This window comes from Chiloscyllium punctatum, chromosome 26, assembly GCF_047496795.1.
Source record: "Chiloscyllium punctatum isolate Juve2018m chromosome 26, sChiPun1.3, whole genome shotgun sequence".
NCBI lineage: Eukaryota > Metazoa > Chordata > Chondrichthyes > Orectolobiformes > Hemiscylliidae > Chiloscyllium > Chiloscyllium punctatum.
The window spans coordinates 3,637,975-3,781,053 of NC_092764.1; the positions used below are offsets into that span (position 1 = coordinate 3,637,975).

Below are 143,079 nucleotides of genomic sequence, written 5' to 3' on the forward strand. Positions count from 1 at the left end.
GAAAAGTAATCTGCCTTCCTGCTTTTGCTCCCAAAGTGGATGACCTCACATTAGTGCACATAATGTTCCATCTGCTATGCTCTTGCCCACTTTAGCCAAATAAGTCCCCTTTAAGTCTCTGTACATCCTCCTTCCAACTCATATTCACAGCAAGGTTTGTGACATCAGGAAATTTGGAAATATAGTAACTGGTCCCCATATCCACATGGTTGATAAAAGCTGTGACAAATTACAACCCAAGAACTGATCCCTACAGAGTCCAAGTGATCATACAATAGGGAATCACAAAGCAGGTATCAACAGAAGGTCTCAATGGGAAATAATAAGAACTATTAAGTAAGAGAGGGTGATTTGATTTAATTTATTGTAGTCACATGTACCTAAGTACAGTGAAAAGCATTGTTTTGTGAACAGTACAGGCAGTTCATAGCAAACAAGAACATACAGATCACAGGGTGATTTGACAGAGTGAGGCATACAAGGTTACACCACCCAGGAGGTACACAAAGCAAGATCAACATTAATAAGATCAATGTTCGTTGAAGTTAGAGAGTTCGTTGATCAGTCTATTACCGGCAACGAAGAAGCTGTTCCCGAACCTGCTGGTGCATGTGTTCAAGCTTCTGTATCTCATCTCTGATGGAAGAGGTTGAAGGACATCATTACTGGGGTGGCAGAGCCGTTGATAATGTTGGCAGCCTTTCTACTACAACGTGATGTGCAAATGGAGTCCGTGGATAGGAGGTTCGCTTCTATGATGGTCTGGGCTGTAGTTTCTTACAGTCCTGGGCAGAGCAGTTGCTGTACCAGACCGTTAGGCACCCAGACAGTGTGCTTTCTATGGTGTATCTGTCGAAGTTGGTAGGGGTCCTTATTGAAGTGCCAAATCTCCGAAGCCACCTGAGGAAGAAGAGGCATTGTTGTGCCTTCTTGATTGTTACATCTAGGCAGAAGGTCCAGGACAGGTTGTTGGTGATGTCTGTCATGATGCTGTCCACCCTCTCAACCACAGCTTCTGTAGATAGGGGCGTGTCCTTCTCCTTTCTTAGTGAAGTCAATATTCAGTTCTTTTGCCAACATTGAGAGAGAGGTTGCTCTCATTACCCCATGATGCCAAGCCCTCTATCTCCTTTCTGTATTCTGACTCACTGTTGTTCGATATCCATCCTACCATGGTGGTGTCATCAACAAACTGTAGATGGTGCTTGTTTGGATTTGGTAACACATTCGTAGATGTACAGGGAGTACAGTATGGAACTGAGAATGCATCATTGGGGAGGGGCTCCAGTGTTGATGGTTATTGTGGAGGAGGTGCTGTTGTCTATCTTCACTGACTGCGGTCTGTGGGTCAACAAGCTGAGGATCCAGTTGCAGAGGGCGGAGCCGAGACTTGGCCTTAGTGTTTTGAGATTAGTCTGGAAGGTGTTGAAGGCAGAGCTAGTTGATGAGTAGGATTCTGACATAGATGTCCTTGTTACCTAGATGTTCCAGGGATGAGTGCATGGGCAAGGGGAAACGGTGTCCACTGTGGACCTGTTACATGGGTTGGCAAATTGTAGGGATCGAGGCAGGCTGGGAGACTGGAGTTGATGTGGGTCATGACCAGCCTTTGAAACACTTCAGGATTATTGAGGTCAGAGCCACTGGGTGGTGGTCATCAAGGCACATTGCATGTGCTTCCTTAGGTACTGGGATGATGGTGGTTCTCTTGAAGCAGCTGGGTACTTTGGCTTGTAAGAGGGAGAGGTTGATGATTTTGCTGAATACCTCTGCCAGCTGGTCCACACAGAATCTGAGTGTTCGGCCAGGGACACCATCCGGGCTTGTCGCCTTCCTCAGGTTCACTCTCAGGAAGACCGATCTAATGTCAGCAGCAGTGGCCGAGGGAACAGGAGTCTGGGTCCGTCAGAGCAGGTGACACCGCGCTACTGGCATTCTGTTCAAACTGAGCACAGAAAGGATTGAGTGCGTCAGGGAGGGATGTGTCTTTGCTGTCTTGTTTTGCTTCATTTTGTATCACGTCGTGTTGTTTAGGCCTTGTTACAGGCAGTGGGTATCTGCATGGTTGGTTTGGGCCTCTTGGTCTGATATTGCCCATAGGAATCTCTGAATGTTTTGCAGGGATCATATCTGGATTGTCTGTATAGATCTGTGTCACTCAACTTGAATACTAGCCGCCTGGTTGTCAGTAGGCAGTGGGTTTCCCGGCTGTCACTGGGGTCATTGTTGAGGTGGTCTCTGGGGGTTAGTAATTGGGAGAGCTCCAGGTGTAATACCTGGGGGCCCTGGGGGGGTAATAACCCAATAATTTAAAAGGCATCTGGATGGGTATATGAACAGGACGGGTTCGGGGGGATACGGGCCCGGTGCTGGCAGGAGGGATTGGGTTGGGTTGGGATACCAGGGTCAGCATGGACAGGATGGACCAAAGGGTCTGTCAGGTAGAAGTGGGCTCGGTGACCCGGGGGACGGGGTCTCGGTGACCCGGGGGGCGGGGTCTTTGTGTCCTGGGGGCGGGGTCTCGGTGTCCCGGGGGGCGGGGTCTCGGTGTCCCGGGGGCGGGGTCTCTGTGTCCAGGGGGGGCGGGGTCTCTGTGTCCTGGGGGGCGGGGTCTCGGTGTCCTGGGGGCGGGGTCTCGGTGTCCCGGGGGGCGGGGTCTCGGTGTCCTGGGGGCGGGGTCTCGGTGTCCCGGGGGGCGGGGTCTCTGTGTCCCGGGGGGCGGGGTCTCTGTGTCCCGGGGGCGGAGTCTCAGTGTCCCGGGGGCGGGGTCTCGGTGTCCCGGGGGGCGGGGTCTCTGTGTCCTGGGGGCGGGGTCTCTGTGTCCCGGGGCGGGGTCTCGGTGTCCTGTGGGGCGGGGTCTCTGTGTCCCGGGGGGCGGGGTCTCTGTGTCCCGGGGGCGGGGTCTCTGTGTCCCGGGGGCGGGGTCTCTGTGTCCCGGGGGCGGGGTCTCGGTTTCAGTGGGGAATACAATGATATTAAATCACTGACGTATTCTCCTCGTGATCACGGTCCCTTGGCTGTGATTGGTTGTATTTGACACGCGATCAACTCTGACCTGTGACTCAACATCCAAGATGGCGGCGGACGACGATGAGGATTTTGTTTATTTTGGCTCCGCGTTAGATCCACTGGAGGGTAAATCCCCGGGGGGGGGGGGGGGTACACACCCCGGGGACAGTCGGGGGGGGGGGGGTACACACCCTGGGGACAGTCGGGGGGGGGTACACACCCCGGGGACAGGGGGGGAGGGGGGGGTACACACCCCGGGGACAGTCGGGGAGGGGGGGGGGGTACACACCCCGGGGACAGTCGGGGAGGGGGTACACACCCCGGGGACAGTCGGGGAGGGGGGGGGGGGGTACACACCCCGGGGACAGTCGGGGAGGGGGGGGGGGGTACACACCCCGGGGACAGTCGGGGAGGGGGGGGGGGTACACACCCCGGGGACAGTCGGGGAGGGGGGGGGTACACACCCCGGGGACAGGGGGGGAGGGGGGGGGGTACACACCCCGGGGACAGGGGGGGAGGGGGGGGGGTACACACCCCGGGGACAGGGGGGGAGGGGGGGGGGGTACACACCCCGGGGACAGTCGGGGAGGGGGGGGGGTACACACCCCGGGGACAGTCGGGGGGGGGGTACACACCCCGGGGACAGTCGGGGAGGGGGGCGGGGTACACACCCCGGGGACAGACGGGGGGGGGGTACACACCCCGGGGACAGTCGGGGAGGGGGGGGTGGGTACACACCCCGGGGACAGACGGGGGGGGGTACACACCCCGGGGACAGTCGGGGAGGGGGGGGGGGGTACACACCCCGGGGACAGACGGGGAGCGGGGGGGGGGGGTACACACCCCGGGGACAGTCGGGGACCGGGGGTGGGGGGGGACACAGTCGGGGGAGGGGGTACACACCCCGGGGACAGTCGGGGGGAGGGGGGTGGTACACACCCCGGGGACAGTCAGGGGGGGGGGGGGGGGGGTACACACCCCGGGGACAGTCAGGGAGGGGGGGGGGTACACACCCCGGGGACAGTCGGGGAGGGGGGGGGGCACACACGTCGGGGACAGTCGGGGGGGGGGGGGTACACACCCCGGGGACAGTCGGGGAGGGGGTGTTAATGAACCCTCTCTGGGGGAAATCCAGGGGCACGACAAATGGTCATTGGGAGTCAGGCCTGGGCTCTAATGGGGTTTCCATCAGAGCCGACAATCCCTGATCCCCATTCACTGCTGGATCCAACCGCTCCACTCCGTTACATGTCCTGGTCTGAGACCGGACTATCCGTCCACCCATCACTTGGCCTTTGGGTGTTCTGCTGAGTGGGAGCTCAGAACCAGGGGGTCACTGTCTAATATATGGGGTAGTTGTGTGGCTGAAAAAGCACAACAGATCAGGCAGCATCCGAGCAAAGAGCAGGAGAATCTACGTTTCGGGCATAAGCTCTTCATCGGGAAACTGTGCTTTCCCAGCAACATAACTCTCGACTCTGATCTTCAGCATCTGCAGTCCTCACTTTCTCCTAATATATGGGGTAGGCCATTTAGCACTGAGACTGAGATGTGGAAGGGAGGGGTGAGCCTGTGGAAATCTGTGCCACAGAAAGCAGTTGAGGCCAAAACATTGTGTTTTTCAGAAGAAGTTTAAAGGGCTGAATGGCCTACTCCTGCTTCTAAGACATGAGAAGTGGTGATGTTTGGGATTTGGGTTGATGTTCCTCAGTGAGACTTAACATCATCTGGACTAGAACAAGGTGACATTGTCAACAGGACGTGACAACGTTTGAATTAAGACTTGTTAAGTTTTAAAGTAGACTTTTTCTTTGCTCAGGTGATGAGTCCACTAAGAACCCAGTTCCACTGCACGAGCAGACAGTCAGAGATGAGAAGGGGAGATACAAACGCTTTCATGGGGCATTCACTGGGGGATTCTCTGCTGGGTATTTCAACTCAGTGGGCTCAAAAGAAGGTAAGAAAATCTCTCTTGCAATTCTATGAAATGCAGTTCCTTGGCTGTAAGCGACAAATAATTTTGAGATTCCATAGCTATTTTAATTGAGGCACTGAGCAGCAATTCCAACAAACAGGTTTAACGTTCCACTGTTTTAAAGGAAATGTCATCCTCTGTCACTGCAGTTCATGGTCACAGGCGCATATCAAAAAGCTTTACTTTTATCTGCATGTGCTTCTTTCTTTTTGGGATTTCCAGGGGATTCCAGATGGCATGCACATGGCCCAGGGACTGCCCCCTGTTGGGCAAGGTACCCCTAGGAGTTGGGGAACATGTTCAGGGGTATCTTGCGTGTGTGTTGCTGAATTTGCACTCTGCTAACTGCTATGATTAGTGAACCCGCTGTCCACACAGGGCCGCCCGTCAGGTCTGCTGTTTTATGTTAGTACTTTGGATAAGCTGGCTGCAACATGCATTCCTTTGTAGTGGGACTGCTCTTACACACCCTGCATCTGAATTCATAAAGCTGTTTTACACAGCATGGCCATCAAGAGGGTGTGATGTACTGGGCCTGTGCCTTACCTTGCATGTCACATACTGTGGGCTCTGTGGTATCCTGTGTGTCATGCATTTTCAGCTGTGCATTGAAAGCTAGCCAGGAGGTTGAAACTTGTTCTTGTCGCTGTAGGATGGACGCCTTCGACATTTGTATCCTCACGGCAGCAAAAGGCAGATAAGCAAGTCTTCAATCCCGAGCACTTCATGGATGAAGAGGTACTTCACAAGGGGTTTCACTGTAGTTGGGTGGATCGTGATGTCCAGAGAGACTTGGTGAAGTATTAGGAGTATAGGAACAGGGGTAGGCTATTCAGCCTGTTAAACCTATCATTATGGGCAGCACGGTGGCACAGTGGTTAGCACTGCTGCCTCACAGCGCCAGAGACCCGGGTTCAATTCCCACCTCAGGCGACGCTCTGTGTGGAGTTTGCACATTCTCCCCGTGTCTGCGTGGGTTTCCTCTGGGTGCTCCGGTTTCCTCCCATAGTCCAACAATGTGTAGGTCAGGTGAATTGGCCATGCTAAATTGTCTGTAGTGTTAGGCGTAGGGGAATGTATCTGGGTGGGTTGCGCTTCGGCAGGTTAGTGTGGACTTGTTGGGCCGAAGGGCCTGTTTCCACACTGTAAGTAATCTAATCTTCAATACCATTCAAACCAATTGTGGCATTTCGAATGTTGCGATGTGTCTAGCCCACAGTAACTTCATTTCTGTTTGTGCCATTGGTAGTCAGAACTCTGGTATTCACAGGAGTGAGTGGAAGAGCTGGTTTATATTTTGTTTTGGATAAATTTGGGACAACATTTAGTTTCATTCAGACCTTACAGTGCAGTGGTTTGGCTTTTGTACCAGGCAGATGATAGCTGCTCCACCTGGAGGGAGAGAAGGTGGAATTCTTAAAGTAAAACAGGAGAAACCATTTCACTGCAAGGAGGGCCAATAAGCAGAGACACAGATTCAAGGCAATTGGCAAAAAAAAATGTGATCTGATTAGAATTTGTTCTTTTCAATGATTACTATAATAAAGGGCAATAGATAAAGATTCAAAAGTGACTTTTGAAAATGAATCAACGAAATACTTGGAAAGTTAAAACCTGCAGGTTTTTTGGGAACGATCAGAGGAGGGTGACTAGGTGGAAAAGTCCTGACACAGTCATGATGGACCACTCAGACCATTCTTGTGGTGTAAGATTCTGGGAATTTCTCAATGTTTTTCAGGATCTCGAGGAGCATGGAATTGCGCCAAAAGGAATAACAACTACAGATGAGTTTGCCTCAAAGGCTAAAGACAAGATCTGGGAGAGGTCTCAAGCTTTGGCGAGTCTGGTAGCTCCCATTCCTGGGGCCAGCATCTTGGATGACCTGATTGCTCCAGCAAAGTGAGAGAGGGGGAGGGGAGGGGAGGGACTGACTGTTGAAGGTAAACATTATTCAGCAGCTGTCAATCACATAGGCTTCATCTCTCTGCTGAATCATTGGCTATGATTGCAAAGTAACTGTGGTTGGGACCAGAAAACTCAAAGAAAATCTTTTTCATTGCTCCATTGTCACAGCCTGACCAACACTGCTGCTGCAGTCACTCTGCAGAATGCAGACAGTCCAGTCGGTGTGGGTTTGACCAAGGGAGGATAGACTAGTAGGTACAGGGGTTGAAAATGCCCCTCTGACATAAGCCTTCTGTTGAAGTGTCAGCCACAATATATAAGCACCTCTTTAAGCCAAACATTTTATGACGATAAAAGTTTTTCTTTATGTATATTTATCTATCCATCTATTGTAGTGAGATCACCTGAGAGTATAAAGAGGCACAAGTAATAGGAGACCAATGGGCGGAGACTTGCTACTTTGCTTCTCTGATTGTATTCTTTAGTTTATGCCTCTCCCTCTGGCTGCAGGCCAGCTTGTACATTGTCCTGTTGAGTGTGTCCGTGGGTTGTTATGGTGAACACACTGTTGTTTCCATCTTCGTCAGGTGTTCACTTTGCAGGGATCACCAGAGAGTGCTCAGGGTCGGAAAGTCTGGCTGGTTTGCCAGGGATCACAGGACATGGACAAAAAACTGAATAGGAACAGAAGGAAACCATTTGGCCCCTCAATATTCAGTGATCCAACTCCTGTATTCTACATCTTTTAACTTTTGACAGTTGATCTTGTATCAGTTGTTGTTTGGGTAAAAGAGTTCAAAATATTACCACTTGCTGTGGGTCAAATCTTTTCCTAACTTCACTCCTGAATGTTCTGGCTCCACCTTTTAGACGATGGCCTCTATTCCTGAGCTCCCAGACCAAAGGGAATAGTTTCCCTCTACCTATTCTGTGTAATATTGTAAAAATTTTGATCAAATCACTCCTTAAACTTCTAAATTCTAGGGAATGCAACCCTGATTTCTTTACGCTGTCCTTGTAATTTCTGGCCTTGTTCCTTGTCAAACCTCTGGTGTTGAGATATGTGTGATTAATGTGCTGCAGCCCTTAGGATGTGATGTTTTCAAACTGCAGCAATGCTGTGTTGGAGCAGGGTTGGAGAGCCAGAGGGGAGGTAATGTTTTGGTCCACTCTGATTTTTAGTGTGTCACCGTTATCATATTGAGATGATCTTTGGTAGGAGCAAGAGTGACAGGGGGTTGTTATGGGGGTCTTTAACTTTCCAAATCTTGACTGGGAATACTATAGTTCAAGTCAGTTTTTGTTCAATGTGTGCAGGAGGGTTTCCTGACATAGTATGTAAACAGGCCAATAAGGGGCGAGGCCAAATTGGATTTGGTATTGGGTAATGAACCCAGCCAGATGTTAGATTTGGAGGTAGATAGCACTTTGGTGACAGTGACTACAATTTAGTTATGTTTACTGTTGTGATGGAAAGGGATAGGTATATACTGCAGGGCAAGAATTATTGCTGGGGGAAAGACCATTAGGCAAGATTGAGGAAGAATAGGATTGGGAGGGAAACTGCAGGGCATGAGCACAGTTGAAATGTGAAGCTTATTCAAGGTCCAGCTATTGCAGGGATGGAGTTGGTTTATTAAGCTGTGGTTTATTAAGCAAGTTGAATCTCTGGTCAAGAGAAAGGAGAAGGCCTATTTAGGATTAGATTTGAAGGCTCAGTTAGGGGGCTTGAGAGTTACAAGTTAGCCAGGAAATACCTAAAGAAAGAGCTAAGAGCGAGGAGGGGGTATGAGAGGTCATTGGCGGGTAGGATCAAGGAAAACTCTAAGGTTTTCTATAGGTATATCGGGCATAAAAGAATGACTAGAGTAAGATTGGGCTAATCAAAGATAGTGGGAAGTTGAGTGTGGAGTCAGAGAAAGTGCTAACTGAATACTATTTGTCAGTGTTCACATGAAAAAAAGACAGTGGTTGAGGAGAATACTGAGATACAGGCAACTAGATTAGATGGGGTTGAGGTGCATAAGGGGGAGGTGTTAACAATTCTGGGAAGTGTAAAAATAGATAAGACCCCTGTGCCGGGGATGGGAATTTATCCTCTGATTCCCTGGGAAGCCAGGGAGGGGATTGCAGAGCCTTTGGCATTGATCTTTATGTCGTCATTGTCGACAGGAATAGTGCCAGAAGACTGGAGGATAGGAAACGTTATTCCCTTGTTTAAGAAGGGGAGTAGAGACAGCCCTGGTAATTATAGACCAGTGAGCCTTACTTCAGTTGTGGGTAATGTGTTGGAAAGGGTTATAATAGATAGGATTTATAATCATCTGGAAATAGAGATGATTAGAAATAGTCAACACAGTTTTGTGAAGGGTAGGTAGTGCCTCACAAGCCTTAGAGTTCTTTGGGAAGGTGACCAAACAGGTGGATGAGGTAAAGCGGTTGATGTGGTGTAGATGGATTTCAGTAAGGCATTTGATAAGGTTCCCCACGGTAGGCTATTGTACAGAGGAATGGGATTGAGGGTGATTTAGCGGTTTGGATCAGTAATTGGCTAGCTGAAAGAAGACAGAGGGTGGTGATTGATGGGAAATGTTCATCTGGAGTCCAATTACCAGTGGTGTACCGCAAGGGTCGGTTTTGGGTCCACTGCTGTTCGTCATTTTTATAAACGACCTGGATGAGGGCATAGAAGGGTGGGTTAGTAAATTTGCAGACAACACTAAGGTCGGTGGAGCTGTGGATAGTGACGAAGGATGTTGTAGGTTACAGAAAGACATAGATAAGCTGCAGAGCTGGGCTGAGAGGTGGCAAATGGAGTTTAATGTGGAAAAGTGTGAGATGATTCACTTTGGAAGGAGTAACAGGAATGCAGAGTACTGGGCTAATGGTCAGATTCTTGGAAGTGTGGATGAGCAGAGAGATCTTAGTGTCCATGTATATAGATCCCTGAAAGTTGTCACCCATGTTCAGAAGGTATACGGTAAGTTAGCGTTTATTGGTTGAGAGATTGAGTTCTGGAACCAGGAGGTTATGCTGCAGCTGTATAAAACTCTGGTGCGGCCACACTTGGGGGTATTGTGTACAGTTCTGATCACTGCTTTATAGGAAGGATGTGGAAGCTTTGGAAAGGGTTCAGAGGTGATTTACTAGGATGTTGCCTGGTATGGAGGGAAGGTCTTACGAGGAAAGGCTGAGGGCCTTGAGGCTGTTTGTGTTAGTGAAGAAGGTTGAGAGGTGACTTAATTGAGACATATAAGATAATCAGAGGTTAGATTGGGTGGACAGTGAGAGCCTTTTTACTTGAATTGCGATGGCTAGCATGAAGGGACATAGCTTTAAATTGAGGGGTGATAGATATAGGACAGCTGTCAGAGGTAGTTTCTTTACTCCGAGTAGTACGGTGTGGAATTCACTGCCTGCAACAGGAGTAAACTCACCGATGTTAAGGGCATTTAAATAGTCATTGGATGGGCATATGGACGTGAATGGAATAGTGTAGGTTGGATGGGCTTCAGATTGGTTCCACAGGTTGGTGCAACATCGAGGGTTGAAGGGCCTGCACTGTGCTGGAATGTTCTATGTTCTGTGTTCTTCATCTCATTGACACAGCTGTGATCTGCCTGAAGGTTATTGAATTATTTCACTAATTCAAGGATATAACCTGCCTCAACTCTCACCTAGGATAACAATCGGTGTGCAATTACTACGGAAAATGGGCTGGAAGGAAGGCCAGGGTCTTGGACCACGTGTGAAGAGGAAACTTCGCAGGCAACAGCCCGGTGAGAAATGTTCTAGTACTTCCCTGCTCTATCTCAGCCTAGTTTCAAACCTCAGCAAGTTAGAGTTTAAAACAAACTTGCATTTTTATAGCACTTTTCACAACTTCACAATGTCCTTTAGCTTTACAGTTCCAACTGTCACTTTGAGACGTAGTTACTGTTGTAATGCAGGAAGGTACAGTAAGGTCTGATACAGAGCACAGTTCAGAAAGGGGCACCCTAAGGGGATTGTTTTTCTGTCTAGCCCCCAGACCCTTAACAGACTATTATTTGACAGCAAGAGCTTATACGATTCTCTCCTCTCGGTCAGAGTTGTTGTGCATTCAAATCTCACCCCAGAAAGGAGTGCTGAATGGTTGGCGGTTCTGTCCTTCAGGTGGGACATTAAAAAGGCTGTCTACCATCTGAGTAGAGTTAATAATCACTGGAAATTATTTCAGAGAGGAGCAAGAGAACCGTCCCTAGTGCCTGACCAATATTCATCTCCCAGCAAGCATCGCTCAGTGAGTTTACCTGGTTGTTACCAAAGCTTTTTGGTATTGCTTTTCCTAGAGAGGATAGAATGTTATCCGCTGATCAACTGCTGACAAATAATAGTCTGCTGAAGGGATTGGGCATTGGATTGAGAAAGCAGTCCTCTTAGGGACTCCATTTCTGAACTGTGCTGTGTATCACTCAGTAGACAATAAAAAGGAGGATGGACAGTCTGTGTGTGTGTGTGTGTGTGTGTGCACAAAAGGAAAGGATTCCTGAACTTGGTGCACTGCAGTGAGCTCTCAATGTGGGAATGTGATTCAAGAGCAGAATGCTGCAGGTCTGAAATAAAAAAAACCAAATTGCTGGGAATACCCAGCAGATCAGGCAACACCTCCAGAGGGAGAAAGAGGATTAGCATTTCAGGTTGATGGCCTTTCTTCCAAAGTGGGAAAAGGTAAAGACAGAAGAGATTTTGGACACGTGGAAGGGGAACATTGGAAGAAAAAACAAAGTACAGGTACACAATCCTTTATCCAAAACCCTCGGGGCCAGCTGGTTTTCAGAATTTGGAATTTTTTGGATTTTGAAATAAGTGACGGTTTCTTGGTGAAATAAAATAAATGACCAAACAGCAGATGCACCTGTGAGTACTACGAGAGCTGAGACAGAGGTGACACCTGCCAGTGCTGGGCCATGCCCCCCATGTCATATCTGAGTGATGTGGGTCAAGTGGGGGTGGAGTTGGGTTAACTGTTTACATGCCAATCAACCTTGTTATGGAGAAACAAACTTCACGAAAAGATCTTTGGATCTCTGAGCTTTTCAGATTTCAGATAAAGAATTGTGGAAGTTTGTGATGGTGTGGAAGTCAGGAAAGATTAAAAGGCAAAAGAGTTGAAAGAGAGTGGTAACAGGAAGATGATACCCTGGGGGTGACCACCAGCTAACTACAGACACCTTTCAGAGGGAATTAGAGTAGGACTTCAAACATATGCAACAGTGGGGTGGAGGGGACGTTAGAATCTGTGCCCAGAGAATGTGAAGAGGATTAATAAAGTTTTTGGAGTGTATGTATGAGCTGTTATTAGAGGAAGAGTCTGTAAGGTGGAGATCCAGTAGATGGACAGTCAATTGGCTTTCACTGGGATTGTATCTAGAAAGGATCTCTGACAGAGTAAAACATTCCAAGTTGCTTCACCTCGAGTGTTATCAACCAGAATGTGACACCGAATCACGTGTCGAGATCTCGGACCATGGTTATAAATATGTTCAAAGCTGTGTTTGAACGAGGGTCTCAAGGGAGGGAGAGAGGATGGGAGGTTTATGGTTCAGGTAGTCACCAATGACGCGCTCAGTTAAAATGAGGGATTTGCAGAGGGTCAGAGTTAGTGTGTGGAGATCCTGGAGTGTTCTGAGGTCACATGTTAAGAGAAAAAGGGATGGGCCAAAACCATGGGAAGATTTGAAAACCATGATGAAAGGATGGCACAAACCTCAGCCAGCTCTCTGAGAAAGCTGTTTAATTTACCTCACTTCCCTGCTCTTTCACCACTGAAATGTCATCTTTTCCCATTTTAAAGTTTTTGTCCAATCCCTTTTTGACAGTTCCCGTTGAATCTGCTTCCACTGTCCTTTCTGCCATTGCATTCCAGATCACAGCAACTCTCTGTCAAACAGATGTCACTGGTACCATTCTGGCAGCACTGTACGATGAGGTCTCAAAATAAACCTGTTATAAATCTTCAGCTGTATGGAAGATAAGGGAATTGGTTTGAAAGTAGGTTGATGGTCAGGGGTTTGGGTTAAAGGGCAGTGCTCAGCTCAGAGATGATCTGATTGGATGTGGTACCATGCCCCTCCCACTGGGGTCAGTGCCCCTGCAGTCACAGGTTCAGTTCTGCATGGCCAGCTTGAACCAATGTCAAAATTTGCTGAGGCCACTGGAGTCATGGGTTTGCCAAACAGCATGGAGTTTTGTAACAGACTTCAGGAATTCTTCAACAGTTAGGACCAGTGGGTGGCAGATGTAATTTGATGTGCTAAGTATGATGTTATTTGGTTTGGAAATTAAAACAGAGGAATTGAAGCATGTGGCTGAAGAAACTGCAGGATGTAAGTGAGGAGAAAGACAGCCCAAATATAGAATTCTGTGAAAGGAGAGAAAGATGTGGGAAGGCCAGCACAATCTGAAGTTTTATTAAAAGGAGTGAGGAGTGCAGAGTAAAGGAATAACTCTGAATTTATGCATGTTCCCAGCCAGGCCATTGTTCAGGGTCAGCTGTAGAATTGGCATGCATTGTCCTCAGGGCGTACCATCATTGAAGAGATGGTGATGAACTGCTGCAGTCGGTCTGGTGAAGGTATGGCTGGGAGGGTGTGGAGTGTCTGCGATGGGTCAACCTTTCAATGAGGGGACCTAACCCAGGGCTTTTGCCGGCCTCATTCACACTGTGTATACCCACAGAAAGCATACCCACCTTATTCAGCTTAGGGGTTTACAGAGTACTCCAGAGCACAGTCTATCCTGGTATTTCTGTTCCACCCAGACCCTGTTCATATAACCCTGTTAGTGTGTCCCTCCATTCTCTTGTCAGATCTTGTTGAAAGGAGAGACGTGTTGCTGAAGCTTCATTTTGCACTCATCACGGTAAATGTACGAAGGCCACATTTCCCCAAGTTGGAAAAGCTGCTTCAGTAAGACACTTCACAGTTCTGCTAAGCTGTGGCTACTTGAGCAGTGTTTCCCTTTTGAGGATGCTACTGCTCATACAAAAAGTTATTGGTCAGCCTCACAATTCAGTGACCTTTTGTCTGTGTGCGGCTGCTCAAGTCAGACACTGTGTTCCTTCAGCTCATAATATCTGGAGTACAGACTGCACTCACCAGCATGTGCTTGCATAACCCAATATGAAAAATGTCTACATTTTTATGGGATTCCACACGTAGCCACAATTGTTGAATGATCATGAATGCAAGCAATTTAAGATGTGGAGGTGCCGGTGTTGGATTGGGATGGACAAAGCTAAAATCTTACAACACCAGGTTATAGTCCAACAGGTTTATTTGGAAGCACTAGCTTTCGAAATGCTGCTCCTTCATCAGGTGGTTGTGGAGCAGGATCTCAAGACACAGAATTTGTAATAAAAGATTACAGTGCCATGCAACTGAAATGCCATACCTGTATTGAACAAACCTAGATTGGTGTTAAGTCTTTCATCTTTTAGAATGGGTTGCAGATTTTGATTCATTAATATGTAAATCCCAGAACTACTTTTAAGTTACATTCTCGACGTAACTTAAGGTTTTATTTAAAAAAAGGTGACATCTCCGCTCAGACAATGTATTAAAGGTGTGAGATTAGAGTCTCTGTATCCCAAATTTGAGTCAGACTGGTTCTGTTTCCAAAGTAGGAATTTATAAAAATATAATTCTGCAATTGCAAAGTGTGTGTGTGTGTGTGCGCGCGCACGCACGCGTGAGTGTGAGGGAGAGAGTGAGTAAGAGTGTGTGTTTGCGTGTGTGCATGAGTGTGACAGAGTATAAACCTGTAAGAAGGTGTGGGATTTGTGTTTGAGAAAGACAGCATGTTGTGAGAGTACATAGAACATAGAACAATACAGCACAGAACAGGCCCTTCGGCCCTCAATGTTGTGCCAAACATTTGTCCTAGTTTAAGCACCCATCCATGTACCTATCTAATTGCCGCTTAAAGGTCACCAATGATTCTGACTCTGCCTCTCCCACAGGCAGCGCATTCTATGCTCCCACCACTCTCTGGGTAAAGAACCTACCCCTGACATCTCCCCTATACCTTCCACCCTTCACCTTAAATTTATGTCCCCTTGTAACACTCTGTTGTACCCGGGGGAAAGTCTCTAACTGTTTACTCTATCTATTCCCCCGATCATCTTACAACCCTCTATCAAGTCACCCCTCATCCTTCGCCGTTCCAATGAGAAAAGGCCGAGAACTCTCAACCTAACCTTGTACAACCTATTCTCCATTCCAGGCAACATCCTGGTAAATCTTCTCTGCACCCTCTCCAAAGCTTCCAAATCTTTCCTAAAGTGAGGCGACCAGAACTGCACACAGTATGTAAGAGTGTGTGTGTGTGTGTGTGTGTGAGTGAAAGTTACACCTGCACTTCCACACGTCATTTATTGTATCCGTTGCTCCCGTTGCAGTCTCCTCTATATCCGGGAGACAGGATGCCTACTTGTAGAACGCTTCAGAGAACATGTCTAGGACACCCGCACCAACCAACCCCACCGCCCCGTGGCCAAACACTTCAACTCCCCTTCCCACTCTGCCGTGGACATGCAGGTCCTGGGCCTTCTTCATCACCACTCCCTCAACACCTGCCGCCTGGAGGAAGAACTCCTCATCTTCCACCTCGAGACCCTCCAACCCCATTACATCAATGTGGATTTCACCAGTTTCTTCATTTTCCTGTCCCCCCACCTTATCCCAGTTCCAACCTTCCACCTCAGCACTGCTTTCATGACCTGTCCCACCTCCCCTCTGACCTATCACCTTCACCCCCATCTCCATCCACCTATTGCACTCTCAGCTACCTTCCACCTAGCCCCACCCCCCTCCCATTTATCTCTCCACCCCCCCCAGGGTCCCAGCCTCATTCCTGATAAAGGGCTTTTGCCTGAAACGTCAATTTTCCTGCTCCTCAAATGCTGCCTGACCGTCTGTGTTTTTCCAGCACCACACTCAACTCTACTCTCCAGCATCTGCAGTCCTCACTTTCGCCTGCTTGTGTGCGAGTCTATAGTGTACTGGGGTCACTGTAGTGACATGACCCCAAGGTCCCAGTTGAGGCTATCCTCATGGGTACCGAACTTGGCTATCAGCCTGTGCTCAGCCACTCTGCATTGTTGCCTATTCTGAAGGCTTCTTTGCTGCACAGGACCTCCACCCAGCACCATACATCAGATACATTAATTTTCTTCCTGTGGACCATACTGAGGAGTCATTGAAACAATTACACAGTGATATCAACAAGTTTCATCCCACTGTCAGATGGACTACTCTTTTAGTGTCAGTCTCATTCTTGGACACCTGCATCTCCATCAAGGATAGGTACCTCACTCTACTGCAAACCTACGGATAATCTCACAATACTACACTTCTCTAGTTTCCACCCGAAACATGTTAAACCAGCCATTCCCTTCGGACAAGCCCTCTCTTCAGATGGGGAGGAATGTGACAGACACCTGAAGGGCACAATGCTCAGCTCATCGATCACCACGTCCAACATTGCCACAGCGAGAAACCGTTCTGACCTCCTCAGGAGACAGACATGGGATGCGATCGAAAGGGTACCCTTCGTGTCCAGTACTTCGTCAGAGCGGCAAAACTGCACCATGTTCTTCGCAGTGTGTACCACATTATCAGTGAGGATGAGCACCTCGCCAAGACCTTCCCCACACCTTCACTGCTCACCTTTAAACAACCACCAAACCCTAACCAGGCCATTGTTCACAGCAAACTGTGCAGCCTTCAGGACAACACCGACCACCACACCATACAACCCTGTCATAGCAACCACTTCCAGACGTGTCAGTGTCGACACGGATACTGCCATTACACATGGGGACACCCAGCACGTATGCAGCAGGTACTCCCGCGACTCCGCTGACGTTGCCTGTCTCATACACTGCAGGCAAGGCTGTCCCGAGGCATGGTAGATTTTGTTTTGCTCAAAAAGCGCATGGTCTGCAGTCCATGTGACATTTTATAAATTCCTACTTTGGAAATAGAACCTGTCTGACTCAAGGTTGGAATACAGACAGACTCTAACCTCACACCTTTAATGCATTATCTGAGCAGATATGTCCCCTTTTTAAAATAAAACCTTAAGTTATGTCAAGAATGTGACTTGGAAGAATTTCTAGGATTTACATATTAATGAACTGAAATCTGCAACCCATTCTAAAAGATAGAAGGCTTAACAGGAATCTAGGTTTGTTCAATACAGGTATATTGTTTCAGTTGCATGATACTGTAACCTTTTACTATAAATTCTGTGTTTTATGATCCTGTTCCACAGCTACCTGATGAAGGAGCAACTATCCAAAAATGAGTTCTTCCAAATAAACCTGTTAAAGCAATTTAAGATAATCACGCATCTAATTTCACTCATTTGTGAAGCAATATCCATTCAAGGGCAGAGCCGCATTCTCTGCACAATCTCAAAGGTTTGGGAGCCGATTAGTTCTCTGTTTTCTCGATGGCACTGTCTAATCAATTGGATTTGATTTTCCAATCTATCGGCATCCTTTTCTGTTGGAGAAATTATTGTGAAGATTCAAAGTTGCCATTCTTGCGTTTGTTGTGGTGCTGGAAGACAACAGGTCCCTCTCAACAGCAGTGTTCCTTTCTTCCTCCTATGCTTATCTAGATTCTTCTAAAATATATCTGTGCTATTCAACTGAACTACTCACTTTGGTAACATGTTCATTCTCCCCACTCTCTGGGTAAAGAGGTTTCCCTTATCTAATACTAATGGTCTACATTGAAGAAACAATGACCAGGGCAAGAACTCCCTCTGTGATTCCTCTGGCCCAGAGTCTTGGTCTAATTGCAGCACCACAACCTGAGCTGGGACCTTCAACTTCACCCCAAGGCAGTGACCACCCCTAGGGCCCTAGTTACTGACTGAACATCAAGTATCTTCCCATTGTAATGCAGTAATGTAGGACTCGTTGCTCTTACTGTTTCTGTTTTGTTTGCCACACAGAGACAGGTGTGAAAGTGTATGGGTGTTCCTTGCCTGATGAAGGTTCAGATGGATCGCAGGTATGACTTAGCACCCTAGCTGTTGTGTGTCCAAGCCCTGCATTTTGCAGTTTTAATGGTTTAGCATTTCATTACCTGCAGTGCTGTGTTATGTGCTCTTAGGGTATGCTTTGTATGGAGAAATATAAAAACATCCACTCTATACCTAAGGAATGATGCAACAGATAGTTATCAAAAAGGTGAGAAGTTTGGAATGGTTAAGAACAGAGAAGTTCAGTGATTCAACTACACCCTTCACTAAAAGCAAGAGGACAGATAAAAATGAATAATTTTGCATTGATGGAAAATTTGTCTTTGTGTTGTGGTTCTGTTCACCGAGCTGGGAATTTGTGTTGCAGACGTTTCGTCCCCTGTCTAGGTGACATCCTCAGTGCTTGGGAGCCTCCTGTGAAGCACTTCTGTGATCTGTCCTCCGGCATTTATAGTGGTTTGAATCTGCCGCTTCCGGTTGTCAGTTCCAGCTGTCCGCTGCAGTGGCCGGTATATTGGGTCCAGGTCGATGTGCTTATTGATTGAATCTGTGGATGAGTGCCATGCCTCTAGGAATTCCCTGGCTGTTCTCTGTTTGGCTTGTCCAATAATAGTAGTGTTGTCCCAGTCGAATTCATGTTGCTTGTCATCTGTGTGTGTGGCTACTAAGGATAAGGGGACGAAACGTTTGCAAGACAAATTCCCAGCTCGGCGAACAAAACCACAACAACGAGCACCCGAGCTACAAATCTTCTCCCAAACTTTGAATTTGTCTTTGTCACATGAATACTTTTGAAACAAAGGAGTGGAGATGGTGTTGCAGCTTGGCTTCAGGCCCAGTTGGAGTGTTACATTTAGTTCCAGGCCCCACTGCAGCTTTGGAACAAAGTCCTGGCCTTCCAGCTGTGAAGTACACTTTCCCTATGAAGATATGAGCAAATGTAAAACATTAAGAAAAGGTGCAGGACAAATCCATTCAACTCCTTGTGTCAGGTTTGCCCTATAACAATGGCAGGATCCCATGGTGTTGGACAGCACACCCCACCCCAGGCAGGGGAAATGTCCTTCCTGAATCTACCCTGTCAATCCCTTTCAGGGTTTTGTATATTTGAATGAGATCACCTCTCATTCTTTGCCAGAAAATACAGGCCCAGTTCCTCAGACAACAATCACTCCATCCCAGGTATTAGTTTGATGAACTACTGCCCCTGTGGATGTTTGATCTTTGAGAAGGAGACAACAAACCTCTCAGAAAACTCTGGTTGTGCTCTTGCCAAGACTGTATATAAGTGCACTAAGACATCTCTACTCCGATATCCAAAACCTCTTGTTTAAAAGCTCCACCTTCTATTTACCTTCATAGTTTCTTGCTGTTCCTGCAGGTTCACTTGGACTCAAGAACACGGTCACCCAACTTCCTTTGAAGTTTGTCACTTCCCAGACCCTCACCCTCACAGAAACAATCAATATTTCTGTTTTCCTAACAAAGTGTGTAACCTCATATTCACCACATTGTATTCCATCTCCCAAATTTTTGTCATTCACTGAGCCTCGACAAATCACCTTGAATCATCTTTGCAACTCGTCACAGCTCAGACTTCCACCTGTTAGGACACAGGATAAACCCTCTGGCTTAATTTAGAGCAGCAACACAGAAAAGCTTTATCCTGTGCAGTAATCTGTGAACATTCAAGAGGCCAAGAACTATTTAAAGTAAAAATTGACAACTTGATTTCTTAAAGTATAACAGAGAATAATTAACTTAACAACTATTTACAACTCCTTCCTCTAACCTATCTTTTATTTTCCCTTCTATAATACTCGCCCAAGAAAACCACCGATTAATATTTACCAAAACTTCAACTTTCAAAACCAGCTAGCAGTCGAATCTTCTGTTTGGATCTTCCTGTGTCGTTTTCACAGGGCATCACTTTAAACTGATCTAGCCCATTTGGGGCTATAAACAAGGAAATGTATTTCACTGTCTCTGATAAAGGTACCTGCGAGTCACCATGCGTTAAGTCCAACTTGGTGATGTAACTGGCTTGTTATAACATTATCAATGCTTATCCAAGTACTTTTTAGAAGGTTGTAAGGTTTCCTGCCTCACTCCCACTTCAGTGCATTTCAGAAATCACCTCTCAACTTTCTGCCTTTCACCTTACCATCCTGCCCCTTTATTATGATCCCGTTAATAAAGGGCAGCAGTGCTTTGTGCCCACCCTGCCCATATTCCTTATAATCATACACAGCTCCAACAGGTCCCCCCCCTCAGCTTTACTGCTCTCTAAAGAAACCAACTCCAGCTCATGCAGCCTCCCTTCGTGACTGAAATGTAACATCTCAGACCATAAAATGTAGGTGCAGATTTAGGCCATTCAGCCCATTAAATGTGCCTCACCATTCAATCCTGGCTGATACATTTCTCAACCTCATTCTCCTTCCTTCTCCCCAGATCCCTTGATTTCTTACTAATCAAGAGCCTATCTCTGACTTAAATACACTCAGTGACTTGGCCTCCACAGCCTTTTGTGGCAATGAGTTCCTCAGATTCCCCAGCCTCTGGTTGAAGAAATTCCTCCTCATCTCAGTTCTAAAGAATCATCCCTTCACCCTGAGGCTGTGCCCTCAGGTCCCAGTCTCTCCCTGTCGTGGGAACATCTTCTCCATGTCCACTCAAAGCAGGCCACTCAGTATTCTGTAAGTTTCAATCAGATCCCCCATGATCCTTCTCAACTCCATCAAGTACAGACCCAGTGTCTTCAACCGTTCCTCATATAGGAAACCCTTCATCGCGGGATTCATTTTTGTAAACATCCTGAGAACCCCCTCCAATGTCAGCAACATCCCTTCTTCCTTCAATATGGGCCCACAAATGCTCTCAATATTCTGAATGGGGTCTGACCACAGCCTTATCCAGCCTCAGCAGTACATCCCTGCTCTTGTATTCTAGCCCTCTCGAAATGAATGCTAACATTGTATTTGCCTTTCTAACTACTGACTACATGTTAACCTTACGAGAATCCTGAACTACGACTTCCAAAATAGATTTCTGAAGCCTTTCCCCGGTTAGAAAATAGTCTACGTTTCTACTCTTCCTACCAAAGTGCATGAACTCTCACTTTCCACAGTATATTCCATCTGCCAATTGTTTGCCCATTCTCCCATCCTGTCCAAGTCCTTCTGCAGCCTCCCTGCTTCTAGTTTAAATTTCTTCCAACAGCACAGGCAAACCCACTCACGAGGATGTTAGTCCTTACTCTCATTCAAGGGCTGGCCATCCTGTTTGTATAGGTCCCACCTTTTGGAGAGAGGGTCCTAGTGATCCAAGAATCTAAAACCCACCCTTCTGCACAAAACTCTTGAACCCCACATTCATCTGGCCAAATCTCCTCAAAGGCTAACCATGTGGAACTGTGTGCAGCCACTCAGTGCCATCACTGATCCTGGTGCTCGGGAATGACCTGGAGTCACGTCTGTGGCCACAGAAATGCCTGTCTGAATATGATGCTTTTATTTTGTTAGGCAGCAATGCTGAGGGCCAGGGTGATAGGGGGATTAAGATGTGAGGGAGTGATTGGTTTCTTCCTGTTTCTCAGTTTCTAAACACTGAAAGGAGTTTGGCAGTAAAGCTGTCTTGTCTTTACTGTTGTGTCATAATTGTAAGACTTTGCAGTGACTGTGTCTGGTTTTCCTTCCAGGAGGAAGAGGATGAGTACCAGCCTGAAAATGTCACCTTTGCACCAAAGGATGTGGTTGTGGTGGACTTCACATCGAAGGATGATCGCAATGGGCTCGGTTACAGTGGAATCGATCCCCGCAGGGCTCTGTTTGGGGCATCTAGACAGGACTCCAGTAACATCTTCAACACCGACTCGGACAGGGCCAGCAGTCTGCTTGGAGATATTCAACCCAGTGTGGGCAGAAAGCTGGGCATCAGCGGGCAGGTGAACAAAGAGCAAGATTACCAGCAATGAGCTGAAGGAAATCCAGGCTGCGCAGGGAACCGGAACTGGAGAAGTGGCAAAATCTGGGCTGAAGGAGTTTGGAGAGGGGGCGGTGCCATGGCAAGGCTGTTGAAGGATTTAAATAACTTGATGAAATTTTAAATATGGGACATTAGTGAACTAGGAGCCATTGTGAGACTTGGGGTAGGCTTTGTGGGCCAAATGGCCTCTGGCTGCTCTCTACTGATTGTGAGGGCCAGGCAGCAGGTACATGGGGCGATGGGTTAGAGTTGGGGTGAGTTAGGACAGGTACGGGGGGGGCGATGGGTTAGAGTTGGGGTGAATTAGGACAGGTACGGGGGGGGCGATGGGTTAGAGTTGGGGTGAGTTAGGACAGGTACGGGGTGGCGATGGGTTAGAGTTAGGGTGAGTTAGGACAGGTACGGGGGGGGCGATGGGTTAGAGTTAGGGTGAGTTAGGACAGGTACGGGGGGGGCGATGGGTTAGAGTTGGGGTGAGTTAGGACAGGTACGGGGTGGCGATGGGTTAGAGTTAGGGTGAGTTAGGACAGGTACGGGGGGGGGCGATGGGTTAGAGTTGGGGTGTGTTAGGACAGGTACGGGGGGGGCGATGGGTTAGAGTTAGGGTGAGTTAGGACAGGTACGGGGGGGGCGATGGGTTAGAGTTGGGGTGTGTTAGGGCAGGTACGGGGTGGCGATGGGTTAGAGTTAGGGTGAGTTAGGGCAGGTACGGGGGGGCGATGGGTTAGAGTTGGGGTGTGTTAGGGCAGGTACTGGGGGCGCGATGGGTTCGAGTTAGGGTGTGTTAGGACAGGTACGGGGCGGGGGGGTGGGTTAGAGTTAGGGTGAGTTAGGACAGGTACGGGGGGGGCGATGGGTTAGAGTTAGGGTGAGTTAGGACAGGTACGGGGGGGGCGATGGGTTAGAGTTAGGGTGAGTTAGGACAGGTACGGGGGGGGCGATGGGTTAGAGTTGGGGTGTGTTAGGGCAGGTACGGGGGGGGCGATGGGTTAGAGTTAGGGTGTGTTAGCGCAGGTACGGGGGGGGCGATGGGTTAGAGTTAGGGTGTGTTAGCGCAGGTACGGGGGGGGGCGATGGGTTAGAGTTGGGGTGAGTTAGGGCAGGTACGGGGGGGGCGATGGGTTAGAGTTAGGGTGAGTTAGGACAGGTACGGGGGGGGCGATGGGTTAGAGTTGGGGTGAGTTAGGACAGGTACGGGGTGGCGATGGGTTAGAGTTAGGGTGAGTTAGGACAGGTACGGGGGGGGGCGATGGGTTAGAGTTGGGGTGTGTTAGGACAGGTACGGGGGGGGCGATGGGTTAGAGTTAGGGTGAGTTAGGACAGGTACGGGGGGGGCGATGGGTTAGAGTTGGGGTGTGTTAGGGCAGGTACGGGGTGGCGATGGGTTAGAGTTAGGGTGAGTTAGGGCAGGTACGGGGGGGCGATGGGTTAGAGTTGGGGTGTGTTAGGGCAGGTACTGGGGGCGCGATGGGTTCGAGTTAGGGTGTGTTAGGACAGGTACGGGGCGGGGGGGTGGGTTAGAGTTAGGGTGAGTTAGGACAGGTACGGGGGGGGCGATGGGTTAGAGTTGGGGTGTGTTAGGGCAGGTACGGGGGGGGCGATGGGTTAGAGTTAGGGTGTGTTAGCGCAGGTACGGGGGGGGCGATGGGTTAGAGTTAGGGTGTGTTAGCGCAGGTACGGGGGGGGGCGATGGGTTAGAGTTGGGGTGAGTTAGGGCAGGTACGGGGGGGGCGATGGGTTAGAGTTGGGGTGTGTTAGCGCAGGTACGGGGGGGGCGATGGGTTAGAGTTAGGGTGTGTTAGCGCAGGTACGGGGGGGGGCGATGGGTTAGAGTTAGGGTGAGTTAGGACAGGTACGGGGGGGGCGATGGGTTAGAGTTAGGGTGAGTTAGGACAGGTACGGGGGGGGCGATGGGTTAGAGTTAGGGTGAGTTAGGACAGGTACGGGGGGGGCGATGGGTTAGAGTTAGGGTGAGTTAGGACAGGTACGGGGGGGGCGATGGGTTAGAGTTGGGGTGAGTTAGGACAGGTACGGGGGGGCGATGGGTTAGAGTTAGGGTGAGTTAGGACAGGTACGGGGGGGGCGATGGGTTAGAGTTAGGGTGAGTTAGGACAGGTACGGGGGGGCGATGGGTTAGAGTTGGGGTGTGTTAGCGCAGGTACGGGGGGGGCGATGGGTTAGAGTTAGGGTGAGTTAGGACAGGTACGGGGGGGGGATGGGTTAGAGTTAGGGTGAGTTAGGACAGGTACGGGGGGGGGATGGGTTAGAGTTAGGGTGAGTTAGGACAGGTACGGGGGGCGGCGATGGGTTAGAGTTAGGGTGAGTTAGGACAGGTACGGGGGGGGCGATGGGTTAGAGTTAGGGTGAGTTAGGGCAGGTACGGGGGGGGCGATGGGTTAGAGTTAGGGTGAGTTAGGACAGGTACGGGGGGGGCGATGGGTTAGAGTTAGGGTGAGTTAGGACAGGTACGGGGGGGGCGATGGGTTAGAGTTAGGGTGAGTTAGCGCAGGTACGGGGGGGGCGATGGGTTAGAGTTGGGGTGTGTTAGCGCAGGTGCGGGGGGGGGCGATGGGTTAGAGTTGGGGTGTGTTAGCGCAGGTACGGGGGGGCGATGGGTTAGAGTTGGGGTGTGTTAGCGCAGGTACGGGGCGGGGCGATGGGTTAGAGTTGGGGTGTGTTAGCGCAGGTACGGGGGGGGGGGCGATGGGTTAGAGTTGGGGTGTGTTAGGGCAGGTACGGGGGGGGGCGATGGGTTAGAGTTGGGGTGTGTTAGGGCAGGTATGGGGGGCGGCGATGGGTTAGAGTTGGGGTGTGTTAGGGCAGGTGCGGGGGGGGGCGATGGGTTAGAGTTGGGGTGTGTTAGGGCAGGTACGGGGGGGGGGATGGGTTAGAGTTGGGGTGTGTTAGGGCAGGTGCGGGGGGGGCGATGGGTTAGAGTTGGGGTGTGTTAGGGCAGGTACGGGGGGGGGGATGGGTTAGAGTTAGGGTGAGTTAGGGCAGGTACGGGGGGGGCGATGGGTTAGAGTTAGGGTGAGTTAGGACAGGTACGGGGGGGGCGATGGGTTAGAGTTAGGGTGAGTTAGGACAGGTACGGGGGGGGGGGCGATGGGTTAGAGTTAGGGTGTGTTAGCGCAGGTACGGGGGGGGCGATGGGTTAGAATTAGGGTGAGTTAGGACAGGTACGGGGGGGGGCGATGGGTTAGAGTTGGGGTGTGTTAGGACAGGTACGGGGGGGGCGATGGGTTAGAGTTGGGGTGAGTTAGGACAGGTACGGGGGGGGCGATGGGTTAGAGTTGGGGTGTGTTAGGACAGGTGCGGGGGGGGCGATGGGTTAGAGTTGGGGTGTGTTAGGGCAGGTGCGGGGGGGGCGATGGGTTAGAGTTGGGGTGAGTTAGGGCAGGTACGGGGGGGGCGATGGGTTAGAGTTGGGGTGTGTTAGCGCAGGTACGGGGGGGGGCGATGGGTTAGAGTTGGGGTGTGTTAGCGCAGGTACGGGGGGGGGCGATGGGTTAGAGTTGGGGTGTGTTAGCGCAGGTACGGGGGGGGCGATGGGTTAGAGTTGGGGTGTGTTAGCGCAGGTACGGGGGGGGGGGCGATGGGTTAGAGTTGGGGTGTGTTAGCGCAGGTACGGGGGGGGCGATGGGTTAGAGTTGGGGTGTGTTAGCGCAGGTACGGGGGGGGCGATGGGTTAGAGTTGGGGTGTGTTAGCGCAGGTACGGGGGGGGGCGATGGGTTAGAGTTGGGGTGTGTTAGCGCAGGTAACACACTTCACTGGCAACGGGGGTGGTACCAGGGGACTGGAGAGTAGCGAATGTTGTGCCCCTGTTCAAAAAAGGGAATAGGGATAACCCCGGGAATTACAGGCCAGTTAGTCTTACTTCTGTGGTAGGCAAAGTAATGGAAAGGGTACTGAGGGATAGGATTTACGAGTATCTGGAACGGCACTGCTTGATTAGGGACAGCCAGCACGGATTTGTGAAGGGGTAGGTCTTGCCTTACAAGTCTTATTGAATTGTTTGTGGAGGTGACCAAGCATGTGGATGAGGGTAGAGCAGTGGATGTGGTGTACATGGATTTTAGTAAGGCATTTGATAAGGTTCCCCATGGTAGGCTTATGCGGAAAGTCAGGAGGCATGGGATAGAGGGAAATTTGGCCAATTGGATAGAAAACTGGCTAACCGGTCGAAGTCAGAGAGTGGTAGTAGATGGTAAATATTCAGCATGGAGTCCAGTTACAAGTGGAGTTCCGCAGGGATCAGTTCTGGGTCCTCTGCTGTTTGTAATTTTTATTAATGACTTAGAGGAGGGAGTTGAAGGGTGGGTCAGTAAATTTGCAGATGATACAAAGATAGGTGGAGTTGTGGACAGTGAGGAGGGCTGTTGTCGGCTGCAGAGGGACTTAGATAGGATGCAGAGCTGGGCTGAGGAGTGGCAGATGGAGTTCAACCCTGCCAAGTGTGAAGTTGTCCATTTTGGAAGAACAAATAAGAATGCGGAATACAGGGTTAATGGTAGGGTTCTTGGTCAGGTGGAGGAACAGAGGGATCTTGGGGTCTATGTACATAGATCTTTGAAGGTTGCCACTCAGGTGGATAGAGTTTGTAAGAAGGCCTATGGAGTATTATCGTTCATTAGCAGAGGGATTGAATTCAAGAGTCGTGAGGTGATGTTGCAGCTGTACAGGACTTTGGTTAGGCCACATTTGGAGTACTGTGTGCAGTTCTGGTCGCCTCACTTTAGGAAAGATTTGGAAGCTTTGGAGAGAGTGCAGAGAAGATTTACCAGGATGTTGCCTGGAATGGAGAGTAGGTCGTACGAGGATAGGTTGAGAGTTCTCGGCCTTTTCTCGTTGGAACGGCGAAGGATGAGGGGTGACTTGATAGAGGTTTATAAGATGATCAGAGGAATAGATAGAGTAGACAGTCAGAAACTTTTTCCCCGGGTACAACAGAGTGTTACAAGGGAACATAAATTTAAGGTGAAGGGTGGAAGGTATAGGGGAGATGTCAGGGGTGGGTTCTTCACCCAGAGAGTGGTGGGGGCATGGAATGCGCTGCCCGTGGGAGTGGTAGAGTCAGATTCATTGGCGACCTTTAAGCGGCATTTGGATAGGTACATGGATGGGTGCTTAATCTAGGATAGAAGTTCGGCACAACATCGTGGGCCGAAGGGCCTGTTCTGTGCTGTATTGTTCTATGTTCTATGTTCTATGTTCTAGGTACGGGGGGGGCGATGGGTTAGAGTTGGGGTGTGTTAGCGCAGGTACGGGGGGGGGCGATGGGTTAGAGTTGGGGTGTGTTAGCGCAGGTACGGGGGGGGGCGATGGGTTAGAGTTGGGGTGTGTTAGCGCAGGTACGGGGGGGGGTGATGGGTTAGAGTTGGGGTGTGTTAGGGCAGGTACAGGGGGGGGGTGATGGGTTAGGGTTGGGGTGTGTTAGCGCAGGTACGGGGGGCGGCGATGGGTTAGAGTTGGGGTGTGTTAGCGCAGGTACGGGGGGGGTGATGGGTTAGAGTTGGGGTGAGTTAGGACAGGTACGGGGGGGGGGGATGGGTTAGAGTTAGGGTGAGTTAGGACAGGTACGGGGGGGGGGGGCGATGGGTTAGAGTTAGGGTGAGTTAGGACAGGTACGGGGGGGGCGATGGGTTAGAGTTAGGGTGAGTTAGGGCAGGTACGGGGGGGGCGATGGGTTAGAGTTGGGGTGTGTTAGCGCAGGTACGGGGGGGGGCGATGGGTTAGAGTTGGGGTGTGTTAGCGCACTGCTGTAGAGTTTGTAGTTTGGAGAACATGAGGCTGCTCGAACATTGAGAAAATAAAGTTTGACAGTGACAGACTGAGGGTTTGAACAGGTGGGTTACATATACCGTGTGGATGGTGGACAGCCTCTCGGGATTCAGGAGATGAGCTCCTTGTTCCAGAATTCCCTGTCTTGGAGCTCTTGTTGCCACAGTATATATATATTGCTAGTTCAGTTCAGTTTCTGCCCAGTAGGACCCCTCAGGATGTTTATAGTGATGTATTGGTGATGGTGATGCCATTGAATGTCTGAGGATGGTGGTGAGATTCTTTGTTGGCGGTTGTTGTTGCCTGGATTTTGTGTGGCACCGGTGTTAGTTGCCCAAGCTTGTGTGTTGTTTGGGAGTTAGTGCATTTGGAACAAAAAGCCCTTTGAGGTTCAGTCTGTGAGAATTCCTGAGGAGAAAGATGGAGTTTGGGGTGGCGATTCTGCTTGAGTCTAAAGACAATGTCTTTGTTATTTCTATTCTTTAATTAGAGAGAATTTGCCTGTACCTTGTCAGTGCTGGAGGTCGGGCAGGTAGCATGAAAGCGAGGACAGTGCAGAGCTTGGAAGAGGTGATTTATAACAATAACCTTCACGTCCTGAAGATTACCCAAAGGGATTTATTAGTAATGAATTACTTTGGAGATCTCATACTCCAGAAGCTGTACTGGTTTCAGGTTTGTAGGCATCGTGGAGACTCATGTCAATTCACATTAGACTAACTTGACAGAAGCTGGAGAAAGCACTTCATGTTCACTCCTGCCGTCTTGGTCAGAGTGCCCGGAATGTCTGTTATGTTGTGGGCAGGTTGGGCAGCAGGATGTCAGACTGACTGTGTTTTTTAACTGCTTTAATAGGCATTCGGTGTGGGGGCCCTGGAGCAGGAGGATGATGATATCTATGCCAGGGATACACTGTCCCAGTATGACACCGTCCTGAGAGAGGAGGAACCAGAGGATGGCCTCTATGGGTGGACTGCTCCACAGCAATACAAGAACACAAAAGGTGAGTGTTTGTCACATGGTAATGAGCAGCTCCCTGCAGGATGCTTCCAAGCTCAGGTCGACCTTGGAGAGGGTGAATTTCAATCCGACTTGTCTGTTCCAGGTTCGATTCCTCATGCTGGATCTATCGGGAAAATGTTGGCGGGCTTCTGCTTGGGTTCCAAGTCAGCTAAACCCAAGAAGGTAAGTGCTGTATTGGCCAATCTGCCTTCTGTGTGGCAGCCTCCCTTAACAAGCAAGATGAGGGAAGTGGGGAAGGCCTGAACCAGGGTCACTCCACACAAACTAGTCCCTAACAAACCCAACCAGCATTCCAGAGAGAGTGGTGAGAATGGGGAACTCTGCTGTGCAGGTAGTGGCTGAGATGAACAAGCATTGATACATTCCAGGGCAAGCTGAATAAAGACATGGGTGCTCCAGGACTAGGGCCAAACAAGGGAAGGGGCAGATTGCTTCGAGTGGGGAGAAGCTACTGTGGAGCATGATCCCCAAAATGGGGTAGTTGGGCTGAATGGCCTCTTTGTGTGTTGTGTGACTGATTGACATGGGACTAAGAGCCCCTGTTTCTCAGAGCATCACTCTCCATGCATGGTTTCTGAAAGGACTGCCATTGCTCAGAATTACCTCTGTGCCAATAGGCCAAATATTTTCTTGTTCTAATACAATTGACCACTCAATAAGTGGATCACAGATTCTGTGTGATCTGGGAGTACCACTAACTGACAGCATTAGGGACAGGACTATGAGAGGAAGAGGTTGTGGTGATGAACTCTTGACTGGGTCACTTTCTGTTTTGTGAGAAAACAGATCATGCACGCAACCCGACTGCCCCATCCTGTCTGTCTTACTCCCCCCCCCGACTGCCCCATCCTGTCTGTCTTACTCCCCCCCCCGACTGCCCCATCCTGTCTGTCTTACTCCCCCCCCGACTGCCCCATCCTGTCTGTCTTACTCCCCCCCCCGACTGCCCCATCCTGTCTGTCTTACTCCCCCCCCGACTGCCCCATCCTGTCTGTCTTACTCCCCCCCCCGACTGCCCCATCCTGTCTGTCTTACTCCCCCCCCCGACTGCCCCATCCTGTTTGTCATTTCATAAGTTTGAGTAACTTCATTATTGAGCCAACCTGTTTAAGGTCAATTCTAAACAAACAAATATTTGATTTGTACAAGACTGGAAGGTGAGGAAAAACCATGGTAACAGTGAAATTTGGATAAATCCCTTGGATAAATTAATTACGAAAACCAATGCTGGTTTTCTACCTAAACATCGGTTTTATACTGAAGCACAGTTGATGATCCCCATCTGACCTGGAGCCCCGGGTGGTTTGGGTGGGGGTGCAGATGTGTTAGGCCGCTGGCTATTCAGTCCCATCCAGCTGGTTTCTCATTCCCACTGGCACAGAGCCGATCTGTATTTCAGCCCCATTTACCCAGCCCAGTTCCTTCAGGGTATGAATACTCTCTGTAGCCAGCCTATCAGATCCTTGTATCATTTTAAACACCTCCAGCAGGTATAGGAGATCCTGCCAAATCCATACCATTCTTCAGGACCACCATAACCTTCCTGGGATAAGCAGGTGCTGCATCCCCCTCCACCGGGGGTGCTGTCTCCCCCTCCCACCCTCCACCAGGGGACGCTGTCTCCCCCTCCCACCCTCCACCAAGGGACGCTGCCTCCCCTCCCACCCTCCTCCAAGGGACGCTGCCTCCCCTCCCACCCTCCTCCAAGGGACGCTGCCTCCCCTCCCACCCTCCACCAGGGGACGCTGCCTCCCCTCCCACCCTCCACCAAGGGACGCTGCCTCCCCTCCCACCCTCCACCAGGGGACGCTGCCTCCCCTCCCACCCTCCTCCAAGGGACGCTGCCTCCCCTCCCACCCTCCACCAGGGGACGCTGCCTCCCCTCCCACCCTCCTCCAAGGGACGCTGCCTCCCCTCCCCCTTCCCCTCCCCCTCCCCCTCCACCGGGGGTGCTGCCTCCCTCTCTCTCTTCCCCCCCCCCCCCACCCCCCCCCAGGGGACGCTGCCTCCCCCTCCCCCTCCACCGGGGGTGCTCCCTCCCCCTCCCCCTCCACCGGGGGTGCTCCCTCCCCCTCCCCCTCCACCGGGGGTGCTGCCTCCCCCTCCCCCTCCACCGGGGGTGCTGCCTCCCCCTCCCCCTCCCACCCTCCACCAGGGGACGCTGCCTCCCCTCCCCCTCCCCCTCCCCCTCCACCGGGGGTGTTGCCTCCCTCTCTCCCCCCCTCCCAGGGGTGCTGCCTGACCCCCCAGCCATGACACACCCGGGTATTATAACAAACGCTGAACAAGCATCCAAATCAATATCCTTTCAGTTCTGGATCTGTTAAGGGCTGTTTTTAACTGGAACCAAGAGCAGACCCAGGAGAAGCTGCCTGAACCTGCTCTCCCCATCTCTGTCCGGTCAGTCTGAGGTTGAAGATCCATCTGTTTTGTAGGAAGAGACTTAAAATCCTTGGCAAGGTGATCAGGAGAGGATGGGAAATATTTTGACACAGTGAGCTATGATCAAGAATGAGTGCTGAAAGGCTGCTTTAAGAAAATTCAACAATGATTGTCAGAAGATCAAATCAAAGGCCCTTTTAAAAGGAGGAAGGAGGACAAAAGTAGTGACCACATGGGAAGTGAATCAAACTGAGACGGAAACCTGCACAGCTGCCCGACCCAGCGGCAGGCCGCACAGCTGCCCGACCCAGCGGCAGGCCGCACAGCTGCCCGACCCAGCGGCAGGCCGCACAGCTGCCCGACCCAGCGGCAGGCCGCACAGCTGCCCGACCCAGCGGCAGGCCGCACAGCTGCCCGACCCAGCGGCAAGCTGCCGCTTTTGCTGTCTGGTTTCAAGCGTATCTGGACATTGGAGTGCTTTCTAAGAAAAATAAACAAATAGTGAAATTCAGAGCTGACCTTGGAGAAGCCTGTGTACGGGAGCCCACAGCACAGGAACCAGCTCAGTGGCTTTTTAAAGTGGAACCTCACTGTTTTTCTTCTGTAAATCTACGAGAGTGAGTAGAGTGGGTTTGTTTTTGATTATTGTTATTGAGATCTGTCTCAATTAAAGTTTTAAAAATATAAAAACATAGGTATGAAGTTAGCATGGAACAGTGCGTTTAGAGCAGTAATACGGGGCTAATTTCTGGGTCTGTAGATTGCTATGATGGCCTTTAGTGTGATGTGCTCTTCCTGATGGATGCGGGAGATTAGGGAGAGTTCCATGTTACTGATGATTATGTCTGTATGAAGTGTGTTTAGTTGTGAATCCGATCAGACCATGTAGATCAGTTGGAATGGCAGTTAGAAGCAATAAAGACTTTACAGGAGCTAGCGGTTTGATGGATGGCAGTTGCAGGGAGGGAGATAAACTGAAGAGCCAGTCAGGGAGATGGGTGACCTCCAGCAAAGGTAGGAGAGGGAGGCAGATAGTGCAGGAATCTCCTGTGGCTATTTCCATCTCAAACAAGTATGCTGTTTTGGAAAATCTAGAGGGTGATGCACTCTTCAGGGGAATGGAGCACAAACAGCCAGGTGTCTGGTACTGAGACTGGCTCTAACGTAAAGCGGGATACCTCGTTCTAAGCGATTGACAGTGATAGGGGACTCTCTAGCCAGAGGCACAACACACGACTCTGTGGCCGACAGCGAGAAGTCAGAATGATGTCTTTCCGCCATAGTGCCAGGATCACAAAATATCACTGAGAGGATCCAAAATATTCTCACAGGGGGAGAGGGATCAGCGGGAGGATGTTGTATACATTGGAGCTAATTACACAGGGAGAGAAAATGATGAGATTCTTAAGGGAAAATATAGGAAGTTAGGTAGGAATTTAAAAAGGAAGTCCTTGAGGGTAGTAATATCTGGATTACTCCTGGTGTTATGAGCTAGTGCGGGTAGGAATAGGAGGATAGAGCAGATGAACGCATGGCTGAGGAGCTGGTGTATGGGAGAAGGATTCATATTTTTGGATCATTGGAATCTATTTTGGGGTAGAAGTGACCTGTACAGGAATTACGGATTGCACCTAAATTGGAAGGGGGCTAATATACTGGCAGGGAGATTTGCTCAAGAGGATTTAAACTCGGAAAGGTATGGGTGGGACATAGGGAAATATTGAGGAAAGAAATCAGTCTGAGACAGATACAGTTGGGAAAGGCAGCGAGTCAAACAGTCAGGGCAGGCTGGGACAAAGCAGAGAACAAGGTAAATTAAACTGCATTTATTTCAATCCAAGGTGCCTAATAGGTAAGGCAGATGAACTCAGGGCATGGTTGGGAACGTGAGAATGGGATATCATAGCAATTACAGAGACGTGGCTCAGGGATTGACATCTTGAAAAATGTCCAGATTACAGAGGATGAAGTGCTGGATGTCTTGAAACGGGTAAAGGTGGGTAAATCCCCAGGACTTGATCAGGTGTACCCTAGAACTCTGTGGGAAGCTAGAGAAGTGATTGCTGGGCCTCTTGCTGAGATATTTGTATCATTGATAGTCACAGGTGAGGTGTCGGAAGACTGGAGGTTGGCAACGTGGTGCCACTGTTTAAGAAGGGTGGTAAGGACAAACCAGGGAACTATAGACCAGTGAGCCTGACGTCGGTGGTGGGCAAGTTGTTGGAGGGAATCCTGAGGGACAGGATGTACATGTATTTGGAAAGGCAAGGACTAATTAGGGATAATCAACATGGCTTTGTGCGTGAGAAATCATGTCTCACAAACTTGATTGAGTTTTTTGAAGAAGTAACAAAGAGGATTGATGAGGGCAGAGCAGTAGATATGACCTATATGGACTTCAGATAGGTGTTCAACAAGGTTCTCCATGGGAGATGGGTTAGCGAGGTTAGATCTCATGGAATACAGGGAGAACTAGCCATTTGGATACAGAACTGGCTCAAAGGTAGAAGACAGAGGGTGATGTTGGTGGAGGGTTGTTTTTCAGACTGGAGGCCTGTGACCAGTGGAGTGCCACAAGGATCGGTGCTGAGTCCACTACTTTTTGTCATTTACATAAATGATTTGGATGTGAGCATTAGAGGTACAGTTAGTAAGTTTGCAGATGACACCAAAATTGGAGGTGTCGTGGACAGTGAAGAGGATTACCTCAGATTACAACAGGATTTGGACCAGATGGGCCAATGGGCTGAGAAGTGGCAGATGGAGATTAATTCAGATAAATGCGAGGTGCTGCATTTTGGGAAAGCAAATCTTAGCAGGACTTATACACTTAATGGTAAGGTCCTAGGGAGTGTTGCTGAACAAAGAGACCTTGGAGTGCAGGTTCATAGCTCCTTGAAAGTGGAGTTGCAGGTAGATAGGATAGTGAAGAAGGCGTTTGGTATGCTTTCCTTTATTGATCAGAGTATTGAGTACAGGAGTTGGGAGGTCATGTTGCAGCTGTACAAGACATTGGTTAGGCCACTTTTGGAATATTGCGTGCAATTCTGGTCTCCTTCCAAGAGGAAGGATATTATGAAACTTGGCTGATGGGCATTTCAACTCCACTTACCCGCATTCTCCCCGTAGCCCTTAATTCCTCGAGACAACAAGAATCTATCAATTTCTGCCTTGAAGACATTTAGCGTCCCGGCCTCCACTGCACTCTGCGGCAATGAATTCCACAGGCCCACCACTCTCTGGCTGAAGAAATGTCTGCATTTCTGTTCTGAATTTACCCCCTCTAATTCTAAGGCTGTGTCCACGGGTCCTAGTCTCCTCACCTAACGGAAACAATTTCCTAGCGTCCACCCTTTCCAAGCCGTGCATTATCTTGTACGTCTCTATTAAGTCTCCCCTTAATCTTCTAAACTCCAATGAATACAATCCCAGGATCCTCATATGTTAGACCTACCATTCCAGGGATTATCCGTGTGAATCTCTGCTGGACACGATCCAATGCCAGTCTGTCCTTCCTGAGGTGTGAGGCCCAAAACTGGACACAGTACTCCAAATGGGGCCTAACCAGAGATTTATAAAGTCTCAGTAGCACAACGGTGCCTTTATATTCCAACCCTCTTGAGATAAATGACAACATTGCATTCGCTTTCTTAATCACGGACTCAACCTGCATGTTGACCTTTAGAGAATCCTCGACTAGCACTCCCAGATCCCTTTGTACTTTGGCTTTACGAATTTTCTCACCGTTTAGAAAGTAGTCCATGCTTGTATTCTTTTTTCCAAAGTGCAAGACCTCGCATTTGCACACATTGAATTCCATCAGCCATTTCCTGGACCACTCTCCCAAACTGTCTAGATCCTTCTGCAGCCTCCCCACTTCCTCAGTACTACCTGCCTGTCCACCTAACTTCATATCATCTGCAAACTTCGCTAGAATGCCCCCAGTCCCTTCATCCAGATCATTAATATATAATGTGAACAGCTGTGGCCCCAACACTGAACCCTGCGGGACACTGCTTGTCACCGGCTGCCATTCCGAAAAAGAACCTTTTATCCCAACTCTCTGCCTTCTGTCAGACAATCAATCCTCAATCCATCCCAGCAGCTCACCTCGAACACCATGGGCCCTCACCTTGCTCAGCAGCCTCCCGTGTGGCACCTTTTCAGAGGCCTTTTGGAGGTCTAGGTAGACCACATCCACTGGGTTTCCCTGGTCTAACCTACTTGTCACCTCTTCAAAGAACTCCAACACGTTTGTCAGGCATGACCTCCCCTTACTAAATCCATGTTGACTTGTTCTAATCAGACTCTGCTCTTCCAAGAATTTAGAAGCCTCATCCTCAATGATGGATTCTAGAATTTTACCAACAGCCGAGGTTAGGCTAATTGGCCTATAATTTTCCATCTTTTGCCTTGATCCTTTCTTGAACAAGGGGGTTATAACAGCGATCTTCCAATCATCCAGGACTTTCCCTGACTCCAGTGACTCTTGAAAGATCTCAACCAACGCCTCCGCTATTTCCTCAGCCACCTCTCTCAGAACTCTAGGATGTATCCCATTGGGGCCAGGAGATTTATCAATTTTAAGACTTTTTAGCTTTTCTAGCGCAAAAAAAAGGACTATAGTGAACCAGGTGGGTTTTTCCTAACAATTGTGAATGGATTCATGGTCATCATTAGGCACTGAATTCCAGAGTTTTACTGAATTCACATTCTGCCGTCCAGTGTAGTGGGATTTGAATCCAGATCCCCAGAACATTTAGTGTGGTCTCTAGACTAACAGTCCAGTGATAAAAGGCCATTGCCTTCTCCCTTCGCCCTCGGTGCCGTGATTTAAGTTCAGGCCCCATTGTTCCAACAGAACAAGGGGACAGTGTGTGTGTGTGTGTGTGTGTGTGTGTGTGCGAGTGTGTGTGTGTGTGCGAGTGTGTGTGTGTGTGCGAGTGTGTGTGTGTGTGCGAGTGTGTGTGTGTGTGCGAGTGCGAGTGTGTCTGTCTGTCTGTGTGTCTGTGTCTGTCTGTCTGTGTGTCTGTGTCTGTCTGTCTGTGTGTCTGTGTCTGTCTGTGTGTGCAGATGAATCCTGATGGAAGGCCTCCTCAGTCTAACACCTTGCCCATTGTTATATGTGTTAGGTGTATGGCCCCCCTGACCTGCCGAGGGACTATAGGCCTGTTCATTACTTCCGACCAGTCGTGGTGCCCGGTACTGTCAGCACCATCGTGGCACAGGCACTTGATGCATCGACTGGCCAGCATGGCACTGAGACAGGACCGAGAGGGCGGCACCAGCTGAATGCAACACAGAGACGGCAACTGCTCGGAGAAACTGCTCTTCAAGGTACTGGAACGTCCAGCATCTGTACAGAGCACCGCACCGACACGCAGCGTCCGCGCGCAGCACCGCACCGACACGCAGCGCCCGCGCGCAGCACCGCACCGACACGCAGCGCCCGCGCGCAGCACCGCACCGACACACAGCGTCCGTACAAAGTGGCGAACTACTCTGCAGCAAGATTTAATTTCTGAGAGTTAACACTAAAAAGCAAAACTTAAAAACCCTCACCCTTTCCAGCCTAAGAAGAAAGAACTTGCATTTCTGGAGCACCTTTCACAATTCTGGGACATCCCAAAACTCTTTGTAGCCAGTGAAGTGGTGACTGCTGTAATGTAGAAAACATAACAACCATAAGGTACAGGAGCAAAATCAGGTCTACTCTGCCGTTCAATCATAACTGATCTGTTTCTCCATCCCATTCTCCTGCCTTTTTGGTCCCTTTACTCATCAGAAAGCTATCTAGCTCAGTCTTAAGTGCATTCAGTGACTTTGCTTCCATGGCCCTCTGTGGCAATGAGTTCCACAGAGGGAGAGCTGCTCTGTCACTGTTGCTTTCAGGTGATTTGTTAAATCACAGTAATGTCTGTCTTTGCCAGAAAATATAAAAGATCACTGGACCATGATCTGATGTGGAACACAGAATTCTCTGTGTCCTGGGAAACATTCATCCTTTAACATAACTAAGTCTTAATTACTTGGACAATATCATATTGCTGCTGTGGGATCCTGCTATGCAGAAACAGCCACGATATAGGCAGACACGCAGATCGTGTTGAGGCAGGGAGGCTGCAGAAGGACTTGGACAATATTGCAATAGGATGTCACAGCCTGTAGTTAGGGGGAATGCAGAATCTTTTGTCTCAGGTCAGAGCGTGGAATCATCTGCAGGCACCGTCTGGCAGCCAAAGGCTGGATATAGGATTAGGAAACAGGATCAAACAGTTGGTTTGTAGTGCTGTATCACAGAGGGTTGACACTCAGCTTACAGTGGAGGTCCCTGTCATTTCATCGCAGGAATATCTCCATGGTGTATTGACAATATTAATTTCTGCCCATTTGTTAGTTCAGGGTAGTTGTGGAAATATGAAGTGATTCTTAACTCACACCAATCTGTTATTGATCACTCTTATGCTCCCTGAACAACATTGAGTTTTGGTCAATCAATACCTGCATTTTTAAAAATTCATCCATGTTTTCAGATCCCTAAGGCATTGCTCCTGTTACTCTGATCTCAGAGTTTTTAAAAATCATTTATTGGGTGAAAGTGGAGCTGGCGAAGTGAGCATTTATTGTTCATCCCTAATTGTCCTGGCGAAGGTCATGATGAGCTAGTTTCTTGAACTATTGCAGTTCCTGGGAGTCAGGCACCCACTGAGATGTCACACTCAGACAGTGAAAGAGCGATACATTTCCAAGTCAGTGAGTGGTTTGGAGAGGAACTTGCAGGAGGTGCTGTTCCTGTGTATCTGCTACCTTCGCCCTTCTAGATGATTGTTGTTGTTGGTTTGGAAAGTGCTGTCTGAGGATCTTTAGTGAGTTTCTGCAGTGCATCTTGTAAGTTCTACACATTGCTGCTACTGAGCATCGATGGTGGAGGGAGTGGGTGTTTGTGCATGTGGTGCCAATCATGTGGGTTGCTTTGATCCAGAAGGTGTCAAGCTTCTTGTGTGTTGTTGGAGCTGTGGAGAGTATTCCATCACACTCCTGACCTGTGCCTTGCTGCAGAATTCCTAGTCTGTAACCTGAGTCTAGATTAGAGTGGTGCTGTTTGCCTCACCTCTAACCTGCTCTTGTCTCCACCGTATTTATCACAGAATCACATTGAGTAATGGTGTAGGATGAAGCCGTTCAGCCCATCGTGTCAGCATCAGCTCTCCAAATGAGTTAGTAGCATTCTTCTGCCTTTTGCTCAATCCTTTGCATGTTAGAGTTACACAGCAAAGAAACAGGCCCTTCAGCCCACCACATCTGTGCTGACAAACAAACACTGATCTCAGTTGGTCCATAGCTGACTGCAAGCCATTTTAAGTACTTAGCCAGTCGCTGCATTCATCACCCCCTCCGGTGATGTGTTCCATATATCTGTCACCTGGGTGAAAACAATTTTTCTCAGATCTCCTTAAACCCCTTGCTCCTCACCTTAAATCCTGTGCTTTCTGATCTTCAACATGTCTGCCATGGGGAAGAAAGTCTCACGATTTATTTTGTTTTTTTCTATTTAAGCAGCCCTCTTGAATGGATGGATTAGTTATGATATTCTAAAATTCCCTGGATTCTGGAGAGGTCCCAGTGGATATGAATATCAGCCAATGTGACACGCTCCTTCCAAAAAAAGGGAATAGGCAGAAAATGGGAATCTGTAGACCAGTTAGTTTGGTCTATGTCGTGGGGAAGTTGCTGGAGTCAGTCATAACTCAACACTTGGGTAAAATAAAACTCAATGCACCAATGACTGCATGGCTTTATGAAGGACAAATTGTGCTTGTTAACTTTGCAGGAGTTCTTTGAGGAGTTAAGCAGCAGGTGGGTATTGGGGGTCCGGTGGGTATTGGGGGTCCGGTGGGTATTGGGGGTCCGGTGGGTATTGGGGGTCCGGTGGGTATTGGGGGTCCGGTGGGTATTGGGGGTCCGGTGGGTATTGGGGGTCGGTGGGTATTGGGGATCGGTGGGTATTGGGGATCGGTGGATATTGGGGTCCAGTGGGTATTGGGGTCCAGTGGGTGTTGGGGTCCAGTGGGTGTTGGGGATCTGGTGGATATTGGGGTCCAGTGGGTATTGGGGTCCAGTGGGTGTTGGGGATCTGGTGGATTTTGGGATCCGGTGGGTATTGGGGATCCGGTGGGTATTGGGGATCCGGTGGGTATTGGGGATCTGGTGGATATTGGGATCCGGTGGGTATTGGGGATCTGGTGGGTATTGGGGTCCAGTGGGTATTGGGGATCTGGTGGGTATTGGGGATCTGGTGGGTATTGGGGATCCGGTGGGTATTGGGGATCTGGTGGATATTGGGATCCGGTGGGTATTGGGGATCTGGTGGGTATTGGGGTCCAGTGGGTATTGGGGTCCAGTGGGTATTGGGGATCCGGTGGGTATTGGGGATCCGGTGGGTATTGGGGATCTGGTGGATGTGGTGTATTTAGAATTCTACAAGGCATTTGACAAGGTGCTGCATTAAAGTCTAATCTAGAAGGTTAGATGCCTTCTGATCTAGAAGGGGGTTAAGTGAGGAGTATTGGCTTGGTCAGTGGATTGGCAGATTGATAGAAAGCTAACTGTTGGGATAAATGGGTCCTTCTCTGGATGGTGAACTGTAACTAGTGGTGTGTCACAAAGTTTAGTTCTTGGACCTCAGCTGTTTACAGTCTATATAAATAATTAGCCAGCTGGGATTGTGTAACAGAGCAATATTCACAGATGAGACTAAAATAGTGGGAAAGCAGTCTGTAATGAGGACATAAAGATTTCTGGGTGGATATTGATAGGCTTGGAGAATGGGCCTGAGTCTGGCAGATGGAGTTTAATGTGGATAAGTGCAAAGTTGTCCATTTTGGCCAGAAAATAAAAGAGCAAATTATTTAAATTGAAAGAAGATTCAAAGTGCATCTATTCACAGGGATCTGGGTGTTCTTGAAGATGAATTGCAGAAAGTGCCTATTCAAGTGCAGCATATATTTAGAAAGGCAAATGGTACCTTAGCGTTTCTTGCAAAAGGACTTGGTCAGCATGGACCGGTTGGACCACAGGGTCTGTTACCATGTTGTGTGACTCAATGATTTGAAAGAAGTATTGTTACAGTTATATAAGGTGTTGATGAGACCACACCCTGGTGTATTGTGTCCAGTTTTAGTCTTGTTGTTTGAGGAAGAATGTGATGGTACTGGAGACAGTGCAGAGGAAGTTCACTGGATTGATTCCAGGAACGAAAGGGCTGTTGTACGAGGAGCAGTTGAATAACCTGGGCCTGTACTCGTTGGAGTTCAGAAGAATGAGGGAGATCTGATTGAGGTATATAAAATGCTAATGGGGATTGGTAAAGTGAACGTTGAACAGCTTTTCCCCCTTTGGGGCAGTCTCAAACAAGAGGTCATAGATATAGAATGAGAGGAGATAGGTTCAAGACTAAGATGAGGAGAAACTACTATTTTCAGAGGGTTGTGAATCTGGAGCTGCCTCAGAGTGCAGGCAAGGCAAAATCAATCAATAGATTCAAGAAAGAAATAGATATGTTTCTGGTGAAAAATGGAATAAAGGGCTGTGGGATCAGGCAGCAAAGTGGAATTGAAACTAGGATAAGATCAGCTATGATCAAGTTAAATGGTGAAGCAGGCTTGAAGGACTGAATTGCCAACTCCAACTCCTAATTCCTATGTTCCTGGGAATGCTTCAATTGAACCTCCGTCCACTGCACTTGCAGGTAGAGTGTTCCAGACTTGAGTACAATTGCTGGAATTCAGTTTCTGGTCAATCCTCAGGATGTTGATAGGAGGGATTCAGTGAGAGTAATGTCATTGAATATTAAGAGCAATGATTAGATGATTAGATTCTCTGCTGTTGGAGATTGTCATTGCCAGGCAACTATGTAACCAGAATGCTGGTTGTTACCTGTCAGCCCAAACCCAGATACTGTCCAGGTCTTGTTGCATTTGAACATGGTGCTGAACATTGTACAATCATTGGTGAATATCTTCCTATGTGCCAGGTATGATTCCAATCACCTGGCCCCTGAGTTTTCCTCCTGATACCCATTGACTCCTGTTCTGACCTTCTGATGGAGGGAAGGTCATTGATGAAGCAGCTGAAGATGGTTGGGTCTAGGTCACTCCCCTGAGGGACTCCTACAGAGATGTTCTGGAGCTGAGATGACTGACTTCCAACAACTACCACCATCTTCCTATTTTCCAGGAGTGATTCCGATTACCATAGTGTTTGCCCCCTGATACCCATTGATTCCTGCTTTGCCAGGGCTCCTTGATACCACACGGTCGAATGCAGCCTTGATGTTGAGGGCAGTGACTCTCCCCTCCCCTCTGGAATTCAGCTGTCTGTCCATGTTTGAACCAAGGCTATAATGAGGTCAGGAGCTGAGTGCCCCTGGGGAACCCAGACTTGGCCTTGGTGGAGCCCAACTGAGCAGGTTATTGCTGAGTAACTGTGTTGAGATATTTGTGTTCATCAAATTCTGGCTTTCTGCATTCTCAGTTTTCCTGGCTCTATCATTGTTGGATGTGCCTTCAACTACCTGTGCCTTTTAAGACTTTTGTATTTTCCAAGCAACACCATTCCATTCTCCTTCTTTAATTAAGTTACTCATTAAAATCTTCTGCTTTGCACAAGCTTTTGATTCACTTTGAGTGAGTGTGGCTTCGTGTTAAAGGTTTAAGACCATGCTCCTGTGAAACTGCTAGGGGTGGTTTCCCCTCTTAAAGGTGCTCCATAAATGAAGTTCCTGCTGGTTATTGTTGGAGAAGTGAGGTTGATATAATTCTGTCATTTATGTCCTGGATGGTTTCTAGTGAAGGTGAGCGGTATTGGATGCTTGTTTTAACAGGTCCTAGCTCAGTGTTTGAACTGCTAACAGTGAAAGACAAGGAGAGACTGCAGCAGGAGGCAGTTTCCAGGAAGCTGCCTGTCCAGAGCCAGGCACCAGCCTCTGAGAAACCCAGCGATTCCCAGCTTCCTGCACTTGGAGCAAGGCTGACAAGTTCGAGTGAATTTAAACCCTTTCTCAAGAATCCAGAGAAGCAGAAGAGATATGAGGAATATGTGGAGAAGCTTAACTCGGGCCAAAGCAGTAAGTTACCCAAGATCAAGATTGTATGTTTACAAGGCAAGTGAGGACTGCAGATGCTGCAAACCAGAGTTTAGATCAGAGTGGTGCTGGAAAAGCACAGCAGGTCAGGCAGCATCCGAGGAGCACGAAAATCAACATTTCGGGCAAGGGCTTTTGCCCGAAACATTGATTTTCCTGCTCCTCGGATGCTGCCTGATCTGCTTTGCTTTTCCAGCACCACTCTGATCTAAACACTTGTGTGTTTCCAGTCTAGTCTGTTGTGGTTTGGTCTTCAGAACCCTGCTATCCTTAACTTTTTCATTAGTCAGCCAACAGGCAACCTGAGACATTAACTCTGGTATTCATTTTGTAAATGCTGCCTGATTTGCTGAGTAGTTCCAGTATTTTGGTTTTAGTTCAGACTTCCAGCATCTGCGTATTTTAGTTTTGTGACAATCTATCGCCTTTGTTTGAAAATTTTCAATTCAGCCCAAGCAGAAATGTCTTCCCTTGGGGGAGAATTCCACACCTTTCCTGTGACATTACCCTTGAACGGCTCGTTTCAGAATGTAAGGTTTAGATGCTACATATTGGACATTCATTCCAGTTGAAATAATTTCTCTCTCAAAACAAAGCCTATTATCTCTAATCATTTTAAGTGTCTTGCTGAGATCACCCCTTGCTCACCTTATTTAGGAGAATAGGAGTCGAGTCGATGTAACCAGCCCCGTTAATCACTCCTCTACCCCCAGGTGCCCTGGCCAGCTGCTTGGACCCGAACATGACCGAGTGGGAGCGAGAGCGGGAGCAGTATGAGTTCAGCCGAGCAGCAATGCTGTATCGTTCCACCAGTGCCTCACTGTCATCCCGCTTCACTCGGGCCATGGTTTCAGACGACAAGGACACAGTGGAAGTGATTGAACAACAGGAGGTACAGTAATGCTGAGCCAGAGAGGGAACTGCACAGACACTGTTCGATGCCAGGAACGTGCTGCCGGGGAGATGGGAGTTACAGATACAATAACAGTGTTTTAGAGGCATTTAGACAGACATGGGAATGGGTAGAGAGTTGACAAATACAGACCACGTGTCAGCAGTGGGATTACATCGGGGGCTGCACGGTGACTCCGTGGTTAGCACTGTTGCCTCACAGCACCACAGACCCGGGTTTGATTCCAGCTGTGGGTGACTGAGCAAACTCCACACAAACTTTCTCCACGTGTCTGTGTTGGTTTCCTCCGGGTACTTCAGCCCAACAATGTGCAGGTTAGGAGGAGATGTGCACATTAAATAGATTGGCCATTGGAAATGTAGGGTTATAGAGATGTGGTGGATTAGGGTGGATGCTCTTCAGAGTGTGGACTCTGTGGGCTGAATGACCTGCTTCCACACTGTAGGGGTTCTACTTGAAAATGGCATCATGGTTGGCACAGATGTATTGGGCCGGAGGGCTTGTTCCTGTGTTGTACTGTTGTATGGAGGGTCAGGGATTGCAGGGACAGCCAAAAGTGGCCACATTGCACACATCTCTGGCATTGACTTAAAGAATGATGATTCGTTATAACTGACTAGTTTCCCTTCATTCCTGTGGATAGTGATTGTCTATGCTGTGTGTATGACTTGGCTCACAATCTGGCATATAGACGTAAGTGAAACCATTATGTACTGTCCTGAACTGCCCAGACTAGGAGTGATTGGATTCTGCCCGTGAGCTTTGCTTACTCAGCTCAGTCACAATCAGAGCAGAATTCAAATAATCAGAGGGAAAAAAAGACAAGGCAACCAAAAAGAGAATTCAGTCTCATCCCTTTAGTATTCTACTCCCTCCCACAAACCACTGCCCCCCTGAAGACAGGCTTGTCTGATTCACCCTGTGATGACTCTCTCTTCCTCAGAGTGACGTCAATGACCAAGAGGCTGCAGTAAAAATGAAGATGTTTGGTCGTCTCACCAGGGACAAGTTTGAATGGCATCCCGAGAAACTTCTCTGCAAACGATTCAATGTCCCTGATCCTTACCCTGGGTATGTACAGAATTATAATCAGTCCCTCCCACTGGTACTTTGTCACAACTGGCTCAGGTAACCGTGAAGGACTCTCCTTCGCAGCCTTTCCCCTTGCCCAAGGCGAAGTGACTCTCGGTTAAATCTCCACCAATGATGCCCCCCCCCTGCCCCTCTCCTCCCTGAGAGAGGAGCCCTATGGCAATGGTAGGGCTATGCCAATGCTACCGTGATGACCTGGGGAGGGTGTGCTGTTTGTTGTGTCCCACTGTTCCAGAGCCATCACAAACTGTTTAATATAATTCCCAAAGTGACCACTCTGCCTGATTGATTATTATTCAGGTCTGAAGTGACTAATATCATGTTCCTTCAGTAACAGTAAAATAAAGATTTGGCTTTTAAAAAGAACAGTCAAAACAATTTCTAATTTATGCAACTTAGACTTTACTCCTTTGGAACCTTACACCCACAAACACATTTACAGTGAAGAAAAACAAAAGACAAACAGTTAACCTGTCTATCGGGGTGGAGAAAGATGATGGAGAAAGGAAACAAATTTCCAGACCGTGCAAGTTCATTTCTGGCAATGATGATATCCTGTTTTCTGTAGGTGATGGCTGTTCTTCGATCTAATGGTTGATCAGATTAACTTGGAATTCTTTCTTTCCTGGTTTCCTCCACGGGGTTAGAGACAGAATGAAAGCGATGAATGTTTCTCGCTCTGCAATCTCTGGGTGTTCCCTGGACACTTCTGCTCTTGGCATTTATAGCTTTACAATACCTTGTAGTTCAGCCAAACACAAGGCTGTTATCAGGCAGCATTCCCTTATCCCAAAACAATTCCCAAGGCTGCTCAATCTTGACTCCTTCCTCCTTCAGCTTCTAGAAAGCAGCATGGTATTGCTCAGATCAACATCAGGTTTGAATGGCCAAGCCCTGATCCTCTGTCTCCGAAGGGGTAGCATTACCTCGATCCTGTATTGTCTGACTTTCTTCAGAGTGGGCTCAAATCGACAATCATTCCCTCCTCTGAGAAGGTTGATGAAATGGGATGAGGTGAATCCAGGAACCCTGGAGTTGTTTGTTGAATATGGATGTTGACACGTTGCTGCTCTGCCTCTGCCTCTGCCTCTGCCTGAATGAGCTGCTGCTGGTCAGGTCTTTGCTCTGTTAACCCAATACTGCCTCCTGATGGCCACAGCTTGTTATTCTACATCATTCTGCAGGTCCACAAAGTCGGGGCTGCTCAAGGTCAAGAGGGATAAATATTCGGTGTTCAACTTTTTAAATGTCCACACAGCTCCTGAACCCCAAAAAATGGAATCTAAAACGGAGACTATAAAACATACTAGTGAGTATCTATTATAAAATCAGTGTGCGGCCTTTGAGCGTGTCCCTGGGTTAATGGATGTGTAATGTTGTCTCTGCTGTTTCATGCAGGAGCTCTGAAACCTCCTGAATCCAGGAGACCATCTCGGTGGGACGTGTCGGCAGAGGATAAGGAGAAAGGTCTGACTGATCATGCTTCTGGACTGATTGGATCGGATTCGACAGGTGAAACCAGTTTAACTCAGCACACTGAGAAAGAAGTCCACCAAGGCTCAGAAACAGAAACTGTGGAGCTGGTGAGAATGTGCTCCCCGAGGGGATTTTCTGATAGCCAAAACAAGAGCATAGGTGCGGACTTGTGAATCTGGTTCATGTGGACTCCTAGAGATTTATTGTGTAGAAATATTGATAAGAATTGTTCAGAAAAGTCACCCATGACTCCAATCCCACACTGATCCGGACTGGTCTATATGTGACTCCAATCCCATACTGATCCGGTCTGGTCTATATGTGACTCCAATCCCATACTGATCCGGTCTGGTCTATATGTGACTCCAATCCCACACTGATCCGGTCTGGTCTATATGTGACTCCAGTCCCACACTGATCCGGACTGGTCTATATGTGACTCCAATCCCACACTGATCCGGACTGGTCTATATGTGACTCCAGTCCCGCACTGATCCGGTCTGGTCTATATGTGACTCCAGTCCCGCACTGATCCGGTCTGGTCTATATGTGACTCCAGTCCCGCACTGATCCGGTCTGGTCTATATGTGACTCCAGTCCCGCACTGATCCGGTCTGGTCTATATGTGACTCCAGTCCCACACTGATCCGGTCTGGTCTATATGTGACTCCAGTCCCACACTGATCCGGTCAGGCTAACACTGTTGGCCACATTTCAGGTACAGACAATCCTTGGGCCTAGTTCGCACTCAGTGTTGTTTTATATTGGACAGCTCCACGAGTGAATTTTACCTCCACTCAAATGATTTGCAGCTTCATCAAACATGGCTTACCTCTCCTGACACCATGCTGACTGTCTCTTTTTATCTGTTTCTTTTATACTTCCAATGGTCTTCTCTTTGGAAGAAGGCCAGATCTAAGACAGTCAACAAAAAATACAACTGGTAATTTGGAGGGAGCTCCTTTACCCAGAGTGGGGAGAACATTCTACCTGGAGTGAATAACAATTGATACAGTGAATGAGGAGGTAATGAGACGTGTGAGAAAGAACAGAATCAGATGATAGAGTAAGAGAGCCATTTTCCCTCTGTCTACCTTAAATAATCTTTTCAGAAACATTCCACTTTCCCCTCTTCTCCAAGGCAAACGGCCCCAGTTTCTCCAACCAAACCTGGCAGTTCCAATCCCCCCTCCATGCAACCAGTCTGTTAAATCAACTCTGCACTCTGAGAAACCTTCCTGTCCTTTGTAAAGCATGCTGACCAGAACTGGATGCAATACTGTGGCCGTGGGTCCATCAGAGTATTTGATTGGATAGCTGTTGAGTTTTGCTATATTATTAAAGGTAATATTCTACCCTTCTTGCAGGAAGATACTGAGGGGGAAGGAAAGCGGCCATCCATGGACTTGTTTAAAGCTATCTTCACCAGCTCATCTGAGGAGAAGTCTTCATCTTCCTCCTCTGAAGAGGATGAAGGTGAGGACACCAGTGAAGTGGACCCTGCTCCTGGGGGACTTGTTTCAGTACAGTCTGGACCTCCTAACCCTCCAGCAGACCTTCAGCCAGGTTAGTTTGGTCCGCAGTCTGTGATTGGCTACATTCAACCCTTTGCTTGCAATGATGTTTCCTTCCGAATGACTCAATGCAACATTTCTAGAGAGTAGCCATAACAATACCTTACAGACTCTACCCTACAGGGCTGTATGAAGAAGGGCTTATGCCTGAAACGTTGATTCTCCTGCTCCTCGGATGCTGCCTGGCCTGCTGTGTTTTTCCAGCACCACATTTTTCAACTCTGGTCTCCAGCATCTGCAGTCCTCCCTTTCTCCTGTGCTGTGAGTGGTGCATGAGCTTTACTCTAACCCTGTGCTGTTCCTGACCTGGGTGTGTTTAATGAGAGAGCACTTTACTCTCTATCTAACCCCATGCTGTCCCTGTGCTGGCTATTGAGAGACAGTGTAGAAGAAGCTTTACTTTCTGTTTCAAAGAACAGAGAGAGCTTTACTCTGTGCTCTACCTGTCCTGGAAGTGTGTGATGGGGAATATTGTCACAGAAACTGTCCTCTGTGTACATTATATGTACTGTTTTTGATTCGAATGATCACTTCTCCAAGGTTTTATCTATTGCTCATGTGCAGAATTTCACCAGAGTGACAGCGAGGAGATTTGCTCACAGCTGATCTCCCAGTGTACTTTCTGGCCATTGGTGGATGTTTTGACTGAGTGGTTTCTTGTTGTTTGCCTTAGTGAAGGAACTTGATGATGGAAGGCCACAGTCTGTGCAGTGCAGCCCAGAGAATCCAAAGGGCGGGGAAGAGTTTGGGCCCCAGCTCCCTCCAGCTCTCTGCTTTGGTGAGATACTAATCCCTGTCTTAATACTGTTGATACAGAGCAAGGCAGTTATCCTAAAGACTTCATAAAACACTGGTGATGCCTTAGTTGTAGTGTGCATTTAGGGGCAATATCCAGTAATATGTGTTATGAGATGGTGCTGGTGAATCAAAAGGCTGTTTAAAGCATTGCCATTTGTGCTATGAGCAGGAATTGAATGAAAACATGTCTCTACATAACCTGCAACTACTTCTCCCTGATGTTAAGGAAATGAAATTGGACTGGGAATCCCAAGGTCCCAACAACTACTCTGGGGCAATAGCAGCTGGTGGAATTTAAATTCAGTTTAAAACAATCTGGTCTTGAATGGTGACTGTGAAACCACTTGGAAGGAACTCTGACCAGCACGTGACTCCAGACCCACAGCAATGGGATGGTCAATAAATGTATAACACTCACATCACGTATAAAAACAAACAAAAGGAAAGGGAGAAACCATTGCCAATGGCAGGCAGGTCAGTGAGCAGACGGAAGGGAATTGGAATGAGGTTTATTGTCGTATGTACTCGAGTTCCAAGAGAACGAGGGGACAGTGAGAGTGTACAATGTCAGCAATATGGTGTCATCTTAGGGACAGAGTACCCAGGTACAAAACTTCAGTACAATAATTAGAGAAAATAAATAAAACGTTACAGTACATATACATAGGATAAGTTAAGAGAATAAGAAAGAGAGCTAAAAAAAAAGACAGACAGGACTGTCTTTCTGTAAGGGCTTCCACATGGGTCTGACTGGGCTCCATCAGTTCCCATCCACTACCATTTCCCCCACCCTCCCCCCATCCCCTCTGACCCCTCCTCCCCACTTACCCCCCCCCCGAATCCTCTGTCCCCGCTGTCCTCCCCCCTCTCCCCTTCCCAAGTTACCGCTCTGCTCCGGGCCCACTGACCCCTGACCCTGCTGTACTCCAGCTGACCCACTCCTCTCCGTTCCTGCTGACACCTCTGGTTCCCGTTGGTAGAAGAAATTTAAATAACGATGTGGGCCTCACAGCGCCAGAGACCCAGGTTCAATTCCCGCCTCAGGCGACTGACTGTGTGGAGTTTGCACATTCTCCCTGTGTCTGCATGGGTTTCCTCCGGGTGCTCTGGTTTCCTCCCACAGTCCAAAAATGTGCAGATCAGGTGAATTGGCCATGCTAAATTGCCCATAGTGTTAGGTGAAGGGGTAAATGTAGGGGAATGGGTCTGGGTGGGTTGCACTTCGGGGGGTCAGTGTGGACTTGTTGGGCTGAAGGGCCTGTTTCCATACTGTAAGTAATCTAATCTAAAGATGGCAGTTAACTGTCAATCATCATTGCCAGGTGCAATCTCCATGTCAATATCTGTATCAATCAGAGTCTACTTATCTTATAATCAGCACCCTCCTGCAGTATAATGGGGATTTCCCTGAATATTGGTATTTCCTGTGATATGTCTTGATGAGCTAAAGATGAAAAGCTTTGACAGAATGTCCTTTATGTGGGCAGTGCCAGGTATAACACATGCTCTCAGTGGATCACTGATGGACAGTGCGTTGTCACAGTACAGCAAAGATTCAACGAGTCTGCAGCAGCAAAAACTCCTCTTCACCTGCACTGGGCCCATAGCTGTTGATGTTCTGATGTTCTCATCCAAGTAAATGTTGAAGGTTGCGAGGTTACCCTCCCAGACTGTGCATTCCAGATTGACATCATCCTCTGTTCAAAGGTGTTTTCTTGAATTCCCTTCTGAGCCTCCTGCCTTTGATTGTAAAATGATACAACCTCGTCATTGTTCCTTTGACTAAGGGCGACAGCTGCTTTCTATTCACCCTGTCCACGATCCCCCATGATCTTACACCCCTATCGGGGTCACCACTCAGCTGTGTCTGCTCCAAAGAAAACATCCTGAGCTTATCCAGCCTCCCCATCACTCAAATGCTTCATTCCAGGTGACATCCTGGTGAATCTCCTCTGCAGCCCCTCCCTCCAGTGTCATCACATCCTTCCTATAGAGTTGAGATCAGAATTGCACACAGTTTCCCAGCTGTGCCTAATTAAAGTACTGTACCATTCCAACATAACCTCCCTGCTCTTATAATCTATGCTACAACTGATAAGGACTAGTGTCAGTACGCCTCCTTAATCACCCTTTTTAACCTGCCGTGCCACCTTCAGGGATCTGTGGACAAGTTCCCCGAGATCCCTCTGTTTGTCAGAGTTTCCTGTTCCCTGCCATTCATTGACGACTTGCTTTCTCATGTTTTGTTAAACTGAAGGTAACACCAAACCATCACCTGATGACACTGTGGTTTCCCCAGTAACCAGATGCAAATGGCTCGAGGAAGGCAGCAGCGGTACAGCTCAACACAAAGGGAAACCGAAAAAGAAGCACAAAGACAGGAAGGAAAAGAAAGCGAAAAAGGAGAAGGTCAGTTCAGACGGTGTGAGAGACAAAGGAGCATGTGGAACCACATCAAAACACTCTGCATATAGGCTGCCTTTTTGCTTTGAGATGGTGTGTCAGGGTCTCACATTCCCACATTTCAGGAAATGCAGAGACTGCTCTACCTCACCATCCCTCTGTGACTGTGTAATGCAGCATCAGGAACATTGGCCCAGTGTTAATAAGGTCAGGGCTGAGGGGGTACTGCACTGTCAGAGGGTCAGTGGTGAGGGAGCGCCGCACTGTCGGAGGGTCGGCGCAGGGGGAAAGCCACGTCGTATCGTAGGGTCAGTGCAGAGGGAGCGCCGTGTCTTGTCGGAGGGTCAGTGCAGGAGGAGTGCCGCGCTGTGTTGGAGGGTCAGCGCAGAGGGAGTGCTGTGCTGTGTTGGAGGGTCAGCGCTGCGCCATGTCGCAGGGTCAACGCAGAGGGACCGCCTCGTCGTGTTGGAGGGTCAGTGCAGAGGGAGCGCTGTGCTGTGTTGGAGGGTCAGTGCGGAGGGAGCGTATCGTCGTGTTGGAGGGTCAGCGCAGAGGGATTGTCTGTCCATTTACTACTTATGTGAGACTATGAAAATACTTTGAAAGCTTTCATTGGATGTGAGACAGTCTTTGGGTCATCCTGAGTGAATTTTCCAGAAATGCAATTCTGTTGCTTCCTCTGCAGAAAAAAAAGCACAAAAAACACAAACACAAATCCAAGCTGAGGGGCAGGAAGCAGAAGGATAATGAGAGCAGCTCAGGGGACTCTGAATCTGAACAGAGTGACGGTGCGAGTGACCACACAGACCCCCAGTCTGTGTCTGATACAAATCTGCTGATGCGGTGAGTATGAGAAACATAGATGGAGGAGGAGTCGGCCATATGACCCTTTGTGCTTACCTCATTTAAAGGAATAATAAAAAACAGTACAGCGCAGGAACAGACCCTTTGGCCCACCAGCACCATGCCAACCTTTCCAAACTAAAACCTTTTGCCTCTCCATAGTCAATATCCTATATCCTGGCTGTTCCTGTACCTGTGAAGAATGCCTCTTAAACATCGGTATTGTATCCATCTCCATCTCCACTGGCAGTACATTCCCGGCACTTACCCACCCTGTGTGTAAAACAGCTGCCTCTCACATCTCCTGTAAGTTTTCTCTGTTTTACCTTTCACCTATGTCCCCTAGATATTGACATTTCTACTCTGGGAGAAAGACTCGGACTATCCATTCTATCCATGCCTGTCAATTTTGTAAACTTCTGTCAAGTTGCTCCCTCATCCTCTGACATTCAAGTGAAAACAAACCAAGTTTGTCCAATATCTCCTCATAGCTAATACCCTCCAAATCAGACAACATCCTGGTACCTCTCTGTATCTCTGTACCCTCTCCAAAGCCTCCACATCTTTCTGGTAGCGTGGCACCCAGAACTGTGGCTTAAATAAAGTCCTGTACAGCTACAATATGAGTTGCCAATTTTCATGCTGTATGCCCCGACCCATGAAGGTAAGGATGCAATATGTCCTCCAGACTACCTTATCCTCTTGTGATGCTCCTTTCAGGGATCTGTGGGACCTGGATGCCCAGCTCTCTCTGTATGTTGCTGCTAAGGGACCTGCCATTTACTGTATACTCTCCTCCTACATTAGCCCTTCCAAAAAGCATCTCCTCACATTTGTTCAGTTAAACTCCATCACCCAAATCCTCCAGTCCCAGAGAACTGGAGAATAGCCAATGCTCTACTTGAAGGTTTCCTCATCAAGACCATCAATAAGACCCTCCTTAGAGAAGGAAAACAACAACAAACTGCCATTCCTAGCTGTCACATTAGAGCCAACAGCCAATGGGGAACTTCAAACCAGTGTCTACAGGAAAACAACACATACTGACCAAATACTGAACTACAGAAACAATCATCCCAACACCCACAAACGAAGCTGCATCAGAACATTATTTCAATGAGCCACCTCTCACTGCAGCACAGAGGGACTACACAGAGCAGAGGAAAATCACCTAGACAGTGTATTCAAAAAGAATAGATACCCAATGAACACAGTCCAGTGATTTCTCAGCAACAAACCCATACAAGCAGACAAAACACGCCCACAAACCCTCGCCACTCTCCCCTACTTCAAAGACATCTCAGAAATGACTGCCAGACTACTCAGACCTCTTGGCATCACGGTAGCCCACAAACCCACCAACACACTAAAGCAGCAGCGAATGAATTTGAAAGACCCTATAAAGACAACAAGCAAAACTAACGTCATTTCCAAAATACCGTGTAAGGACTGTAACAAACAGTACATTGGACACACAGGTAGAAAATTAGCCACCAGGATACAGGAACACCAACTCGCCACAAAACGACATGACCCACTCTCACTGGTCTCCTTACTTACCCATGAGGGAAGGACACCACTTGGACTGGGACATCACATTCATCCTAGAACAAGCCAAACAGAGAGACACATGAGAATTCCTAGAAGCATGGCATTCCAACTGGCATTCTATCAACAAACACATTGACTTGGATTCCATTTACCACCCCCTGAGAGAAAGAACAGAAAATGACATCACCAACCCTAGGAAACCTAAACACACACATAGAAAGTGTACCAAGCCACCAGTGCTTCATCCAGAGGCTCACTGATGCTGTTACCTGGTATGGTGACGAAACATCTGAAAATGAACCTTCCACCTTAGTGAGCAAATCTGCTTCCTTTGTTATTCCTCTTCAGTGGCGCTCTCTCTCTCTCTCTCTCTCTCTCTCTCTCTCTCCAGTTTCCTAAACCTTATGTATGTCTCCTATTTCATTTTGAATAAGCTCTCAATTTCTCTTGTCATCCACGGTTCCTGAGTCTTGTCATCCTTCTTTCATTTTCACAGGAACATGGTGGTCCTGAAATCTAATCAACTGGTCTTTAAAAGATTTCCACGTGCCAGATTTGGACTTACCTTCAAACAGCAGCCCCCAATCTACATTTCAAAATTCCTGCTGAATATTGCAGAATTAACCATCCCCCAGTTCAGTACTTCAGGCCTACTCTTACCCTGATCTGGAAGTAACCTAATACTTAGGGAATTATGGTCACTTTTTCTAAGTCCAGCCCTACCCAGTCTGACCTTTCCGTGACCCCAGTTCTACTTCTATTTAATCTGACTTGCATGTAAGTCCAGTCCCAATCCGGCCCAGGCTGACCTTCCCATATCTCCCATTCCTCTCCTCGCTGGCCTGCCCTACATGTTACTCCAGGCCCACTCTAACATTGACTCTTATTGCCTTCTGTTGTGGTGAAAAGTAGTCCTTGTTTCTCGATGATAATGGCCTTTCAGTCAATGCTGCCTGTACCATCACTGTCAACTTTATCTCCTTGCTGCAATTAGATCACCTTGCGATCCACTATATGAAAGCATTCCTCCAAGATTGATTCTAAAGTCCATCTTCTCAAACAGCAGTGGGAGTCTGAGTTCTACCATTCAGCCCCTTTAGCCTGCTCCCCTCAGTTGATGAGATTGTGGCTCATCTCCTACTTCAAATATATTCTTCCTTTTATCATATCCCTCATTCCCATGGTTTTCAAAAATCTATCCAGCTTTCTCAGCAGGTCTGGCAGCATCTGTGGAGAGAAACCAGAGTTAATGTTTTTGGTCCAGTGACACCTTCAGAACAGTTTTCTAAATTTTCTAACCTCCTTTCAATATTCTCATAAAGTGACCCTAACTCACCATTTGCTGTGAAGCCTAATCTCCGCTTTCTGATTCACAGATTGAAAGTGCTTCCATTGGTGAGACGGTGAGACAGGGCAGTGGAGAAAGAGAAGCTGGTTAACCAGTCCCTCCTGCATCCACCATCACAGCACACTCGATCCAATCCTGTGATTGGCTGAAACCTTCTCTTATTGTTTGTCAGGAACTTCCCAACAATAGGGAGGGAACCAGACCAGGAGCACTGACACTGGGGGCAGCTTGGTTCAGTCACTGTGAGCATCTACAGCTTTTATCATTTCGTTTTTAACCAACTGTCAGGACGTCATACATTTTGTCAGAGCACCCTGGACAGCTGTGGCTTTCTGTCTTAATAAGTCGTCCAGTCACTTGTATTAGCTTTGTGCTGCAATGATGCCAATGTGGAAGTCACAAGGTTAACGCTGGATTGCTGGCCTCTCTATGCTAAGTATTTAACCAGCACAGAGGAACTGGAGAACAAACCTCACCATTGTCTTTTACTCATTACCCCAGACTGTTTCTTGTGAACCTCTCTGAATAGCCTGCAGATCATTCTGTGCTCGCTCACTGAGGCTGCTGGATCTGTTGTGGTATCTTCTATTTGTCAGAATTAATTGTCAGAATAAATATTGTGATTGCACTCTGAAGTGTCAGAGGTACCCAGAGACCCAGGCCAGTCCAAGGCAGGGGTTGGTGGAGGGCACAGGGTGATGCTGCAGTTTATGGAGAGCGTGTGACTTGTCTCTGCTAAACTATCGATTCTGCACTGTCAAGGAACAAAGTGATGGTGCTGATTCATTCCTCTGGCTCCCAACTCCTCCCTACATGGATACGGAAGGAGAAATTCTCCAGGGAATGAATTCAGAGCAACTGTGGCAGAACAGAAGCAGTCTCTACTTGTGTGGCCTGAGAGGTTGTGGGATCCTCTGTGTAAATTGATTATGGTGTTTTCCACCATACAACATTAACTACACTTCAAAAGTACTTCACTGGTTGAAAAGCACTTGAGGATATTGAGATTATGAAAGGTGCTATTGAAATGAGACTGCAACAGAGGAGTTTAAATGAGTTGAGGATAATATAACTTGAGCTAGAGTTCCGAATTGAACAAAAGAACTGGATTTCCTTTTGAAATGAGGTTCCATTTTGGCTGGATATAAACAATCTGTCATTGTTGTAAATGAATGTTTTGCTGTCAAGGTCTCACAAGCACAGTTAATCTAATGTACAATGAATCAAGCTGTGACTGAGTTTGGATACAAGTTCAATTTTGTACAGTTTCATACTGTTATTAATAAAGTATTTATTAAACTTTTCCAGTTTGCTTTCATTCTGAACTGAGGGTGCGGTGGAATTACGCCAAGCAGCTACTGCTCTACTTGCACAAAGCAAAACATGTCCCAGACTCTGTCTTCACAGAGTCAGGCTGATCATGGGCTTGAGGACCCAAAGAGCCTTGTGTTCCTATGTTTCACAGCTAGGGCAGTTGTAACTGGGGCTCAGGTAGCATCCAGCCATTAGAGCTGCACTCAATAATCTGTATATCCTTATCTGACAATACGTTGATTTTAAAATTCTCATCTTTGTTTTACTTTAATTTCTCTGTCGCATTGTATCTGTATTTCTTAAATGTCCAGGTTTAAACCCAGGGGTCTGTTTGCAGCCTGTGTTCAGTTATTCCTGCCTAACTGGGTGTAACAGGCAGCAGTGAAAAGTGGCTGAGCAGAGGCTGATAGCTAAGTTTGGTGCCCATAGGGATGGCCTCAACTGGGACCTCGGGTTCATGTCACACTACAGGTGTCTTCATTGCACTATACACACTCACAGACACTCCTACACACACACATACACACACTCCTATACTCACACTGACACATGTATACACAGACATGCACACACTCACACTCCTACAGACACACACACACTCACATGCATCCTCTCACAGACTTAGACCACTTTATACTCTCACTCACACACACACTCACACTCTCTCTCTCTCGGACACTCACAACCCCCCATCCCAGACAGGCAGGCAGACAGACACACACACAAAAACCCACATGCACACATATATGTTTGTGGGGTAAATTTGTACTTGCAGAGTTACATTGTACTTTGCTCAAAAACTGCATGAATCCATGTAAGACTCTGTTAACTCACGTTTTAGTTTAGAATCAGTAAACATTATGGCACAGACAGGGAACACAGGGGTGAACACCTTCAACATCTCAACATCTTGTCTGCGCTGACACCAATTGTTACAGTTAACCTGAGAATGTAAGTTTAAAAAAAAAGTTTTGTGACTTACATATGAAAGAAGTGAAACTCACATGGTCATTCTAACAGATGAAAGACTCAACAAGGTATTTTTCAATTACTGGATTAGTGGTGCTGGAAGAGCACAGCAGTTCAGGCAGCATCCAAGGAGCAGCGAAATCAACGTTTCGGGCAAAAGCCCTTATTCCTGATGAAGGGCTTTTGCCTGAAACGTCGATTTCGCTGCTCGTTGGATGCTGCCTGACCTGCTGTGCTCTTCCAGCACCACTAATCCAGTATTTGGTTTTCAGCCTCTGCAGTCATTGTTTTTACCAAGGTATTTTTCAATGTCTGATTTCAGTTACATCACACTGTAAACTTCTGCTCTGAATTCTGTGTCCTACAGTAGTGTTTCTCCACTCCCCCCCTGATGGAGTGATGGTGTGTCCAGTTAAACCTGTTGGGGTGTGAGCTGGTGCAGTGTGGACTGTGGACTGTAACTGGGGGGGTGTGGGGACTGGTCTGGAATCACCATCTTTCAGAGCTCTGCCCCTTCAGGTGAGTGTGGACAGGGGCTGGTCACTCACACAGGTCACAGGTCACAGGAGGGTCACGGCAGGGTCACCAGCACCTCCGCCCCGCCCCCTGTCCCGCGTGCTCCTGTCTCCATGGTAACCGCTGGGGGGGGGCGGGGCCCCGCGGCTGTCAGCCCCTCCCTCATTGGCCGGATTGTGGCCGATGTTGATGAGGTGCCCCTCGGGGAGCGGGCCCCAGGCCCAGCCCCAGCCCCAGCCCCAGGCCCGGGCCCGGGCGGAGGGGGAGCCCCCCAGTGACCCGCTGGCTCTGGGTAACCCCAGGATCGGCAGGGCCCGGGTAGTGGAGAGCGCCTGGGGGAACCAGAGGCTGGCCCAGGTACCGGGGGGGGGACAGGCCTGGGGTCAGGGGGGGGTGAGGGGTCAGAGAGAGGGACAGGCCTGGGGTCAGGGGGGGGTGAGGGGTCAGAGAGAGGGACAGGCCTGGGGTCAGGGGGGTCAGGGTCAGAGAGAGGGACAGGCCTGGGGTCAGGGGGGGGTGAGGGGTCAGAGAGAGGGACAGGCCTGGGGTCAGGGGGGGAGGGTCAGAGAGAGGGACAGGCCTGGGGTCGGGGGGGGGTGAGGGGTCAGAGAGAGGGACAGGCCTGGGGTCAGGGGGGGAGGGTCAGAGAGAGGGACAGGCCTGGGGTCAGGGGGGGGTGAGGGGTCAGAGAGAGGGACAGGCCTGGGGTCAGGGGGGGAGGGTCAGAGAGAGGGACAGGCCTGGGGTCGGGGGGGGAGGGTCAGAGAGAGGGACAGGCCTGGGGTCAGGGTCAGAGAGAGGGACAGGCCTGGGGTCAGGGGGGAGGGGTCAGAGAGAGGGACAGGCCTGGGGTCAGGGTCAGAGAGAGGGACAGGCCTGGGGTCAGGGGGGGAGGGGTCAGAGAGAGGGACAGGCCTGGGGTCAGGGGGGGAGGGTCAGAGAGAGGGACAGGCCTGGGGTCAGGGGGGGAGGGTCAGAGAGAGGGACAGGCCTGGGGTCAGGGGGGGAGGGTCAGAGAGAGGGACAGGCCTGGGGTCAGGGGGGGAGGGTCAGAGAGAGGGACGGGCCTGGGGTCAGGGGGGGAGGGTCAGAGAGAGGGACGGGCCTGGGGTCAGGGGGGAGGGGTCAGAGAGAGGGACAGGCCTGGGGTCAGGGGGGTGAGGGTCAGAGAGAGGGACAGGCCTGGGGTCAGGGGGGGGAGGGGTCAGAGAGAGGGACAGGCCTGTGGTCAGGGGGGGAGGGTCAGAGAGAGGGACGGGCCTGGGGTCAGGGGGGAGGGGTCAGAGAGAGGGACAGGCCTGGGGTCAGGGGGGTGAGGGTCAGAGAGAGGGACAGGCCTGGGGTCGGGGGGGAGGGGTCAGAGAGAGGGACAGGCCTGGGGTCAGGGGGGGAGGGTCAGAGAGAGGGACAGGCCTGGGGTCAGGGGGGGAGGGGTCAGAGAGAGGGACAGGCCTGGGGTCAGGGGGGGAGGGGTCAGAGAGAGGGACAGGCCTGGGGTCGGGGGGGGTGAGGGGTCAGAGAGAGGGACGGGCCTGGGGTCAGGGGGGGAGGGTCAGAGAGAGGGACAGGCCTGGGGTCAGGGGGGGAGGGGTCAGAGAGAGGGACGGGCCTGGCGTCAGGGGGGGAGGGTCAGAGAGAGGGACGGGCCTGGGGTCGGGGGGGGTGAGGGGTCAGAGAGAGGGACAGGCCTGGGGTCGGGGGGGGAGGGGTCAGAGAGAGGGACAGGCCTGGGGTCAGGGGGGTGAGGGGTCAGAGAGAGGGACAGGCCTGGGGTCAGGGGGGGAGGGTCAGAGAGAGGGACGGGCCTGGGGTCGGGGGGGGGAGGGGTCAGAGAGAGGGACGGGCCTGGGGTCAGGGGGGAGGGTCAGAGAGAGGGACGGGCCTGGGGTCAGGGGGGAGGGGTCAGAGAGAGGGACAGGCCTGGGGTCAGGGGGGTGAGGGTCAGAGAGAGGGACAGGCCTGGGGTCAGGGGGGGGAGGGGTCAGAGAGAGGGACAGGCCTGGGGTCAGGGGGGGAGGGGTCAGAGAGAGGGACGGGCCTGGCGTCAGGGGGGGAGGGTCAGAGAGAGGGACGGGCCTGGGGTCAGGGGGGGGTGAGGGGTCAGAGAGAGGGACGGGCCTGGGGTCAGGGGGGTGAGGGGTCAGAGAGAGGGACAGGCCTGGGGTCAGGGGGGGAGGGTCAGAGAGAGGGACGGGCCTGGGGTCGGGGGGGGAGGGGTCAGAGAGAGGGACGGGCCTGGGGTCAGGGGGGAGGGTCAGAGAGAGGGACGGGCCTGGGGTCAGGGGGGAGGGGTCAGAGAGAGGGACAGGCCTGGGGTCAGGGGGGTGAGGGTCAGAGAGAGGGACAGGCCTGGGGTCAGGGGGGGGAGGGGTCAGAGAGAGGGACAGGCCTGGGGTCAGGGTCAGAGAGAGGGACAGGCCTGGGGTCAGGGGGGGGAAGGGTCAGAGGGGGGTGAGGGGTCAGAGAGAGGGGTGTGAGGGTGGGGATGGGGTGTCAAAGAGAGGGACAGGCCTGGGGTCAGGGGGGTGAAGGGTCAGGGGGGTGGGGGTGGGGATGGGGGGTCAGAGAGAGGACTGTGAGGGTGGGGATGCGCGGTCAGAGGATGGGGTGTGAGGGTGGGGATGGGGGGGTCAGAGGGTGGGGTGTGAGGGTGGGGATGGGGGGTCAGAGAGAGGGGTGTGAGGGTGGGGATGGGGGGTCAGAGAGAGGGCTGTGAGGGTGGGGTTTGGGGACAGAGAGATGTGTGAGGGTGGGGATGGCGTCAGCAAGGGGTGTGAGGGTGGGGATGGCGTCAGCAAGGGATGTGAAGGTGGGGATGGGGTCAGAGAGAGGGTTGTGAGGGTGGGGATGGGGGTCAGAGAGAGGGGTGTGAGGGTGGTGATTGGGGTCAGAGAGGGGTGTGAGGGTGGGGATGGGGTCAGAGAGAGGGGTGTGAGGGTGGGGATGGGGTCAGAGAGAGGGGTGTGAGCGTGGGGATGGGGTCAGAGAGAGGGGTGTGAGGGTGGGGATGGGGTCAGAGAGAGGGGTGTGAGGGTGGGGATGGGGTCAGAGAGAGGGGTGTGAGGGTGGGGATGGGGTCAGAGAGGGGTGTGAGGGTGGGGATGGGGTCAGAGAGAGGGGTGTGAGGGTGGGGATGGGGTCAGAGAGAGGGGTGTGAGGGTGGGGGTGGGGTCAGAGAGAGGGGTGTGAGGGTGGGGATGGGGTCAGAGAGGGGGGTGTGAGGGTGGGGATGGGGTTAGAGAGGGGGGTGTGAGGGTGGGGATGGGGTCAGAGAGGGGGGTGTGAGGGTGGGGATGGGGTTAGAGAGACAATAGACAATAATAGACAATAGGTGCAGGAGTAGGCCATTCTGCCCTTCGAGCCTGCACCGCCATTCAATATGATCATGGCTGATCATTCCTAATCAGTATCCTGTTCCTGCCTTATCTCCATAACCCTTGACTCCACTATCTTTAAGAGCTCTATCCAATTCTTTCTTAAAAGAATCCAGAGACTGGGCCTCCACTGCCCTCTGGGGCAGAGCATTCCACACAGCCACCACTCTCTGGGTGAAGTAGTTTCTCCTCATCTCTGTCCTAAATGGTCTACCCCGTAGTTTTAAGTTGTGTCCTCTGGTTCGGCACTCCCCCATCAACGGAAATATGTTCCCTCCTGCCAGAGTGTCCAGTCCTTTCATAATCCTATACGTTTCAATCAGATCCCCTCTCAGTCTTCTAAACTCAAGGGTATACAAGCCCAGTCGCTTCAGTCTTTCCGTGTAAGGCAATCCTGCCATTCCAGGAATTGACTTCGTGAACCTACGCTGCACTCCCTCAATAGCCAGAATGTCTTTCCTCAAATTTGGAGACCAGAACTGTACACAGTACTCCAGGTGTGGTCTCACCAGGGCCCTGTACAGCTGCAGAAGCATCTCTTTGCTTCTATACTCAATCCCTCTTGTTATGAAGGCCAGCATGCTATTAGCCTTCTTCACGACCTGCTGTACCTGCATGCTTGCCTTCATTGACAAGAACACCCAGATCTCTCTGAACAGTCCCTTTACCATTTGATACCATTGAGGTAGTAATCTGCCTTCCTGTTCTTGCCACCAAAGTGGATAACCAGACATTTATCCACATTAAACTGCATCTGCCATGCATCTGCCCACTCACCTAACTTGTCCAGGTCACCCTGTAATCCCCTAACATCCTCATCACATTTCACCCTACCACCTAGCTTTGTGTCATCAGCAAATTTGCTAATGTTATTGCTGATACCATCTTCTATATCATTAACATATATTGTAAAAAGCTGCGGTCCCAGCACGGATCCCTGCGGTACCCCACTGGTCACTGCCTGCCATTTCGAAATGGAGCCGTTAATCACTACCCTTTGTTTCCTATTAGCCAACCAATTCTCTATCCAATCTAGTACTTTGCCCCCAATCCCGTGCGCCCTAATTTTACTCACTAACCTCTTGTGTGGGACTTTATCAAAAGCTTTCTGAAAGTCCAGGTACAGTACATCCACTGGATCTCCCTCGTCCATCTTCCGAGTTACAGCCTCAAAAAATTCAAGAAGATTAGTCAAGCATGATTTCCCCTTCATAAATCCATGCTGACTCTGTCCTATCCTGTTACTATTATCCAGATGTGCCGTAATTTCATCCTTTATAATAGACTCCAGCATCTTTCCCACCACTGAGGTCAGACTAACTGGTCTATAATTTCCTGCTTTCTCCCGCCCACCCTTCTTAAAAAGTGGCACAACATTAGCCGCCCTCCAATCCTCAGGAACCGACCCCGATTCTATTGAACTCTGGAAAATAATCACCAGCGCATCCACGATTTCCCGAGCCACCTCCTTCAGTACCCTGGGATGCAGGCCATCAGGTCCCGGAGACTTATCAACCTTCAGACCTAACAGTCTCTCCAACACCAAATCCTGGCAAATAGAAATTCCCTTAAGTTCAGGTCCTTCAGCCACTGTTACCTCAGGGAGATTGCTTGTGTCTTCCCCAGTGAACACAGATCTGAAGTACCCATTTAATTCCTCTGCCATTTCTTCGTTCCCAGTAATATATTCCCCTGCTTCTGTCTTCAAGGGCCCAATTTTTGTCCTAACCATTTTTTTGCCTTGGACATACCTAAAAAGGCTTTTACTATCCTCCTTTATATTCTTGGCCAGTTTACCTTCGTACCTCATTTTTTCTCTGCGTATTTCCTTCTTACTAATCCTCTGTTGTTCTTTAAAAGCTTCCCAGTCCTCCGTTTTCCCGCTTATCTTCGCTAAGTTATACTTTTTCTCTTTTAACCTTATATGTTTCTTTACTTCCCTTGTCAGCCACGGCCGCCCATGTCTCCTCCTGGGATCTTTCTTCCTTTTAGGAATGAACTGATCCTGCATCCTCTGCATTATACACAGAAATATCAGAGAGAGGGGTGTGAGGGTGGGGATGGGGTCAGAGAGAGGGGTGTGAGGGTGGGGATGGGGTCAGAGAGAGGTTTGAGGGTGGGGATGGGGTCTGTGAGGGTGGGGATAGGGGTCAGAGAGAGGGTTGTGAGGGTGGGGATGGGGGTCAGAGAGGGGGGTGTGAGGGTGGGGATGGGGTCAGAGAGAGGGGTGTGAGGGTGGGGATGGGGTCAGAGAGAGGGGTGTGAGGGTGGGGATGGGGTCAGAGAGGGGTGTGAGGGTGGGGGTGGGGTCAGAGAGAGGGGTGTGAGGGTGGGGATGGGGTCAGAGAGAGGGGTGTGAGGGTGGGGATGGTGTATTACTATCTGTGCCTGTCCCTCTGCTCAGATCCCATTCCGAGTGATCACAGCCCATACCAATCAAGTCAGCTGCTGCAAATTCTGTTTCAGTGACAGCAGGTTTCTGACCTGTTCTTTTGATGGACGAGTCATTCTCTGGGTAAGACTGTTCACAGTGCCCTTTATAACCTGTCAGACATATATCACAGATTGTACTGGCACTATTTTAAGCAGTGCCTTGTGTGAAGGAGCCACTGTTTAACCTTCCACTAGCTACAGTGAAACACGTTGTCTCGTCATTTATCAAACTGTCATTTGTCAGATTTTGCTGTGTTCATTCTGGCTATTGCATTTTCTTATATCATCAGTGTCTTTACTTCCAAAAGTTACTTAACTGGCTGGATGTGAGTATGGGATGTGCTGAGTTTGTGATAGTAGCTATATACAGTCATAGAGTCATACAGCACGGAAACAGACCTTTCAGTCCAACTTGTCCATGCCAACCAGATATCCGAAATTAATCTCATCCATTTGCCAGCATTAGGCCCATATCCATCTAAACTCTTCCTATTCATATACCCATCCAGGTACCTTTTAAATGTTGCAATTTGTACCAGCCTCCATCACTTCCTCTGGCAGCTTGTTCCAGACACCACCATCTGTGTGAAACAAATTTTCAATCTTTCTCCTCTCATCTTAAACCTATGCCTTTGAGTTTTGACTCCCTCAACCGAGGGAAAATATGTTGTCTATTTGTCCTATCCATGTCCCTCATGATTTTATAAACTTCTATAGGGTCAGCCTTCAGCTTCCAATGCTCCAGGGAAAACAGCCCCAGCCTATTCAGCCTCTCCCTGTAGCTCAAACCCTCCCATCTGATAACAACTTTGTAAATCTTTTCTGAATCCCTTTCAAATTTCACAACTGCTCTCTTGTAGCAGGGAGACCAGAAATGAACGCAGTATTCCAGAAGTGGCCTAACCAATGTCCTGTACAGCCGGAACATGACCTTCCAATTCCTATACTCAATGCACTGACCAATAAAGGCAAACGTACCAAATGCCTTTCTCACTATCTTATCTACCTTTGATTCCACTTTCAAAGAACTATGCACCTGCATCCCTAGGTCTCTTTGTTCAGCAACATTCCCAGGACCTTACAATTGAGTGTGTAAGCCCTGTCCTGATTTGCCTTTCCAAAATTCAACACTTCACCCTTATCTAAATTAAACTCCACCTGCCACTCCTTGGCCGATTGGCCCACATATGTGCAAATGTTTCTATGCATGTCGTTCCTGTATAGCTTTCTGTTCCTGCATCCCCTTTAAAGCAGCAGCTGTTGCTGCTTGTCACCACTCCTGCCAGCCGGCTGACCCTCTGTGCTATCCCACAGTGTCCTGTCTAGTACCATGCTCAAACAGCCTCTGTAGATCATCCGCACCAGCTTTGTGACATCCATCATCCAACCTAGCCAGCCAACTTAATGTTTCCCCTCATTTTTCCAACCACTGAATCCATCTATATTGAATTTCCTCTGCTTACATCAAGCGGTCTGTAACCCTCTGAAACTTATTACAGGGGCCTTAATAAACTTGCAGATCGAGTAAGTAATTGGTAATTGAAGTTCAATACAAATCAACAGCAGGAAGGTTGGGGAAGTCTCTTTACTGTTAGGAAGTTGTGAGTCTCTTTAGGGATCTTGAAGAACTAACACACCAATTCCCTAAAGGTTGTGTGAAATTTTAGCATCAAACAAATCACTGGATTTTATTTCTAGAGGGAGTGAATTGAAAAGTTGGGGTTTTTGCTAAAATTGTATTGAACCTTGGCTCGAACACAATTAGACTGCAGTAACATGGAGTTCAGGTTGTCATATTATAGAAAGGAAATGGAGTCATCCAGAGGGTGCACAGAATATTTACAAGAATAATATGTAAACTATCAGGAAAGGGTCGGTAGTTGTTATGATCCCAGCTCGTATCACGACTGGACACGCCAAATCCCAGGATGAGATCTGACTTGATAGATCGTTTTTGTGAATTTAACATGGCAGTCTCTCACTAAAACATATGCGTATAAGCCTGAAAAATAAAACAAATCAAATCAAGCTATCTAAATATAACACAGTTTGAACGATATTGAAATACACAGCAAACCAAAATCCCATCCACTCTCCAACAACACAACTTTACAGTTTATGAAAATCCAAAGAAATTTTCCTTCCCTGTCTAATCTATAGGTTTGACTTAATTGCTTTGTTTCAGATCCAGACCGCTAAGTTGTGAAGTCTTTCCCCATCAATACTCACAACATTGAGACCTCAGCCATTTAATAATCTTGCCAAACACTTTGGACTGGAAGTTTCACAAACGACTCTTTTACAGAAATAACTTAATTCCTGAACTGTTCTGAACAATCTCCTTTTTTTAGAGAGACTATATTTGTGCTAATCCTGTCAAGTATCCTTTGAATTGAGCCCAAAAACGTTTGAACTAAATAATTAAAAACCTGCTCATCTTGTATCCTGATACAGCTTATGGCCTAACGTTTCTCTCACTGGTCATAAATATACAACTGTAAACAAAAACCAAAAGAACTGCAGATGCTGTAAATCAGAAATAAAAACAGAAATTGCTGGAAAAGCTCAGCAGGTCTGGCAGCATGCGTGAAGAGAAATCAGAGTTAACGTTTTGGGGTCCAGTGACCCTTCCTTAGAACTGATGGTAGCTAGGGAAGTGTTGGTTTGTATGCAGAAGATAGGATGGGGGGAGGGGGTAAGGAGAAAACAACAGGTAGGGATAGAGCCCAAAGAGAGAGAAGAGCAGTTGGACAGACAAAGCAGTCCATAATGGAGATCCCATCGGAGAGAGGAGCAGGATTTCTTCAAGGTGGGCACGCCTAGAAGAGATGTGGCAGTGAGTTAGATACTAAATAAAAACCAAAAGAACTGCAGATGCTGTAAATCAGTGTAAACAAAGTTCCATTCACAATCCAAGGGTGTTTGCTGTCCCTGGCATGTGTAGCTTTCAATGTCATGGCTGCAAAAAGACTGACCGATTGATTTTTAAACCCCTTCACAAAAGTTTAGCCAACACCCAGGCCACTAGTTTGAAATCTAAACTAAAGAGTCAGAATCATACAGCACAGAAAAGGGCCAACCAGGTTTCCAAAATGGAACCTGTCCCATTTGCTCGCATTTGGCCCATTTCCCTCTAAAACTTTTCCTATTCATATACCTGTCCAAGCGTCTTTTAAATATTGTAATTATACCTGTCTCTACCACTGCCTTGACTCTGGTAGTTCATTCCATACATGCACCACCCTCTGTGAGAAAAAGCTGCCCCTCGGTTCCCTTTTTCACCTTAAACCTATGCCCTCTGGTTTTGGACTCCCCTACTCTGGGGAAAATACTTTGTCTATTTACCCTACCCATGCCCCCCATGATTTTATAACCCTCTATAAGATAATCCCCCAGCATCCTACATCCCAGGATAAAAAGTCTCAGCCTATTCAGCCTCCCTTTGTAACTTAAACCCTCCAGTCTCAGTAATATCCTTGTCAATTTTTTCTGCACCCTTTCCAGTTTAATACCATCCTTCCTGTGGAAGCGCGACCAGAATTGTACACGGTATTCCAAATGTGACCTCACCAATGTCTTGTAGAGCCGCAACATGACCTCCCAACTCCTGTATTCAATGCACTGACCAATAATTCAAGCATGTCAAACACTTTTTTCACTATCCTGTCTACCTGTGATACCACTTTCAAGGAATATGTACCTGAGCTCCGAGGTGTCACTGTTCAACAACACCCCACTTGGCCCTACCATTAATTATGTAAGTCCTGCCTTGGTTTGTCTTACCAAAATGGAACACCTCACATTTCTCTAAATTAAACTCTAATTGCCATTCCTTTGTCCATTGACCCAATTGATCAAGATCCCTTTGTAATCTTAGATAACCTTCTTCACTGTCCACTATACCACCAGTTTTGGTGTCAGCCACAAATGTACTAATCATGCCTCTTATATTCTCATCCACATCATTTATATAACTGAAAAACAGTGGACCTGGTACCGATCCTTGTGACACACTGCTGGTCACAGGCCTTCAGTCTGTACAACTACCATCTACCATCACCTCTGTCCACTACTGTTAAGCCAATTTTGTATCCAATGACTAACTCTTTATGGATCCCATGTGATCTAAACTTAGTAATCAGTCAAATCATGTGGAACCTTGTCAAAGGTCTTGGTAAAGTCTAGACAATGTCTTCCACTCTGCCTTCATCTATCTCTTGGTCATGTCCTCAAAACATTCAGTCTCTCAAAAATAATGACATTAATCACACAGCTTTCATTGTACAGTCTGACCGTCGTTCTTGAAAGGAGAAGGCTGAACGGTGACCTCACAGAGATCTTGAAAGTGATGGAAGGTTTTGATCGAGTTGATACTCAGGGAATGTTTTCTCTTGTGAGGAAGAGCATAATAAAAGACAAGGTTAGAGTGGTGCTGGAAAAGCACAGCAGTTCAAGCAGCATCCGAGGAGCAGGAAAATCGACGTTTCAGGTAAAAAGCCCTTCATCAGGAATTCTGCTCCTCGGATACTGCCTGACCTGCTATACATTTCCAGCACCACTCTAATCTTGACTCTAATCTCCAGCTTCTGCAGTAATCACTTCTGCCATAATAAGAGACTGTCAATATCAAACAGTCACCGAGAAATCCAACCGGGAAATTCAGGAGAAGCCCAAGAAAAAAGAAGGAAGCATATTGTCAGGTATAGACAGGATAGATCGAGTGAATTCTTAGAAAAGTATACAGGCAGTAGGAGTATACTTAAGAGGGAAATCAGGAGGGCAAAAACGGGACATGAGATAGCTTTGGCAAATAGAATTAAGGAGAATCCAAAGGGATTTTATAAATACGTTAAAGACAAAAGGGTAACTAGGGAGAGAATAGGGCCCCTTAAAGATCAGCAAGGCGGCCTTTGTGTGGAGCTGCAGGAGTTGGGGGAGATACTAAATGAGTATTTTGCATCAGTGTTTACTATGGAGAAGGATGTGGAAGACATTGAATGTCAGGAAATAAATAGATGGTGACATCTTGGAAAATATCCATATTACAGAGGAGTAAGTGCTGGATGTCTTGAAACACACACAAGTGGATAAATCCCCAGGACCTGATCTAGTGTCTCCTAGAACTCTGTGGGAGGCTAGGGAAGTGATTGCTGGGCCTCTTGCTGAGATATTTGTATCATCGATAGTCACAGGTGAGGTGCCGGAAGACTGGAGGTTGGCAAACATGGTGCCACTGTTTAAGAAGGGCGGTAAGGATAAGCCAGGGAACTATAGACCAGTGAGCATGACATCGATGGTGGGCAAGTTGTTAGAGGGAATCCTGAGGGACAGGTTTTACACATATTTGGAAAGGTAAGGACTGATTAGGGATAGTCAACATGGCTTTGTGCGTGGGAAATCATGTCTCACAAACTTGATTGAGTTTTTTGAAGAAGTAACAAAGAGGATTTATGAGGGCAGAGTGGTAGATGTGATCTATATGGACTTCAGTAAGGCGTTCGACAAGGTTCCCCATGGGAGACTGATTAGCAAGGTTAGATCTCATGGAATACAGGGAGAACTAGCCATTTGGATACAGAACTGGCTCAAAGGTAGAAGACAGAGGGTGTTGGTGGAGGGTTGTTTTTCAGACTGGAGGCCTGTGACCAGTGGAGTGCCACAAGGATCGGTGCTGGGTCCTCTACTTTTTGTCATTTACATAAATGATTTGGATGCGAGCATAAGGGGTACAGTTAGTAAGTTTGCTGATGACACCAAAATTGGAGGTGTAGTGGACAGCGAAGAAGGTTACCTCATTTTACAACAGGATTTTGATCAGGGCTGAGGAGTGGCAGATGGAGTTTAATTTAGATAAATGCGAGGTGCTGCATTTTGGGAAAGCAAATTTTAGCAGGACTTATACACTTAATGGTAAGGTCCTAGGGAGTGTTGCTGAACAAAGAGACCTTGGAGTGCAGGTTCATAGCTCCTTGAAAGTGGAGTCGCAGGTAGATAGGATAGTGAAGGTGGCATTTGATGAGATCCAAGATGGCGGTGACCCAGCAAGTCTGAGTCTGTAGTGCTTCTCCCAAGACTTGGGCAAAGTGGGCCACCCAGCCCCACCACACTCACCAAATCATTTAAAATAGTTTTTACTTAATGTAATTAGTTGCTCTGTACTAAATTTAAACACGGCTGAAAATGTGTTGCTGGAAAAGCACAGCAGGTCAGGCAGCATCCAAGGAGCAGGAGAATCAACGTTTCGGGCATTCCTGAAGAAGGGCTGATGCCCGAAACGTCGATTCTCCTACTCCTTGGATGCTGCCTGACCTGCTGTGCTTTTCCAGCAACACACTTTCAGCTCTGATCTCCAGCACCTTCAGTCCTCACTTTCTCCACTAAATTTAAACAGTCTAGTCTCCTGTAAAAATGACTAAAGGGAAGGGAGCCCGCAGTTCTCAGCGGCAGGCACCCCCCCCCCCCACCCACCCTCCCCAGCTGCAGCAGAGGCGTCCGCAGCCACCCTGGGGGATTTACCTACGGTGACAAGCCTTGAGGAAGTAATCTCCAAACTTGACACGAAGATTGACGCCTTCATTGAAGAGTCCCGGAGCCGATGGGACTCACTCTCGGCCGCACTACAAAAGCACGACTGAGACACCGAGGAAATCGAGCGCCAAGTCGGAGGGGCAGAGTTAAAGGCCGCGACCTCCGAGACTATAACAGAATCGGCCGTGGATCGGGTCCGGACTCTCGAACAGCGAGTCCGGACCTTAGAGAATCACAAAAAATATTCGTTTGCTGGGCCTTCCCGAACGGGAAGAGGAAGGCCAGCTTACAGCGTTTCTTGAGTAGTGGCTTCCACAGCTGTTAAATCTGGAGGCTGGATCAGGCCGGGTAAGGGTAGAATGGGCCTAACGGGCTGCAATACGTGGGCCCGGCTCGAACCAGCGCACCCGCCTGGCTGCAGAGCTACAAGGAGAGGCAGATGCTCTTGGAAGCTTCCAGAAATCTTGGGAAAGATCCCCAAGCCATGATTTATAAAGTATCCAAGATTATATTATTTCAGGACTTCTCCCCAGTTTTGTCCCGAAAGAAAAAGGCGTTTGACAAAGCGAAGAAGCGTTTAAGGGACTTAAACATTCAGTACTCCCTGCGCTACCCAGTGACGCTACATTTTAGCCATGAAGGGTCCGTGTACAACTTCGGAGAAAGCCAAGGAATTTTTGGACTCTCTTGTAAGAGTTAATTGATGTTGTTTTGCCCCCCCCCCCCCACCTCCATCCCGGTTTACCCCCCCTTTTTTTTCCTTTTATACCTTACTGTTTAATATTATCTCCGGGGGGTGAGGAGAGGGGTTTATTTATTTGTTCTTCACTTAGCGATTTTCTCACTTTTTTTTTATTTATATGTATAGGCCGGGGGGGGGGTCGAGTTAGTGTAGGTGGGGGGAGGTAGTTACCTTATCCTATTTTATCTCTGTCTTTAGGAGAGGGGTTGTTTTCCCCTGTTATTTTGCATTACTATATTTAACTATTATTTGTTGAGACTGTAATTTGATAGTTATATATGTTCATACATGGTATTAACATTACCAAATATATCTAGGTGTTGGTGTGGGTGGGGGGGGGTGGGGGGTAGGGTACTCACTGTTAATTCTAGCTCAGTAGTATATTTGAATTTTCTGTATCCTATCGTGGGGTGCCTGGGTCAAGGGTGGGGCACTGGTTGGGAGAGGATATGATGGGCTTTTAGAAAGGAAGTGATGCCCCCTGGGAACAAGGGGGAAAATCTCCATTTAAATATGTTGTTTTTTATTTAGAAATAGTTTTTTTATTATATTGATGTGAGTGTATTAAAGAGCCTTTATTTTTGTGAATTTTATATGCTCTATGCTCGGGACGTTTTGGATAGGGTTTCTTCTCTCGAGGGGTCTCGGATTTGCCCGGTGATTATGGTTAATCAGTCGGTTAAATGGTGCACCTGGAATGTCAAGGGGACTAATTCACCAATCAAAAGGAAGAAAATATTATCAAACCTCAAAAAAGAAAGGGTTGATATAGCTCTCCTACAGGAGACACACTTATTGGATAAAGAACACTTGAAATTACGACTGGGAAGAGATTATTTTCCATTCTCTCTTTCTGTGCAAGGGACAATATTTTGGTAAACTGGGTGGCTGAGGGCCCTCATGGACTTTTGAGTTGGCACAGAATAATTATGGAATATATTCCCCCTGACTTCCTTACAAATATGGTGCACCAAAAAACCAAATTATTCCATAAAATATGGCAGCCTTTCTTGAATTAGACAAAGAAGGCGTTTGGTATGCTTTCCTTTATTGGTCAGAGTATTGAGTACAGGAGTTGGGAGGTCATGTTGCGGCCGTACAGGACATTGGTTAGGCCACTGTTGGATTATTGTGTGCAATTCTGGTCTCCTTCCTATCAGAAAGATGTTGTGAAATTTGAAAGGGTTCAGAAAAGATTTACAAGGATGTTGCCAGGGTTGGAGGATTTAACAAAGAACAAAATAACTTAAGCCTTGGAACAGGCCCTTCGGCCCTCCAGGCCTGAGCTGATCTAAATCCAGTCTAAACCTGTCGCCCAATTCCTAATCATCTGTATCCCTCTCTCCCCACCTACTCATGCATCTGTCCGGATGCACCTTAAATGAATCTCCCAATTAAAGGGAGCTATAGGGAGAAGTTGAAAAGGCTGGGGCTGTTTTCCCTGGAGTGTCGAAGACTTTATAGAGGTTTATAAAGGTGACTTTATAAAGGTGACTTTATAGAGGTTTATAAAATCATGAAGGGTGTGGATCGGATAAATAGACAGAGTTTCTTCCCTGGGGTGGGGAGTCCAGAACTAGAGGGCATAGGCTTAGGGTGAGAGGGCAAAGAGGATGCAGAGGGTGGTATGTGTATGGAATGAGCTGCCAGAGGAAGTGGTGGAAGCTGGTATAATTGCAACATTTAAAAGGCATTGGATGGGTGTATGAATAAGAAGGATTTGGAGGGATCCCTTGGGCCAAGGGCTGGCAGGTGGGACTAGATTAGATTGGGATATCTGGTTGGCATGGACGAGTTGGACCGAAGGGTCTGTTTCTGTGCTGTACATCTCTAAGACTCTTTCTACAAACAGGTGAGAAGGTGGAACTCAGTCCCTCTGGGATTGAGTGAGGTGAACAGGAGAGATGTATTTTATAGGGATTGGAATGGGGTCAGCCAGCTGAACCTTATAGAATATGAGTTCCCTGATTGGGGCTGTTAATCTGGCTGACAGGTAAAAAGGGGAGTAGCATTGCTCCTACCAGATCTTGCTTGTGACTGGTCCCTTGGCCACATGGTGTTTTTCCTGGTGGTAGAAATATTGAATAACATTGTGGTGGCACGGTGGCACAGTGGTTAGCACTGCTGCCTCACAGCGCCAGAGACCTGGGTTCAATTCCCGCCTCAGGCGACTGACTGTGTGGAGTTTGCACATTCTCCCCGTGTCTGCGTGGGTTTCCTCCGGGTGCTCCGGTTTCCTCCCACAGTCCAAAGATGTGCAGGTCAGGTGAATTGGCCGTGCTAAATTGCCCATAGTGTTAGGTAAGGGGTAGATGTAGGGGTATGGGTGGGTTGCGCTTCAGCGGGTCAGTGTGGACTTGTTGGGCCAAAGGGCCTGTTTCCACACTGTAAGTAATCTGATCTAAATTATTTGCAGAATGGTACACACGCGTGCAAGCGCACGCACACACGTGCACGTGCACACACACACACACCCCACGGGTGCTGTGGGGAACATTAAGCACTACTGCTGTATACCAGCAGTGTGGGGATAACCAAAAATAAAACAAAAAGGGGAGTGTTAGAGATACTGACACGCTGGTACCTGATTGTATGAGGCTGTACTGTAGTCAAGGACTGTCTATGTGTAAATAAAGGGTGATTTGGTGATGGGATACCAGCCTCTGAGGAGTTCTTTCACATTTAATGGGAGTTTTAGAGAGAAATGAACAGGGTTGTGATGAGTTTCAGAGGCGGAACGATGTGTGGAAACGACTGGAGCATATGGTTAGTACGACCTGTTGGGGCCAAATGGCTTCTATCCTTTCTGTACGTTCTGTATAATCCCATGAGTCTGTTTCAATCCACCTCGTTATGAATGAATGATTTTTGAATCTATTTAAAAATGTTAAAGCTGTTGACTCCGGGTTGAAGGAGGAATGTACTTTCCATCGTTGGAATTGTGCAAACTGCTCTGAGTGTTTTTCGTTTGTTCCCTGCCAGGATCTATTAAGTGGAACTACTATCTCTGAATTTCGGCTTCAATCCACTCCACTCACCGAGTGTTGCATCAGTTACGACAACCAAAGGTGATCTCTCAACTATTTCTGATTTCAAAACCACTATCTATAAACCCTTTCTCTGCAGAGTGAGTGAGAGATGTTAACTTTGGTGCAACTGGCAGTTTAATTCTAAAATCAGATTCACTGTCAACTGGGAGTTGTGGGATCTTGCTGTGTGCAAATTAGCTGCAATGAAGTAGTGACCGTACATCAGACAATCTAGCAGCAATGAGATCATGGCTGGTCTGATTAACTTCAGCTCCACTTCCCTGCCTTGTTCCCCTGCCTGATTTAAGTGAAAACATTTCAAAGACTAGTATTTGAGGGTCTCGTGGTGCAGTGGAAGTAAGTCACTGGATCCAGATTAAAGTCCCACCAAATATGCAAAAGCAACTCTGAGAAGGTGGATTTGAAAGTATCTACAAAAGCTAGTCTTTCTCTTTCTAAGCGTAATTGTTTTGGACTGCAAGTTATGACTATCTCACTCTGGCAAAGAGCATTTATATCTTTCATAGCTGCAACAGGGCTGCAGAGTGGAGGTCTGACTTGCTGGTAGTGGGATTGTAAATCAGCTCAAGCTCTGCAGTCCTGCCCCATCCAGTTGTGAACGGTGGTGGACAATTAAACAACTCCCTGGAGGAGGAGGCTCCACAAATATCCCTATCCTCAGTGATGGAGGAGCCCAGCACATCAGGGCAAAAGATAAGGCTGAAGAATTTGCAGCAATCTTCAGCCAGAAATGTCAAGTGAATGATTCATCTTGGCCTCCTTCAGTGGTTCCCAGCTTTACAGACACCAGTCTTCAGTCAGTTCAATTGACTCCATGTGAAATGAAGAAAAGGTTGAAAGTACAGGATACTGCACAGACTCTGGGCCCTGACGACATAAGACCATCAGACTTGGGGGAACATTAGGCCATTCACTCTATTGAGTCTGCTCTGCCATTTCATTCATGGCTGATATTTTTCTGAGGTCCATTCTCCTGCCTTCTCTGTGTAACCCTTGAAGAAATTCTTTCTCATCTCTGTCCCTTTACTCTGAGGCTGTGCCCTCAGGTCCTCCTCTCTCCTACCAAATGAAACGTCTTCTCCACATCCACTCGATCCAGGCCTCTCAGTATGCTGTAAATTTCAGATTCCCCCCTCATCCTTCTAAACTCCATCAAGTACAGACCCTGGGTTTTTAACTGCCCCTCCTATGACAAGCCCTTTATCCCCAGGATCATTCCTGTAAAATATGAACTCTTGTCCTGTTTAGTAGCCTCAGCATCTTGTCAAAGGCCTTCTGAAAATCCATGTAGATCACGTCTATTGGCTCTCCTTTGTCTAACTTATTCGCTACCTCGTCAAAGAATGCTGACAGATCAGTAAGGCATGACCTTCCAGTCCCATTTAACCATGCACTTCCAAGTACTCCCCCTTCAGACTCTAAAATCTTTTCAACTATGGAGGTCTGCCTCCCTCCCTTCTTAAATTTTCCAGCACTCGTACTGAAGATGTGTGCTCCAGAACTTGCCTCTCCCCTAGACAAGCTGTTCCAGTCCAGTTACAACACAGGCATCTACCTGACAATGAGAAAAACTGCCCAGGTATGTCCTGTACATAAAAAGCAGGATGAATCCAACCCGGCTAATTACCGTTCCATCGGCCTACTCTCCATCCTCAGTAAAGTGATGGACGGTGTCAGTAACTGAGCTACCAAGCAGCACCTGTTCAGCAATAACCTGCTCAGTGACACCCCGTTTGGGTTCCCCCAGGGTCACTCAGCTCCTGACCTCATTCCAGCCTTGGGTCAAACATGGACAAAGGAGCTGGATTCCAGAGGGGAGGGGAGAGGGACAGCTCTTGATATCAAGGCAGCATTTGACCGAGTGTGGCATTAAGGAACTCAGGCAAAACTAGAATCAGTGGGTATCGGGGGCAAACTCTCTGGTGGTTGGAGTCACACACGACACATAGGGAGGTGGTTGTGCTTGTTGGAGGTCAGTCATCTCAGCTTCAGGACATCTCTGTAGGAGTTCCTCAGGGTATTGTCCTAGACCCACCTGACTTTATCTGTTTCTTCAACAACCTTCTCTCAATCATAAGGTCCGAAGTGGGTGGTAGGGGTGAGGGATGAGAGGTGCAGTGTGGTTGGAAGCAAGAGCACGTGCTGTAGCTCTGAGTGGAATCCTCTTCCGAGTGTCCAGTCTGTCAGTTCCTGGGTGACAGGTGGAAATATTGGCCAGAGGTGTCCCCACCCAGGTGTGAACTCTGGCAGAGGGGGAGAAGGGTTGGGGTTTGGATAGGGGGCACACCATCACCCCACCAAATTAAGTACTCTTCCTGTCTCCCTTCCAATACCCTTCCATGCCACCTGCAGGAGCAGAGGTTTCTTCACAATCTGAATACTCACTTTGGACTGGTATCAGTTTGTAGTCTGTAACTCAGCCTCACCCTCTTCCTTTGTTTGAAACTACAGAATTTTTACCACCTCATGGGACAAATCATTGAAAGCATGGGACGTTGAAACTGGAAAAGTTTTGGTAGGTGTTTATTCAGAATGCATCTCAACTGGTGACGCTCAGTCAATGGTGGGTATGTGTGTATGTGAGGAATTTGGTGGTGAATAGACGTATCTGCACCTCTCAGGAGGATTGTGTGGGAATGTTGTATGAGTGACTGTCAATAAATAGTAGAGGGACAGGAAAGGTTATCATTTACCGATTTTTACAACATCTTCTCCTGTATTTCTATGAACTCAGAGAAACTGCAGGGGCACTAATGTCCTGGGCAGGAGATTTGCTAGACTACTTTGGGGTGGTTTAAACTGGTTTGGTCCAGGGATGGGAACCAAGGCTACAGATCAGAGGAGAGGATAGTTGTTGAATGGGCAGAAGTAGAATGCAGAGAGTCTGTCAGGAAGGATACAGAGTAGAGAGGGCAAATGGATGGGTTAAAGTGTGTGTGTTTCAATGTAAGGAGTGTCAGGAATAAGAGTGATGAACTTAGAGCATGGATCAGTACTTGGAACTATGATGTTGTGGCCGTAACAGAGACATGGATTTCACAGGGGCAGGAATGGTTGATGGATTTTCCAGGGTTTAGATCATTTAAAAATAACAGGGAGGGGGTAAGAGGGGGAGGAGCATTGTGAATTACAGAGTGCATCACAGCTGCAGAAAAGGAGGTTGTTGAGGAGGGTTTGTCTACTGAGTCAGTATGGGTGGGAGTCAGTAACAGAAAAGGAGCAGTCACTTTATTGAGTGTTTTCTATAGACACCTCAATAGCAGCAGAGAGATGGAAGAACAGGTTGGACAGCAGATCTTGGAAAGGTACAGATGTAACAGAGTTGTTGTTGTTATGGGTGACTTCAACTTCCCCAATATTGATTGGAACCTCCTTAGTGCAGATGGTCTGGATGGAGCCGATTGTGTCAGGTGTGTACAGGAGGGATTCCTGACTCGATATGTAGATAGGTCGACTGGGGGGAGGCCATATTGGATTTGGTGCTGGGCAACGAACCTGGCCAGGTGTCAGATCTCTCGGTGGGAGAGCATTTCGGTGACAGTGACAACTGCCTCACGTTTACCACAGCCATGGAGAGGGATAGGAACAGACAATATGGGAAGGTATGTAATTGGGGGAGGGGAAATTATACGTCCATCAGACAAGAGCTGTGGGGTATAAATTGGGAACAATTGTTCTTCGGAAAATGCACAATAGAAATGTGGAAGCTGTTTAAGGAGCACTTGTTACGAGTGTTGGCTCAATTCAAAGCACTTCACTGCGCCTCGGTACACATGACAATAAATTCAATTCAATTCAATTCAGCTTTGTCCCACTGAGACAGGCAAGGAATGGTAAGGTGAAGGAGCCTTGGATGACAAAAGAAGAGCAGCTTCTCATCAGGAGGAAGAAGGAAGCTTACTTAAGATCGGGGAAATAAGGATCTGGCACAGCTTTGGAGGGTTACAGGGTAGCTAGGAAAGAGCCCAAAAATGGACTGAGGACAGCTAGGAGGGGATATGAAAAAGCCTTGGTGAGAAGGATTAGGGAAATCCCAAAGGCTTTCTACACTTACGTGAGGAATAAGAGAATGACCAGAGAGAGGGTAGGGCCGATCAGGGATAGTGGAGGGAACTTGTGTCTGGGGTCTGAAACAGTGGGGGAGGCCTTAAGTGAGTTTTTTTTTGCTTCAGTATTCACTAGAGAGAGGGACCTTGTTGATAGTGAGAACACCATGGACCAGGTTATATGCTTGAACAGATTGATATTAAGGAAGTGCATGTGCTGGAAATTCTGGGAAGCATCAAGATAGATAAGTCCCCAGGGTTGGACCAGACATATCCAAGGTTACTGGATTAGAGTGGTGCTCTATTCCTGATAGAGCCCTCTATTCCTGATGAAGGGCTTTTGCCCGAAACGTCGATTTTCCTGCTCCTTGGATGCTGCCTGACCTGCTGTGCTTTTCCAGCACCACTCTGATCCAAACTCGGGTTTCCAGCATCTGCAGTCCTTGTTTTTACCTATATCCGAGGTTACTATGGGAAGCGATGAATGAGATTGTTGCTCCTGTGGCGATGATCTTTGCATCCTCACTCTCCATGGGAGTAGGACCGGATAATTGGAGGGAGGTTTTGTTCAAGAAAGGGAATCGGGAATTCCAGGCCAGTCAGTCTTACGTCTGTGGTAAGCAAGGTACTGGAAAGGATTCTGAGAGATAGGATTTATGACTATTTGGAAAAACATAGTGTGATTAGAGACAGTCAGATGGCTTTGAGAGGGGCAGGTCATGCCTCACAAGCCTTATTGAGTTCTTTGAGGATGTGACAAGACAAGCAGTGGAGGTGCTGTCTATAGATTTCAGTAAGGCATTTGATAAGGTTCCCCAAGATAGGCTCATTCAGAAAAGTTGGAGGTATGGGATACAGGGATATTTGGCTATCTGGAAACAGAATTGGCTGGCCGATAGAAGTCGGCGAGTGGTAGTGGATGGAAAGTATTCCGCCTGGAGGTCAGTGGTGTCCCGCACAGATCTGTCCTTGGGCCTCTGCTCTTTGTAGATTTTATAAATGACTTGGATGAAGAAGTGGAAGGGGTGGTTAGTAATTTGCTGATGACACAAATGTCAATGGTGTTGGAGATAGTGTCGAGGGCTGTTGCAGGCTACAACAAGTCATCGACAGGATGTAGAGCTGGGCTGAGAAGTGGCAGATGGAATTCAACCTGGATAAATGCAAAGTGATTCAGTTTGGAAGGTCAAATTTGAATGCAGAATGCAGGGTTAAAGACAGGATTCTTGGCGGTGTGGAGGAACAGCAGAAACTTGGGGTCCATATACATAGATCCCTCAAAGTTGCCACCCAAGTTGTTAGGGTTGTTAAGAAGGCTTATGGTGTTTTGGCTTTCATCAACTGGGAGATTGAGTTTAAGACGTGAGATTTTGCTGCAGCTCTATAAAATCCTGGTTACACCACACTTGGAATATTGTGTCCAGTTCTGGTCGCCTCATTATAGGAAGGATGTAGGTGCTTTAGAGAGGGTGCAGAGGAGATTTACCAGGATGCTGCCTGAACTGGAGGGCATGTCTTGTGAAGAACGGTTGAGGGAGCTCGGGCTTTTCACTCTGGAGAGAAGAAGGAAGAGAGGTGACTTGATCGAGGTGTACAAGGTAATGAGAGGAATAGACAGAGTGGATAGCCAGGGACCTTTTCCCAGATCAGAAATGGCTATCACAAGGGGGCATAATTTTAAGGTGATTGAAGGAAGGTTTAGGGGAGATGGCAGAGGTAGGTTTTTTACCCAGAGAGTGGTGGGTGTGTGGAATGCACTGTCAGCGGTGGGAGTAGAGTCAGGGACATTAGGGACATTTAAGCGACTGCTGGACAAGCACATGGATGGCAGTAAATTGAGGGGTGTGTAGGTTAGGGTGATCTTAGATTAAGATAAATGCTGGGCAAAACATCATGGGCCAAAGGGCCTGTACTGTGCTGTACTGCTCTATGTTCTATAAACCTTGTGTCGATACACATTTCTGCACATCTTCCTGTTATCAGGCCTCCTTGTCAGACATTTTGTTAACATTTCTCACTGAAGTTGCCAATGAACCATTCAGGGGTTGGATTCCCAGGCTCTCGTACCGATGGTGACTGCTGCCATTAGTGAACTCTGCCGTTCCTGGCAGTACCACTCACCCCTTCAGGAAGACTCACCACCATGATCCTGGGTATGCAGCGATTGTCTTATCAGCAAACAGGTTTGGACTCTACTCACTGAAGTTTAAAAGCATGAGAGGTGAAACATAGGGGATTCTGAAGGGGTTTGACTGGATAAATGCAGAGAGAATATTTCTCCTTGTGGGAGAGCCTGGGATCAGAGGGCACAATCTTAGAATAAAGTGGGGAGGGGCACCAATTTCACGCTGAGATGAGGAAGAATTTCTCCTCACAGATGGTAGAGTGCCTTTGGAACTCCTTGCTACAGGGAGCTGTGGGGGTAGAGTCCTTGTGTATATTTAAGGCTGAGGTAGATTCTTGCTCAGTAGGGAGGTCAAGGGACATGAGGAATGTGGGATCATCCATGGTTCTACTGAATGGTGTAACGGGATCAAGGGGCCAAATGGCCTACTCCTGTTCCTATTTCCTATGTCTTACGTCTGAAATGGTGTCACCCCCTGTCAACCTTACCAGCTTATGTTACACTCAATTCCTATATTTGGAGCACATAGCCCCATTGGAGGAACCCACTCATCACTCAGGAATAGATCGAGAGGAAGTTGCTCAAAGGCCCAATGTGATCATTACCTGAAACCCCAACAGCTGCCTCCTAACTTGTGTTCAGCAAGCTTTCTCAGTGAAGAGGCAGCTTGAGGAATTTATAATAACTTCTGCTATTGCAGTCTTTCTGGAATGCCTCTGGACTGTTTTGTGGACATGTAGTTGTGGAGTGTTCCTGTATTTGGAGGTGGGGGGGTGGGGGGATGTTGCAGCTTCAGGGAGGATGTGGGATTGAGTGACCAGGCCACACACAGGCTGCATCCGGTAGGTGGGCAGCAGTGACACTGCCTCTGGCTCTGCTGCCTGACAGGAAGATGGCATAGAGTCCTCTGCCCAGTTAGAGCCAGCCTTCACCATAGCTCCCTGGTGGTGACAGGATGCTGCCTGACAGGTCAGTCGGTGCATCCTGCAACAACAACGTGACAGACCAATTGGGATCCTCTGCAACAGGAGATGTCTATAACCCTGTGAACTAACACACAAGCCCCCCCCCCCCCCCCCCCCAGTCCTGATCCCTGCACTGGCCACAATCCACTCCTCACTCACCATGTGTTGCTCCCACTCGAATCTATCCCTGAAAGTGAGTGCAGTGCTAGTATCTGAGCTGGAGGCTGCAAGGGTCAGCACCAAATGATGGAACCTGTCTGTCAATGCAGTGCTGCTTTTCCCTCTCACTCCCTACCCCCACCTCACCAGCATCAACATCCCCCCCTCCTGCTGCCGCTGGGGCAGCTGACTGGATAGGGGCCAGTTCCACGGGATCTCTAAGCAGGAACTTGGGTTGGGATGGGGAAGGAGAGTGCAGAGGGCCTGATGATGGGGTGGGGGGAGGGAGGAGTGTAAGGGAAGCTGGTCGTGGCTAGACAGCAGCATGAGGGTGAGCTGGAAGCTGGCAAGGTGCATTGTGCAACACCATACTGTCATCCACAATGATCTCTGTGAGGCCAGAGAGCACACGCTCCAGCAGAATTGATCCATGGGGCTGGGAGCCAGTGGGTCCAGGGGATGCAGGTCTCTCCTAGTGGCCCCACTCTTGTATGTCACCTTGTCAGGCAGGAAGAGGGCAGTATGTCAATAATGATTCACTCTGTGTTTGGGTGATGGGACTGTCATGGCTGAATATGGATGGAGATGGAGAGAAGGAGAGATAGGTGTGAGGCTGGCAGCATTTGACCATGAGGGTGGGTGAGGTGAAGTGTGGACTGAGATCGGAGTGTCAGGAGTGAGGGGATGAGGGTGTGGGCAATGCAGTGAGTGGGGATTAGAGGTGAATGGGGTATTTGGGAGTAACTGAAATGGATGGCGGTGATTGGGATGTATGAGAGTAGACGGAGAATAGCAGAGTGAGCACAATTTATGGGGCTGAGTAGGAGATATGGAGCCAAATGAGGCATATTGGAGTAGAAGGGATGCTGTGGGGTGGCAGGGGTATGTATGGGGTAAGAGAGGTGAATGAGAGTGGGGAATGTGGACGTGAGAGAGATTTATGTGTGAGTGGGTATAAAGGAGGTTATGTTGGGTAAATGGGGCTGTGTTGGGTTGATAGGGTTGAGAAAATCAATCCACTTACTGCTAGGGGATTAACAGAACAGTGGGTTTAATGGGATGTGTTTACCAAAGAGCCAGTCCAGGCACAATGGGCAGAATAGCCTCTATCGTTGTCTAACTGCTTGAACAGCTCCTCTCTTCTCTATTAGTGGTCTGTGATTCACACACGACCATTGACCTGCTGCGATGTGTCTCTCGATGGGAAGTACATTGTGACTGGGAGTGATATTGACAATGCTGTTTATGTCAGAGCCACTGAAACTGGGGAGAGCATCGCAAACCTGCAAGGTAAGTGTCACGGTTAGCACCACCCCTGGAGGATGGGCCCTGGATAGGATGGGCACCAGGACTCTTGGTGAAGGAGGGCATAGCTGGGGAGGGAACAGTAAACATCTGGGAAAGGGAGACAGTATCTTCCAAAACTGTCACCATTACCACTTACAAGGACAAGGTCAGCAGAGCAGCAGCACCTTCTCAAGGGGCAATTAGGAATGGGCAATAAATACTGGACCAGCTAGCAATGCCCTAATCCATGAATGAATAAAGGAACATGGAGGAGTTTGAATGTAGGGGAGAGAGGAAGGCAATGGTGGTGGAATGGAGGGTGAAGAGAATGGCAAGGGGAGTGGGAGTAGATCATGGAGGGGAATAGCGAGTCAGATCGTGCAGGTGTGCAGTGGGAGGAGTGTGTGGGAATTCCCTAGCCCCCTTCATCCACTCGCCCTCTCTCCCATTCCTCCCCCCACCTTCCTTCACCAATGACATTCCTCCCCAGCACCATTGCCAGGCTCTCTAAGGGTGAGTGACATCTGCAGTGAGTTTGTGGATTACTGAGGGAGGATTGTAGCTGGGCACTGAGGGAGGATTGGGACTGGGCACTGAGGGAGGATTGGGACTGGGCACTGAGGGAGGATTGTAGCTGGGCACTGAGGGAGGATTGTAGCTGGGCACTGAGGGAGGATTGTAGCTGGGCACTGAGGAAGGATTGGGATTGGACACTGAGGGAGGATTGTAGCTGGGCACTGAGGGAGGATTGGGACTGGGCACTGAGGGAGGATTGGGACTGGACACTGAGGGAGGATTGGGACTGGACACTGAGGGAGGATTGGGACTGGACACTGAGGGAGGATTGGGACTGGACACTGAGGGAGGATTGGGACTGGACACTGAGGGAGGATTGGGACTGGACACTGAGGGAGGATTGGGACTGGACACTGAGGGAGGATTGGGACTGGACACTGAGGGAGGATTGGGACTGGGCACTGAGGGAGGATTGGGACTGGGCACTGAGGGAGGATTGGGACTGGGCACTGAGGGAGGATTGGGACTGGGCACTGAGGGAGGATTGGGACTGAACACTGAGGGAGGATTGGGACTGGGCACTGAGGGAGGATTGGGACTGAACACTGAGGGAGGATTGGGACTGGGCACTGAGGGAGGATTGGGACTGGGCACTGAGGGAGGATTGGGACTGGGCACTGAGGGAGGATTGGGACTGGGCACTGAGGGAGGATTGGGACTGGGCACTGAGGAAGGATTGGGACTGGGCACTGAGGGAGGATTGGGACTGGGCACTGAGGGAGGATTGGGACTGGGCACTGAGGGAGGATTGGGACTGAACACTGAGGGAGGATTGGGACTGGGCACTGAGGGAGGATTGGGACTGAACACTGAGGGAGGATTGGGACTGGGCACTGAGGGAGGATTGGGACTGGGCACTGAGGGAGGATTGGGACTGAACACTGAGGGAGGATTGGGACTGAACACTGAGGGAGGATTGGGACTGAACACTGAGGGAGGATTGGGACTGGGCACTGAGGGAGGATTGGGACTGGGCACTGAGGGAGGATTGGGACTGGGCACTGAGGGAGGATTGGGACTGGGCACTGAGGGAGGATTGGGACTGGGCACTGAGGGAGGATTGGGACTGGGCACTGAGGGAGGATTGGGACTGGGCACTGAGGGAGGATTGGGACTGGGCACTGAGGGAGGATTGGGACTGGACACTGAGGGAGGATTGGGACTGGGCACTGACTGAGTGTGGATTGTAGCTGGACGCTGAGTGAGGGAGGTTTGTAATTACTGACTGAGTGTGGATTGTAATTATTCTCTGCCTGGTTCTCCCAGAACAGCACCGCAGCACTGTGACAAGCTGCTGTTTCCATCCAGATGGACAGAGATTGGCATCTACATCCTGTGACGGGACTGCCCGAATCTGGGACATGTCAGTGAAGAGAACAACCATGACGTTGAGGAAGTACGGAGATAACTTTAATTGGAGTTTTAACTGGGAAGGGGCTGGAAATATTGCAGCAGGCTCATAGGATCATTTCTACATTAAGGGATAGATTTGAAGGATGGGGAAGGCTGAAGTAACCTTAAACCTTGGTTAGTCAACACTTTGACCAGTAGATGCTCTGGAAAAGCTGCATAAAAATATGTAATGCGATGATAGGTGACATACTTCTGTGCCTTAGTGTCAATTTAATGTTTGATAATGCTCAAGCGAGGCCTAGCGACACATCCGTTCAGGTTGTTGTTATAGTTATCAGGAAAAGCTGAAGAGACTGGAATGTATTTTCACTCCTTCCCAGGCACAGGAACGTGGTGTCAGATTGCTGCTTCAGCCAGACCGGTAACGTACTGTGCACAGCCTCCTGGGACAGGTCGCTGCTGGTGTGGGACATCACCGTGGGCGATTTCCGATCCCGGGGCCCACAGAGTCTCAGTGATGGTCACCAGGGTTGCATCAGTTCCTGTGTGATCTCCAACGATGGTGAGCACATTCAATAAACAAAGCTGGTCCCAAGCCTGCAGTCTACAGCTTCACAAACAGCTTTTCAACTCAATGTCCAGTCAAGGCAATCAGCAATCAATTAGTGACAAAAAAAGACCAAAGTCTCATCTGATCTCACTCTTACCCTCTACAGACTCTGACAGTGCGGCACTCCCTCAGCACTGACCCTCCGACAGTGCGGCACTCCCTCAGCACTGACCCTCCGACAGTGCGGCACTCCCTCAGCACTGACCCTCCTACAGTGTGGCACTCCCTCTGCACTGACCCTCCGACAGTGCGGCACTCCCTCAGCACAGACTCTCCTACAGTGCGGCACTCCTTCAGCACTGACCCTCCGACAGTGTGGCACTCCCTCTGCACTGACCCTCCGACAGTGCGGCCCTCTGCACTGACCCTCCGACAGTGTGGCACTCCCTCTGCACTGACCCTCCGACAGTGTGGCACTCCCTCAGCACAGACCCTCCTACAGTGCCCACTCCCTCAGCACTGACCCTCTGACAGTGCGACACTCCCTCAGCACTGACCCTCCGACAGTGCCCACTCCCTCAGCGCTGACCCTCCGACAGTGCAGCACTCCCACAGCATGACCCTCCGACAGTGCGGCACTCCCTCAGCACTGACCCTCTGACAGTGTTGCACTCCCTTGGTATTGAGTATGTGTTGTGCTCAGGCCTGTCAAATGGGGTTTGAACTGAATATCCTGAAGTTGTGGCTATGTGTGCGACCCCCTGAACCTTAGCTGCCAGTATGTTGCTCTCCTTCACTGTACTCTGTTCTTGTTCAATAGCAACGCTGATTGTAGCTGGCTCTTACGACCAAACCATATCGATATGGGACACAGCCGGACTGTACAGGAAACTGGTTTTAAAGGTTTGTTAAACTTCATATTGGAGTAAACACATTGGGACACAACTATTCCTATCCCTGCGAGCCACGAGCATCTGTGACAGGCTGTTGGGATGGTCGTGTTTAGGGAGAGATATTTGTGGGTTGTGGGGAGAAAGGAGGTATCAGGGAGAGGGGCAGGTTGGAGTGTGGACATTGGAGGTTAGTGGGAAGTGAGGAGGCAGCAATGGCTTTTAGTGGTATTATTGATCCAGAAACACAGCTAACGTTCTGGGGACCCGAGTTTGAACCTCGCCACGGCAGATGGTGGATCTTGAATTTAATAAAACAAATCTGGAATTAACAATCTACTGATCGCCAGGAATCCACAGTCAGTTGTCAGAAAAACCCATCTGGTTCACTATTGTCCTTTAGGGAAGGAAATCTGCCATCGTGGACTTCACCAGTTTCCTCATCTCCACCCCCCCCCCCACAAACCTTGTCCCAGTTCCAACCTTCCAGCTCAGTGCTGTTCCCATGACCTGTCCTACCTGCCAATCTCCCTTCCCACCTATCCACTTCACCCTCCCCCTGACCTATCACCTCCATCCCCACCCCCATTCACCCATTGTACTCTTGGCTACCTCCCCCTCCCCCCCGCCCATTTATCTCTCCACCCTGGAGGCTCCTTGCCTTCATTCCTGATGAAGGGCTTTTGCCCGAAACGTCAATTTTCCTGTTCCTCGGATGCTGCCTGACCTGCTGTGCTTTTCCAGCACCACTCTAATCTAGACTCTGATCTCCAGCATCTGCAGTCCTCCTGCTCTGGCCTCCATGTGATTCCAGACCCACAGCAATGTGGATGACTCTCAGCTGCCCTCTGAAATGGCTTAACAAGCCAATTGTACCAATTGTTTCAAAGCCTCAAAGAAATGAAACTGAACAGATCACTGGCACGGACCTAGGCAGTGGAAAAGACAACGACAGAAACTGTCCTGCCAACCCTGCAGGACCCTCCTCACTAACATCTGGGGGCTCGTGCCAACATTGGGAGATCTGTCTCACAGACTAGTCAAGGAACAGCCCGACACATCCATACTCTCAGAATCATACCTTACAGACAACATCCCAGACCCCACCATCACCAGCCCTGGATATGTCACGTCCCACCAGCAGGACCGACCCAGCGGGGAGGGGGGGTACAGCACAGTGGGATACAGTCAGGACGGAGTTGCCCTGGGAGTCCTCAACATTGACTCCGGATCCCATGAAGTCTCATGGTTTCAGGTTAAACAGGAGCAAGGAAACCCCCTGCTGATTACCCCGTACCGTCCTCCCTCAGCTGATGAATCGTTACCCCCTCCATGTTGAACAACACTTGGAGGAAGCACTGAGGGTGGCAAGGCCACAGAATGTCCTCTGGGTGGGGAATTTCACTGTCCACCACCAAGAGTGACTCAGCAGCAGTCCCACTGATCAAGCTGGTCGGATCCTAAAGGACATCGCTGCTCGGCTGGGTCTGGTGGTGAGGGAACCAAGAGGGAAAATCATGTTTGACCTCATCCTTACCAATCTGCCAGCTGTAGGTACATCTGTCCATGACAGTATCGGTAAGAGTGACCAGCGCACAGTCCATGTGGAGACTTCACATTGAGAACACCCTCCATCGTGTTGTATAGCACTACCACCTTGCTAAATGGGACAGACTTCAACCAGGTCTAGCAACTCAACACTAGACATCCATAAGGTGCTGTGGGCCATCAACAGCAGCAGGACTGTACTCCAGCACAGTCTGTAACCTCATTTCCCCAGCATATCCCCCACTCAACCATTACCATCAAGCCAGGGGATCAACCCTGGGTTTAATGGAGAGAGCAGGAGGGCATGTCAGGAGCAGCACCAGGCAGACCTGAAGGTGAGGTGTCAACCTAGTGACAACACCAAACAGCAACTACCTGCCATACAGTATAAGCAGCAAGTGATAGACAGAACTAAGCGATCCCACAAACATCGGATCAGATCTAAGCTCTGCAGTCCTGCCAAATCCAGTCGTGAACGATGATGGATGATTAAACAACTCCCTGGAGGAGGAGGCTCCACAAATATCCCCATCCTCAATGATGGAGGAGCCCAACACATCAGGGTAAAAGGGAAGGCTGAAGCACTGGCAGCAGTCTGCAGCAAGAAGGCCCAAGTGGATGATCTTGGGCTCCTTATTCCGATACCAGTTCAATTCACTCCATGTGACATTAAGAAATGGTTGGAGATGCTGGAGACTGCAAAGGCTATGGGCCCTGACAACATTCTGGCAATAGTACTGAAGACCTGCCGCTCCCCTAGCCAAACTGTTCCAGTACAGTTACAACACGGCGATGTGGAAAGTTGCCCAGTTATGTCCTGTACATAAAAAGCAGGACAAATCCAACCCGGCCAATTACCGCCCCATCAGTCTACTCTCGATCCTCAGGTAAAGTGATGGAAGGTGTCATCAACAGGGCTATCAAGCAGCACCTACTCAGCAATAACCTGCTCGCAAGGTTTGTGAAGGTTTGTAGCTCAGGTTGAGGTTTAGGGTGTAGGTTTGCTCACTGAGCTGTAGGTTTGATATCCAGACGTTTCATTACCTGGCTAGGTAACACCATCAGTGGCGACCTCCAAGTGAAGCGAAGCTGTTGTCTCCTGCTTTCTATTTATAGCTGCAGCACAGACGAACTTTGAAAAACAGAGGAGAACCACCTAGACAACGATTCAAGAAGAATGGATACTCAAAAAATACAGTCTGCAGATTCCTCAGGAGCAAACCACGACAAGCAGACCAAACACAGCCAGAGACCCTAATCACCTTACTATACATCAAAGAAGTCTCAGAAATGACAGCCAGACTACTAAGACCCCTCGGAATCCTAGTAGCACACAAACCCACCAACACTCTCAAACAAAAACTGACAAACTTAAAAGACTCGGTACAACCCATGGACAAAACCAACGTCATCTACAAAATTCCATACAAGGACTGCCACAAACACTACAATGGACAAACAGGAAGAAAGTTAGCCACCAGGATACACGAACACCAGCTAGCCACAAAAAGACACGACCCCCTCTCCCTCGTAACCCTACGCGCGGATGAGAAAAACTACCATTTCGACAGGGACAACACATCTATCCTGGGACAGGCTAAGCAAAGACATGCCAGACAATTCCTAGAGGCCTGGCACTCCAACCACAACGCCATAAACAAACACATAGATCTAGACACCATCTACCAACCCCTCAGAAAATGAACAGGAAATGACATCACCACAAACCCCAGGAACCCCATCCAGGAGAAAGGTATAAATAGAAAGCAGGAGACAACAGCTTCGCTTCACTTGGAGATCGCCACTGATGGTGTTATTTAGCCAGGTAATGAAACATCTGGATATCAAACCTACAGCTCAGCGAGCAAACCTACACCCTAATAACCTGCTCAGTGACATCCAGTTTGGGTTCCCCCAGGGCTACTCCGCTCCTGACCTCATTCCAGCCTTGGTTCAAAGGACCTGAATTCCAAAGGGGAGGGGAGAGTGACAACCCTTGACATTGAGGCTGCATTCAACCATGTGGCACCAAGGAGCCCTGGCAAAACTGGAATCAATGGGTATCAGAGGGCAAACTGTCCGCTGGCTGGAGTCATACCTGACACATAGAAAGATGATTGTGGTTGTGGAGGGTCAATCATCTCAGCTCCAGGACATCTCTGGAGTCCCTCAGGGTAGTGTCCTAGACCCAACCATCTTTAGCTGCTTCACCAATGATCTTCCCTCCATCATAAGGTCAGAAGTGAAGATCTTCACTAGTGAATCTACAATATTCAACAACATTTGTGATTCCTCAGATACTGAAGCAGTCCATGTTCAAATGCAACAAGATCTGGACAATATCCAGGCTTGGGCTGACAAGTGGCAAGTAACATTCATACCACACAAATGCCAGGCAATGACCATCACCAATGATAGACACTCTAACCACCAACCCTTGACATTCAGTGGTGTTACCATCACTGAATTCCTCGCTGTCAGCGTCCTGGGGGTTATCATTGACCAGAAACTCAACTGGACTCACCACATAAACGCAGTGGCTACAATAGCAGGTCTGAGATTTGGACTACTGCAGCGAATAACTTGCTTCCTGACTCTCCAAAGCCTGTCCCTCATCTACAAGGGGCAAGTCAGGAGTGTGATGGAATACTCCCCACTTGCCTGGATGGGTGCAGCTCCAACAACACTCAAGAAACATGACACCATCCAGGACAAAGCAGCCGCTTGATTGGCACCACATCCACAAACACCCCCTCCCTCCCTTACCCACCAACACTCAGTAACAGCAGTGTGTACCATCTACAAGATGCCCTGAAGAAATTCACCAAAGATCCTCAGGCAGCACCTTCCAAACTCACGACCGCTTCCATCTTGAAGTTGGAGAACCACCTATACAACGTATTCAAGAAGAACGGATACTCAAAAACTACAGTCCACAAGTTCCCCTTGAAGCCACTCACCATCCTGACTTGGAAATATATCACTGTTCCTTCAGTGTTGCTGGCTCAAAATCCCGGGATTCCTTCCCTAAGCACATTGTGGGTCAACCCACAGCATGTGGACTGCAGCGGTTCAAGAAGGCAGCTCACCCCCACCTTCTCAAGCAGGCAACAGGACGGGTAATAAATACTGGACCCAGCCAGAGACACCCACATCCCACAGGTGAATAAAAAATTAGGTGTTCTGTGTGACTCCAAGTTACTTCTTAACTGCCCTCAACTGACCAAGTTCGGCCCTCAGTTCAAGGGCAGTTAGGGATGGACAACAAAAGCTAGCCCAGCCAATGACACCCACATGAAAACAAATGTGATAATGTTCAATGAATCAAGAAATATGGAAATACAAAAATTGAAGAAGGTGGATTCTCGATTAACACGTGAATTGTACAGAATTTCCAGCACAACACTGGGTTCTGCTTCACACAAACATTCACTGACCCTCCCTCAACATCTGCCTGTTCACTTCAGATACTATGGTACTTCAGATCTGTGTTCACTGGGGAAGACAAAAGCAATCTCCCTGAGGTAACAGTGGCTGAAGGACCTGAACTGAAGGGAATTTATATTTGCCAGGATTTGGTGTTGGAGAGACTGTTAGGTCTGAAGGTTGATAAGTCCCCGGGGCCTGATGGTCTACATCCCAGGGTACTGAAGGAGGTGGCTCGGGAAATCGTGGATGCATTGGTGATCATTTTCCAGAGTTCGATAGATTCGGGTCAGTTCCTGCGGATTGGAGGGTGGCTAATGTTGTACCACTTTTTAAGAAAGGAGGGAGAGAGAAAGCAGGAAATTATAGACCAGTTAGTCTGACCTCAGTGGTGGGAAAGATGCTGGAGTCTATTATAAAGGATGAGATTACAACACATCTGGATAGTAGTAACAGGATAGGTCAGAGTCAGCATGGATTTATGAAGGGGAAATCATGCTTGACTAATCTTCTGGAATTTTTTGAGGATGTAACTCTGAAGATGGACGAGGGAGATCCAGTGGATGTAGTGTACCTGGACTTTCAGAAAGCTTTTGATAAAGTCCCACATAGGAGGTTAGTGAGCAAAATTAGGGTGTACGATATTGGGGGCAAAGTACTGACTTGGATTGAAAGTTGGTTGGCTGACAGGAAACAAAGAGTAGTGACAAACGGCTCCCTTTCGGAATGGCAGGTGGTGACCAGTGGTGTGCCGCAGGGATCAGTGCTGGGACCGCAGCTTTTTACAATGTACATTAATGATATAGAAGATGGTATTAGTAATAACATTAGCAAATTTGCTGATGACACAAAGCTGGGTGGCAGGGTGAAATGTGAGGAGGATGTTAGGAGAATACAGGATGACCTGGACAGGCTAGGTGAGTGGTCAGATGCATGGCAGATGCAGTTTAATGTGGATAAATGTGTGGTTATCCACTTTGGTGGCAAGAACAGGAAGGCAGATTACTACCTAAATGGAGTCAAGTTAGGTAAAGGGGCAGTACAACGAGATCTAGGTGATCTTGTACATCAGTCAATGAAGGCAAGCATGCAGGTACAGCAGGCAGTGAAGAAAGCTAATAGCATGCTGGCCTTCATAACAAGAGGGATTGAGTATAGAAGTAAAGAGGTCCGTCTGCAGCTGTACAGGGCCCTGGTGAGGCCGCACCTGGAATATTGTGTGCAGTTCTGGTCTCCAAATTTGAGGAAAGACATTCTGGCTATTGAGGGAGTGCAGCATAGGGTCACGAGGTCAATTCCCAGAATGGCGAGACTATCTTACACTGAAAGACTGGATTGACTGGGCTTGTATACCCTTGAGTTTAGAAGACTGAGAGGGGCTCTGATTGAGACGTGTAAGATTATTAAAGGATTGGACACTCTGGAGGCAGGAAACATGTTTCCGCTGATGGGTGAGTCCCGAACCAGAGGACACAGCTTAAAAATACGGGGTAGACCATTTAGGACAGAGATGAGGAGAAACTACTTCACCCAGAGAGTGGTGGCTGTGTGGAATGCTCTGCCCCAGAAGGCAGTGGAGGCCCAGTCCTATGAGAAACTACATAGTCCTATGAGAAACTACAACAATTTAAAACATTTATTCACAGAATGTAGACACCGCTGAAGGGTTAGCACTGATTACCTGTCCCTAACTACCCCACTTTCTTGAACCACTGATGTCCCACTGGCATCAACCAACAATAATAATGTGTACTTATATAGCACATTTCACATCCCTGAATATCAAACAAAGCTTGACATTTTGATTTCAAATCCCTCCCAGAATGTACCCTCTGCCATCTCTTTTAATCTCCTCCAACTGCTCAACACCAAATATCTGTATTCACTCTCTCTACTCTGTTATGCAGCCCTGATTTGACACTGCACCATTGGTGGCAGGATCTCTCACTAAACCTGGAATTTCTTCAGTTAGCCTTTCCTGTCTCCTCCACCTTTAAGAGATACTTTTAACCTTGCAGCTTTGATTGAGTGTTTGGTCCTTAGCTTAGTGTCAGGTGAGAGTGGTCCCACCCAACAGTGGGGGGGCACTGGAGGAGAATGGAACGCTTGATGGTATCAGTGATTGCAGAGAAGTCACACATAGTGTCATTATGAGTTTGATATGAGCTGTTTCTATGCTGTAGTAGGTAATACCTGATGTGATAGGAGGCAGAGTCGATGGGGTGAAGGGCCTTCTTCCCCTACCTCTTTTGAGTCTGAAATCAGATTAGAGGCAATTCCAGGAGAAGTAATCATCAGAGAATGAGTGGAGTAGGTAAGGATGTGCAGCTCATTACCACGGGGTGTGGTGGAAGTGCTTGTTCTCGGTATGTTTAAGGTGAAGCTGAGTAAACCCAGGATGGAGAAAGGTCTAGAAGCAGATGTTGAAAACTGAGATGAGGAGGGTCTAGGAGGAGTATAAGCACCAGTAGGATATATTTGGGCTGAATGGCCTGTTCTCATAGTGTAAAACTCTAGAAAGGAAGCATCAATGTAGTCATAGGGGAAAAGAGTTCTGGAGCAATTAGATGTTAATTTGCCAATGTTTACCTGATTGACTCCTCTCTCACTGTCCCTGTCTGCCTCTCGGCAGGATCACCAGGACTGGGTACTGGATGTTGCTATCTCCTCCAACAACAAGTGGATTCTTTCTGCGTGTAAGGTACAAGTGTTATCTATGATCATTTATAGCAGTTCAAGGCGGCAGCTCACCAACATCTTGTCAGGGGCAATAACTTCTGGCCCAGCCAACAATATTCACATCTCATGAGCAAAGAAAGAGAAAGAGTGAGTCTTTGGAGGGATTTAAACACAAGGAGACCAGAGAACACGTGGGGTGATAAGGGGAGTGGGACTTGCTGTAAGCTCAGACACTGGCAGAAAAGTTGTAATGATTCCAAGTTCAGGGAGGGTTGAATGTGGGAGACCAGCAAGGAGGGTGTTGGAATAATGGAGTCTGCAGGTTTTCAGCAGCAGATAATCTGCATTACTATGTGGGAAAAGGTAACAGGTACATGGGAATACCAGCCCCTGGTAACAGGTACATGGGAATAGCAGCCCCTGGTAACAGGTACATGGGAATACCAGACCCTGGTAACAGGTACATGGGAATACCAGCCCCTGCCAAGTTCCCCTCCAAGCTCTCGCTCCCAGACCTACAGGTGCCATTTCTGTATAGGTACTGTAATAGGTTTTTACCTATTCCTTTCTTTCTAGGATTCTACTGTGCGTTTGTGGGACATTGAGAAAATAGAACAGATACCAGTCGTCAAAGCTGCGTGGAAGGAGCACGGGGAGAGAGTTGTCAAGGTTTGATGATCCAACCTGTTTTCTGCTTAGACCAGGAGATGGGAGAGGGGTGGTCCCTTCCTAAGTGCAGTCAGTTTAATTGCTGGTGGGGCTTTGACATCACATCCGCAAATCCCAGCATCTCTCATTCATTTTCACCCTTCATCCTGCCATCTGGTCTGGGCAGGTAAGGCTTCGAATAAATAGTCTCAATTCCCTCAAAGTAGAAGCAAAAACAACCTCTCCCCCCAAAAAAAAAACAAGATCCCACAGCTAAACACAGATCGAGAGCCGTGATAAAACATTGACCACAACCCTGGGCTTTACAAACAGAGGCACAGACTTTGAAAGGAAGCAGGATGTGAGGGGGAAGCAGAGTATTGTATCAACTTCTCGGCACGGCATGTCAGAGGGTGTCATAGCGTTGCAGAGGGATGCAGGAGAGATTTACCAGAATGTTATCAGGGTCAAGGAGCTTCCATCAACACTGAGATCCTGAAGAGGCCAGAGTAATTCTCTTTCAAGCAGAGAAGATGTGCAAACTTCTGACAGATTTGGACAGAGTTAATGAGGAGAAAGTGGAATAGGAGGAGGTTGAGGGACCAGAGAGAGAGATTTCAGGTGATTGATGAAAGGAGGAGGGGAGGGGAGGAAATTCTTTTTAACACAGTCACTTGTTGTGATCTGGAAAGCACTGAGTTGAAATGACAGACCAGGCAGATTCAGCCTTTCCAACACGAATTGCTGAGTAAATATTTGTCTGTGTCTGTGTTTGATCAGTACATTTACAGATGGTATGAAAATGGGTGATGTGGTTAATAGTGAGGAGGAAAGCCTAGGACTACAGGCTGCTCAGATGGACTGAATAGTGGCAAATGGAATTTCATCCTGAAAATTGTGAGATGATACATTTGAGCAGACTAACAAGGCAAGGGGGCTGACAGTAAATGGTGGGAGCCTGGGAAGTACAGAGGACCACGGGGATCTTGGCAGCAGGACAGGTAGATAAAGCAGTTAAAAAGGCATACAGAATATTTGCCTTTATTAGTCAAGGCATTGAATATAAGAGCAAGGGGGTTATAATGGAGCTGTATATAAGATTGATTTAGGTGACAGCTGGAGTACTGTCTGTAGTTCTGGTCGCTGCACTGTAGGAATACTATGCTGGAGGGGCTGCAGAGGAGATACACCAGGATGTTAGAATGAAGGCACAATACAGTCTAGAGTGAAGCTTCTCCATAATGATTCAGGTGCACAAAGTTCTGAGGAGCACAAACAGGTAGATAGAGAAAAAAATTTTCCCCTTAGTAGAGTGTTCAATAACCAAAAGGTACAGTGTTAAAGTACAGAACGGACATTTCAAGAGGATTTGAGGGAATAAATTTTCATCCAGAGAGTTGTAGCGTCTGGAACTTACCGCCTAAGATGGTGGCAAAAGTGAGAACCGTCAAGAACTATAAGCAGTCAAATCGCTACAGGATCCAAGGCTATGGGCCAGGAGCTGGGAAATGGGACTGGAATAGATGGATGTTTGATATCTGACACAAACATATCGCGCTTCTCTGCTATAAAAACACTCTGATTCTGTGTGTGCACACGTGTAGATGTGCATGCGTGAGTGTGTGCACATGTGGGTGTATGTATGCATGGGTGTGTACATGTGCATATTTTGAGTCCAGCTGAATGAGTGTTCCTGTAAGTGTGTACCATTAGTTGCATGTACCTGTCACTGGTTGTGTGTGCCTGAGTGGATGTACCTGTTTGAGTGTGTGCCTTCCTGATGAATGTGGCAGTGTGTATATCCAGATATGGGTGTTCATGTCCATGTCCTGTGCTCTGTCTCCTACTAATGTTTCTCATCTTCTTCTCAGTGTACCCATTGTGAGAAACCGTTCTCAAGGTGCCACGATGACAGCTCAGAGAACCTGACCATCTGTGTGTTCTGCCGTTTGTCAGCATCACCACGGAGCTCTCTGCGCACTGCCCCCAGCATGCCCAGCATCCCCACTGTCCCCAGCATGCCCAGCATCCGCACTGCCCCCAGCGTGCCCAGCATCCCCAGTGTGTCCACTCTCCCCAGCGTGCCCAGCATCCCCAGTGTGTCCACTCTCCCCAGCATCCCCAGTGTGTCCACTCTCCCCAGCGTGTCCAGCCTGCCCAGCATCTCAGAGTCAACACCAAAACAGTGATCCCAGGAAGGTCACCCTACTCGTTAATGTTGCTGCCTCATTCATTCCACCCTGCACCTGTCAGCTATAGTTCCAGAATATAGAATCCCAAAGGAAGTTAAGCGCTGGTGTCACTGTCTCACTTTCCTGAGTGATATTTTAAATGTGTAATTTCCACCCTAAATAAACTCCCTGCTGCTGGAATTTGCTGCAGTAATCCCCAAGGAACCTGTTAAAAACAATGACTGCAGATGCTGGAAACCAGATTCTGGATTAGAGTGGTGCTGGAAGAGCACAGCAGTTCAGGCAGCATCCAAGGAGCTTCAAAATCGACATTTCGGGCAAAAGCCCTTCATCAGGAATAAAGGCAGTGAGCCTGAAGCGTGGAGAGATAAGGTAGAGGAGGGTGGGGGTGGGGAGAGAGTAGCATAGAGTACAATGGGTGAGTGGGGGAGGGGATGAAGGTGATAGGTCAAGGAGGAGAGGGTGGAGTGGATAGGTGGAAAAGAAGATAGGCAGGTAGGACAAGTCCGGACAAGTTATGGGGACAGTTACTGAGCTGGAAGTTTGGAACTAGGGTGAGGTGGGGGAAGGGGAAATGAGGAAGCTGTTGAAGTCCACATTGATGCCCTGGAGTTGAAGTGTTCCGAGGCGGAAGATGAGGCGTTCTTCCTCCAGGCGTCTGGTGGTGAGGGAGCGGCGGTGAAGGAGGCCCAGGACCTCCATGTCCTCGGCAGAGTGGGAGGGGGAGTTGAAATGTTGGGCCATGGGGCGGTTTGGTTGATTGGTGCGGGTGTCCCGGAGATGTTCCCTAAAGCGCTCTGCTAGGAGGCGCCCAGTCTCCCCAATGTAGAGGAGACCACATCGGGAGCAACGGATACAATAAATGATATTAGTGGATGTGCAGGTAAAACTTTGATGGATGTGGAAGGCTCCTTTAGGGCCTTGGATAGAGGTGAGGGAGGAGGTGTGGGCACAGGTTTTACAGTTCCTGCAGTGGCAGGGGAAGGTGCCAGGATTGGAGGGTGGGTTGTTTGGAGGCATGGACCTGACCAGGTAGTCGCAGAGGGAACGGTCTTTGCGGAAGGCGGAAAGGGGTGGGGAGGGAAATGTATCCCTGGTAGTGGGGTCTGTTTGGAGGTGGCGGAAATGTCGGCGGAAGTTTTGGTTTATGCGAAGGTTGGTCGGGTGGAAGGTGAGCACCAGGGGCGTTCTGTCCTTGTTACAGTTGGAGGGGTGGGGTCTGAGGGCGGAGGTGCGGGATGTAGACGAGATGCGTTGGAGGGCATCTTTAACCACGTGGGAAGGGAGATTGCGGTCTCTAAAGAAGGAGGCCATCTGGTGTGTCCTATGGTGGAACTGGTCCTCCTGGGAGCAGATACGGCGGAGGCAGAGGAATTGGGAATACAGGATGGCATTTTTGCAAGAGGTAGGGTGGGAAGAGGTGTAATCCAGGTAGCTGTGGGAGTCGGTGGGTTTGTAAAAAATGTCAGTGTCAAGTCGGTCGTCATTAATGGAGATGGAGAGGTCCAGGAAGGGGAGGGAGGAGTCAGATGAAGGGCTTTTGCCCGAAACATCGATTTCGAAGCTCCTTGGATGCTGCCTGAACTGCTGTGCTCTTCCAGCACCACTAACCCAAGGAAGCTGTACCTTTCCATGAGGCTGGAAAGTTTGTGCTGCTGCCTCTTGACCCTGAGTTCATTCCCCAACATTTCACAGACACCCCCATGCTATTCTATTTGCTTCGCTGGACTTTTGAGTACCCTTCAGTGCCCTCCACCTCCTTAACCCTCCCCCATGTCACTCAATCCCCTCATCCTGAAATCACCAAGCAGCAGATCCCAAATCCATCTGCTCATCCACCTGTCTCCCACTCAAATTGAGGTGAGGGAAATGAACCCCAGCCTAACATGAGAAGGATTTCAGGGTTACAGCTGATCACACGGAGGACATTTCTCTTTCTTTCTGGCAGTTGGGATTGGCAATTCTAATTTGTTTCAATTTGATCTAATTTTAAAAACCTCTTTTTGTGAATATTTTTCATTTTCCTGTTCATTAACTCGTTTAAAGATGTTTTTCATTTTGTGGTCAAAATGTAACCTGCTTCAGTCTTACAAATGAAATAATAAAATCTCTGTGGTTGTAATCTCTCTCAATTTCAACTCTATATTTCTCAATATTGTGGATTTAATTTTTCAGTTTCCCGTACAATCCTGGATTTGATCTGGCACTGGTGAACCTGATCAGTAATAGGCATTCCCCTTAAACAAGTACCAAACTATCACAGAGCATTAGCTTCACACAAAGACAATGACGAAGCTGCAACAATTCTGGAGCCAGACTTGGAAAAGTCCACATCACAAGGAGGAGGCCACTCAGCCCATTATCGCTAATCTGTCAGAAGGAAAATCCTGCATTTTTCCAACAATATCCGGCTGTCTGTCAGTCTAAGGGAACCAGGATAAGCTCTGACAGAAACAATGGAACAGAGGAGCGAGGGGAAGAGTAATGAGGCCAGAGTCAGGTGGTGGAGTGGGAACCTGTGAAAAGGAGAGAGAGAGAGGTCTTGGGTAGCCTCAAAGATCAGGAGAAGGTTTTAAGTGTAACGCGATTAGAGATTATGTGGATGTGCCGGTGTTGGACTGGGGTGGACAAAGTTAAAAATCACACAACACCAGGATATAGTCCAACAGGTTTAATTGGAAGCACTAGCTTTCGGAGTGCTGCTCCTTCATCAGGTAATAAAACATCTGAAGCTGCTCCACAGGAGCTTGGTGCAGACACAATCCAACCCCCTGAGCTATATCCAGAGAAATTAGGGCAGGAGTGACCAAAATCTTGGTCAAAGGGAGTGATGTGTGACTACAGAGAATCAGACAAATTTATGAAAGTAATCTTATGTTTGACAAATGTAACCTGTCGGATAGAAGAATGGAGACCCTGTATTTGGATGTTTACAGGTATTCAGTAAAGGTACCCAAAGACTCTTGGTGTTGAGAGAGTGATATATTAACTTGGAAAGAGGATTAGTTAGATAACAGGAAACAGCGAGTTGGGATAACCAGGGGATTCTGATGTTGTTAAGCTGTAAATAGTGAAGGAGAAAGTGTGGACTGTGGATGTTAGAGATCAGAGTCGAGAGAGTGGTGCTGGAAAAGCACAGCTAGTCAGGCAGCATCTGAGGGGCAGGTAAATCAACGTTTTGGGCATAAGCCCGTCATCAGGAACCTGTGTGCTTTTCTTTGTTCTGAGGAAGGGTCACTGGACCCAAAATGTTAACTCTGATTTCTCTCCACAGATGCTGCCAGACCTGCTGAGTTTTTCCAGCAATTTCTGTTTTTGTTTCTGATTTCCAGCATCCACAGTTCTTTCAGTTTTCATTAAGTTTGTGGAGGTACCAGTGGGGCATCATTTCCATAAGATCATAAGATGTACCAGCAGAAATAGGGCATTCCAGCCTTTTCCCTATAACCCTTGATTCCTTTATGATTAAAATTCTGTCTATCTCAGCCTTGAACATACTGAACAGTGCAGCCCCGCCAGCTCTCTGCAGTGAAGAGTTGCACAGATTCACTACTCTCTGAAAAGAAATTCCAGTTCTGTTTCTAATGTGAGATCCTCTTATTCTGAGAGTGTACCATGTGGTCCCAGACAAGAAAACACCCTCTCCACATTGGCAATTAATTATCCTAGGATAGCGATGCTTCAGGCAGAGGGAAGTAAAAGGGGTGGAGGAATTGCATTACTGGTCAGTGAGGGTATCACAGCTGTGCTGAAAGAGGGCATTATGGAGGTCTCAAGCAGTGAGGCAATATGGGCAGAGCTCAGAAACAGGAAGGGAGCGGTAACAATGTTGGGGCTGTACTACAGGCCTCCCAACAGCGAGTGTGAGATAGAGGTACAGATATGTAAACAGATTATGGAACGATATGGGAGCAACAGGGTGGTGGTGATAGGAGATTTTAATTTTCCCAACATTGACTGGGATTCACTTCGTGTTAGAGGTCTAGATGGAGCAGTATTTGTAAGGAGCATCCAGGAGGGTTTTCTAGAGCAGTATGTAAATAGTCCAACCATCCATACTGGATCTGGTGTTGGGGATGAGCCCAGCCAGGTGGTTGAAGTTTCAGTGGGGGATTACTTTGGGAACAGTAATCACAATTCCATAAGTTTTAGAATACTCATGGACAAAGATGAGAGTGGTCCGAAAGGAAGAGTGTTAACTTGGGGGAAGGCCAACTATAACAAAATTCGGCAGAAGTTGGGGAACGTGGTTTGGGAGGAGCTGTTTGAAGGGAAATCCACATTCGATAAGTTAGAGGTTTTTAAAGAGAGATTTGTTAGAGTTCAAGAGAAATATGTTCCTGTGAAAATGAGGGGTAGAAATGGCGAGATTAGGGAACCATAAATGACAGGTGAAATTATGAGACTGGTTAAGAGGAAAAAGGATGTGTACATAATGTCTAGGTGACTAAAGCTGAAAATGTGTTGCTGGAAAAGCGCAGCAGGTCAGGCAGCATCCAAGGAGCAGGAGAATCGACGTTTCGGGCATAAGCCCTTCTTCAGGAATCGGCTGATGCCCGAAACGTTGATTCTCCTGCTCCTTGGATGCTGCCTGACCTGCTGTGCTTTTCCAGCAACACATTTTCAGCTCAGATCTCCAGCATCTGCAGTCCTCACTTTCTCCTTTGGGAATGTAGGTCCAACCTGAAATGAATTAAGAGGGCTAAAAAGGGGTCATGAGATATTCTTAGCGAGCAGGGTTAAGGAAAACCCCAAAGCCTTTCATTCATATATAAGGAGCAAGAGAGTAACGAGGGAAAGGGTTGCTCCACTCAAGGACAAAGGGGAAAAGTTATCTGTGGAGTTTCCTCTACCTTGGGGAGACAGGATGCTTTCTTGTGAATCATTTCAGAAAACATCCCCAGGACACCTACACCCACCAACTCCACTGCCCCATGGCTGAACACTTCAACTCCCCCTCCCACTCCACCAAGGACATGCAGTTCCTGGGCTTTCTTCACTGCCAAACCATTACCACCTGATGCCTCATATTCTGCCTTGGGACCCTGCAACCACATGAGGTAAATGTGGATTCCAACAGCGTCCTCATTTCCCCTCTCCCCCCACATTATCCCAGTCCCAAGCCTCCAACTCAGCACTGCCCTCCGTACCCGTCATTCACTCCCCCCCCGAGCTATCACCTTCTCCCTCACAGTCGCTTTCCCAGCTACCTCCGCCCAGCCCCACCCCTCTCCTACTTACCTCTCAGCCTCGACCCACAAGCCTCATTCCTGATGAAGGGCTTATGCCCAACATCGACTCTCCTGCTCCTCGGATGCTGCCTGACCTGCTGCGCTTTTCCAGCACCACACTCTCGACTCTGATCTCCAGCATCTGCAGTCCTCACTTTCTCCTGAAATTATCACAGGTTCCTGAAGGAAGTGAGAGAGGAGATAGCTGGGGCTTTAAGAGATACCTTTGCAGTATCCTTGAAAACAGAATAGGTCCCAGAGGACTGGAGAATTGCTAATGTTGTCCCCTTGTTTAAGAAGGGTAGCAGGGATAATCCAGGTAATTATAGACATGTGAGTCTAATGTCAGTGAGAGGGAAGCTACTGGAGAAAATACTAAGGGATAGGATATATATCCATTTGGAAGAAAATGAGCTTATCAGTGATAGGCAGCATGGTTTTGTGCAGGGAAGGTCATGTCATACAAACCTAATAAAATTCTCTGAAGAGGTGACAAAGTTGATTGATGAGGGAAGGGATGTAGATGTCATATATATGGACTTTATTTAGTAAGGCATTTGATTAAGGTTCCCCATGGTGGGCTGATGAAGAAAATGAAGTTGCATGGGGTCCAGGGTGTTCCAGCTAGATGGATGGAGAACTAGTTGGACAGCAGGAGACAGAGTAGCAGTGAAAGGGAGCTTCTCAAAATGGAGACCTGTGACCAGTGATGTTCCACCGCTGTTTTTTGTGATATAGATAAATGATTTGGAGGAAGGTGTAGGTTGCCTCATTAGCAAGTTTGCAGATGACACTAAGATTGATGGAGTAGCGAGACTGTTGGAGAATACAGCAGACTATAGATCTATTGGAGAATTGGGCAGAGAAAGGGAAGATGGCGTTCAATCTGGACAAATGTGAGGTGATGTATTTTGGAAGATGCAATTCCAGAACGAACTATACAGTAAATGGAAAAGTCCTAGGGAAAATTGATGTACAGAGAGATCTGGGTGTTCGGGTCCATTGTGTTCTGAAGGTGGCAACACAGGTCAGCAGAATGGTCAAGAAGGATGGGGTATTGAGTACAAGAGTTGGCAGGTCATGTTACAGTTATATAAGACTTTGGTTTGGCCACAGTTGGAATACTGTGTACAGTTCTGGTTGCCATGTTACCAAAAGGATGTGGATGCTTTGGAGAGGGTGCAGAGGAGGTTCACCAGGATGTTGCCTGTTATGGAGGGTGCTAGCTATGAGGACAGGTTGAGTAGATTAGGATTATTTTCATTGAAAAGGAGGTTGAGGGGGGACTTGATTGAGGCCAACAAAATCATGAGAGGTATAGACAGGGTGGATAGCAAGAAACTTTTTCCCAGAGTAGGGGATTCAATTACTTAGGGTCACGAGTTCAAAGTGAGAGGGGAAACATTTAGAGGAGATACGTGTGGAAAGTTTTTCATGCAGTGGGTGGTGGGTACCTGGAATGTGCTGCCAGTGGAGGTGATAGAGGTGGGAACGATACCATCATTTAAGATGTATTTAGACAGATACATGAAAGGGCAGGGAGCAGAGGGATACAGATCCTTAGAAAATAGGCAACAGGTTTAGATACAGGATGTGGATCGGCACAGGCTTGGAGGGCCGAACGGCCTGTTCCTGTGCTATAATGTTCTTTGTTCCCCTGTCCAGTCCCCTAAAAATCTTGAAAGTTTCAGTAAGGTTGCCCCGTGTTCTTCTAAATTCCAATAAGAACAGGCCCAATCTACTCAACTCTCCTCATAAAACAATCCCTCCATCAGCCTAATGAGCCCTGTCTGCACTGCCTCAAATAAAAAGACTGAAAACTGACCACAGTATCCCAGCTGTGGGCTGACTTGTGCCTTGGACTGTTTTAGCAGAACCTCCCCCCCTCTTATATCCCATCCCATTTAATTGTGACCATAAAGCAAGTTATGTCACCACACTGTAGGGAGGATGCACTTGAGCAGGTACGGGAGAGATTGATCAGGATGCTGCCTGGGATGCAGTGATTCAGACATGAAGGGAGTTGTGATAGGCTGATGTTGTTTTCCTTACAACAGAAAGCTGAGGGAGACCAGTTTGAAGTGTACAAGATTGAGGGGCATCGAGATGGTAGATTGGAAGAGGCTTTTACTCTTATTAGAGGGGTCAATAATCAGGGGGCACAGTTTTAAGATACTGAGCAGGAGGTTTAGAGGTGATTTACGGAAACCGTCTTCACTCAAAGCTATCTAGTACTCACTGACTAAACAGGGGATTGAGGTGAGAACATGTAAGACATGAACAACTATTTAGATGAGCATTTGAAATGCCAGAGGACACGAGGCCATGGGCCAAGTGCTGGGAAATAGGATTAGAATAGATCATGCTGGATGACTGGCACAAACACAATGAGCTGAAGGGCCTCTTTGTAAACTTTATTACCCCGGATTGAAGGTGGTAGATGAAATCTTCGAGGAGAAAGTGAGGACTGCAGATGCTGGAGATCAGAGCTGAAATGTGTTGCTGGAAAAGCACAGCAGGTCAGGCAGCATCCAAGGAGCAGGAGAATCGACATTTCGGGCATGAGCCCTTCTTCAGGAAGATTCTCCTGTTCCTTGGATGCCGCCTGACCTGCTGCGCTTTTCCAGCAACACATTTGCAGCCGCGGTAGATGAAATATCAAGTTTTATTACCCCATGATTTAAGGTAGTAGATGAAATATCATGTGAAGAAATTTGAGATTATTCACTTTATTAGTAAGGGTAGCAAACACTTTATTAAATGGTGTGAAAATTGAAATTGTTTCGAGAGATTTGTGTGATTCTATGCTACATACAAAGATAGCAGGCAATTACAGCAACTACATAGGAAGACAAATGATGTGTTGGCCTTTATTGCACTTGGAAATGGGGTACAGGAATGAAGTCTTGCTACAATTGTACCAAGTTTAAATGAGACCAGATCTGTGTGCAGGCTTGGTCTCCACATCTAAGGAAGGACACTTGTACGTTGGAGAAGTCCAGAGAAGATTGATTGATTCCTTGAGTGAGAGGGTTATCCTCTGAGGAAATATTGGGTGGAATTCCTTTATATTCCCTGGAGTTTAAAAGAGTAAAGGGTAATCTAATTAAAACAGATTAGGAAACTCGATAACATTGAACAGGTGAGAGCTTTCTAATCAATTGGGTGGAGAGTCGAGATCAGAACTTCCCAAACGCTTTCGAGCTGCAATCCCATTTCAGACCTTAAGAATTATCGTGACCCCTCTGAGCACTGTGGGAGTGAGGGCCTGGTTCAGCAGGACTACTGTCACTTGGTCTGAACTCCACAGCATTCAACATTGACTTGGCAATCCACTTTGGTCACAAAAACAGGAAAGCAGATTATTCTCTGAATGGGGCAGTTTAGGAAAAGGTGAGGGTGCAATGAGACCTGGGTGTCCTGGTGGAAGAGTCACTGAAGATTGACATCCAGGTGCAGTGGGCAGTGAGGAAAGCTAATGGCATTCTGGACTTCATAGTGAGAGGATCGGGGTAAGGATGTCTTGCTGCAGATATACAGGGCCTTGGTGAAGCCACACCGTGAGTAATGTGTGTAGTTTTGGCCTCCCAATCTGAGGAAGGACATTCTTGCCATTGAGGGAGTCCAGCAAAGATTCACCAGACTCATTCCTGGGATGGCAGGATCGACATAAAAGGAAAGACTGGAATCAACTGGGCTTGTACTCGCTGGAATTTAGAAGGATGATGGGGGATCTTTGGACAGGATAGATGCAGGAATAATGTTCCTGATGTTGGGGAAGTCCAGAACTACAGGTCACAGTCTGAGAATAAGGGGTAAACCATTCAGGACTGAGATGAGGAAGAATTTAGTCACAGAGATGTACAGCAGGGAAATAAGCGCTTCGTTCCAACCCATCCATGCTGACCAGATATCCCAACCTAATCTAGTCCCATTTGCCAGCATTTGGCCCATATCCCTCTAAACCCTTCTGATTAGATTAGGTACCCTACTGTATGGAAACAGGCCCTTCAACCCAACAAGTCCACACCGACCCTCTAAACAGTAACCCACCCGGACCCATTCCCCTACCCTATATCAACCCATGACTAATACACCTAACACTATGGACAGTTTAGCATGGCCAATTCACCTGACCTGTACGTCTTTGGATTGTGGGAGGAAACCGGAGCACCCGGAGGAAACCCACGCAGACACGGGGAGAATGTGCAAACTCCACATAAACAATTGCCCAAGACAGGAATCAAACCTGGGTCCCTGGCGCTGTGAGGCAGCAGTGCTAACCACTAAGACACCGTGCTGCCCATAAATCCCTCCTATTTATATACCCATCCAGATGACTTTTAAATGTTGTAATTGTACCAGCCTCCAATACTTCCTCTGGCAGCTCATTCCATACATGTACCACCCTCTGCATGAAAACGTTGCCCCTTAGGTCCCTTTTATATCTTTCCCCTCTCACCCTAAATCTATACCCTCCAGTTCTGGACTCCCCCACCCCAGGAAAAAGACTTTGCCTATTTACCCTATCCACGCCCCTCATGATTTTATAAACCTCTATAAGGTCACCCCTCAGCCTCCGATGCTCCAGGGAAAACAGCCCCAGCCTATTCAGCCTCTCCCTATAGCTTAAACACTCCAAGCCTCACAACATCCTTGCAAACCTTTTCTAAGTCCTTTCAAGTTTCACAACACCTTTCCAATAAGAAGGAGACCAGAATTGCACGAAATATTCCAACAGTGGCCTAACCAATGTCCTGTACAGCCGCAACATGATCTCCCAACTCCTGTACTCAATACTCTGACCAATAAAGGAAAGCATACCAAACACCTTCTTCACTATCCTATCTACCTGCGACTCCACTTTCAAAATCTGCACTCCAAGGTCTCTTTATTCATCAACACTCCCTAGAACCTTACTCTTAAGTGTATAAGATTTGCTTTCCCAAAATGCACTTCACATTTATCTAATTTAAACTCTACCTGCCACTTCTCAGCCCATTGGCCCATTTGATCAAAATCCCATTGTAATCTGAAGTAACCCTTTTTGCTGTCTACTATACCTCCAATTTTGGTGTCATCTGCAAACTTACTAACTATACCTCCGATGTTCACATCGTCATTATATAAATTACGAAAAGTAGTGGACCCAGCATCAATCCTTGTGGCACTCCAATGGTCACAGGCTCCAGTCTGAAAAACAACCCTCCACCACCACCCTCTGTCTTCTACCTTTGAGCCAGTTCTGTATCCAAATGGCTAGTTCTCCCTGTATTCCATGAGATCTAACCTTGCTAACTAGTCTCCCATGGGGATACTTGTCGAATGCCTTACTGAAGTCCACAGAGATCATGTCTACCGCTCTGCCCTCATCAGTCCTCTGCTACCTTTTCAAAAAACTCAATCAAGTTTGTGAGACATGATTTCCCAGGCACAAACTATCCCTAATCAGTCCTTGCCTTTCCAAATACATGTATGTCCTGTCCCTCAGGATTCCCTCCAACAATTTGCCCACCACCGAGGTCAGGCTCACAGGTCTATAGTTCCCTGGCTTGTCCTTACCACCTTTCTTAAACAGTAGCAACACATTAGCCAACCTCCAGTCTTCCAGCATCTCACCTATGACTATCGATGATATAAATATCTCAGCAAGAGGCCCAGCAATCACTTCTCTAGCTTCCCACAGAGTTCTAGGTTACACCTGATCAGGTCCTGGGGATTTATCCACCTTCATGTGTTTCAAGACATCCAGCACTTCCTCCTCTGTAATATGGACATTTTTCACCATTTATTTCCCGACATTCTATATCTTCCATGTCCATCTGCACAGTAAATGCTGATGCAAAATACTCGTTTAGTATCTCTCCACTTAGAGAGTTGTGAACCTGTGGAATTCTCTCCCACAGGAAGCTGTTGGGGCCAGTTCATTAGATAGATTCAAGGGGGAGCTGGAGATGGTCCTTGTGGCTAAAGGGATCAAGGGGTACGGGGAGAGGATGGGAATGGGATACTGAGATTGCAGGATCAGCAATGATCATAATGAATGGTGGGGCAGGCTCGAAGGGCCGAATAGCCTACTCCTGCAGCTATTTTCTATGGTTCTATGTATCTCACAAACATTTAGCTTACAAATTAGCTTGAGCCTCAGGATAAGGGTTCAGCCATTTAGGGTTAAGGGGAGAGTTTATTTTCACCCAATCTTTGAGAGAAGGGAACATTTTCAAAATTTACTGATGACACTAAACATGGAAGAATTGTAACCAGTTAGGAGGACAGTATGGAATTCCAAAAGGATGTTGACAAGTTGGTGGAGTGGGTGGATAGGTGGCAGGTGAAATTCAATGCAGAGAAGTGTGAGGTGATGCACTTTGGCAGGTAGAATATTGAAAGACAACATAAATAGGGGGTACATTCTAAAGTGGTAGAGAAGCAGAGGGAGCTGAGTGTATATGTGCACAGAATGTTGATGTTGGTAAGATAGGTAGAGAGAACTGGGACAGGCACCGTGGGCCAAATACCCACCGATTGCTCTGTAACAATTCTGTGATTTAAAGGCTTGTGAATATTTTAAATTATCAAACATATTTCAGTTAGAGATTCATGGAAAATTGAGGAATCAATGACTCTGATGAAGAGTGAGTGGAGTGCGGGGGAATTGAAGTCTGAGTATGATGGCAGGCTGGAGAAGCTGCTCTTGTTTCTGCTGTTGTTATGGGACAGAGTTGGGGATGTTGGGGGGGCGGGGGGGGGGGGGAGATACAACAGGTGAGCGCGTAGATGGGCCAAATGTCTTGATTTTCTTAGAACCATTTTACAAGGTTTCTTCTGGGATGACTAACCCATTGGCCCATCCCCATTATCTCTGTGTGCCATTCACCCTCTATTGCTGCCCCCCCACTGTTACCCTTTCCAATATCTTCTCTGCCTCTCCCCATACTCATTACCCTGTCCCCATTGCCCACCCTTAGACCACAATCCTCACCCCTTACCCCATTCCCTCACCCCTTACCCCATTCCCTCACCCTTTACCCCACTCCCTCACCCCTTACCCCATTCCCTCACCCCTTACCCCATTCCCTCACCCCTTACCCCATTCCCTCACCCTTTACCCCACTCCCTCACCCTTTACCCCATTCCCTCACCCTTTACCCCAATCCCTCACCCCTTACCCCATTCCCTCACCCCTTACCCTATTCTCTTACTCTTTACCCCAATCCCTCACCCTTTACCCCATTCCCTCACCCCTTACCCCATTCCCTCACCCCTTACCCCATTCCCTCACCCCTTACCCCAATCCCTCACCCCTTACCCCAATCCCTCACCCCTTACCCCAATCCCTCACCCCTTACCCTATTCTCTTACTCTTTACCCCAATCCCTCACCCTTTACCCCATTCCCTCACCCCTTACCCCAATCCCTCACCCCTTACCCTATTCTCTTACTCTTTACCCCAATCCCTCACCCCTTACCCCATTCCCTCACCCCTTACCCCAATCCCTCACCCCTTACCCTATTCTCTTACTCTTTACCCCAATCCCTCACCCCTTACCCCATTCCCTCACCCTTTACCCCAATCCCTCACCCTTTACCCCAATCCCTCACCCTTTACCCCAATCCCTCACCCTTTACCCCATTTCCCGCCCATTGCCCTATTTCCCGCCCATTGCCCTATTTCCCGCCATGTGGTTGTGCGCAGGCGCTCTCAGTATTTCTGGACATACATCAGCGGCAGTGCGCAGGCGCACTGAGTCTAAAAGCGCCGATTCCGGAGGAGTGCTCGGCGGCGCCGTGGCTTAGTTGGTTAAAGCGCCTGTCTAGTAAACAGGAGATCCTGGGTTCGAATCCCAGCGGTGCCTTTTTACCCACAGCCTGGCCCCTGTTCCACACTCACAATCCTTTTACAATGGCCTACACTCAGACACCTCTGTGTTTAATCAGTTCATGTCTGACTCAGATTGTGAGAAACATCTTGCATTTCAACAGCATGGACCACAACTTCACAAGGTCTCAATGCAGCAAAGAGCCCAGTTTCTGCTCACTGTCATATACAACATTCAGAAACTAGAGTCATAGAGTCATCGACCTGGACAGCACAGAAACAGACCCTTCGGTCCGACCCTTCGGTCCAACCCATCCACGCTAACCAGATATCCTGAATTCATCTAGTCCCATTTGCCAGCACCCGGCCCAAATCCCTCCAAACTCTTGCAAACATCCCCAGCCTTTCCCTCCTTCCCTGGTAGCTGTCTGAGGCTGAACTAAACTCTTTTATTTATCCTTGAGGCAAACATCTTATGAGACTCACACCATCACTAATCCATCTAATTCCATACCTTCATCCAACTCCACTCTCAGCTCAACAGCTGCTGAAATCTTCCCCATGTCTCCGTTCCTCTGGACATAGAGTCATAGAGATGTACAACACGGAAACAGATCCTTGGGTCCAACCCATCCATGCCGACCAGATATCCCAACATAATCTAGTCCCACCTGCCAGCACCCAGCCCATATCCCTCCAAACCCTTCCTATTCATATACCCATCCAAATGCCTCTTAAATGCTGCAATTGTACCAGCCTCCACCACATCCTCTGGCAGCTCATTCCATACACGTACCACCCTCTGCATGAAAAAGTTACCCCTTAGGTCTCTTTTATATCTTTCCCCTCTCACCCTAAACCTATGCCCTCTAGTTCTGGACTCCCCCACCCCAGGGAAAAGACTTTCTCTATTTACCCTATCCATACCCCTCATGATTTTATAAACCTCTATAAGGTCACCCCTCAGCCTCCGACGCTCCAGGGAAAACAGCCCCAGCCTGTTCAGCCTCTCCCTATAATTCAAATCCTCCAACCCTTGCAACATCCTTGTAAATCTTTTCTGAACCCTTTCAAGTTTCACAACATCTTTCCGATAAGAAGGAGACCAGAGTTGCACGCAATATTCCAATAGTGGCCTAACCAATGTCCTGTACAGCCGCAATATGACCTCCCAACTCCTGTACTCAATACTCTGACCAATAAAGGAAAGCATACCAAACGCCTTCTTCACTATCCTATCTACCTGTGACTCCACTTTCAAGGAGTTATGAACCTGCACTCCAAGGTCTCTTTGTTCAGCAACAATCTCTAGGACCTTACCATTAAGTGTATAAGATTTGCTTTTCCAAAATGCAGCACCTCATACTTATCTATTTTAAACTCTTTCTGCCACTTCTCAGCCCATTGGCCCATCTGATCAAGATCCTGTTGTAATCTGAGGGAACCTTCTTTGCTGTCCACTACTCTCCAATTTTAGTGTCACCTGCAAACTTACTAACTGTACCTCTTATGCTCGCATCCAAATCATTTATGTAAATGACAAAATGTAGTGGACCCAGCACCGATCCTTGTGGCACTCCACTGGTCACAGGCCTCCAGACTGAAAAACAACCCTCCACCAACACCACCCTCTGTCTTCTACCTTTGAGCCAGTTCTGTATCCAAATGGCTAGTTCTCCCTGTATTCCATGAGATCTAACCTTGCTAATCAGTCTCCCATGGGGAATGCTCTTTGGCTGGTTCTGCCCTCTGTGCATTGGTTTCAGAGGGTTGATTCCACTCTGCTGTCAACCCTCTGATCACTACCCCACGTTGACACCCACACCCACAGGTTTTAAAATTCCAATTGTTGTTTTAAAGTCCCACATGTTCTTCTCCCTTCCATTCTCTGCAATCTCCTGCATCTTAAACCGGCCCGAACCCCCAGTCCTTGTCTCTGTGTTGCTCAGACTAGATGGAATCAATGCCAGGGATCAGATTTTGTTCCCGGAAATAGCAGTGGAAACAGAATCAATAATAAAAGTTGTAACAAACAGGAAATATGGAGGAAAGGGTAATGAAGCAGGTCGGCTGCAGAGGCAGGATCAGCTGGGCTTCACATTACCAGCACGTTCCACCCTGTAATCGGTGTCACTGTCACTCATCACTGGGCCAATCCCTCATCGGTTCCCATTATCAAAGCATTGTCACCTCATTGAATGGCATAAAGGAGAGGGGGATCTCATTGAATCAAACAAACATGGATGGACAGGCTGGAGGCAGCAATGATGGGGACATGGTGGGGGGAGGCATCTAGAACAAGCGATCACAGTCTCAGGATACTCAGTTGCCCATTTCTTCACTCAGAGGCTAGTGAACCTGTGGAGGCCAAGTCATTCAACAAATAAATAGATTGATTCCTCGAGGCTAAAGGTGCCATGAGGTATGGGAAGAGAGCAGGAGGATGGTGTCCAGGTAGAGAATCAGCCATGATCATGTTGAATGGCAGTCTGAGTTCAATGGGCCTTCTTTCTTCTGCTTCTACATTCTATGTTTCCAAATCAAAATGATGAGTCATTGCCAACTTCACAGGACAACTGGGGACGGTCAGTGTGACTTTGTGCTCGTGGTGCCCAAACACAAGAGTAAGGGGTGGGTGGTGTGAATTGTACAAAGTAAGGTTCAGTGTCTTCATGTTGGGGTAGTGGGGTTGTAGGCCAGAGTGTAAACTGGCCAGGGTGCCCTTGATAGGTCCAGGCAGTGGGAAAATAAAACTTGGAAATACTCGGAGTGGTCTGAACTGAAGTTACATATTAAGATGCACAAATCCAGATGGTCGCGGGGTCGATTGATGCAACTGTTATGTTCCTCTTTCAAGCTATGTCCTTGTCTCTGGAGATGGAGCACAAAGTGTCTAGCGCTATGTTTGATACTTGATGTACACCGCAGGACTGAGATTTTATCAGCTCTGAAAATTAGATTTGAATGGTGTAGTGAGTGTTCTGCGATCAGCCGAGTAGGTTGCATAGAATGTGAGTTCCCCAATTGGGGCTGTTAATCTGATCCAATCAGGAAGCCCTGACTGACAGATATAAACATGGGTTCTCACCTTGTGTCTCTCACTGTGTCTCACACCTACACACACACACCATGGGTGCTGGGGAGAAAAAAATTTTAAAAATAAACATGGGTTCTTACACAGCATTGCCCTTTGACGTGAAGGGCACTGCTTGTCACTGGCCACTCGGGTGTTTTCCCTATTGAGAGTTGGACCATTTTGTGACTGACTGTGACTGTGCGAGGACTGTTCCTGTTGCTGCTTGGGGCCTGCCTCGCTGCTGCTGCCTGGGGCTTGGGAGAGGCCTGCCTCCACTGCTGCTGCCTGGGGCTTGGGAGAGGCCTGCCTCGCTGCTGCTGCCTGGGGCTTGGGAGAGGCCTGCCTCGCTGCTGCTGCCTGGGGCTTGGGAGAGGCCTGCCTCCACTGCTGCTGCCTGGGGCTTGGGAGAGGCCTGCCTCGCTGCTGCTGCCTGGGGCTTGGGAGAGGCCTGCCTCCACTGCTGCTGCTGCCCGAGGCCTGTCTCTACCATCGCTGCCTGGGACTCGCCCTGGGGCCCCTCCCCAGGACTTCCACCACCACTGCTGCTGCTGTGGCCTGCGAAGAGGCCTGCCTCCACTGCTGCTGCTGCCTGAGGCCTGCCTCCACCAGCGCTGCCTGGGACTCGATTTTGGGGGCTGCCTGGGACTTGCCTTGGGGGCCTTCCCCAACAGGTCTGCCTCCACCGCAGCTGCGACCGAGGAACTGCCCAGGACTTGCCGGAGGCCTACTTTCCACCACTGCTGTTGCCTGAGGCCTGCCTCCACATCCGCTGCCTGGGACTCGATTTTGGGGGCTGCCTGGGACTTGCCTTGGGGACCCTCCCCAACAGGTCTGCCCCACACCACTACGACCGAGGGCCTACCTGGGACTCGCCTGAGGCCTGCCTCCACCGCTGTTGTCACCTGAGGCAGGTCTCCACCGTCGCTGCCTGGGACTCTCCCAGCAACTTCCACCACTGCTGCTGCCAGAGGCCCGACACCACCACCAGCAGCTGAGGATGGCGAGCCCGAAGGTCGCGGGGCCCAGCCGCACCTACGCCGGGGTAGCCGCTGCCTTAGGCTCGGCTGGCCCAGCCCCGGCTGCAAACCACACCCCCTTCAGGCACCTCACGAAACGCCTGGGGGTCAAGGCCTATCCCCACCCCAATATGACCATCGAGGCCTGCAGCAAGGCCATGGCTAGTGTGGTCGGCCCACTGGCCATCGTCGCTGCGGCCCGGATGTACGGGAAGGCCGTATTTTTCCTGAAGACCGAGCAGACGGTCCACCTGGCCGTGGAGAGGGGGCTCGCTGTGGGCGGGACACATTTGCCCGTCGACCCTCTGGAGGTTACGGCCCAGAGGGTCGTGATCTCCAACGTCCCGCCCTTTATTGCCAGCGAGCTCCTTCTCCCCCACCTCACCACCTTGGGGGAGATCCGGTCAGGGATCCAGCCGCTCCTGCTCGGTCTGAAGGACCCCGCCCTCCGGCACATCTACTCCTTCCGACGCCAGGTGTTTATTTGCCTGGCCCGGGAGGAGGTCACGGAGGGCTCCTTTACCCTCCTCCACGAGGGCGCGGCCTACCGCACCTTCTGGACGGCAGACGGCGTGCGGTGCCACCTGTGCCGCGAGGTGGGGCACATCAGGAGAAACTGCCCCACCCAGAAGGCCGCCCAGCCCTCGCCAACGGATGACGGTGGTGCCGCCGTGCCCACTCCCCCTCCCACAAAGTCAACACCACAGGCCCCGGCACCGGAGCCTGAGCCGGAGGCTTCCGATCCTCCAGCCTCCGGCAGGGAGGGGGGTGAGCGTCCAGCCGGCCGGAAGGCGCTCAGGAAGGCGCGACGCGTCAGGCCCGCCCACGGGGAGACCACCCTATCCCCATCCCCGACACCCAGCCCACGACCTGCCCCGCCCCGGCACGACAATGCCCTTGCGGCCGTGCCATCGTCGCCCCGGCGCGGGAACCCTGACACCCAAACCCCCGAACCCGTACCCGACCCTGACCCCACATCCAACCCCCACCCCGACGGAGAAACCCCTGGGGCTGCGACGCCTGCCCCAGGCCCTGCAACACCTGGCCCCGGGGACCCCGAGCCCAGCCACACCCTGGCACTAACCTGGGGGGGACCACTGCTGCCCGATCTCCCGCAGCCACCGTGTCTCCGGGCCCCGGAGAGGGAACTGGGCCCCTGCCCCGCCCGCCGTCACCTGATAAACCAGGGGCGGGGCAGGAAGTGACACGGCTGACCCTCCCCACCCTGGCCACGCCCCCTGCCTTCCCCCAGCCAATCGTATTCCGGGAAAGGCTGGGGGGAGGGGCCTCAGGCCCCATGACCACCAAGGCGGGCGGGGAGGGAAAGGCCCATAAATCCCCCCCTGCCTCTCTGGGGAAGAGGGGCTGGCCCTTGGAGGGGAGAGATAGTCCTGCAGCGCGCCGGTGGCGCTGCCCCTCTCCGGGGTATGGGCCCACGGTACCCCCCAACAATCCCGCACCGCGGCCTGACCTGCCCAACAACGACGACGAGGGCCGCGGTGCGGGCGTCGACAAAGGACCCTTTACTGGGTCGCCGAGTGGCGGAGGGGAGGTAGGTGTTATCCCCGCTCCTCCCTCCCAGACTGTTGTTCCGGGAGCCTTGGCCCTGGGGGACGATCTTTTCCTGGGGGATGACCTTTTCCCCGAGGAGCCAGGCGTCCCGGTGTCGGGAGGAGAGCGGGGCCCCGAGCCTCCGCCGCCCGACGACCCGAACTCGGGGCGTTCCGGGACGGGGTGCGCCGAGGAAGGTACCGCCGGTGACCCTGGGGGTGGGGTCGCCGGGGGTTCGAGGCCTGTTGGCGGCGCCGGACCAGCCCCCATCCTCTCGGTGGGGGAGGGGTCGGCGACCGAGGGTGACCTCCCGGGGGAGGGTTCGGGATCGGTGGCGGACACTGGGGACGACGCGGACTCTGTCTGCAGTGACGTTTTTGAGTCCCAGGTGCCCCCCGCCGATCTCCCCCTCATCCCCCTCGAGGAACTCCGGGAATTTGTCGAGGAAACTCGAGGTCGCCGGGATAGAGCCCAACTGGCGCTCGACCGCTGGAGCTCTTTTGAAAAAGTTTATTGGTCGGCCCACGCTGCTCGCCAGGCGCCTGGGCTCGACGTCAACGAGCGAAAGCGAGTCAGGAACTTCCTGGGGGCACTCCTGGTGAGGGCGAGGGACTCCTGTGCCCCTCCCTCGTCCTCCCAGTAACTGTACTTGTTTTTTAACTGTACTGGTGGTGGTAGCACAATGCTTCCGACATGGAGACTACTATAGCCAGCCTCAACATCAACGGCAGCAGGGAGTCACAGCGCAGATTCCAGACCCTCTCGGTCCTTCGGGACGGGAGGTATGCGGTGTGCTTCCTGCAAGAAACCCACACTACCCCGGGAGACGAGGCCACCTGGCTCCTGGAGTGGCGAGGGGGGGTCTACATGAGTCACCTCACCCGCAGATCTGGCGGGTTGGCTATCCTGTTGGCCCCGCATTTTCAGCCCGAGATCTTGGGGGTCAGGGAGCCGGTGCCAGGCCGTTTGCTTCACCTGACGGTTCGGCTGGGGGGCGCGGTGCTTCACTTGGTGAACGTATACGCTCCCCTGGCCGGGCCGAGGCAAGCGAGCTTCTTCGAAGAACTGTCCACTCATCTCGCTTCCATCGACGAGAACCAGTGCGTCGTCCTCGGGGGAGATTTTAACTGCGTCCTCGAGGGCAGGGACCACGGCGGTGCCCGCACTGGCTGTGCGTCGGGGAAGAGGTTGGGGGACTTGGTCAAGTCCTTCGACCTGGTGGACGTCTGGCGGACTCTCCATCCCGACTCCATCGCCTTCACCTTCGTGAGGCCTGGGGTCGGAGCGTCCAGAATCGACCGCCTGTACGTTTCGCGGGCGTACGCCTCCTGTTTTCCGAAGGCCTCCACGCGGCAGGTGTCGTGCACGGACCATCACCTGGTGTGGGCGGAACTCCTTCCGTTCGGCGCCAGGCTCGGCTCCGCGTACTGGCACTTTAACAACCTGCTGCTGGAGGACGAGCGGTTCCGGGACTCGTTTCGTCGTTTCTGGGCTGGCTGGAGAAGGAAGCGGGGAAGCTTCCCCTCCCTGAGGCTATGGTGGGACGTGGGCAAGGCTCACGTCCGCGTCTTCTGTCAGGAGTACACGAGGGGGTCGACCAAGAGGCGGAAATCCAGGATCGCGGAGTTGGAGAGGGAGATGCTCGACCTGGAGTCACACCTCGGTCAGCCCGACGCGGACCCGGCCCTGCGCGGGGTGTACGAAGAGAAGAAGGCTACGCTCCGGGACCTGCAGCTCGTCGGGGCTCGGGGCGCGTACGTGAGGTCGCGGATCCAGCTCCTGCAGGACCTGGACCGCGGCTCCCCCTTCTTCTACTCGCTGGAAAAAAGGCGCAGCACCCGTCAGCAGCTCCTTGTGCTGCTGGCCGACAACGGGTCCCTCGTCTCGGATCCGGAGGGAGTCAGGGCCCACGTCCGAAACTATTACACGGCTCTGTTCTCTCCGGATCCGTCCAGCGAGGACGCTCGCAGAGTTCTGTGGGAGGACCTGCCGCAGCTCGGCCCGGAGGACACCGGAAGGCTCGACGCTCCCGTCACTTTAGAGGAGCTGACCGGCGCCCTCGACCGGCTCTCGAGGGGCAAAACCCCGGGGCTGGACGGGCTGACTGTGGAGTTCTTCAGGGCGTTCTGGGACGTCCTGGGGAACGACTACGCACAGGTCCTGGGGGAGTGTCTAAATGCCGGACAGCTGCCCCTTTCTTGGCGCAGGGCGGTCATCGTCCTGCTGCCGAAGAAGGGGGACCTTCGTTCTTTGAAGAACTGGCGTCCGGTCTCCCTCCTCAGCACGGACTACAAAATCTTCGCCAGGGTGTTGTCTTCTCGCCTGGCTTCCGTGCTGGCCCGCATGATTCACCCGGACCAGTCCTACACGGTCCCGGGCCGGAGGATACACGACAACGTCCACCTGGTCCGGGACCTGATCCATTTCTGTCGACGGGCTGGTCTGCCGAGCGCCTTCCTGTCTCTCGACCAGGAGAAGGCGTTCGACAGGGTCGATCACGAGTACCTGCTCGGGACTCTGCGGGCGTTCGGGTTCGGGACGCGGTTCGTCGCCCGGATCCGACTTTTGTACGCCGCCGCAGAGTGTCTGGTTAAAGTTAACGGGTCCCTGACGGCGCCCCTTCGCTTCGGGAGAGGAGTGCGTCAAGGCTGCCCCCTGTCCGGCCAGCTGTATTCCCTGTGCGTGGAGCCTTTCCTGCGCCTCTTGCGGAGGAGGTTGTCGGGGCTGGTTCTGCGCGGCGCGGGCACGGGGGTGGTCCTCTCGGCCTACGCCGACGACGTGCTCCTCACTTTCACCGACCCGGCTGACCTGGGGAGGATGCGCGAGTGCCAGGCCGTGTACTCTGCGGCGTCTTCCGCCAGGATCAACTGGGTCAAGTGTTCCGGACTACTGGTCGGTCCGTGGCGGGTGGACTCTCTGCCGGAGGAGTTACGGGGTTTCAGCTGGAGCACCACCCATCTCCTCTACCTGGGGGTCTACCTCAGCCCGGCTGAGGAATCCTGGCCGGCCAACTGGCAGGAGCTGGAGGCCAAAGTCTCGGCTCGCCTAGGCCGCTGGACAGGACTGCTCCGAGTGCTATCTTACAGGAGTCGAGTGCTGGTCATAAACCAGCTGGTGGCCGCCATGCTGTGGTACCGGCTGGTCACTTTGGTCCCTCCTCCTGGCTTTGTCGCTGACATCCAGAGAACGTTGGTCGACTTCTTCTGGGACAAAAAGATGCACTGGGTCGCCGCGCAGGTTCTGAGTCTCCCTATTGAGGAGGGCGGTCAGTCGCTGGTGTGCGTCCGCACCCAGGTCGCGACGTTCCGCCTTCAGACCTTGCGGCGATACCTTTACGTCGAGCCTCCTCCTAGGTGGTGCGCCCTGGCGACGTATTTTTTCCGCCAGGTGCGTAACCTCAACTACGACACGCAGCTCCTGTTCGTCGACCGCGACGGTTTGGAGGTCGCCCTCAAGGTGCTGCCTGTCTTTTACCAGGACCTGATCACTGTCTGGAACATGGTCGAATCGCGTCGCGCCTACCCTCCGGCTGGAGTAGCGGCTGTCGTCAGGGAGCCGTTGCTCAGGAATCCGCACCTCCGTACTCGCGGGTTCGAGTGGCTGTCGGAGGGGAGGGCCGTGGCGGCGAGGGCGACCAGGGTCGGGGACGTGCTGGGTGCCGGGGGCCTGGGCTGGACGCTGCCGCAGGACATAGCGAGCAGGGCAGCGGTAGACGTCCGGTACGTGGCCACCGCCATCCGACGCCTTAAAACGGCGGTGCTCGGACCCGACGTAGTGCACCGGTTGGAGGACGCTCAGGTGTGCGGAGGGATCCCGTCCGCGCTCACCCCGGCCCGGACGGAATTTCACATTGGCCCCAAGGTCCCGTACTTCCCGCGGGAGCCTGTGCCCCACAACCTGAGCCACCTCCGGAATTTTAATTTTGTTGCTTTTAGGGACATAAAATGGAAGGCCCTGTATCGACTGCTGCTGCACACCGTCCACCTCTTCTCCCTCATCCACCGTCCGGACACGCCTTGGCGTGGCCATTTGCCACCGGGCGGTGGGGATCCCCAGTGGAGGGCTCTCTACGCGGGAGTCCTCCCCCTTTCTCTCGGGGATCTGGGGTGGAGGGTGCTGCACACAGCAGTCCCCTGCAACCGCAGATTGCGGTGGTTCACGGACTCCCAGCCCAACTGCTTGTTCTGTGGCGCTGTGGAGTCCGTGGACCATGTATATATTGGGTGTGGGCGATTGCACTCCCTTTTTGATTTTCTTAAGAACCTTCTCCTCTGTTTCTGGCTGCACTTCAGTCCCACGCTCCTGATCTTCGGGCACCCGGTACGGAGGAGGGAGGGCAGGTCCGAGGACCTCCTCGTGGGTCTGCTCCTGGGCCTGGCCAAACGGGCCATCAACAGGTCCAGGCAGTGGGCCGTGGAGGGAGTCGTTAGGGCCGACTGCCTGCCCCTCTTCCGGGGTTACGTTAGAGCCCGGGTGTCCTTGGAGAAGGAGCACGCGGTGTCCACCAACACCCTGGAGTCGTTCAGGGAGAGGTGGGCACCACAGGGAGTGGAGTGCATCATTTCCCCCTCCAACTCTATTTTGATTTAGTCCCTACCCTCCCCTTCACTGTTTTGCTCACACAGCATTGCCCTGTGGTTTGAAGGGCAGTGCTTGTCACTGGCTACTCGGGTGTTTTCCTATCTTCCTGGTGGTGGAAAATTGAATAAAGATTTGTGCACTTTGTGTCTTTCACTGTGTCTCACACCTGCACACACGCACTATGGGTGCTGGGGATAAAAATAAGCACTACCGCACTTAGGTGGTAGTGTGGGGGTTAAAGGAAAAAAACAAAAAAAAAACAAAACAAAAAAAAAAAAGTAGCAGTGTCCAGCCCGGGTGTCCTTGGAGAAGGAGCACGCGGGTGTCCACCGACACCCTGGAGTTGTGACTGGCCACTCGAGTGTTTCCTTCCAAAAGAAAAAAAATATAAACACAAAAAAAAAGAAAAAAAAGACAAAGAAAAAAAAAAAAAACAATGACTGCAGATGCTGGAAACCAGATTCTGGATTAGTGGTGCTGGAAGAGCACAGCAGTTCAGGCAGCATCCAAGGAGCTTCAAAATCGACATTTCGGGCAAAAGCCCTTCATCAGGAATAAAGGCAGTGAGCCTGAAGCGTGGAGAGATAAGCTAGAGGAGGGTGGGGGTGGGGAGAAAGTAGCATAGAGTACAATGGGTGAGTGGGGGAGGGGATGAAGGTGATAGGTCAAGGAGGAGAGGGTGGAGTGGATAGGTGGAAAAGGAGATAGGCAGGTAGGACAAGTCCGGACAAGTCATGGGGACAGTTACTGAGCTGGAAGTTTAGAACTAGGGTGAGGTGGGGGAAGGGGAAATGAGGAAACTGTTGAAGTCCACATTGATGCCCTGGGGTTGAAGTGTTCCGAGGCAGAAAATGAGGCGTTCTTCCTCCAGGCGTCTGGTGGTGAGGGAGCGGCGGTGAAGGAGGCCCAGGACCTTCATGTCCTCGGCAGAGTGGGAGGGGGAGTTGAAATGTTGGGCCACGGGGCGGTTTGGTTGATTGGTGCGGGTGTCCCGGAGATGTTCCCTAAAGCGCTCTGCTAGGAGGCGCCCAGTCTCCCCAACGTAGAGGAGACCGCATCGGGAGCAACGGATACAATAAATGATATTGGTGGATGTGCAGGTTAAACTTTGATGGATGTGGAAGGCTCCTTTAGGGCCTTGGAGAGAGGTGAGGGATGAGGTGTGGGCACAGGTTTTAAAGTTCCTGCGGTGGCAGGGGAAAGTGCCAGAATGGGAGGGTGGGTTGTTTGGGGGCGTGGACCTGACCAGGTAGTCACGGAGGGAACGGTCTTTGCGGAAGGTGGAAAGGGGTGGGGAGGGAAATATATCCCTGGTAGTGGGGTCTGTTTGGAGGTGGCGGAAATGTCGATGGATGATTTGGTTTATGCGAAGGTTGGTAGGGTGGAAGGTGAGCACCAGGGGCGTTCTGTCCTTGTTAGGGTCAGACATTCTGTTCATTCTGAGAGCTAAAAAAAAGAAGAGGGGTATCAGAAAAAAAAACATGGGTTCTTACACAACAGGGCACTGCTTGTCACTGGCCACTTGGGTGTTGCTTTTCTTCCTGGTGGTGGAAATTGAATAAAGATTCGTACACCTTGTGTCTTTCACTGTGTCTCACACCTGCACACACACACCATGGGTGCTGGGGAAAAAATAAGCACTACCACAGTTAGGCGGTCATGTGGGGGGGGGAACAAATAAAAAAATCCAAGAATGTCAGAGGTTCTATTAAAAAAAATTAAAAATAAACAGGAGTGTTCAAAAAAGAGAAAACAATAATCAGCTGTTCTGCTCACTTTGGGGAGACTGAATCAGTGTCAAGGTCTCTCCATGTGTAAATATGGCGTGACTTGGTGATGGGATACCGGCCTCTGTGGAGTCATTCCAAATACAAATTTGATATGTTTTCTTTAAAGATTTGGTTTTGAGCACATTGCGCTTTTAAGGGAATTTTATTAATTTTAAAGTTTTCACTGTCAGCAGTGTGGGCAATTCTTGTTTCTCTTGACGAGAGAAGGTTGACTGTGAGACATTGGGAGCCTTTAAAGTTCTGAAATGTTTTGATTGAGTGAGTAGAGAAAGAGTGTTTCGCGTTGTGGGGGAGAGCAGAAACAAGACACTGTCACAATGACCCAGAAATCTAATGAGGAATTTAGCAGATGTTTCACTACCAGGTGGGCTTGGCTGTTAATAGTATTGATGGGTAAAGCAATATGAGATATCCTGAGGTTGTGAAAAAAGGTAAAAAGAAACAAAAACATGGAAATGACGGATCTGGTCTGAACTTGTCTTCTGCATCTTGGTACATAAATCCAGTTCAAACCAACCTCTGCTTTACAAGTTCAACAAGAACCACCTGATGAAGGAGCGTCGCTTCGAAAGCTAGTGATTCCAGATAAACCTGTTGCACTTTAACCTGGTGCTGTGTGATTTTTAACTTTGTCCAACACCGGCATCTCCAAATCATAACTTTTTTTTCTGTCATTAGAATTGTTGCAAGATTTTATTCTTTCAGTTTTGGTACTCAGGTTGGATAACGAAATGAAGATTTATGTAGAGTGCTGATAAAGTTAGATGAAGAAGAGTAGAATAGATCAGAATAATAACTTATTGTCGATTGTACTTTTATTTAAAAAATGAAAATTGTTTAAGTCGCTGAACTCTGGCGCCTATATTAATTACAGAAATCATATATTTGTTTAAAAAAATTAAGACAAAGTCCACGTTTATTCATGAGTTCCCGGGTGGACGTGGCTGGAGTGGAGCACGAAGGACAGTATTGACTGGATGGGCTGAATAACCCTGAACACACACAGTCACATGGGTAGGAGATACCTTCATCAAAGATGGCGGACTTCAATTTATACCAAGTGGAATTTCCCATGAGGCTTAACTGGACTGCGATCACTGGAGGAAAACTGGCGGCCGGGAGTACGCAGCCGCAGTTACAGGGAAGCCGGCGGCCGGGAGTACGCAGCCGCAGGAGAGCCGGCGGCCGGGAGTACGCAGCCGCAGTTACTGGGAAGCCGCCATGTTGCTGTCAGAGCGGAGTGGGCCTGCGGCCTCAGGCGGGTTTTGAATCGACACCGAAAGAGAAGCGGCTCGAGCCGGGGCCGGGAGCGGAGGACATTCCGACTCTCCGTCACCATGGGGCGGGCAGAGGCGCAGCGGCCTGGCGGACACCGCGGCGACAATGTGAGGGAACCGAGTCGGTGAAGATGGCGGCGGCGGAGCGGCGGGAGGTCTCCCTGATGGGAGGCTTCATCCTCGGTGAGAGGGCCGGGGTCCGGGGGGGTCCCGGGGCCGGTCCCGGGCCGGGGGGGGGGGGTCCGGGGGGGTCCCGGGGGAGGTGGGGGGGAAGAGGGGAGAGAGAGAGAGAGAGAGAGATATGGGGGGTCCCGGGGGAGGGGAGATCCCGGGGGGTCCCGGGCCGGGGGGGTCCCGGGGGGAGGGGAGATCCCGGGGGGTCCCGGCCGGGGGGTCCGGGGGGTCCCGGGGGGAGGGGAGATCCCGGGGGGTCCCGGGCCGGGGGGGGGGGTCCCGGGGGGAGGGGAGATCCCGGGGGGTCCCGGGCCGGGGGGTCCCGGGGGGAGGGGAGATCCCGGGGGGTCCCGGGCCGGGGGGGGGGGGGTCCCGGGCCGGGGGGGGGGGGTCCCGGGGGGAGGGGAGATCCCGGGGGGTCCCGGGCCGGGGGGGGGGTCCCGGGCCGGGGGGGGGGGGGGGTCCCGGGCCGGGGGGGGGGGGGGTCCCGGGGGGAGGGGAGGGGAGATCCCGGGGGGTCCCGGGCCGGGGGGGGGGGGTCCCGGGGGGAGGGGAGGGGAGATCCCGGGGGGTCCCGGGCCGGGGGGGGGGGGGGTCCCGGGGGGAGGGGAGGGGAGGGGAGATCCCGGGGGGTCCCGGGCCGGGGGGAGGGGAGGGGAGATCCCGGGGGGTCCCGGGCCGGGGGGGGGGAAGGGGGGGGGGGGAAGGGGGGAGGGGGGGGGGTCCCGGGGGGAGGGGAGGGGAGATCCCGGGGGGTCCCGGGCCGGGGGGGGGTCCCGGGGGGAGGGGAGGGGAGATCCCGGGGGGTCCCGGGCCGGGGGGGGAGGGAGGGGGGGGGGGAGGGGAGATCCCGGGGGGGTCCCGGGCCGGGGGGGTGGTCCCGGGGGGAGGGGAGATCCCGGGGGGTCCCGGGCCGGGGGGGTGGTCCCGGGGGGAGGGGAGATCCCGGGGGGTCCCGGGCCGGGGGGGGGGGTCCCGGGGGGGAGGGGAGATCCCGGGGGGAGGGGAGATCCCGGGGGGGTCCCGGGCCGGGGGGGTGGTCCCGGGGGGAGGGGAGATCCCGGGGGGTCCCGGGCCGGGGGGGGGGGGGGGGGGGGGGGGAGGTTGGGGATGGGCTGGAGGACCGTGCCCTCAAGGACAGGGAGCACTGGGAGAGACTGGTCTGAATGGTGAGGCTAAAATAGAAAATAAATCTCAAAATAATGGAGGAAGAGAGAGAGAGATTTAATGATCCAGGTACATAATTCATCAAAATGTTATCAACACTGACAGAAAATACTGAGGTCGTGGTGTTGGACCAGGTGAAACATCACATCACACCAGGTTATAGTCCAGCAGGAAAAAGGTGAAGACGGAAGATGTTGGAGATCAGAGTCCAGAGAGTGTGGGGCTGGAAAAGCACAACAGGGTCAGGCAGCTTCCGAGGACCAGGGGAACCGACATTTCAGGCATAAGTCCTTCATCAGGACATTCCTGAGGAAACATCGACTCTCCTGCTCCTCAGATGCTGCCTGACCTGTGCTTTTCCAGCACCACACTCTCGATTATAGCCCAACAAGTTTATTAGGAAGTACTAGCTTCCAGAGTGCTGCTCCTCCACCAGGCACAATCGTACCACACAGAATTTGTAGTAAACTCCAGGAAACTCAGTCTGTCCTTGACTGTTGTCAAAGTCAATTTTATGTATTAACTCAACGTGATGTGTTAATCGCTCCACCTCCCATATTAATTCAGGAATGTTGGGTGAGCTCATAATCAGATCAGCCAATGATTTTCCTCAGTGGAGCAGCAGGGCTTGAAGGTCTGAATGACCATCTGCTCCTAGTTTGGATTTTGAAGGAGTGACTCTGGAGTATATTGTGCATTTCTCACACTGTAACAGTCGCCTCTTTCAAGAGGCTGTCACTGATGAGATCCAGCAACACGTGGCCTATGGCAGCTCAGCCCTCTGTAAATCTTAGTGCTGTCATTGAAGCAAGCTGCCCCAGTACTGAGGTGAGATTCCAGCAAAATGAACTATGATGGATTGGACACAGTGTCCAGAAGGTGGAAAGTAACCCCCACCCCCTGTCAGCTCCCGATCCCTCGATCCTAAGTGTCTTCCAAGGATGGCACAAGAAAGTGCTGACACTTTGAAGTTCATCATGAAGCACTGCAGTATTGACAGTAATAATTAGGAGGAGCTTGCAATCAATTATTCAAAACAGTAATCTACATCAAATTATGAGTCAGAACCTTTTTCATGATGAGGCACAAGTTCAGTATTTAGGTAGTGCAGCATTGTCAGACAGTCAGTACTGAGAGAGTTTGGCACTGTTGGAATTATCTTTTGGATGAGACATTAAAATGAGGCTACTTCTGGGCTCTTGTGTTTAAATGAAACATTCCAGGGTATTACTTTGAATAAGAACAAAGGAAATGAACTTCTATATGATATTAATCAGGATCCCACCAGCTGCACATCATCCTAGCTTGGAACTAACTCACTGTTCCTTCAGTGTCGCTGGGTCAGAATTTGAGAACTCCTTTTCTGCCAGCACTGTGGTTGGACTGCAGCAGTTCAATAAGACACTGGATTAGAGTGGTGCTGGAAGAGCACAGCAGTTCAGGCAGCATCCAACGAGCAGCAAAATCGATGTTTCGGGCAAAAGCCCTTCATCAGGAATAAAGGCAGTGAGCCTGAAGCATGGAGAGATAAGCTAGAGGAGGGTGGGGACCTGGACCATCTCTGACACCTCCCTCCCCTTCCTGGACCTCTCCATCTCCATTAGTGACGACCGACTTGACGCTGACATTTTTTACAAACCCACCGACTCCCATAGCTACCTGGATTACACCTCTTCCCACCCTATCTCTTGCAAAAATGCCATCCCGTATTCCCAATTTCTCCGCCTCCGCCGTATCTGCTCCCAGGAGGACCAGTTCCACCATAGGACACACCAGATGGCCTCCTTCTTTAGAGACCGCAATTTCCCTTCCCACGTGGTTAAAGATGCCCTCCAACGCATCTCGTCCACATCCCGCACCTCCGCCCTCAGACCCCACCCCTCCAACCGTAACAAGGACAGAACGCCCCTGGTGCTCACCTTCCACCCTACAAACCTTCGCATCAACCAAATCATCCACCGACATTTCCGCCACCTCCAAAAAGACACCACTACCAGGGATATATTTCCCTCCCCACCCCTTTCCGCCTTCTGCAAAAACTGTTCCCTCCGTGACTACCTGGTCAGGTCCACACCCCCTACAACCCACCCTCCCATCCTGGCACTTTCCCCTGCCACCGCAGGAACTGTAAAACCTGTGCCCACACCTCCTCCCTCACCTGTATCCAAGGCCCTAAAGGAGCCTTCCACATCCATCAAAGTTTTACCTGCACATCCACTAATATCATTTATTGTATCCGTTGCTCCCGATGCGGTCTCCTCTACATTGGGGAGACTGGGCGCCTCCTAGCAGAGCGCTTTAGGGAACATCTCCGAGACACCCGCACCAATCAACCAAACCGCCCCGTGGCCCAACATTTCAACTCCCCCTCCCACTCTGCCGAGGACATGGAGGTCCTGGGCCTCCTTCCCCGCCGCTCCCTCACCACCAGACACCTGGAGGAAGAACGCCTCATCTTCCGCCTCGGAACACTTCAACCCCAGGGCATCAATGTGGACTTCAACAGCTTCCTCATTTCCCCTTCCCCCACCTCACCCTAGTTTCAAACTTCTAGCTCAGTTACTGTTTCCTTGACTTGTCCGACCTGCCTATCTTCTTTTCCACCTATCCACTCCACCCTCTCCTCCTTGACCTATCACCTTCATCTCCTCCCCCACTCACCCATTGTACTCTATGCTACCCCTTGTTTTTACCTTGTTCAATAAGACAGCTCACTGCCACCTTATCCAGGCTGATAAGGGATGGGCAATAATTGCTGTACTAACCTGTGACATCCACTTCCTGGGGATAATTAAATCAATTTAGAGCAGATGAGCAGTTAATTGTTGGGCCTGTTTGTTTTGTGAGTGTTTCTTTATTTAACTGGAAGCAATTTTGATAGACTGTGCCTATATTTATATTGTTTGTTCTGATGAAATATTAATGGATTTAAAATTTAGGGTGTTAGGGACAGAAGATGCTTTCTATTTTTAATCAATGTTTATGTTTATTGAAACCTTAACTAAAAGGTTGAGTTATTCCAACATGAAATAAATGAAATGATGTGCTAATGGAAACATTTTTGGGATTGGAATTTGTAAATGTGGTTGTGAAACTGCTTTTGAATTTGCCTGGATGTGTAATGTATACTTGGAGTAGTTTAATGATTTCTGGACCCAATGGATTTAGAACAACTTGTTGACTGAGTTGATGTTGTCTGTGTGGATTTTTGTTTCATTATATTGTGACATGAATACTCCCTGTGGTACTTAAATGTTTTGATTGTTCAATGTGTTTCAATTTGCTGTGTATTAATTGGTTGTTGATTTGATGTTGAGAGGCAATGGACTAGATTTGACCCTCAAACCACAACCACCCATGACTGAAAGATTCTGCTTTTGAACTCTCAGATACAGTTCTGATTTTCTGTCAGGACTCTTTTTTTTCGCTATTCCTGAAAGAAAATGAACCTTGCCTTGAAAGAATCAAGGAATAGAATATCACAGCACAGGAGGAAGCTATCGTGGACCAGAATGCCTATGTTGACTCTGAGTTATTGAAAAAATATCACTTCCCTCAAACTGCTCAATTTTCTCCTTTTTAAGTATTTATTCAGGTGCTTTTTAAAAGCTATTGATAAATCTACAAGGCACAAGTCAGGAGTGTGTGGAGTATTCCCCATTAGTCTGGATGGGTGCAGCTCCAACAACTCAATAAGCCTGACACCATCCAAGACAAAGTGACCTGGTTGATTGGCACCACCTCCACAAGCATCCCCTCCCTCCACCATTGATGCTCAGTAGTAGCAGTGTGTACTATCCACAAGATGCACTGCAGAAATTCACCAAATACGCTTAGCACCTTCTGAGCTGTCACTGGGATCACTTTCATCCAGAAGGACAAGGGCAGCAGAGACATGGCAACACTACCACCTAAACATTCCCCTCCAAGCCGCTCACCATCCTGGCTTGGAAATATTTCACAGTTTCTTCAGTGCTGCTGAGTCAAAATCCTGAAATTCCCTCCCTAAGGGCATTATGATGCAGCACAATGACTGCAGCTGTTCAAAAAACCAGCTCAGCATCACTATCTAAAGGGCAACTAGGGGAGGGCAATAGATGTTGGTCCAGCCAGTGATACCCACGTCCATGTTTTAGGAAAAAGTACTTCCACTGCACTTTCGGGCAGTGCATTCCAGATCACAATATAACACGCAAAAAAAAAAACTCCTACCTCCCCTGGTAGCAGTTTGCACAACTGCAGGATGACCTAAAGCATCTGTTCCTGAATTGTGCATTTGAAACTTTGGAGGAGCCTTTACAACCCCTCCAACATCTCTGCTTTAGTTTGGACGTTCCTCATCTATACTGTAACTGTCATTTCTTTGATTCTGTTACCTGTACTGAACACAAGTTTGATCAATCAGATCTTTGAAATGTTTAACTCCAATAAGACTGAATAAGATGTTTGGGTGATGGGGATGTCAAGGGAGATACAAGTCTGCATTTTCACTCCCCTCAGGATTCTGACATTACTGGATGTCCTTTATGTTTTTTTTATAAATATCTTTATTAGCAAATTTTTTTAACATTACGAACATATAAAATTATTGAAAAATTCAATCAATAACAAATATCAATATAATGAAAAGAAATACAAGTTACAATACAACTACTGTCTACTAACTACTAACCTACCCTCTTATACAAAACAAACCCTAACACTGTGCAAAGCAACACCAAAAAAACGAAAGAAAAGCAAAACATAAACCAAAACAAACACAATACAGAACAGCTATGCTCAGCGCAGAGCTCCCAAACTGAGGAACGGGAGCATCGTACATATACCGTATTAACTCAGGAGACCCCCCCCCCCCCCCCTCCAGGGCCCAGGGCTTGACAAATCTAACCATCCTGGTTAAACAAACACCCTAGTTAAGGTAACTGACAAATCTATATCCAAATAACTCAAGTAGGGCTGCCATGTCTTATAAAAATGGTCTGTTGTGTGGTGCACCATGTTTGTAAAAACGTCCAAGGGAATGTGCTCCATAATTAATTTCTGCCGTCCTAGCAAGCCCGGCGAGTTCTCAGACACCCAATTCATCAGAATATTCTTCCGTGTACAGTATGCAAGAATATTAAATAGTTTCTTCCCATGCCCATCTAAAGATGGTAAATTCGGTAAACCTGAGAGGAGCGATATTGGGTCTACTTTGACTTCAGTCCTCAATACCCTCCCTATCTCTCCCGCCACAGCGCTCCAGTAAACACGGAGCCTGTGGCATGTCCGGAAGCAATGGGTAAGAATACCTACACTTATTTTACATTTGGGGCACACTGAAGATGCCCCTTTTTTAAACTTGGCCAGACGGTCTGGTGCCAGATGAGCCCTGTGCAGAATTCTTAACTGTGTAGCGCATGTCCTGTTACAGATTGAGATCTTTCGAGTATTCTCCCATATGTTCTCTCCCATGTTTCAGAAGAGATCTCCACTTCCAGCTCTTGCTCCCAGACCCCTCATAACTGGTTAATATCCTGCCACCCAACAGGCGATAGAGGGCACTAACTGAAAGGGTGCTTGTGGAGCGCAGCAACAATCTCTCTGTATCTGGCTTATAGGGCTTAGGGAGAAGCGTAGTCTTCTGGATGCAATCCCTAACCTGAAAAAAATGGAAAAGGTCTCTGCTGGACAACCCGTATTTGTGACTCAGTTGCTCAAAAGACATCATAACCTCCCAATAGAAACTCCTCTCGCTGCCCATAGTTTGAACCCTGAGTCCATCATCCCTGGTCGGAACCCTGGCATGTCAACTATAGGTGTAAGTGACGAAGTCTTGGATAAACAACCCTCACTCTGACACATCGCCCTCCAAGCCTTGACGGTACTAATGACAATGGGGTTCCGGCAGTGGTCCATAACTGGTCTCATCCTATCCATGAACAACAGGTTAATAAGAGGGCACTTTGCCTGGGAGGCCTCAATATCCAGCCATGTTAAGTTTAGATCATTACCTACCCAATCGCAGACAAAGGACAGCAGGGAACTTGATTGATACCTCCTGATGTCTGGGAAATCAACTCCTCCCCCTCGAGGCAACTGCAATTTAGTAAGTTTGATGAGGGGCCGCCCACGATGCCAGACAAAGGAACCAAACCATTCCATAAGCTTCTGCAGCGTTGACCTGGGAAACATTATAGGGAGCATACGCATGGGATAAAGCAAACAAGGAAGAACATTCATCTTAATGAGAGATATTCGGCCCAACCATGAAATTGGAAGAGTCTCCCATCTCTGGATATCTCGCCTAATATTGTCGAACAAGTGAGCAAAGTTAGTCCGAAATAACAGATCAAACTTGGGGGTAATAAAAATGCCTAGGTACCAGAATCCTGTCCGTGTCCACTTAAAAGGGAACTTAGGGCCACCTTCAACTTCTGGCACATCCTGAAGGTTCCCCGAAGGCATAGCCTCTGATTTTGCAAAGTTAATCTTATTTCCTGAAATAGCCCCAAATGAATTGGTACATTGTATCAAATGGGGTACGGAGGTGATTGGGTTCGATAAAAACAGAAGGACATCATCCGTGTACAGTGTAATCTTGTGTGCCCTCAATCCCACTTCCGGAGCGGTTATGTAGGCGTTCTGACGAATGGTCTCTGCCAGCAGCTCTATCACCAACGTAAATGACAGCGGTGAGAGGGGGCAGCCTTCCCGACTACCCCGACCAATCCTTAAGGTTCCCAGACTTCACCCCGTTGGTGATGACCACGGCCAGAGGGTGGTGATATAAAACCTCCACCCACCTGGCAAAGACCCCACCCAACCCAAACTATTCTAAGACATAAAATAGATACGGCCATTCCACTTGGTCAAATGCTTTCTCTGCATCTAAGGAAATCACTAACCCTTGAATCGATCGTTGCTGACAAATTTGGACCACACTCAGCAACCTTCTAATATTATTACAGGATCTACGGCCCCTTATAAAGTTTGCCTGGTCCTCTTTAAATATCCACCAGCCCCAACTCCTCGCACAACGTCAACCACCTGTTTGGCCTGCGAAGAAATAGTTGGGGGCCCACAAGGCATCCTGTCCACTGTCGGAGCCAAAAGACAATTAAAATCCCCCCCCCCCTATAATAATGTGCTGTGTTCCAAAAGCACTCAACTTAGAAAGCACTAATCAAAAATTTGAGGGGATGCGCTGGAGGACAGTGGACATTTAAAATGCCATATTCCTCCCCATGTGTCAGGGCTTTAAGTATCACAAACCGTCCCTGCTCTAATAATGTGAACGGAAGAGTTTTCTGGATAAGTACCACCACTCCCCTACTTTTAGTTGTAAAGGATGAAAATAATACCTGGTCATAACCCCCCTGTTATAATTTCAGGTGTTCCCCATCATCAAGATGGGTTTCCTGCAACAAAGCGATATCAACTCTTTCCCTCTTAAGGCTAGAAAGCACTTTTTTCCTTTTAACAGGCGAATGGCTTTCCTTAATGTTCCAGGTGCACCATTTAATAAGACACTTAGCCATATCTCCTTTCAGAAGCCCTTGAACCTCCTCGGGGGGAGAACCCTGCTTACAAAGTGCTGAGCATAAGTAAATAAAGATTCGTAGAGTTGAAGAACTATATATACAAAAATTACACTATCACAACTATAAACAACCATTACTACCAAAAAACTCCAGAGAAAATCAACTATAAAACCTTGAATAGAAGACTCTTCCCCTTGCCCATGGGGACTCCCCCTACCCATCCCCTCCTTCACAGCTCCTTCAAACCTGGACTGTGCCCCAGCCTTAGGCCAGAAAAAAACAAGGAGCTGATCATTAAATCAAAAGACCAAGTCAGGATGAGCCCTCCACCCATCCCTGGCTTCATGACACCCCTACTTGTGACTAAAAGAGAAGCAGAACAAACAAAAAAAAGGGGGAGAGACAACAAAGAACATCCACAAATTTTCCCATCAGAAAATCCAGGTATTTAAAAAAAAGGAGCAACTTATTCCAAAGTCTTTTCTCCCCTTTCCAAAAAGGAGAAAGAAAGGAATAAAAAAAAGGAAGGGAAAACATGGGGAAAGCTAGAAAAGAAAACAAACATTAACCATATTCTTCAGGCCAATCCGTCTGTTTTAAAGTGTCCACAAAGTTTTTATCTTTATCTGCTGAGTCACATGTATAAACTGAGTCGTCATGGCTGAAATGAAGCACTGTGGGGTATCTCATGGAGTACTGGATGCCCAGGTTCCTCAGCCTCTTTTTAACTTCATCGAAGGACTTCCTCTTTCAAATTACAGCTGCTGAAAAATCCTGGAAAAACATGATTTTTTGACCCCTTGTACAGCAGTGCCTGCAGATCATTTCCCAGTAATCTAGAAGCTTCTATGACTTTGCTTGTCCTTATATGAATGGAAGTGCACTAGGAACGAGCAGGGATGCTGCACCGGCCCTGACCTGTGCACTGTAACCCGATACACCCTTTCAATCTGAAGCCTGCTGGACTCAAATGTGAAGGCCCAAAAACTTCAGCAGCCAGCTTTCAAAGAAGCTCACTGGCTGCTCACCTTCCTCACCTTCAGGGAGCCCGACAGTTCAGACATTTATCCTCTGACCTTGATTTTCAAGGTCGTCGATATGGTCTCACAAGGCCTGTCCCTCTCGCTCCAGCACCTGGATCTGACTGGATGAGGACTCCATCGCAGCTTCCAAGGCCCTAGTTCGACCCTCCACCTCCTCCAGCCTCTCCCCGAGGCCCTGGATCTCCTGCTCACGCTTCTGCAGCATGGATGTGATAGGTTGGACCTGGGCACGAATCTCCCCACGGATTTCCTCAATCGCAGCCCCAACTTTCAAGGTAAGTCTCTCCATCGCCGCAGCCAATTCCTGTGAGTCTGTCAGGTCCCCGGGGGGGTTCAGGAGAGGCTGCTGCTGTTGCAGTCTCTGGTGTGGTAGGTGCTGCAGGGGAGTGTCCTCCCAGCTGCTGTTTGCTTGCTCCTTTTCCCTTTGGCATCCTCCCACTCCCAAATATTAACAAATATGTGTTCTGTAAGATTTTAAACTAATAATTCCACCACATAAGCTGGCCAGGGATGGCAAAAAACACCAGTATGCCTCCTCTGTTAGGCAGAGCTGTCCACAGCAGTTCTACAGAATCGCCACCATCTTGCTGAGTCCCATCTGAAATTTTTAAGGTTTTTGCATCTTGTTCCTGACTGTACCATCAAAGCAAAACATTCTCTATGTTTCAGTCTCCACAGATGCTGCCAGACCTGCTGGGTTTATCCAGTACTTCCTGTCTTTATTTGAGACTCCCAGTATCCATCATAATTTGCTTTTCTTGAAGGGAATAGTTTACTTTACCCCATTTTACCACTTTAAATATCATAATGAAATCATCTTTAATCTTCTATATTTAAAGGAATACATGATGGAGGTGAGGAAACTCTTCTTTCCAAAGGTTAAGAGTCTGTGGAATTCTCTTGCCCAGAGAGTGGTGGAGATAGGATCCTTAAATATTTGTAAGGTAGAGGTGGATAGATTCTCAACTAACAGGAGTCCAAAGCTATAGGAGGAGGGTGAAAATGTGGAGTTGAGGCCACAACCAGATCAGCTCAGATCTTATTGAAATGCTGGACAGAGTGAAGGCATCGATGACCTACTCCTGCTCTTAGTTTGGATGTTTGTTCAAACCTAGACTATGTAATCTGTATTTATTATGTAAACCTTTTGACCCCAAGATCATTCTGTGAATCTGTGTTGTACACAATCTAATGCCAAGAGATCAGGAATTAAACAGTATTCAGTTTAACCAGGGGCTTCTATTGCTGGAATATGAATCCCTCAACTTGGTGTTCCCTGAGATAAAGGTTAACATTCCATAAATCCAAAAAAAGATCCATTTCAGTCTCCCACATGTTACTGTCTGGCTTAAGATTGGCACTTGTGCTTGATACTGAGCCTCAAAGGATGTATGTCACGTGATGCAAAAGCAGATATCAAGACAAAGGTGGAGCTGTCAGGACAGGTGATTGAATGCACAGCCAGTAGCTTGAAGAGGAATCTCTGAGGGAAGTCCAATTGCGTTGCTGCAACCTACACAAGATGCAGCATTGGTGTATTAAAGAGATGAAGTGGGAGTTTACACAGTGTGAGCACCTGCTTGTAATCGTGTGGTGTACTGCATCTGGAGTACTGTGTACAGTGCTAGCCACTGGACTTAATGGAAGGATGTTAATGTGTTGTAAGCAGTTCAGAGGCTTACCGTGATGTGGAGTTGTCGGTGTTGGACTGGGATGGGCAAAGTCCGAAGTCACACTCACCAGGTTATAGTCCAAAAGGCTTATTTGAAATCACAAGCTTTCAGAGCTATGCTCCTTTGTCAGGTAGTGAGAGAGAAGCATACAGGCAGAGAGATCAAAAGACCATACTAATGGTGTGAGTGGACTGTCGTATTATAAATCTCTGCAGGTGATCAAAAATACCAGAGGTTTACTTAGACTTGGAATGAGCAGATTAACTTGTGAGGGAAAAGCTGGACAGTCTAGGCCTATATCCTGTAGTGTGTAGACTGTAAGAGGTGATTTAATTTTGTTAACTGGCTTACTTTGTTTTGTCTCTGCAGCTTGTTCATTCTTTTTGGGAGACGTGGAATGTTCCGGAATGGGTAAGAGTAATTTCCTCCAAGTGTGTAATATGCAAGGTAGGAGGGCGGGCACCATTCTCCTCAAAGTAAAATCAATCACAGAGTTGATCAATTGGAGAAACAGGGCGAGGCAGAATCTTTGAGGAGTTATTCCTCAAATCAGAGATCTGGTGTCTCCTCTGCAGACAACTCCAGCTCCACCAATCTCTGATTCGCTCTTCCCTGCTCTCGTCACTGCTTGAGAAAAAGAGTCAATGACAGCAATGATCTGAGAGGGAACCTGGGATTGGAGGAGCTGAGCTGGCTGCTTCCTATGCATGAGGAGATTTTGAGATTGGAGCAAGTTCTGGGAAGTGGTTGCTCAGCCTACCCAAGTGAGGTGACGGCCTATTGTGGCAGTGCCCATGTTCCAGCCAGTTGGCTGGGCTGGGTCTGAATTTCAGCCATACTGGTCACCATAATGTTTCTTTTGAATTTTGCTATAACGCTTTGAAACTAGAGTGAATGCATTATTTGCTTTGTCTCCTACTTTTAGCGTAAAAACATGAGTGAGCTTGAAGATTATGCATTTTATATATGTTTTATATATATATATATAGCATATATAGGATTCTGCTGGAATCACACATTTATTTTTTCCATATACAAATTCTCCTTCTTACATTCCTTTTAGGATTTAATTTAAAATCCAATCTTAATCCTGAACTTTAATTTATTTCAATCCCTAAATTGCCTTGCGCCAAATATTTATTTTGATAAATGTTTAGTGTATGTATGCATACAATCTTTGCTATTTGTGCTATTTTGTGATTCTAAAATCGAAATCCCTAAAACAATTTAACATAAATACTGAAGATATTGTTGCTGCATGAGTGCATCATTGAGTGGAAGAGCGAGTGAGAATGAAGACAGAGCTTCTGAAAACCAAAAGAAACTAGTTCTTAACAATATCTCACATCATTAAATATGTTGAAGCATTGTCCATGTCGAGAGGCTGATAAGCAAATACAGGTGATAAGGGCAGTGGAGGCTGAAAGAAATAATGAAGGGGAGACCTAGAACAATGCACCTATCTGGTTAGCTAACCCTGAATGGTTAGGCAGGTTCGACACCCTTCTCATGTTCAGAGACAGAAGGATGATCAGACCTGGCAAGGTTACTCACCAAATTTTAAAGAGGTCTGTAGGGAATACTAGGGTGAACAACATTAACCATACATGATGTGGATGTAACTGAATCCTCTCCTATAAAACATCTTTATCACTTAGGTGTGAAGAATCAGACCCAGGTAAAAACAGGAATCCAATCAATGTTGGAAAAGCTGCTGAATTGAATCCAGTCAAAGCAGCTGGAATTCCCTGGTTGTGTTAGTGTCTAAGTCTGATGTGTCAACCACATTCTGTATCGACAACAGTAAAGTCAGCATCCAGTCCCTCTACACCTCCATCCGCCATGACCAGGGCCTCCAAGCCCTCCATTTCTTCCTCTCCTGACGTCCACACCAGTACCTTCCACTGACACTCTCATTCGATTGGCTGAACTGGTCCTCACCCTCAACAGTTTCTCTTTCCAATCCTCCCACTTCCTCCAGATGAAACGGGTAGCCATGGGCCCCAGCTATGCCTGTCTCTTTGTCAGCTACGTAGAATAATCCAACTTCCGTAGTTACACCAGCACCACTCCCCACCTCTTCCTCCGCTACATTGATGACTGCATTAGCGCCATCTTGTGCTCCCACAAGGAGGTTGAGCAATTCATCAACTTTACCAACACATTCCACCCCAACCTTAAATTCACCTGGACCATCTTTGACACCTCCCTCCCCTTCCTGGACCTCTCCATCTCCATTAATGACGACCGACTCAACACCGACATTTTTTTACAAACCCACCGACTCCCACAGCTACCTGGATTATACCTTCTCCTGCAAAAATGCCATCCCGTATTCCCAATTCCTCCACCTCCACTGTAGCTGCCCCCAGGAGGACCAGTTCCACCACAGAACGCACCAGATGCCGCCGCCTTTAAAAACCCGTAATTTCCCCTCCCACGTGGTTGAAGATGCCCTCCAATACATCTCATCCACGTCCCGCACCTCCGCCCTCAAGCCCTACCCCTCCTACCGCAACAAGGACACCCCCCCCATCCTGTCCTCACTTTTCACCCCACCAACCTTGGCATAAACCGCCTCATCCGCCGACATTTCTGCCACCTCCAAACGGACCCCACCACCAGGCTTATATTTCCCTCCCCACCCCTTTCTGCAAAGACAGTTTCCGCTGTGACCACCCAGTCAGGTCCATGCCCCCCCCCCAACAACCCACCCTCCCATCCTGGCATCTTCTCCTGCCCACTGCAGGAAGTGCAAAACCTGCGCCCACACCTCCTCCCTCACCTCCATCCAAGGCCCCTAAGGAGCCTTCCAGATCCATCAAAGTTTTACTTGCACATCCACCAATATCATTTATTGTATCCGTTGCTCCCGATGCAGTCTCCTCTACATTGGGGAGACTGGACGCCTCCTAGCAGAGCGCTTGAGAGAACATCTCTGGGACACCCGCACCAATCAACCAAACCGCCCCGTGGCCCAACATTTCAATTCCACCTCCCACTCTGCCGAGGACTTGCAGGTCTTGGGCCTCCTCCACTGTCACTCCCTCATCACCTGACGCTTGGAGGAAGAACGCCTCATCTTCCGCCTCGGAACACTTCAACCCCAGGGCATCAATGTGGACTTCACCAGTTTCCTTATTTTCCCTCCCCCCGCCTCCACCTCACCCCAGCTCCAACCTTCCAGCTCAGCACCATCCTCATGACCTGTCCTACCTGCCAATCTCCCTTCCCACCTATCCGCTCTACCCTCCTGTCCGACCTATTACCTTTACTCATTCCTCCATCCACCTATTGCACTCTCAAATACCTTTTCCCAAGCCCCACCCCCTACAATTATCTCTTCATCCCAGTGGCTCCCTGCTTCATTCCTGATGAAGGGCTCTTGCCCGAAACATCGATTTTCCTGCTCCTTGGATGTAGCCTGACTGGCTGTGCTTTTCCAGCACCACTCTAATCTTGGCAGTAATGAGGGCAGATTCATACTGATTTCCTCACTTGGAAGGCTGCATTGGTAGTGCTAGATTTCTTACCAAAATGGATTTGTTAAAGGAATATTTAATACCTGAGCTGAAGACATATCAGCCTTTAAGACCAGACAGTCTTTTACAATATCAGACAATGCCATTTGGTCTGAAAAATGTTCCAGCAACTTTTTAGAGCCTGATTCGCCAATTGGAACCCTGTGTGTCTGATTTCCTAGTTTATCTTGATGACGTATTGGTATGCTGTGACACTCGGGAGAGTGATTTGAAAGAAATGAGAATTTCATTTAGACAATTGGGGTCGACTGATTTGGTGATAAACCTTGCCAAAGGTAAATTTGCACTGGCATGACTAACCTACCTAGGGCGCAAACAGTATGACAGGCCAAGTGCTGCCAAGAACAGCCAGGGTGCAAGTGTCACCCTGTTTCCCTATCCCTAGATCAGTCGAAGCAAACACTCAGAGGCACGGTGTGGCTTTCCCTCCTTCATCTTTGTTTCAGGCCCTGGAGGTGGAGAGAACGATCGCCCATGTGCACAGGGACACAAGTTCTTGGTCTTCTCTTGAACAGCAGATTCTTGAGGAATTATATAGTCACTTACAGAGAGCAACTTCCAAATAAGGCAACCTCTTTATTGATTGGGTGACCATTACAATCAGTGAGCATCAACAGTAATGATGAAGCCATCTGTTCTGAGCCTTGTTAACTGGCTTCACATAGTAGAAACTTTTTCATCTTGTTAAATAGCTTTACATGAGGATGCTTTTTCACCCCTCAACCCACTACCCTTGCCTCCAGTGCCTCATTGTTTATTGCAAGTTCTTATCTGATCCAAGTCACGGGAGCTGAGCCTTTGTCTCACACAACTCAAACCTTAACTCTTTCCTTACCTGCTCATACCTTATACACTTTCTCACAAGCATCAGTGCTGTTCTGTATCCTAGAAACTAAACAGGGATGCATTGAGACCATTGGGGATGTGTGGCTTTGATTGTAAGTTTGTACCAAATGTCAGCACTATAGTGGCTCTATCGATGGATTTGTTAAGAGGCCACAGAGTCCTACAACAAGGAAACCCTTTGGTCCAACCAGTCTATAGTCCCATTTGCCTGCTTCTGGTCCATATATCCCTCTAAACATTTTCTATTCACGTACTTATCCAAATGTCTTTTAAATGATGTATTTGTACCCACATCCACCACTTCCTCGGGAAGTTCATTTCACATTTGAACCACCCTCTGGGTAAAAACGTTTCCCCATATTTTTAAATCTCTCACCTTAAAAATGTGCCCCCAGTCTTGATATCCCCTATCATAGGGAAAAGATAACTACCATTAACTCTATTTATACCCTTCATTATTTTATAAATTTCTATAAGGTCACCTCTCAACCTCCTACTCTTCAATGAAAAAAGTCCCAGCCTATCCAGCCTTTCCTTATAACTGAAGCCTTCCATACCTGGCAACATCCTGGTAAATCTCTTCTGAACCATCTCCAGCTTGATAATATCCTTCCTATAACTGGGTGACCAGACCGAGACACAGTATTCCAGAAGAGACCTCCCCAGCGTTGTGTAAAACCACAATAAAATTTCCCAGCTCCTATACTCAGAGGACTGAGCAATGGCAAGCATACTAAACACCTTTTTAAACCACACTGACTATATGTGTCGAAAATTCTACGTAGCCATGGAGAAGGAGAGAGGCAGGCACAATGGGAGGATATTTAATTGGGGAAAAGGAAACTATGATGCTATCGGACATGAGTTGGGAAGCATGGACTGGGAGCAATTGTTCCATGGAAAGGGCACTATAGACATGTGGAGACTGTTCCTTAAACAAACAGTTGTTGAGAGTGATGCATAAATGTGTTCCTCTGAGACAGGCAAGAAGGGGTAAGATAAAGGAACCTTGGATGACGAGAGCGGAGGAGCTTCTCGTCAAAAGGAAGAAGGCAGTGTACATAAGGTGGAGGAAGCTAGGGTCTTGCTCAGCTCTAGACGATTACAGACAGGCGAGGAAGGAGCTCAAAAATGGTCTGAGGAGAGCCAGGAGGGGGCACGAGAAAGGCTTGGCAGGAAGGATTAGGGAGAACACAAAGGCATTTTACACTTATGTGAGAAATAAGAGTATGATCAAAGAAAGAGTAGGGCCGATCAGGGATAGCATAGGGAACCTGTATATAGAGTCTGAGGAGGTAGGGGAAACCCTAAATGAGTTTTTTGCTTCTGTCTTTACTAAAGGAAAGGGCCTTGTAGTGAATGAAACCATTGAGGAGCAGGTGTGCATGCTGGAACGGATAGAGATTGAAGAAGCTGATGTGCTGAAAATTTTGTCAAACATTAAGATTGACAAGTCATCAGGCCTAAACCAGATTTGTCCTCGGCTGCTTTGGGAAATGAGAAATGTGAATGCTTCGCCACTTGTGAAGATCTTTGCATCCTCACTCTCCACTGGAGTCGTACCTGAGGACTGGAGAGAGGCAAATGTAATTCCTCTCTTCAAGAAAGGAAATAGGGAAATCCCCGGCAATTACAGACCAGTCAGTCTCACATCTGTCATCTGCAAGGTATTAGAAAGGATTCTGAGGGATAGGATTTATCACCATCTGGAAGAGCATGGCTTGATTAAATGCAGTCAACACGGCTTTGAGAGGGGCAGGTCATGCCTCACAAATGTTATTGAGTTCTTTGAGGATGTTACTAGACAAGTTGATGAGGGTTGAGCGGAGGATGTGGTGTATATGGACTTCACCAATGAATTTGATAAGGTTCCCCATGGTAGGCTCGTTCAGAAGGTCAGGAGGAATGGGATACAGGGAAATTTAGCTGTCCGGATACCGAATTGGCTGGTCGACAGAAGACAGCGAATGGTAGTAGAAGGAAAATATTCTGCCTGGAAGTCAGTGGTGAGTGATGTTCCACAGGGCTCTGTCCTTCGGCCTCTACTGTTTGTAATTTTTATTAATGACTTGGATGAGGGGATTGAAGGATGGGTCAGCAAGTTTGCAGACGACACAAAGGTTGGAGGTGTTGTTGACAGTATAGAGGGCTGTTGTAGGCTGCAGTGGGACATTGATAGGATGCAGAGATGGGCTGAGAGGTGGCAGATGGAGTTCAACCTGGATAAATGGGAGGTGATGCATTTTGGAAGGTTGATCTTGAAATTTGAGTACAGGATTAAAGACGGATTCTTGGCAGTATGGAGGAACAGAGGGATCTTGGTGTGCAGGTACATAGATCCCATAAAATGGCCACCCAAGTGGACAGGGTTGTTAAGAAAGCATATGGTGTTTTGGCTTTCATTAACAGGGAGATTGATTTTAAGAGTCGTAAGATCTTGTTTCAGCTCTATAAAATTTTGGTTAGACCGCACTTGGAATACTGCATCCAGTTCTGGTCGCCCTATTATAGGAAAGATGTGGATGCTTTGGAGAGGGTTCAGAGGAGGTTTACCAGGATGCTGCCTGGACTGGAGGGCTTATCTTATGAAGAGAGGTTGACTGAGCTCGGACTTTTTTCATTGGAGAAAAGGAGGAGAAGAAGGGACCTAATTGAGGTACACAAGATAATGAGAGGCATAGATAGAGTCGATAGTCAGAGACTATTTCCCAGGGCAGAAATGGCTGACACGAGGGGTCATAGTTTTAAGCTGGTTGGAGGAAAGTATAGAGGGGATGTCAGAGATGGGTTCTTTACACAGAGAGTTGTGGGAGCATGGAATACGTAGCCAGCAGCAGTTGTGGAAGCAGGTCATTGGGGATATTTAAGAGACTGCTGGGCATGTATATGGTCACAGAAATGTGAGGGTTTGTACATTAGGTTTACTTTACATGAGGATCAATGGTTGGCACAACATCGTGGGCTGAAGGGCCTGTTCTGTGCTATACTGTTCTCTGTTCTAATTATACACCTGAACTCCTAGGTCTCTCTGTTCCATAATCCTGCCCAAAGCCCTGCCATTAATTGTATAAGCCCTACCTTGTTCATTGTTGCAAAAGAAAACTGAGGTCTTGGAAGTGCCAGGTGTCTTTTGAGAAGGTCAAAGCCATTTTAACCAATGAACTAATTTGAAGGATGGTGAGGAACAGGTTTAGTTTCAAATACTGTGGAAATATCTAGAGGTTTCTTTTAAAAGAGGTTATTAAAAGTTCACTGGACATTGTAGATTTGTTTTAATGATGGCTTCTGGTGGCTCAGTGGTTAGCACTGCAGTCTCACAGCACCAGGGACCCAGGTTTGATTCCCACATTAGGCTACTGGGTATATGAATAGGAAGGGTTTGGAGGGATATGGGCCGGGTGCTGGCAGGTAGGACTAGATTGAGTTGAGATATCTGGTCGGCATGGACGGGTTGGACCGAAGGGTCTGTTTCTGTGCTGTACATCTCTATGACTCTACTGCCTGAAGTGCTGGATGTCTTGAAATGCATAAAGGTGCATAAATCCCCAGGACCCGATCAGGTGTACCCTAGAACCCTGTGGGAAGCTGGGAATTGATTGCTGGGCCTCTTGCTGAGATATTTGTATCATCGATAGTCTGTGCGGGTTTCCTCTGGGTGCTCCGGTTTCTTCCCACAATCCAAAGATGTGCAGGTCAGGTGAAATGGCCGGAGTGGTAGGTGTGTTAGTCGGGGTAAGTATAGGGTAGGGGAATGGGTCTGGGTAGGTTACTCTTTGGAGGGCTGGTGTGGACTTGTTGGGCCGAAGGGCCTGTTTCCACACTGTAGGGAATCTAATCTTCACTTCCGTAGATTACACAGTTGGTGATAGCTCGTTGCTTTGCTGCTGCTGCTGTTTTACTTTTTGAATCGTGACTAACTTTTCATTTCTGAGAACCAAGCCCACGTGTTGAGTTCAGGGTGAAAAGTATTTATTTTCACAAATTGTACAGTGCAAAAAGAGGTCATTTGACCTCTCATGTCTGCACCGGCTGTCCAATTCTTTTGCCTTCTCTTTCTAGGTTACCACATCTTCACTCCTATTCTGTCTCACGAAATGGAGACAGCTAATAATTTCAGAATGAGATTGGGTGATCACTTGAAGAAAAATAACTTTCGGGGCTCCACGAATGCAACTAGAGAAGGGACTGTCTGGGCTGTTTGTATGGATGGGCCCAATGGCCGAATTGTCTCTTGTACTTTGAGTATATATTTTTGGGCCTTTGCTTCACTGTAGCATCAGAGTAATGCATTGGTCTGTCACTGCAGCCCTCCTACAGCAGTGCATCCGGCATGACCACTACAAAGGAGATCTATCCCTGATTAATCAGTTTATAAATCAGCCTATTAGGAATCCTGCAGATTTCTCACTGTACCAAGGGCATGTGAATGAAGCTGCCTAATGAGGTTGGGCTGAGCCAGGTTAAGTCTGACTGTTCCCTGAACTAGTTGATCGATCAAACCATTCTGCTCAACCCACTGAACTAGCTAACCTGCACATCCTTGGACCGTTGGAGGAAACTGGACCACCCAGAGGAAACCAAAAGAGACACATGGAAAATGTGTAAATTCCATACAGACTGTTGCCAGAGGCTAGAATTGAACCCAGGACCTTCACACTCTTGAGCCACTGTGCCTCCCCAAAGGCATCACAATTTTCATTTAAAAAAAATGGTTCTAACCATTTGTGAAATTTGTGGCTCACTCATGCTACTGAGGTATTTCTGAAGCAGTTAGCTGTGTTATCTGAAAATTCAACATAAAAAAATGTGGAAATGTAAAACTGAGGTCAGTTATTATTCATTGCACTGAGCGGGGAGAGGGCTGACAATTTTATTTCCTCCATGTTGCAATGGTTGATCTCAATGTGTACATTTTCTTTTTCCCTGTTCTTTCAGCTGCCTGCCATGGGAGGCTGGAGCCACACAAAGAGCAACGTGGAGTTATCTACAGCCCCTCCTGGCCCATGAATTATCCTCCATCCATGAATTGCAGCTGGTACATCCAGGGGGACTATGGAGACCTCATAACCATAAGGTACTGGGCCTGAGTTTTCAGTTTGACAGCGTGCTTTGCAGTAACCTGCCTTCCTGATTAGTAAATGACTTGGTGAGCAGGACAC

At 49.1% G+C, this 143,079-nt stretch overlaps 3 protein-coding genes and 1 non-coding gene across 6 annotated transcripts in view; all 4 read left to right on the top strand.

Moving 5' to 3' along the window:
* The first annotated feature begins 3,045 nt into the window (after window positions 1–3,045).
* On the top strand, window positions 3,046–55,545 carry gpatch1 (G patch domain containing 1). Of its 2 annotated transcripts, none has more exons than XM_072595781.1 (20): window positions 3,046–3,135; window positions 4,829–4,966; window positions 5,637–5,722; window positions 6,723–6,883; window positions 10,571–10,668; window positions 17,897–17,955; window positions 21,627–21,872; window positions 28,551–28,698; window positions 28,801–28,880; window positions 36,233–36,437; window positions 41,983–42,225; window positions 42,957–43,135; window positions 44,100–44,227; window positions 45,433–45,557; window positions 45,647–45,831; window positions 47,092–47,290; window positions 47,972–48,076; window positions 50,354–50,505; window positions 51,185–51,342; window positions 54,270–55,545. In XM_072595781.1, exons 1-20 carry the CDS (start codon window positions 3,075–3,077, stop codon window positions 54,298–54,300), a joined length of 2,787 nt encoding a protein of 928 aa, XP_072451882.1. In that variant the 5' UTR covers window positions 3,046–3,074; the 3' UTR covers window positions 54,301–55,545. The 2 variants fall into 2 exon arrangements, with proteins under 2 accessions (XP_072451882.1, XP_072451883.1); XM_072595782.1 differs by having other exon boundaries at window positions 50,396–50,505.
* A 1,678-nt stretch (window positions 55,546–57,223) lies between these two features.
* Window positions 57,224–95,926, top strand: LOC140496254 (WD repeat-containing protein 88-like). 2 transcript variants are annotated; one of them, XM_072595783.1, is made up of 11 exons: window positions 57,224–57,397; window positions 62,819–62,929; window positions 73,100–73,185; window positions 75,619–75,682; window positions 81,614–81,752; window positions 83,592–83,721; window positions 84,059–84,240; window positions 85,049–85,131; window positions 92,725–92,793; window positions 93,348–93,440; window positions 95,291–95,926. In XM_072595783.1, exons 1-11 carry the CDS (start codon window positions 57,224–57,226, stop codon window positions 95,606–95,608), a joined length of 1,449 nt encoding a protein of 482 aa, XP_072451884.1. In that variant the 3' UTR covers window positions 95,609–95,926. The 2 variants fall into 2 exon arrangements, with proteins under 2 accessions (XP_072451884.1, XP_072451885.1); XM_072595784.1 differs by lacking the exon at window positions 92,725–92,793 and having other exon boundaries at window positions 57,225–57,397.
* A 12,698-nt stretch (window positions 95,927–108,624) lies between these two features.
* trnat-agu (transfer RNA threonine (anticodon AGU)) lies at window positions 108,625–108,698 on the top strand. Its single transcript has one exon. It is a non-coding gene; the product is annotated as a tRNA-Thr (tRNA).
* A 13,178-nt stretch (window positions 108,699–121,876) lies between these two features.
* lrp3 (low density lipoprotein receptor-related protein 3) overlaps window positions 121,877–143,079 on the top strand; it is a 28,077-nt gene continuing 6,874 nt past the window's right edge. Inside the window, exons 1-3 of the mRNA XM_072595785.1 lie at window positions 121,877–122,135; window positions 133,902–133,943; window positions 142,856–142,994. Of these exons, the coding sequence (XP_072451886.1) occupies window positions 122,084–122,135; window positions 133,902–133,943; window positions 142,856–142,994 (233 nt within the window). The 5' untranslated portion in view covers window positions 121,877–122,083. The remainder of the gene's footprint in view (window positions 122,136–133,901; window positions 133,944–142,855; window positions 142,995–143,079) is intronic.

Excerpts from the sequence above, each read along its gene's own strand:
- LOC140496254 (XM_072595783.1), top strand. The coding sequence starts at position 57,224 with ATGTTGATGAGGTGCCCCTCGGGGAGCGGGCCCCAGGCCCAGCCCCAG. Across the intron at positions 73,186-75,618 it reads ATCAGTTACGACAACCAAAG|AATTTTTACCACCTCATGGG; the intron begins GTGATCTCTCAA and ends TTGAAACTACAG. Across the intron at positions 93,441-95,290 it reads ACGGGGAGAGAGTTGTCAAG|TGTACCCATTGTGAGAAACC; the intron begins GTTTGATGATCC and ends TCTTCTTCTCAG.
- gpatch1 (XM_072595781.1), top strand. The coding sequence starts at position 3,075 with ATGGCGGCGGACGACGATGAGGATTTTGTTTATTTTGGCTCCGCGTTA. Across the intron at positions 21,873-28,550 it reads AGCTGGGCATCAGCGGGCAG|GCATTCGGTGTGGGGGCCCT; the intron begins GTGAACAAAGAG and ends CTGCTTTAATAG. Across the intron at positions 45,558-45,646 it reads GGAGACTATAAAACATACTA|GAGCTCTGAAACCTCCTGAA; the intron begins GTGAGTATCTAT and ends TGTTTCATGCAG.